Source organism: Perissodus microlepis, chromosome 3, assembly GCF_051167445.1.
Source record: "Perissodus microlepis isolate ML-2025 ecotype Zambia chromosome 3, ASM5116744v1, whole genome shotgun sequence".
NCBI classification, from domain to species: Eukaryota; Metazoa; Chordata; class Actinopteri; order Cichliformes; family Cichlidae; genus Perissodus; species Perissodus microlepis.
Window position 1 is genome coordinate 2,992,881 of NC_140463.1, and position 141,953 is coordinate 3,134,833.

At 42.5% G+C, this 141,953-nt stretch overlaps 13 protein-coding genes across 19 annotated transcripts in view; 5 read left to right on the forward strand and 8 right to left on the reverse strand.

Moving 5' to 3' along the window:
- Positions 1-772, reverse strand: part of LOC146389438 (CST complex subunit CTC1-like) — a 13,197-nt gene extending 12,425 nt beyond the window's left edge. For 2 of the 3 annotated variants that reach the window (XM_084909983.1, XM_084909974.1), the window contains exons 1-2: positions 460-771; positions 142-226 (exon numbers count right to left, since the gene is read on the reverse strand). In XM_084909983.1, the coding sequence (XP_084766109.1) occupies positions 142-226; positions 460-645 (271 nt within the window). In that variant the 5' untranslated portion in view covers positions 646-771. Of the gene's footprint in view, positions 1-141; positions 227-459 lie in introns of all 3 variants that reach the window. The other variant, XM_084909993.1, reaches the window with a different exon arrangement.
- Positions 773-3,343: 2,571 nt separating this feature from the next.
- Positions 3,344-9,531, reverse strand: LOC146389439 (uncharacterized). 2 transcript variants are annotated; one of them, XM_084911072.1, is made up of 9 exons: positions 9,401-9,531; positions 5,406-5,702; positions 5,142-5,316; positions 4,992-5,048; positions 4,751-4,896; positions 4,542-4,625; positions 4,257-4,441; positions 3,882-4,127; positions 3,344-3,791 (listed from the first exon to the last, which is right to left on the reverse strand). In XM_084911072.1, the coding sequence occupies exons 2-9, from the start codon at positions 5,690-5,692 to the stop codon at positions 3,454-3,456; spliced, it is 1,518 nt and encodes a 505-aa protein (XP_084767198.1). In that variant the 5' UTR covers positions 5,693-5,702; positions 9,401-9,531; the 3' UTR covers positions 3,344-3,453. The 2 variants fall into 2 exon arrangements, with proteins under 2 accessions (XP_084767198.1, XP_084767188.1); XM_084911062.1 differs by lacking the exon at positions 9,401-9,531 and adding an exon at positions 5,818-6,179.
- Positions 9,532-14,808: 5,277 nt separating this feature from the next.
- LOC146389440 (H-2 class II histocompatibility antigen, A-U alpha chain-like) lies at positions 14,809-27,938 on the forward strand. Of its 4 annotated transcripts, none has more exons than XM_084910550.1 (4): positions 14,809-14,928; positions 14,993-15,238; positions 15,616-15,900; positions 27,407-27,938. In XM_084910550.1, exons 1-4 carry the CDS (start codon positions 14,871-14,873, stop codon positions 27,535-27,537), a joined length of 720 nt encoding a protein of 239 aa, XP_084766676.1. In that variant the 5' UTR covers positions 14,809-14,870; the 3' UTR covers positions 27,538-27,938. The 4 variants fall into 4 exon arrangements, with proteins under 4 accessions (XP_084766676.1, XP_084766685.1, XP_084766695.1 ...); XM_084910559.1 differs by lacking the exon at positions 27,407-27,938 and adding an exon at positions 16,904-25,058; XM_084910569.1 differs by lacking the exon at positions 27,407-27,938 and adding an exon at positions 23,555-25,058.
- A 507-nt stretch (positions 27,939-28,445) lies between these two features.
- On the forward strand, positions 28,446-36,532 carry LOC146389441 (H-2 class II histocompatibility antigen, E-S beta chain-like). The gene is made up of 6 exons (XM_084911633.1): positions 28,446-30,583; positions 30,670-30,942; positions 34,411-34,624; positions 34,705-34,772; positions 34,857-34,982; positions 35,441-36,532. The coding sequence occupies exons 1-6, from the start codon at positions 30,535-30,537 to the stop codon at positions 35,464-35,466; spliced, it is 756 nt and encodes a 251-aa protein (XP_084767759.1). The 5' UTR covers positions 28,446-30,534; the 3' UTR covers positions 35,467-36,532.
- A 106-nt stretch (positions 36,533-36,638) lies between these two features.
- On the forward strand, positions 36,639-55,134 carry LOC146389442 (putative C-type lectin domain family 20 member A). Its single transcript, XM_084914493.1, has 4 exons — positions 36,639-37,895; positions 38,084-38,458; positions 39,690-40,019; positions 51,756-55,134. The coding sequence occupies exons 1-4, from the start codon at positions 37,826-37,828 to the stop codon at positions 52,100-52,102; spliced, it is 1,122 nt and encodes a 373-aa protein (XP_084770619.1). The 5' UTR covers positions 36,639-37,825; the 3' UTR covers positions 52,103-55,134.
- Positions 55,135-69,265: 14,131 nt separating this feature from the next.
- On the reverse strand, positions 69,266-72,110 carry LOC146389443 (E3 ubiquitin-protein ligase TRIM21-like). The gene has a single exon (XM_084910937.1). The coding sequence runs from the start codon at positions 71,727-71,729 to the stop codon at positions 70,035-70,037; it is 1,695 nt and encodes a 564-aa protein (XP_084767063.1). The 5' UTR covers positions 71,730-72,110; the 3' UTR covers positions 69,266-70,034.
- A 6,395-nt stretch (positions 72,111-78,505) lies between these two features.
- On the reverse strand, positions 78,506-79,574 carry LOC146389444 (uncharacterized). Its single transcript, XM_084911768.1, has one exon. The coding sequence runs from the start codon at positions 79,572-79,574 to the stop codon at positions 78,966-78,968; it is 609 nt and encodes a 202-aa protein (XP_084767894.1). The 3' UTR covers positions 78,506-78,965.
- An 18,778-nt stretch (positions 79,575-98,352) lies between these two features.
- Positions 98,353-99,109, reverse strand: LOC146389445 (uncharacterized; the record flags this gene model as incomplete). The annotated part of the gene is made up of 1 exon (XM_084914506.1): positions 98,353-99,109. A coding segment is annotated over one exon (744 nt), but the record flags the coding sequence as incomplete, so codon positions are not given.
- Positions 99,110-108,827: 9,718 nt separating this feature from the next.
- LOC146389446 (uncharacterized) lies at positions 108,828-117,671 on the reverse strand. The gene is made up of 2 exons (XM_084911970.1): positions 117,358-117,671; positions 108,828-109,263 (listed from the first exon to the last, which is right to left on the reverse strand). The coding sequence occupies exons 1-2, from the start codon at positions 117,669-117,671 to the stop codon at positions 109,197-109,199; spliced, it is 381 nt and encodes a 126-aa protein (XP_084768096.1). The 3' UTR covers positions 108,828-109,196.
- On the reverse strand, positions 109,903-123,347 carry LOC146389447 (E3 ubiquitin-protein ligase TRIM21-like). The gene is made up of 2 exons (XM_084910944.1): positions 123,127-123,347; positions 109,903-120,149 (listed from the first exon to the last, which is right to left on the reverse strand). The coding sequence occupies exon 2, from the start codon at positions 120,138-120,140 to the stop codon at positions 118,482-118,484; it is 1,659 nt and encodes a 552-aa protein (XP_084767070.1). The 5' UTR covers positions 120,141-120,149; positions 123,127-123,347; the 3' UTR covers positions 109,903-118,481.
- Positions 123,348-123,603: 256 nt separating this feature from the next.
- Positions 123,604-126,418, forward strand: LOC146389448 (E3 SUMO-protein ligase ZBED1-like). The gene is made up of 2 exons (XM_084910847.1): positions 123,604-124,929; positions 125,486-126,418. The coding sequence occupies exons 1-2, from the start codon at positions 123,896-123,898 to the stop codon at positions 126,159-126,161; spliced, it is 1,710 nt and encodes a 569-aa protein (XP_084766973.1). The 5' UTR covers positions 123,604-123,895; the 3' UTR covers positions 126,162-126,418.
- Positions 126,419-132,362: 5,944 nt separating this feature from the next.
- On the forward strand, positions 132,363-137,193 carry LOC146389449 (uncharacterized). The gene is made up of 7 exons (XM_084911507.1): positions 132,363-132,449; positions 132,556-132,653; positions 133,280-133,321; positions 133,398-133,649; positions 134,756-134,995; positions 135,303-135,539; positions 136,436-137,193. Exons 2-7 carry the CDS (start codon positions 132,623-132,625, stop codon positions 136,549-136,551), a joined length of 918 nt encoding a protein of 305 aa, XP_084767633.1. The 5' UTR covers positions 132,363-132,449; positions 132,556-132,622; the 3' UTR covers positions 136,552-137,193.
- A 4,512-nt stretch (positions 137,194-141,705) lies between these two features.
- The window catches only part of LOC146389450 (uncharacterized), a 6,973-nt gene continuing 6,725 nt past the window's right edge, over positions 141,706-141,953 (reverse strand). Inside the window, exon 6 of the mRNA XM_084911200.1 lies at positions 141,706-141,953. This exon is cut by the window's right edge and continues 336 nt beyond it. The gene's annotated coding sequence lies outside the window, so the exon portion shown is untranslated.

Genomic DNA, 141,953 nt, shown 5'->3' on the forward strand with positions numbered 1-141,953 from the left:
GAGGGCAGGTGAGCCCTGCTTTCACTGTTTAAATAATGGTTTAAATAGTATTTGGTTTCATAAAACACCTGAACATCGTCATTAAGGATTTAAAGTACAGCTGATTTATCAGCCAGCTGTTTCAAACAAACAGGAACTCACCTGTCTGCGAGGGGGCGGAGCTACACACCACAGGACTCAGGTGTTCAGAGATGAAGGTGAAGATGTTCTTTAACCACAGGGACTCCTAAAGAAACAAAGCAGCAGGTCGGAGGTCACAATAATAAATGTAAAACAGGCCCACATCCTTATATTCACTCTTTTCTGTGTGGATTTCTGCTATAGAATTGGCTCGAAACAGTGATTGGCTGCTGCTCTGCCTTACGTCATGACGCAGGCAGTACGTACGCAGGGCTCTGCATGTACGTAGACTGTTATTTATCGCTCGGTTCGGGCAAACAGGGTCAGTCTGGGACTCACCGCCTCGGTGCTGGGCTTGACCCGGTCCAGGAGCTCCTGCAGGGGGTCCATGTCTTCGCTCCGGGTGCCGGTTTCTCCTCCTGCTGACAAACTCCCGCTCACGGCTTTCAAACAGCTTCCGGTCCTCCTCCTGTTGATGTCCTCCCTCTGACCGTCGCCCCCGTGTTCCCGCCTCTTACCGTTCATAAAGCCGCCATGATGCCCTACCGTCCAACTTTGTTTACTTTTGTTCTGTATTTTCAACAAATCATCAAACTTATTAAACTGACTAGTCCAGGCTCACGCAGGATCTCTACCGCGCATGTGCGGAACAGCTTTTTCTCTACCCTGCATTTCACAATAAAAGCCCTTCACATCCACGTACACTCAGTGGTCTCCTACCTCCTTTCCTAACCACTTTTCCTTGATAGAAACGTTCTGATGTGGACGAAATGTGTTTAGGAGATGTGATAAAAACTCAGGAAAGGAAACAGCTGTTTGAACTACAAAACGATCACGTGACTCCAGCCCAGCGTGTTCTCAGCCTGATTAGTGCAGGTGTCTGTGAGGAACATGCTTTTAATATGAAGGGGTCAGACTTCCTGCTGAGGCTCAGGGTCATGTGACTGACAGCACCTTTTGCAGCTCACCTGACGCCACAAGGTGTTTCCTTTTCAGGAGGATGACACTGTGCGAACCTCGGGAATCTCAAACAAAAACACATTTCTGTCAAGTGGAAACTTTAACAGAAAAGTTAATATATATATATATTAACTTTTCTGTTTTGAGTTTTTCTTTTTGCTTAGCGCACCTGTGCAGACCAGTGATACAGTTTAAGATTAGAGAATTGTAACCCCCTCTTTCAAATGGCAGGTACAACAAGCCAAGTCTTCATCCAGGACTTTTGTTAGTCCAAATTAATCAAATAAAGATATCGTTTAACTTCTGAAAGGATTCTTTTGGAGGAGGCAGAGGAAGTGACTCAATATAAAAACTTTGCATAACCTTTCATCCTTGTTCAGGAATAGTACAGAGGATTTTGAATCATTTATAGCCAGAAAATCGTCTAAATAGTTCCATTTGTTGCATTAATTTTGCAACTTTGCTAACAGACAGCCTAGTCTAGGTCCTAAGGCCAATCTCTGCTCTCGATCTCCTAACTGGAAACCAAATAGTACAGCTCTCATTCTAAGTGTCATCACCAGAGGTTCCATAGTCAGAATAAATAACATTGGAGATAACGGGCACCCCTGATGAGTGGAACGCTCCAGTGTGACAGGTTTAAAAACTATTGTTTGTTACAAAAGTTGAACCCATCTGAGAAAATGATTTCCAAATCCATATCTTGGGAGAACATTAAATAAATCTGACCAGTCTATCCTGTCCAAGGCCTGACGAGCGTCCAGTGATAATAAAGCTGCATCTTTAGCATCAAATCTCTCATGAATTATATTAGAACCCTTCTTATATTGTGAAACCCTTGATGCTTTGGTACAAAGCGAATCAAATGTGCGATCCAAGGGTCTGATCTTCATGCTAAACATTTAAAGTATTTTAGTGTCAACCCCCGTCAGACTTGGAACGTTAACTCTGATTTAGTGTTAAATACCAAATCTGTCTGGAGTTGATCATTTAACACTTATTCATGCTAACTATAGGTGTTAAGAGTTTATATACTAACCCCACAGAGTATTTTAGTTTAACTACATAAGAGTTATCTTCTAATTCATTCTGTGAATTTTACTGTTCTGAATTTCTAGAAATTCCTTTGGAAATAAACATTATTGCAAAGAGGACTGCATGAGCTGAAGCAACATGGTGTCCTGTGAGCTCAATCTGTTTTTAATCAGAAAAGGTCAGACAAAACAAAACCCAAGCAAAGCATCAAACAAAGGAAAAATAAAGACAACTCAAGTCAAATGTCCAGCCAAAGGATTTATGGGAGACTCCATCAGGGATGGACCGAGTCAACGGGCATTTCACCTCTGAGAAAGATATATGGAGCCACAGCTGGACTGTCCATCGGCCGTCGATGGTGTTTTTTAGTTTTTATGGCCCATGTTTATTATTATCATTATTATTGTTATTAGTTTGTAACGGTATAAACGGTGAAAGGTGGTGGATTGGCCAACTGGTCATGACTGACTCTGGGCTGGACCAATTACAGCCGAGGAGGTCGAACTTTAAAGTTTCGTATCAGGATGAAATTTGTCCCGTACTTCAGGTACAATGAAACAAAGACACAAAGCTGGAGTTATCCTGTCTTTACGCTGTTTCTTCTTCTCTCATTCTCCCCCTCCCTCTCCTGTTGCTACCTCAATCATCAAACTGATCAATAATCAGGTAGGGCATTAACAGGGAGAGGGGGGCACGAAGAAATACTTTGCTTTCTTATTCTTATTTAAAATGTCAACTTTTATTAAATAATGATCTGAATCTTACAACCAAAGTTTTTAACCTGATGTCAAATGTATAGAAATCCATTATTGTATATAGTAACTATTAGGTCTCAGTAAGCTGTAGTACTTTTTCCTTTGGGAAGGTACCACCAGTGCAGTCTGCACTTCTGTTGAATCTATTTAATTATTGTAGAAAAATAATTGATTTCTGTGCATTTGCATCAAATTAAAGTTGATTACGTCGATTAAGCATCACGAGGTGGAGGGTGGGTCCTATTATTCTTTTTTTGCTGGGACTTGCCAACCCTGTTAGCTAGCAGTAATATTAAACAACCTAAGTACTCTTTAAAACACCAGAATATGGAGGATGGTGCAGCTTTAAGTTTATTATATTGGTCAGTATTGATGAACTATGAAATGTTTTGGCTGCAGTGTATTTCCTGCATACAGGTCTAACAGAATAGCTTTAGTGTTTTGAGTTTGAACTTATACAAAACACAGCAATATATTAAAAAAAACACAGTTTTATTGACTATAAAATACACTCTATTGGAGTCATGTCGGTGTGGGCAGAAATCCAAATGTAGGATATGGGACATAAAACACGGTGCCATCTCTAGACTCCATAGTCCCACAGGAGCTCCTCTCCAACCGCGATGTCCCTCAGGGCGATGAACAGCACACTCTCCCGAGGACCAGCAGGGAAGTTCATTGTGAACCTTTGTGGCTTCACGTTTGGATTCCTTTGGCAATGGTTCATGTGCCTTCCATAGGAGTCCTTGTGCAGGTGGCAGGCACAGGGGGACGCAGTGGGATCAGCCCTGTGGCACTCGTCCCTGTAGAAGAAGAGAGACCCTGACTGCAGCCTCCGATTCCCTGCAACTTTGGTGATGCACGTCCCGTGGTAGTCGCAGACGACGTCTCCTTTGTTGAAGGGCATCAGGGCGATGACACCTGCGAGCAAACAGGAAGTCATCATAAGCTCTTTAGAAATGTTGACTTGCTGTCAAAAGAGGGTGTGGTCCAAACGATAGGTGCATTTACCTTTGCCCTTTTCCTCCCCAAAGTCCTTCAAAGCCAGGCCCTTCCATTTCTGCTCTGAAATCGAGGAGATGAGGGACGGGCTGTCCTGGATCCTGGGCTGTGGAGCAACCCAGGCCTGTAGGACGGCATCAACAGTGGGCTTGTTGGTGCTCCAGGTCTCCTTATCTAATGCCGTCCGTACTCTTGCACGCTGAGGGGCGTTGCCTCTTCTGGCACACCCTGACCCAGAGCGAGGCGTGAGGAATACTGCAAATCAACCATCTGAGTCAATCATATATATTTGATCCTCTGTGATGTGAAGTATTACTGAGCTATTTGTATATATTAGAGCTGTAAATAATGGAGGCAGGGCGTCCATTAGCATGACGGGCTTACCGAGGATGTGCTGAACTCTCTGCTTAAGCTGAAGCTCCCTCCACTTGCGGTAGTGGGCTCGGTGGTGTGGAAAACCAGCCTGTACACACCGGCGTTTTGAAGGTGGCTCTCCATTTAGGGTTACTGGGAAGGTCCGCTGGAAGGCATCCCATTCTCTGAGTGGTGGGCGCTTTGTGGAAATGGGCCTACACAGAGTGAGAGAGAAATCCACCAATAGTTTGTATGTGGAAACTTGTAACGCAGGTTTTCTTGTGCTAGTGGGTAACATAAAAACGAAAAGCATACCTGGCCTGTCCCGAGGTTTCTACTCCTCCTGCTGAGTGTGATGCTGACCCAGCAGCAGGATCCTCAGTGTCGCTGCGCAGGTATCTAACCAAATTAGAGAGGTGAAGCAGTTCTACATCCACCAACAAACGCAGCAACACGTGTGTTTGAGTGTTATGACCACACTGGCAAAGGTTTGCCAGTATGGATCCAGTGTGTGCAGCACTCACCTGGCCCTCAGGCGCCGTACATCTCCTCCTGGGTTGGTCAGAGGGACCCCACCTTCTCCCAGGAAGAACCTGCCCCCGTCGTCACTGCCAGCTCTTTGGTTTTGTAAGCACACTGGGCGGATGTTCTTAAAGTAGCACTCCAACAGCTGCAGAGACAAGAGCCATCAATGACAACTATAAATCACCTCCCAGGGTCCACACAGAGCAGGAAGAGAGTCGCTGCTGAGAACAAAGGACTTACTTCTTCTTCCTGGATGGTCATCCTCAAGCTTGCCCTTCGCTCCATCCAGTCCTGCACCTGTGTGTGTGGGACAAAGTGTTGGAGCTCAGGGTGATGCACACTTCCATCAACTATCACTTATAATTTACTGTTTTTGTTGGCGGCGCTTACAGAAAGTTCCTGAACAGCACTTGCTGTCAGTCCGTGCTGTAACATCAGGATGGCCTCGCAGTACTGCCTGAACGTTGTCATGGCAACGTTGGGGATGCAATCACCGCCTGCAAGCTTTTGGTGGAAATACTCGATGTCCTTTTTGGCCACGGCGAGGACTTCCTTCTTATCAGAGCTGTTGCAAAGGTGACAGTAAGACAGTGTTGAAAGTGCGTATGTGTCCTGCAGTATGTGTGAGCCAGAGTGGCAACAAGCTCATCAGACCTCTGTGTTGGGCAGGTTTGGGGAGTGTCTGTGACGATAAAGCCACGACTCTGAAGGCGACTGCAGAGTTTGGTGCAAGATGTTGCGTCCTTGCAAAACTCCTGCAGCTCCGAGAGGCTCCAGAGTCGACCTTCCCTGGAAAACAGCTTCTGGGAGGCAGTAGCTCTGGAAGCTTCTTGCTCCCTCTCCTGTGCTGTGCCGTCTTTCAGGCACACTCTGCTCAGGTGAGTCCAAATGGACAGCTGGGGCTTGTTGCACAGCAGGCAGTACACAATGTTTTTCTCCATGTTGTTTGGACTGCAAATACAAAGAGAGAGACAAACTCTGCACATCACTTTATAGCAGCAGTAGCATGTCTCTGTATGATGCAAAGCTAGCTATGTCGCTACACTGGACACCGAGCAGTAGCTACTTTAAAACTGAACCTTTGTTGATCCTCTGCTGTTTCTCCAAAGCACACAATGTTCTGCACAAAGACATTTAACTTTAGCACATGTATAAAACATGCACGCACACGAGCAGTTCGTTCAGCTAAAAGAAACGCTTCATAGAAACCATTTCTACAACCAGCAAACGCAAAGAAAACAAGCCATGACTAAAACAGCAGTTACGTAAATGAACAAAAGTTGCTAAACAAACAAAACTGAACCAGAAAGTCTCCAGACATCATGTAACCACTGTTTGACAAACGGTCCTACCGTAGGATGATGTTACGGTGACGTCTGACAAACCATCCCACTTAACCGAAGCTGCAAATTCGATAGTTTTGTGCCAAAAGCAGATGGCGTTTTCACTTTATGAAATGAACAAACATTCACAATGGCTTAAAACAATATAGTATCCAAGTCAATAACATGCTAATACTTCCAAGTATGAAAACGGAGTAGCGTTAAATCACCCGGTGTTCCAGATTAACTGGTGACGGTGGAACAGATGGTGGATTTTTTAATATTTTGTTGTTAACAGCAACAAGACTGGCGGAGTGTGTCTGAGGGAACCTCACAAATGTCACAGATGAAATATTTAGTGTTTATTTGCTGGTTTGTTGGTAGCAGCTCCTGAAAAGCAAGTCTGCAACACTTCTGTTCGACTGTCACCAACTGATCTGAGACACCAGTTAATCTGAGACACCGTCTCCGAAAGTGTCGGAGCACCTTTGCGAACAGTACACACACCAATACACACAAGCACGCATATTGGGACTAAGTCCAGCAACACACTACAGGGGAACCCCGACTTACGAAATTAATCTGTTCCCGACGGTTTTTCGTAAATCGAAGCACCCATCGCGCCTTTTGAGTGAGAAGATGCTGGCTGGAGACGAAGTTCTTGGTGGTGGAGGCTGAAGAAAGCATATGCATGCATACATACAGCACCACCATGGGGGAAACTGGCATAACATTAGGGTGTAAAGTTCTTGATTTTTTAATTCAAAGATTAATCAGGCTTTAAACATCAGGAGGTAGTGCAACAGACACTGAAGTGCACATTAAAGATCAGAGAAAACATTATTTTTATTAACAAAAAGTTTTAATCCACCAACAGCCCTGACATCTAAAACACTACAAGTAAAAAAAGAAAGGCAACAAAAAACAATTCAGACATTTTCACACAATTAGTAACACTTCAGCTTTCTTTGTAATGTCTGCTTGTATTTTAAGAAGTATCGCATTTGGGTAAAAATATTACCAATAACTCAAAATTAGAGGAGTAAGTGTATATATGTGTCAGCTGTATGCATGCATACATATGCTGCATGTACATGACACTCTAAACATTAAAAGTAAAACTTACATTTTTTTAAACTTGTATAATTTTTTTATTTTATATTTTTTGTGCATTTTTATGTTTTTGAACTAATCACTACTGCTACTTTCATCGCTTTTCGCCTTCTAAGGCACACTTTCACCTGAAGGTTGACTTGTTGCTGGCCTCTTTGTGAAAAATCTATCCAACGACGTCTGTCTCTGTCTACTTTTCAAAATGGATCTGAAGTGGGAGAGGCAGACGTCACCAAAATGCTCTATAGCACGAGCGGTAAAGTTCTTTTCAGGGTGATTTTGTTCGACAAAAGCGGCCACCCTCTGAAAAGCGCAGAGAATGTCCTTGATATCGGCCGATGGTATGACGGCCTCCTCCTCCTCTTCCTTGGTGAATTGTTGCTGTACTGATGAGTGCAGCATCGCCTCCAACTCTTGCAGCTCTGCCGTTGACAGCTCCTCTCGATGTTCATGCACAAGGTCGTTTATATCCTCCTCGTCAACCTCCAGTCCCAGGGCGGTGCCGAGATTTACGATCTCCTCAACCTTGACTTCAGGTTGAGGTTCCCCCTCAAAGCCTTCAAAATCTCGAGGGGCAACAGCATCAGGCCACAGCTTCCTCCAAGCAGAATTTAGCGTTCGACGACTCACCTCCCGCCATGCCAAAGAAATCAACTTGAGGCATGCAACGATGTCGAAATGATTTTTCCAAAACTCCCTGAGGCTGAGCTGCGTACTCTCTGTTATGTCCGAACACCGTTTGAACATGTGTTTCGTGTACAGTCTCTTTAAATTAGAGGTCACTTGCTGGTCCATGGGCTGGAGGAGAGGGGTCGTGTCGGGAGGGAGGAAGAGAACCTTGATGAACGAGAACTCCTCCAGGATGTCGTCCTCGAGGCCAGAGGGGTGGGCGGGGGCGTTATCGATGATCAGCAGGCACTTCATGGGGAGATCGTTCTCCTCGAGGAACTTCTTGACAGCAGGGCCAAAGACCAAGTTGACCCATTCGACAAAGAACTGTCGGGTCACCCAGGCCTTGGGGTTGGACCTCCACATAACCTCGAGCCTCTCCTTTAAAATTTTGTGTTTCTTGAAGGCACGCGGATTTTCTGAGTGGTACACTAGGAGTGGCTTGACCTTACAGTCCCCACTGGCATTAGCACACAGGGCGAGGGTAAGACGGTCCTTCATGGGCTTGTGGCCTGGCATCTTTGTTTCCTCCGCGGTGATGTACGTACGCCGCGGCATCTTTTTCCAGAAGAGGCCAGTCTCGTCACAGTTGAATACCTGCTGGGGGATGTAGCCTTCTTGATTTATAAGTTTCTCAAATTTTTTAACAAAGTCTTCGGCAGCCTTGTGATCGGAACTTGCTGCCTCGCCGTGACGCACAACGGAGTGGTTGCCAGTCCTCTTCTTGAACCGATAAAACCACCCATGCGATGCCCTGAACTCTGGGGAGGTTAGGGGTGCCTCCTGCGAGGACGTCGATGCCGTTGGCTGCTCATCGGAAGCTGCCTTACTTACTAAATCATTATAAATTGAGGACGCCTTCTCGCAAATGATAGTCCCTGTGAGGGTATTGCCAGTCTTTCCCTTGTCTTTAATCCAAACAAGGAGAAGCCTTTCCATCTCGTCGTGTATGGGGGTCCTCCTTTTGGACATGATGGTGGTGCCCATTGAAGGTTTACCTGCTTTGATGACTTCTTTTTGTTTGAGAATTGTTCCTATGGTCGAAGGATTTCGGCCATACTCGCGTGCAATAGCACTAAGTTTCACACCTCGCTCATACTTATCAATAATTTCTCTCTTTGTTTTCATCGACAGCACTTTACGCTTCATTTTGCTAGCTGCTGGTTCAAGTGGAACAGCGAAGCGCAAGTACGGAAGCCAAGGGGTTGTCACATGATTCGGAAGGCATTGTGGGCATTGTAGGCTCAGCCAATCAGAGCCAGCGGATTTCGTTACGCGGGCATTTTGCCGTAACACGGGCAGAAGTATTGCCGTTCAGTGCCTTCCTAACTTGAATGTTTCGTGAAATGGGGTTTTCGTAAGTCGGGGTTCCACTGTATTCTGCATTAGCCAAGTCAGCTAGCATTAGCATCAATCAACCTGCAGCCTAAACCCACAATGTACACACAATGACCCGCATCCTTTACCGAGATGTGCGAATGACCGAACAACATCCTGTACTGTGAGGTGCGCCGTGCACATTCATTGTAATGCGTGTTTACTAACCTGAGGCAGTGAAGCTGCTGTCAGCCTGGGTAACAAGTAGACGAAAACACAATAATCTTCTTTAGACCGTGAACACAAAAGACACACATGCTGTGCTGGCGTTAGCTTCACAACAGGAAGTTCTTTCTGTGAAATTCTTCTTCTGCGCCCCAAAACACTGCTCGGTACCACCATCGCGCTCTGCGCCCGCTAGTGCCCGGATGTAGAATTGCATTTTAATGCCTGAAACTCACAATCCAACAGGTTTTTGCAACGTGTTTTTAAATCACTGTAACTTTTGAACCGTTCGCTCAATTGAAACTAATCCAATTGTTTCTGAAAGCAGAGACTCTGCATTTAACTTTGAATATGCATGCACAGTTTGTTCACCTGATAGAAAAGTCACGAAATTACCTGATGCTTGTAAAAACGCCAAAGTTAGCCGGTTTACTCTGTAGTTTCTCCGTAGGGTTACATTCACCTGGAAGTATGTCTGTGAAGGTTCTCAGTCATCCAGCTCAGCGTAGTGTAAGGAGCTACTGATGGAGAGTCCCACATTTAAGCCATATGGGAGAGTCCCCAAGAGGGTTATGGACCCCTAATCATCCTCTACCTAATCATAGGTGTGAAGATAACAAAGCCAGCAGACAGGGTGGCACCTTTGTCTCTCATGCATGAAGAGAGACGCCTCTGAAAAGGCCTTCAGGCCTCTTTAAGTGCAGTCACACCTAACAAAAAGGGATCTTAAACCTGGATTATAGATGTTCAACGATGGTCGTTCACACAGCACAAAAGCATTGCACATCTGCCTTTCACGAGCTGCCGTCTTCCAAGGAAAAGCATTTACAATTCCTTATCAGCTGTCAAAGGGTTTCCCACAGCTCGCCTCCTGCCTCTTCACAGCCAGGGAGCTTCTAACGACCTCTGACCTCCTGTAGTTTGGAGTTATCAAAGTAACCCAACCCATGACATTAATGTTTATGCTGAGAGATGGGCTTAATATGATGGAGTTGGTTCATGAGGAGATTTACTTGTTTGAGAGGAATCAGTAAATATGGTGAAACTAGCACCCCCCCAAATAAAAATCAGGTCTGACTTTATAGAAATGCTGTTGAATGCATTAGCTTTAAAATAAGTGAGGAATGTGCTTTTCTATCTCCAGTGCACCCAGGAGGCATTTCTGCTGCACACAAAGGTAACTGAATATCATTTCTTCTTTTCAGGTTGGAAATGTGTCCAGACTCTAACATGGACCCACGGGCCCCACCCTTGGGATTTATGAGGAACAGGGAAAATGATCAGGAGAGAAGCAACAGACTGACTGAAAGAACTGGAACGAGCTCATATAGAATCAGCTAAACAATATTCTGGATGAACAAATAGAAGCTTAAATACCTCAGACAAAACTATTATGAAACGGCCCCAAAGCTAAAAAATAACAGCATGGAAACTGTGCAGACAGTTAGAAACATTAAAAATCCACCTGCTTATTGCTGCAAACCCAAAGATACAGAAGGATCCTTTTGGTCCTCCTTTGTCACTTCCCTGCTCCTCCTCTGCCTCACCCCGTGCTGTCATCCTGGGTTTGCATTGAAAGTATTCCCCACCTGATCCCTTATCTATGTAATGCTGAGCTTGCTAAACATTTTTTATACTTTTTGTTTTATTTGTGTTTATTAGTGACTCCAGAACTCGTGCAGCTGTTAGTGATCACAGCAAGTTTCACAACCCCAGTTTTAGTTTTCCACTCACCCTTTATTTACAGACAGTCATCAGTAACATTGTCAGCTCTGTCTTGCCTGTTGATGATCTTGTTTTCACATTTTGGGGTTGATCCTTTTAAATAAACTATAAAAACAATCCACGTGTCAGAGCCTCGTTTGTGGTGATTATTATAGAGTCAAGATTCTTTATTTGTCACATGCACAGTTATACAAGTACAACACGCAGTGAAATCTATCCTGACACGCTCCTGCACTGTGGAAAGGGGACAGAAGAACATGATATTATATACATTAAGTATACAAAATATACTTTGATGTATATATTATATACACTGTAGGTGTTGGAGCTGTTATCGATGAAACACTGTCCTTCTCCCTGCCGTCTCTCTTCATGAGATCCTCCACCGATGGGCCAAAGCAGGCTGTCATTCCCAGAATAGTCCAGGTCTCTATCTTACAATAAAACACAGACCGATCTCTGCTTCCTCCTCTTCCTCCTTCATCCCCTCTGAAGATCCAGAAAAGGGTTCAAAGAGTCTCTACTCCCTGTCAAAATTAGGGCTTAAAAAGTTTTCTCCCCCAATAAAGATTAAACCATAAGCTGGGAGGGCTGGGTTTGTTTGCTCTCGCTGGTCTGATCGAGCATCCCTGATGTTTCACACTGGTTACCAGTTCTTCAGAGGGAAAACACAGGTGGGAACAGGAGAGAAACAAGGCACAAGTCCACACTCCCCACTCTGAATGGCACAACTTGCCTGCAGTTGGCCACACCGTTCCTCTACGTGGATTAGATGCATCTATGCAGTGAGTAACACACCAGTTTCTCTGAGGGCAATTTGACCTTCCCCTCCAATTTTGCTCTCATTAAAATGTCACACAAACTGGGATTTTTCCCCCGAGAGCTTTAAAATGTAAAATCTGTCTTAATTATGCTGCAGGACGTGTGAGGCAGATGGTAACTTGTTCTGTGCAAGAAAAATACCCTCTGGTCAGCTTTCTGTTATGGCCTCTATCACTTCAAAAATACTGTGGTATCTAAGACATGAAGTTTTAAGTGGCTACTCTCATACTGAAGTTTAATTGACCAATGATGTGTATTTAAAATCTGTGTGAACTCTTTAAAAGTGTCTTCCACATGCACCCACTCACCATAGTTCCTGGTGGAGAACAGCTGCTCTAGTGCGTTTTGCTCCCTGTAGTCGTATGAATGGAAAACTGCACTCACTGGCAGCAGCATGGGCACACTTAAGCTTTCTTCTGACAAAACTAAGTGTCATCACCAGAGGTTCCATAGTCAGAGTAAATAACATTGGAGATAACGGGCACCCCTGATGAGTGGAACGCTCCAATGTGACAGGTTTAAAAACTATTGTTTGTTACAAAAGTTGAACCCATCTGAGAAAATGATTTCCAAATCCATATCTTGATGAGTGATCAATAGTTAGACGTCTGTCTAATTCCTGCTTTGTGTCTTCTGTTCGTGTCTGGAACTGAAGTTCAGATGGATCGACTGATACATTCTTCTCACTCTGCATTTCCTTCATTCTCCATACCAAGAGTTTTCTCGCTTTCCCTCCTTGGTCATACTAAGACTGCCACATTAGACTTTTTGCTGATGCATCAGAAGAGAATTTATTATATTCAGTTCTCAAACGTAACAATTCACTTTGATGAGTCATTGCTAACGTTTAAGTCTAATTCCAAAGATCTGTTTCTCTGTTTATCCAGGGTTTCCATTTGTTGCTGAGGATTTCCCCTCTAATATATGCTTTGAATGAAGTTTGGTATCTCAAAGTCATTTTCTATTTTCTCCTCTATAAATGTAGCAGATTCACATTTCTCCAGACATTTTCTGTCAAACTGTCAGTTTGGGTTGTTATGGACAAATGTTCCTATATTATCAGACTGACTCGAATGACAGCAGAATTCTATTTAATCAGGATTTTGTTCCCTCCACACTTCCACCACGTTGATATAAATTGAGTGATTAATCGTCTAGTTTGGGCTTTATGTATCTGAGCCTGTTGATCTATACTCTGGTTTAGAGTACAGTTAAAGTCTCCTCCAATTATATGAAGTCCTTGCAAAGCAGATACAGTAAGAAACAGATCTTCAAGAAATGTAGGTTGATTTTAATTTGGTCAGTACAAACTCACCAAATGTAAAGTCCTTGGAGAGATGGTTCAGGAATCAGATAAGGACACCTGTGTTGGTTTGGCTTTAGAGGTGTTAGGGTGCAACTGCTGATCCTCGGCGCCGTCCCAGAGACCAAACAGACGCAGGTTCTTCCTTCGGACGTGGTTCTCCAGGTCGTCAGTCTGATTTTCAGCTTCCTCATCACACCAGGACAGAAACACATGAACATTAGACCGGAGCATTCGGGGAGTGAAAGCAGTATTTCAACCTTTAAGCTGAACTAACGTTTTACCCTCCTCTTCATCGTCTCGTCTCCCTGGTGTCAGAGACAGGACACCTACATGAACCTCTAAAAGATGATGTCATCAGTGACCAATCAAGAACGAGAATAGATGACTGTGCTACAATAAGTCTTAGTTTCCCTGTCACTGTATTTTAGGAGTGTGGAGCTATAAAGTTATTTTAAAAACTAAGCCGAGCCTGAGAGTCGTGGTGAAGCACAGAGAGCTCTGACGGCCCGGACTCGCCCCCCAGGTGGAGCTCTGCACAGCCACACTGAGCCAGCTCACACACTCAGCTACACCTCTTAGTTTACATCAGCGTGTTGATGTTTGAATCCATCCACCAACACGAACCTGATGTAGTTTACTTTCATTTTGAGTCGATCAGCTGACTCTCAGATCACAGCACGGGAGATGTACGTCATTAGCCTGCATGATTGACACAGATGACAAGAGATGAATCCTGACCAATCCTGGCACCTGTCAAGAACAGGAAGGTGGACACAGAACGCTGCGTATTCCAGGAAAAGCTGGCAAATGATTGTTTGGTGTTGGAGTGTTGGAGACAGTATCTGTGTGCAGTTTGATGCTGAGGAGCATCAGGACATTCACAGTGCTGACAGTGAAGTAGCTGCTCGCCCTGAAGTAGACGATGAGCAGCAAAGTTTGCAGCCAGCTGAGGAACAATCACAAACAATACATAAATAATCTGCAGCCTGTGATCTGAACACAGCACATAATGATCGTGTGTCACAAAGTTTTGCTGAATAAAAGTGTCGTCACCTTTGTTTTCTTGCAGATTATCATTGTACAGGTGAGCTCTGCTGATCTCTCCACCTTCTTCTACGTCTTGACACCTTTAAGTGACATCATCCAGGTGTGTTTGTGCTGATGCCTACAGGTGTGTGTGTGTGTGCAGGTAATACCCTGGAAGAGGTGAACATGATGAATGTTTCAGGCTGCTGTGATGTTGGTGTGTAACATGTTCTAATCAGGCCCAGACACAGAAACCATTTTAAAAGACAAATTTATATTTTACAGTCTTCTTCTAAATCTTTGTAAACAAACTGAATCATTCTTTAAAATAAAGTTTGTTTTATTTTGAAAATCATCAGAGTGGAAACTGATGACGATAAACATTATTGTGAAGAGTCTATAAATACTGATCATTGATTGGAGCTGTCTCCAGCTGTTTGTAGATTGTTTTGCCCTTCAGCTGCCTGGATACTGATGACATCATGGGGTGTGACCTCTGTGATTGGCTACTCTGAGTTAGTGCTCAGCTGCTGCTACACTTTCAGTCGGTTCACTCACACACACTCACACAGTTTAACAGTCAGAGAGCTGCTGATGAAGATGAAGGAGCTGCTCCTCTTCCTCTCCTGTGTCCTCTGTGTCTCTGCCAATGGTGAGTTTGTCTCGGTAAACTCTGGCAGGCCGGCAGCAGCTTATTGATCGGTGTTTCATTTCAGGTCTGCACGGTGACGTTCATATAAACGGCTGTTCAGACTTTGATGCAGAGGACATGTATGGACTGGATGGGGAGGAGGTTGCCTACGCAGACTTTACCAACCACACGGAAGTCTACATGCTGCCTCCTTTTGCCGATCCTATGGCTTACCCCGGAGCTTATAAACAAGCTGTGACTGAGCTGAAGGTCTGCAGACACAACCTGAAGGCTCTTGGCGCGGTGATGAAGGACTACCCTTCCAATAACCGTAAATACAAACATTTAACGTGTGTCTCACCTCACCTGTGTTTACCTGAAATGATCAGCGAAGAAGTAATCAGTCCAATCAAACACAGCCAGTGAAACAAACTGATTAAAGATATGAAATCATTCCACCTTAAACACATTCAGAAACTGACATGTTTCTATTAAAGACCACATTTATTTTTCTTCATTAGTTTCTCTGAAGCTGAGCAGAGTTCTGTCTGTGTTCGTCTTTCTCTAGTTTAACTTCACGATTCTGACGTCAGGCTGGTTTCTCTCACACAGGCAGTGATGGCATCATCTCAGTGAAGGACTGAACAAGTTATTGATGTTTATCACGATCACCTGCTCTGATCCTCTGCCTGATGTGTTTGTGCACAGATGCTCCTTCAGCTGTGATGATCTACACCAGAGATGAGGTGGAGTTTGGAGAGGAGAACACTCTGATCTGTCATGTGACTGGTTTCTATCCTGCTCCTGTCAACGTCTCCTGGACCAAGAACGGACAGAAGGTCACAGAAGGATCCAGCACCAACGTTCCCTATCCCAACAAAGATGGACCCTTCACCCAGATCTCCAGACTGCAGTTCACCGCACAGCTGGGAGACATCTACAGCTGCACAGTGCAACATCTGGCCCTGACTGAACCACTGACCAAGATCTATAGTAAGAAAACTTTATTTAAACAAAAATCACTGACAGACGAACACATGTGAAGACTGAACCCAGTGTTCATCAGAGCAGCTGGATCTGATCTGATAGTTTGACACGATGATTTTTGTCACACATTTTGGAGCCAATATGATCATCGTATCCCACCAATGATGGGAACAGAGTTTAATACACTGAATCATATGAACAGTAAGTAAGAGCATACAGAGAACAGCAAGACGACACAGAGCAAAGCAAGCAAAGCAAACTGTGGGCTGTAGAGCCTTAAGTACAGACAGCAGAGCAACACAGAGACAGACAGACAGAGCAGACGTCTCTGTGGCTTCTCTTTATAGGGGCCAGTAACTCCACCTCCTGCTGCTGCTGCAGGGTAACTTTCCACTTGTCCTCCAGCCAAAAACAGCTGGTGCTGGGTAAGGTACTGGTCAGGTACTGGTCAGGGCTGTGGATCAGGGTTATCTACAGCTGGGTGCCCTTTGATGAACTCTTTGCTTTGCCTTATCACAATAGGTCAGGACACAGTCAAACGCCACATATTAATCCTGGTTGTTAAATCTCACAACAAGCAGAATGCATCAACAGGTACTCTGACAGCAAGTGGCATAATCTTATGATAAACATGTTAATAATAGCTGACCTAATTATATAGGTTATATAGTATTGTAATGATCGTTAAGGTGACTTTACTGTGATGTGTTCAGTATCTGTTACAATGTAACCACCTTAATAACCCACGGTGAGGGCAAAAAGTCTTGTGCTTAAGAAGCTACTTGAAAGTTACAGTATATATGTTCACTGCACATAGATATTGTCCTGATTCGCATTTGAGGTGAGACAAACGACCGAAGGTCCATAGTGGGTCAACACAGTGATTTTATTAAAACACATATATGTGGTGAAGATGAGCTCTGCAAAACATCAGCCTCAATCTCCCCAGAACAATAGGTGGGGTGTGATATTTATAACATATGATAACCAGTAGCCTGCGTCACTGCAGATGCATGTTCCAGTAACTCCAGCCTGGACATATTCTAAAAAAGAACAGCTCCTTCCTGTACCACCCGCCAGATGCATCCTGTTATCCCACTCTTCTGGACTTATCTGAATTAAACTGTCACGTATGCAGGTAAACAACCTTTGCAGTCAGTTTCTTAATACTGTATACTCAGGCAGACTATGTGTCTGTGTTTTTAACCTTAGTGCATGACCCCCCCCCTCTGTGTCATCTGTTACCAGGCAAACTTCAATGCAGGCTGCTGAATGCACACAGGCAATATGTGAAAGATTATTACATAACTATGCTCCCACCTGAAATACAGACTTTAATATAACATCAACAGTTTCAATAAATGTGTCAATGAAATAATAATGATAAATCATAAGTGATGCAACAGTAATAATAATGATTATTAATAGTACAGTAAAATAATATTTCATCCCGACAATATATAGTGCATATAGTTATATAGGTATACTTTCCCAACATTCCCCTGGTCAATCAATTTAAGACAAATGAATTCCTGTTCGTTTGCAAAGCAGACGACACAGCATCCCTGAAAGAATTCTCAAGAAACTTAAAACGAGCCTAATTATAGGAAAATGAAAATAAGGCATGAAACATACCAGTAGACACAAATTACATACGTGGATTACATGACACCATGTGTGAAATTGGTATAATTAAACAATTAATTCCCAGTTTTGGATTTCTTCTTGGTGCAGCTTCTTTTTCTGAACAAAGGTCTCAGTGTGAGCTGTGAAATGTCCTTTGATAGCTTCAGGGTTAATTCTGGAGTTCCACAGGGCTCAGTGCTAGGACCAGTTCTGTTTACATTACCTTTAGGTAACACCACAATAGGCACAACATACCTCCGTCATGCAGATGACACCCTCCTCCATGTATCCAACACACACCAGTCAACCTGCAGGAATGCCTCCAGAAAACAAAGACCTGGATGACCTCGAACATTTTGCTCCTACATTTAGATAAGACTGAGTTTATTGTACTCTGTCCTACAAAACCTGACTGAAGACTCCCTGAAAAGCCTTCAAGCATGAATACTGACAGGGATTAGATGACAGAGTATATCTCTGTCATCAGCTCTTTAATAAATCTCTCTCCATTACAACACTTCACTCTCAAACCTCAGACTAACTACAATATATAGTACAATATTTAGTTCTGAGCTCAAATAAAATAATTATTGTGGGTGATTTTAACATCCATGTAGATGCTAAAAATGACAGCCTCAACATGGCATTTAGTCTGTTATTAGACTCAATTGGCTTCTCTCAAAATGTAAAAGAACCCACCCACCACTTTAATCACACTCTAGATCTTGTTTTAACATATGGCATAGAAACTGAACATTTAACAGTGTTTCCTGAAAACCCTCTCCTGTCTGATCATTTCCTGATAACATTTACATTTACAATAATTGATTACACAGCGGTGGAGAGTAGACTTTATCACAGTAGATGTCTTTCTGAAAGCGCTGTAACTAAGTTTAAGAATATAATCCACCCACTGTTATCATCTTCAATGCCCTGTACCAACACAGAGCAGAGCAGCTATCTGAACGCTACCCCAACAGAGGTCGATTATCTTGTTAATAATTTCACCTCCTCACTACGTACGACTCTGGATACTGTAGCTCCAGTGAAAACTAAGGTCTCTAATCAGAAGTACCTGACTCCGTGGTATAATTCTCAAACACGTACCCTAAAGCAGATGACTCGTAATCTGGAGAGGAAATGGCGTGTCACAAATTTAGAGAATCATCATTTAGCCTGGAGAAATAGTTTGCTGCTTTATAAGAAAGCCCTCCGCAAAGCCAGAACATCTTACTATTCATCACTGATTGAAGAAAATAAGAACAACCCCAGGTTTCTCTTCAGCACTGTAGCCAGGCTGACAAACAGTCAGAGCTCTGTTGAGCCAACCATCCCTTTAATGTTAACTAGTAATGACTTCATGAACTTCTTCACAAATAAAATTTTTATCATTAGAGAAAAAATTACCAGTAATCATCCCACAGATGTAATATTATCTACAGCTACTCTTAGTACCATTGATGTTAAGTTAGACTCTTTTTCTCCAATTGATCTTTCTGAGTTAACTTCAATAATTACTTCCTCCAAACCATCAACGTGTCTTTTAGACCCCATTCCTACAAAACTGCTCAAAGAAGTCCTGCCATTAATTAATGCTTCGATCTTAAATATGATCAACCTATCTCTAATAATCGGCTATGTACCACAGGCCTTCAAGCTGGCTGTAGTTAAACCTTTACTCAAAAAGCCATCTCTAGACCCAGCAGTCTTAGCTAATTATAGGCCAATCTCCAACCTTCCTTTCATATCAAAAATCCTTGAAAGAGTAGTTGTCAAACAGCTAACAGATCATCTGCAGAGGAATGGTTTATTTGAAGAGTTTCAGTCAGGTTTCAGAGCTCATCACAGCACAGAAACAGCTTTAGTGAAGGTTACAAATGATCTTCTTATGGCCTCTGACAGTGGACTCATCTCTGTGCTTGTCCTGCTAGACCTCAGTGCAGCGTTCGATACTGTTGACCATAATATCCTATTAGAGCGATTAGAACATGCTGTAGGTATTACAGGTACTGCACTGCAGTGGTTTGTATCATATCTATCTAATAGACTCCAGTTTGTACATGTAAATGGAGAGTCCTCTTCACACACTGAGGTTAATTATGGAGTTCCACAGGGTTCAGTGCTAGGACCAATTCTGTTTACATTATACATGCTTCCCTTAGGCAGCATCATTAGAAGACATAGCATACATTTTCACTGCTATGCAGATGACACCCAGCTCTATCTGTCCATGAAGCCAGATAACACACACCAATTAGTTAAACTGCAGGAATGTCTTAAAGACATAAAGACCTGGATGGCCGCTAACTTTCTGCTTCTTAATTCAGATAAAACTGAGGTTATTGTACTCGGCCCCTAAAATCTTAGAAATATGGTATCTAACCAGATTCATACTCTGGATGGCATTACCTTGGCCTCCAGTAACGCTGTGAGGAACCTTGGAGTCATTTTTGACCAGGACATGTCCTTCAACGCACATATTAAACAAATATGTAAGACTGCTTTCTTCCATTTGCGCAACATCTCTAAAATTAGAAATATCCTGTCTCAGAGTGACGCTGAAAAACTAGTTCATGCATTTATTACTTCCAGGCTGGACGACTGTAATTCATTATTATCAGGATGTCCAAAAAACTCACTGAAAAGCCTTCAGCTAATCCAAAATGCTGCAGCAAGAGTCCTGACAGGGACTAGAAGGAGAGAGCATATTTCTCCTGTTTTGGCTTCCCTTCATTGGCTTCCTGTTAAGTCCAGAATTGAATTCAAAATCCTGCTCCTCACATACAAGGTCTTAAATAATCAGGCCCCATCTTATCTTAATGACCTTGTAGTACCATATCACCCTATTAGAGCACTTTGCTCTCGCTCTGCAGGCCTACTTGTTGTTCCTAGAGTATTTAAAAGTAGAATGGGAGGCAGAGCCTTCAGTTTTCAGGCCCCTCTTCTGTGGAACCAGCTTCCAGTTTGGATTCGGGAGACAGAAACTATCTCTACTTTTAAGATTAGGCTTAAAACTTTCCTTTTTGCTAAAGCATATAGTTAGGGCTGGACCAGGTGACCCTGAATCCTCCCTTAGTTATGCTGCAATAGACGTAGGCTGCCGGGGGATTCCCAAGATGCATTGAGTTTTTCCTTTCCAGTCACCTTTCTCACTCACTATGTGTTAACAGACCTCTCTGCATTGAATCATATCTGTTATTAACCTCTGTCTCTCTTCCACAGCATGTCTTTTATCCTGTCTTCCTTCTCTCACCCCAACCAATCACAGCAGATGGCCCCGCCCCTCCCTGAGCCTGGTTCTGCCGGAGGTTTCTTCCTGTTAAAAGGGAGTTTTTCCTTCCCACTGTCGCCAAAGTGCTTGCTCATAGGGGGTCATATGATTGTTGGGTTTTTCTCTGTATCTATGAAGCGCCTTGAGGCGACTTTTGTTGTGATTTGGCGCTATATAAATAAAATTGAATTGAATTGAATTGAATATTTAAAATTAGAATGGGAAGCCTGGCCTCCAGTTTCCAGGAGTAATTATTAGTTATGAGTTATGGTCAATCTCTCTCTTCCACAGCATGGTGGGGGGCAGGGATAGCTCAGTAGGTAGTGTGGACGCCCCCACTGAACAGCTGCCCTGAGGTACTCCTGAGGGTCCCTGCACACTGCTCCCCGGGCGCCTGATTTTTCGGCTGCCCACTGTAACACTGAGAAGCACAATGACAACATTCAACAATTAGACTTAACAGCCCCATTTTCCTTAATTTGAAATAATACATGTAACTGAAATCCTTCTGGTTTGCACCGTAATATAGCAGCACAGACAGGAGCTCTGAGTCAGCTCAGCAAAACTTTAAATGAGACAGTGACAGTGAGGAGGTCCGACAGATATTTGAGGATGCAGCTGATGGCAACATCAATGAACTCTGTCATTGGATATATTGGAAAATGCATGGACGATATCATCACTAAAACCACCGTCTGCAAATATCCAAATCAGAAACCCTGGTAGATAAGGACATTCCTGCTAAGCTCAAAGTGCGGACCTCTGCCTTTAACTCAGGGCATTCTGATGCATATAAAGCAGCCAGGTATGACCTCTGAAAGGGGCCACAAAGGACTACAGGGACAAAGTGGAGTCCAGCTACCACAGCTTTGACGCCAGGCGCCTGTTAAATGGACTGCGCTGCATCACTGACTACAAGAAGGAAAACACGGCAGTGTTCAGCCCACAGCGTCTCTCGCAGACGAGCTCAACAACTTCTACGCTCGTTTTGTTGCAGACAACGAGGAGCCGCTCCTCTATCCTCAGGAGGACAGTGAGGCTGTAACTTATACTCTTAAAACAGAAGCTGTGAGATGGTCTTTCAAAAAGGTCAATCTTCACAAAGCTCCGGGACCGGACGACATCTCAGGCCGGGTTCTCAGAGCATGCGCCGACCAGCTGGCAGGGTGTTCACCAACATCTTCAACCTCTCCCTGAGGCAGTCAGTGGTCCCCACATCCCTCAAAACAACCACCATCATCCCCGTTCCTAAGAAATCAGAGGTCTCCTGTCTGAAATACTACCGCCCTGTTGCACTGACATCCGTCATCATGAAGTGCCTTGAGTGGCTGGTCAAAGGTCACATCTGCTCCTCCCTCCATGTTACATATCTGCAAAGTTTGGCATGAACGCCAACATCCCTTCAAATTTCTACAATCTAAGACCGAGAGCTTGCTGACAAGCTGCATCACAGTTTGGAACAGAAGCTGCTCTGCAGCAGCAGGAAACCACAGAGCATCACTGGCATGAGGCTTCCTGCCACTCAGGATGTTTATCTCCAGCAGTGTCTCTGCAAAGCACACAGCATCATCAAGGACCACAGCCACTCAGCACATCAGCTGTTCTCCTTGTTACCATCTGGCAGACGTTACAGGAGTCTGTCTGCTCGGACTACAAGACTCAAACTCTTTTTACCATCAAGCCGGCACCACAACACATAATCCCTAAATGACGTAACGTTTATGTGAATCCCTCAGTGCAGGTCTCATCCCTTCAATAATGTGATGCTCATTGGGGCCATTGTCTTAGCTTCTTTAAATAAAGTTAGTATAGCCATATAAACCAATCTGTCCCATGTGTAACTGGGGTTCTGACCCAGTGTGTGTATTTTGTTAGTGTCAATAAGAGTCGTCTCTGCACCCTTTATCTATTAAACTTTTACTAAACCTTCAATAATATTCTAATGTAAGAGTGTTAATAATGAATATGTCTTTATGATCTCCTGTTAACGCTCACATCTGGCCTAATTCCTGTTATTTGTTCTTATAGGATTATGAGTTAACTTTATTGTCATTGTTGTCATAAACATATAAATACAGAGTAATGAAATACAGTAACACAAGGGCTGGAGCTCCGGGCTTTAATCTTAGGAGTTTGTTGGGAGGATCACTGCTGCAGCGGCTTCATGTGGTCCACTGCAGATATGATGGATAGTTAGGTGATAGTTGTTTCCCTCCTACGCCTGCCGACCCTTAGACGTCGTCCTCCGCCTGACTCCTCCACTCCACCTTTGTGCCCCATCGGTGACCCAGGCCTGCGTACTGCCGGTGTTGCTCCTCCACAGGCTCTTGGCCTGGTGATCTGTGTTGTACCCTTCAGTTGGTGAGCTGCTTCATCTGTGAGCAGTTATCTGTTTTCCTTCATGTCAGGAGAGTCGTTATTGTGAGTGTGTGCAAACATCAGTTAGTAAGTAACTGTTTTCTCGTCCTGTGAGCTCTTCTTACTCTCCCTTTTCTTTAACTTCCTTTTCCTCTCACTTACATGTTTCCTCTTTCACAAACTGTCTAATCACACTCTCCAGTGTGTGTGACTTCCTACATCTCTTACTTTCTCATTCTCAGTTTATTCCTTAAACATATGAAGTGCAATTTGCTTCTTTTGTTGGGCAGTAAAATCCCTCTGATGTTGTGGGACTCTCAAAAACTTAATTCCTGGTTCAAGCCAGACACTCTGTCAGTGTTTCATGCTCCTCTGATGCTCTTTGAAATGTTGTTTCTATTTTAGCCATAGAAGAAGGATTGCACACAGTCTGACCAGCATCAAGGCAAGTGTTTCAGATACCACTGATCTCTTTATAATTCTCTCCCACACAACACCTAACTGTGCTCTTTCTGTCCCTCCTAAGACCCCCTCTCTCTCTCTTTCATGGCATTTTTAATCTCTCTTTGCTATCTGGGCTGATTGGGACCTGATGAGTGTAGAAACAAAGAATTACCTGATTTTTTTAAGCCTGATTTTTGTTTCTGAGAAAAATGAGATCCACATATGAGGACATTTGTTTTAAATGCTGATCGAACAGTGACAGTATAATGTCTATAATGGTCCAGACAACCTAAGATGTGATGTCCACATATGTGGATGTTAATCATCTATTCTAGTGATTCAAAGCTATAACTTGATCAGTTCTGCATCACACAACTGTTATTTCTGTTTTTCTTTTCCCAGACAGATATTTTTGTTCTTTGAATTTAAATGTTTCTTTTCCTCTAAAATGCTCAAGTGTAGCTACTTTGCCTTCATTCCTACTTGTTTGGGAAGAGCTGTGATCCAGCTGTTTGAGTGTATTTTAATTTCTTATATTATATTTGGAGATGTGTTGTTTCCACTTGCCCTGATCACCTCCTGTGTGTATTTAGTGTGTGTTTCATTCACTCTTTGTCAGGTCGTCTGTGTATTTTCCCTCCATGTCATGTCACAGTGCTCATAATCACCATAGTTTTTCATAGTTACCTCATTCTTGGGACTCTTCGGGGTGTTTTGTTGCTTTAACTAATTTATTATCAACAACCATATAAAATTATGCATAAAATGAATGACTACTGTAAAAAATTGTGTTTTCTTTATATATGTTTATTATGTAAATGTGCTTTTATTTATTCACTCCACATAAAATGTAAAAAATAGTTGTTTTTTGTCTATTTACAATTCAAATTTTAACTATTTAATTCTTTGCTTTTTCCTTTTAAACAACTTTAAAGTGAAACAACACAAAACACTGCAAATCACAACACAATAAAATATAGATTAAAATATGCAAAAGAAAAAGAAGATGCACGTTTTCTGTCATGTAGGTCTGGGATGATTTTTTGGGAGAGTGTTTTCCTTGCTGGGGTCACAGACCTTTGCAAAAACTGTCTCATAGAGCTCTGGGTTGGTTCAGGTGCATGTGGTGGTGTACTGCATACTGCTGTAGATGCAGCAGCAGCAACAGTTGCAGACACACTGGCACCTTCATTAGTATCACACTCAACTGACTGTGTTCCATCTTCCCATTGCACTGATGGGTGGACAGCTGTCAGGAGCCTGTGCAGGGTGTTTGTGGAGCCGGCTCCATATGATATCCTCTACACTCTGCCTTTGTGTTGTCAACAACATTAAAATGCTTCCAGATTTGGCTTTTCTTGGTGTCACTTAATAACCCAGGTAATTAAAAACATGTTCAAGAGTCTACGTGAAAGTTACAGTGCACATGTTCAGTGCAGATAGATGTAGAGTTTATATAGTTACATAGACATACATGTCATCCTGTGTGTCCTGTTTGCCTCCAGATGTGGAGCTTCATGTTTCTCTCTGTGTGTCTGTCTCCAGAGGTGGAGCTTCATGTTTCTCTCTGTGTGTTTGTGCCTCCAGAGGTGGAGCTTCATGTTTCTCTCTGTGTGTCTGTGTCTCCAGATGTGGAGCTTCATGTTTCTCTCTGTGTGTTTGTGTCTCCAGATGTGGAGCTTCATGTTTCTCTCTGTGTGTTTGTGTCTCCAGAGGTGGAGCTTCATGTTTCTCTCTGTGTGTTTGTGTCTCCAGATGTGGAGGTTCATGTTTCTCTCTGTGTGTTTGTGCCTCCAGATGTGGAGCTTCATGTTTCTCTCTGTGTGTTTGTGTCTCCAGAGGTGGAGCTTCATGTTTCTCTCTGTGTGTTTGTGTCTCCAGATGTGGAGGTTCATGTTTCTCTCTGTGTGTTTGTGCCTCCAGAGGTGGAGCTTCATGTTTCTCTCTGTGTGTTTGTGCCTCCAGAGGTGGAGCTTCATGTTTCTCTCTGTGTGTTTGTGTCTCCAGAGGTGGAGCTTCATGTTTCTCTCTGTGTGTTTGTGTCTCCAGAGGTGGAGCTTCATGTTTCTCTCTGTGTGTTTGTGCCTCCAGATGTGAAGCTTCATGTTTCTCTCTGTGTGTCTGTGCCTCCAGATGTGGAGCTTCATGTTTCTCTCTGTGTGTTTGTGCCTCCAGATGTGGAGCTTCATGTTTCTCTCTGTGTGTTTGTGCCTCCAGATGTGGAGGTTCATGTTTCTCTCTGTGTGTTTGTGCCTCCAGATGTGGAGCTTCATGTTTCTCTCTGTGTGTTTGTGTCTCCAGAGGTGGAGCTTCATGTTTCTCTCTGTGTGTCTGTGTCTCCAGATGTGGAGCTTCATGTTTCTCTCTGTGTGTCTGTGTCTCCAGATGTGGAGCTTCATGTTTCTCTCTGTGTGTCTGTGTCTCCAGATGTGGAGCTTCATGTTTCTCTCTGTGTGTTTGTGTCTCCAGATGTGGAGCTTCATGTTTCTCTCTGTGTGTTTGTGTCTCCAGATGTGGAGCTTCATGTTTCTCTCTGTGTGTTTGTGTCTCCAGATGTGGAGCTTCATGTTTCTCTCTGTGTGTCTGTGTCTCCAGATGTGGAGCTTCATGTTTCTCTCTGTGTGTTTGTGTCTCCAGATGTGGAGCTTCATGTTTCTCTCTGTGTGTTTGTGTCTCCAGATGTGGAGCTTCATGTTTCTCTCTGTGTGTTTGTGCCTCCAGATGTGGAGGTTCATGTTTCTCTCTGTGTGTTTGTGCCTCCAGATGTGGAGCTTCATGTTTCTCTCTGTGTGTTTGTGTCTCCAGAGGTGGAGCTTCATGTTTCTCTCTGTGTGTCTGTGTCTCCAGATGTGGAGCTTCATGTTTCTCTCTGTGTGTCTGTGTCTCCAGATGTGGAGCTTCATGTTTCTCTCTGTGTGTTTGTGTCTCCAGATGTGGAGCTTCATGTTTCTCTCTGTGTGTTTGTGTCTCCAGATGTGGAGCTTCATGTTTCTCTCTGTGTGTCTGTGTCTCCAGATGTGGAGCTTCATGTTTCTCTCTGTGTGTTTGTGTCTCCAGATGTGGAGCTTCATGTTTCTCTCTGTGTGTTTGTGCCTCCAGAGGTGGAGCTTCATGTTTCTCTCTGTGTGTTTGTGTCTCCAGAGGTGGAGCTTCATGTTTCTCTCTGTGTGTTTGTGTCTCCAGATGTGGAGGTTCATGTTTCTCTCTGTGTGTTTGTGCCTCCAGATGTGGAGCTTCATGTTTCTCTCTGTGTGTTTGTGTCTCCAGATGTGGAGGTTCATGTTTCTCTCTGTGTGTTTGTGCCTCCAGATGTGGAGCTTCATGTTTCTCTCTGTGTGTTTGTGTCTCCAGAGGTGGAGCTTCATGTTTCTCTCTGTGTGTTTGTGCCTCCAGAGGTGGAGCTTCATGTTTCTCTCTGTGTGTTTGTGCCTCCAGAGGTGGAGCTTCATGTTTCTCTCTGTGTGTTTGTGCCTCCAGAGGTGGAGCTTCATGTTTCTCTCTGTGTGTTTGTGCCTCCAGATGTGAAGCTTCATGTTTCTCTCTGTGTGTTTGTGCCTCCAGATGTGGAGGTTCATGTTTCTCTCTGTGTGTTTGTGTCTCCAGATGTGGAGGTTCATGTTTCTCTCTGTGTGTTTGTGCCTCCAGATGTGGAGGTTCATGTTTCTCTCTGTGTGTTTGTGTCTCCAGATGTGGAGGTTCATGTTTCTCTCTGTGTGTTTGTGTCTCCAGATGTGGAGGTTCATGTTTCTCTCTGTGTGTTTGTGTCTCCAGATGTGGAGGTTCATGTTTCTCTCTGTGTGTTTGTGCCTCCAGATGTGGAGGCGTCTGCTCAGCCTGATCCAGGTGTTGGACCCTCTGTGTTCTGTGGAGTGGGTCTGACTCTCGGTCTGTTCGGTGTGGCTGTTGGAACCTTCTTCCTCATCAAAGGAAACGAGTGCAGCTGATTGGCTCACGGTGACGATATCATTCTATGACGAGCTCCTAATCAGTGTGACTGCTGTAGGTGAGTGTTCAGAGTTCGCCTGTAATGAGCATCAGATCCTTTGTTCTGTCTGGTTCCTTTTTACCTGCCTCACCTGACGTGCTTAATAATGGAACATCTGTATGAGCTGTGCCGTCAGCCGCTGGTGTCAATAAAGTTTAACTCTGGAATTCAAAGCAAAGCTATTTTCAGCTGCTCTCACACCACCAGCAGATTTTACCTGGACTCTGTTCCTGCCACAATAGTAAAGGAGATGAGACTCAGTTTGATGTGACCTCAGTGTGTTCATAAACTGCTATAATGTGTCTTTGTTTATCAAACCGTGTTTCAGATTTTCATATATCAATAAAGTTTAATGACGGATTCTGTGTGTGTGTGTTGAGTCAGACTTTGAGCTCTAACAGAACATTAATGATGTCTGAATTTGTCTTTGCAAACACAAAGATGTCAAACTAAATCCTGATGAAGACTCTGCTGATGAAAGCAGGTGACAGAAAAATCAATGAGTGTTTATAGAAATGAATCTAACATGTTTATATTCCTGTTGTAACATGTTTTAATATCTGGTATTTAAATTTACTCTGAATATGGATAAAATCTCATTATGATTTAATTCAGCTTAATTTCTACAGCACAAAATCACAACAACAGTCAGCTGAAGCAGCTTCATATTGTAATGTAAATACTCTACAATAATACAACCAGAGGTGGAAAGAGTACTAAAATATTTTACTCAAGTAAAAGTACTATTACTTTGCTGAAATTTTACTCAAGTACAAGTAAAATTACCTGTCTAAAAATGTACTCAAGTAAAAGTAAAAAGTAGCTCATTTAAAATGTACTCAGAGTAAAAGTTACATAGTTACTTTTCTGTCAGCAGGAGGACAGCCGCTTCTGAGTAGTGCAAAAAAAGACAGTGGGATATAAATCTCAAGTAGTTCTTTTTTAGTGAAAAGAAAAACTTTACAAATTAAAGTGCAGTGGCAGTTAAACTGCAAGTCTATACATGAAAATGGATAATGGTCACCAAACCAATCAACCAAACTGTCAGGTATCACAGTGTTTTCAATACAAAACCATATCATTCTTTCACATGAGAATGTGTTCTAAACTGTCAAATAAGAGAACAAGTACTGAACTGAACGGCAGCTGCTTTAAAAATGTTTTTTAATTTTTTAAACTTGGCCCTGCCCTACTGTACCTCTAGATTAAAGTTCCTTTGTGTCCATCCTAGAGTGTTACTCTCTGAACTTCCTGTTAATTTTGAGGAGCAGTTGATTTTCAAAGTTAGTAGAGTTCATCCTTGCTCACTTTGCAGTGAACAGTAGTCCAGCACAGCTAAAGAGACGCTCGAAGGCAGCTGAGGCAGGCAGGCCAGTGTTAAGTTTGAGAGAAAGTTTTTTGACGTCCCTAATAAGACATCAATGCATTACATAGCTACCGCTGGTAAATTATACCAATATACCTCGTGTTTTTTTGTTATTGGACAGTAACAGGCTAGTTAACGGGAGGTTGCAAGTGCTAATTAACAAGTAACAGAAGTCAGCTGTCTTTGACTAATCTAAGGTAAGTGAGCGCTCTGTTATTCTTTTGCCTGCAGTGTGAACATATGTGGGTTAAGTAAGAAAGTAGCCGCTTCTGTGTTTAATTTAACTATTTTTTAAAATAAATTATTATTATTAACAAACAGGAAAAACGTAGGTAAACACATTTTCTTTTGGCAATTTACCAACCCAGTAAAAAGAATGTAAGTTGCGTGGACAACAACGTGCCCGATTACAGCAAGTTGCTAGTACCAACCAACGTTATCTGTGTTCTTCACAGATGTCTTAACGTAATGTGATTAATTTGAACACAGCCTCTTTGCTACCATAACAGTACGAGTTGTATTTAACTTACCTCTACATGCTTGCGCAGGTTTGATGTGGAATTTTTAAAAGCTGCTAACTCGGTCTCTCTGGGCAAACACAGCTTACACTGCATAATAAAGCTGTTGCCTTTCTTGCACTTGAAGCCGAAATGGTCCCTTAAATACGGCCAGGGGTTCACATCTGTTTCTTCGAGTTCAGGGTCAGCAGAATTCGACGGGGCTTCTTTTTTCACTGGATCCGTAACACCGACGTCAGACTCCATCTTTAACGTGACCTTAGCGCCAATTTGTTCTACTACCCATCATTCCCTGCAGTATTTCCGAAGCGCAATGTTTTTTTTTATTTTTAATTTACTCAGTAACGGGTGTGATTGAAAACGTAGCGAACTACAATACTTTTTAAAAAATATACTTAAGTAAAAGTAAAATTACAGACTTGAAAAATTACTTTAAAAAGTACAAATACACAAAAAACTACTCAATTACAGTAACGCAAGTAAATGTAATTCGTTACTTTCCACCTGTGAATACAACATAGTAATAATTTAATATGAGCTGAAGTTCATCTGCTGCAGTCTGACTGTTAATGGTTTATAAATGTGAATCTGAATTTCTGAATATTTAAATGCAGATTGAGTGTAATGTTAATGTAACAGTGAAATGTGATCCAGCTGCTCTGAAGATCTCTCCATGATGACATCACACTGTGGCGTCCACGCAGGAACATCAGCCAGACACGAGTCCCACACACCCACAGAGCTGATTGTAAATCTGATCACTGTCACTGTTACAGGTTCTTATCATTGTTACAGCAGGTCTGACATCAGTGTTTGGTGCAGATAATTATTATACACAAATATGTTTCCATGACTGCAGACTGTGACTGAAATGTAAATGAAAGCAGGTTTTCAGTTTGCTCTGCTTTCAGAGCTTTAATGGACTTTAACAGAAACACACGTGGTGATGAAGGGTGTGAACTATGAGCTGATCCCACAGTAACAGATGATGCTGTGGTCATGTGACCTGACTTCCTGTTTTTCGAGCAGCTCTCCGTCAGACTGAGTCAGTTTGTCTGGAGAACTTAGAAACATGGCTTCATCCTTCCTCTGCCTCCTCTTCATCAGCCTCAGCACAGCAGGTATCATCAATACGCTCACCAGTGATCACTAATACACTGATCAATGACATGATTCGCCCTCAGTCTGATGTTCTGTTTGTTCTCAGATGGATTCATGACTTACAGACTGTCTCGCTGTGACTTTAACTCCACTGAGCTGAAGGACATCCAGTTCACCGACTCTTACTATTACAACATGATAGAGATCATCAGGTTTGACAGCAATGTGGGGACGTTTGTTGGATTCACTGACTTTGGAGTGAAGACCGCAGAGGCCTGGAACAATATTCCTGCAAGGCTGGCTACTATGACGGCTCTGAAGGGGACGTACTGCAAACCAAACATTGATGTTAGATACCACAACCTTATGTCTAAATCAGGTGAGCGTGCGGTGGTCTGTGTGACATCATCAGGTGTTCCTGTTGACCTCACTCTGAATCATTTATGATGGACTCACAGCTGCAGCTAATTTTGATGATTAATAACTTTAATAAATCATCGATCACGGAACATAAAACGCCAGAGAACGAATCTAACCTGCGGCGCCCCCTGCTGGTGACACAGGCAAACTGCAGCTGTTACTCATAACAAACTGATTATGATATTATTTTTTTTTATACTCTTTGAGCTGAAAAATCATCCACAATTGTTTTTTAATATTTCCATATACATATTTTAACAGCATGAAGGAGCCTGACAGGTTAATTATTTCCTTCTTTTCTTCTAGTTCATTTATTTTAAATATGATAAATATGAAGCACAGATGTCTGCAGTTTATTTATTGATTGTGACCTTCACAGCTTGTTTAGCAGCTTCACACCTGCAAACATTTACAGCTCAGATCTATGACTCAGTGTAACAGTGGAGTTATTCAATATGAGGCAACACTTATAAAGTTATCATCATAACACACACATATAAATGTGACTGCTGTTATTTAATCTGTGTGTGTTTCACTCTCTACAGCAGCGGTCTCCAACCTTTTTTGCGCCACGAACCGGTTTATGCCCGACAATATTTTCACGGACCGGCCTTTAAGGTGTCGCGGATAAATACAACAAAATAAAACTAGTACCGGTACTGAAAAAAGAAGATTTATTCATAACACACGTGAAAAGACCCAGGAAAACCGGGTTAACGATAAAAACGATAACAAAATAACGCTGAAAACCGATAAAAACCCTGAAAACCATACATTTCACACCTGAGCCTCAACTCTCGCGGCCCGGTACTAAATGACTCACGGACTGGTACCCGTCCGAGGCCCGGGGGTTGGGGACCGCTGCTCTACAGCATCTTTGCAGTAAAGTGAGCTAAAATGCTGAAACAGCTGCTGTGCTGACAGGCTGACCTGACTGATCAGTGAAATGTAAACACACACAACCTGTGATTGTGTAACATCAGAAACAAAGAGTGCAGGGGAAGCTGTCTGATAGTGCGAAGTCATCCTGTGTGTTCTGCTTTTGGGTTATAGATGGTTAGATCTACGAGTGCACCTAAACACAGCATGAATGTTGAACCACACGAGCAGGCTGTTTACAACAGTAACTTCCTCTCTGGAGTGAGACGGTGCAACCTCAGAGAAAGAAACGTGTGAGAAGTTTCCTCCATCAGGCTGCAGCTCTTATCTGACCCATCTGTGTGTGACTGGTTACAAATATGATTAATTAAACAGGCAAAGCGCCCCCTGCAGGCCCTGGATGGTACAGTCTGATCAAAGTGACCTTCCATCAGGGCCTCGCTCACTGCCTCGATCACAAGCTCCTCCACCGTTGTTTGTAGCCCACAGATTTACACGATCAGCTCTTCCAGTTCAGGTCCTGTCGCCTAGCAACCACCACCTAGAATGATAATGTAAAACTTTCATTAATCAGAAGCGCAGAGTTTTGACTTTAATTTTGTTAAAATTTTTAAATCTAAACATATTGTAAATCAAATAAACGTATCTATCAAATATATATAACTTTGACTACAACAACCAGCAGCAGCTTTCATTCTGTGCTGTCACCACAGCAGATTTTGGATTTCCGAGAGATATAATCTCTCCAGTGTGTCGTGGGCAGTGTTGGGTGTAATGCGTTACTAAGTAATGTGTTACTGTAATTAAATTACTTTTCCACTGAAAAAGTAGAGTAACTAATTACTATTCATTTTTAGGTATTTTAATTACAGTTACTTACAATGTACTTGCGTTACATTGTAAAATAATTAAACTCGCTGAATATCATTATTTAATTTCAATAATTTGTCTTCTAAACGTAGAAGTAAACTCTGCCGCTTTAACATCGCTGTAGTGCAGGTGCGCGTCATTTCACGCCAGTTTGCTGCACAGTCGTATTCTAAAGCAGAAAATGTCGCACTCGGCTGAAGCGTGTGGCTGTTTTATGAAATGGACATATTCCCGTCTCTTCACTTTTCTGAAACAAGCAGACAAGAACATTACAGTAATATGTAAAAACTATCGGCTGCTGTTAATAGCACGAGTAATCTACTAAAGCGCCTGACACAGAGCATAGACGAACACTTCTGAGTGATCCTTGTTCATCACCCATGGATAACACCGCAGCAACTCCTGCTAAGCAGCAAAACTTGATTTTACTTCAGCAGCACAGAAAGCGTCTGAAGGTGAGCTTAAAAAAATGACTGCAGGCTACACTGTGGAAGAGATGCTACCGCTGCTGTAGAGTCTCCGTCTTTAAAAAAATGTATTATTAAAGAGTTTAATTTCTATTGTTTGCCCACTCAAGGTTTATAGGGATTTTAAGAAGTATTTAGTTAAATTACTTATTTAGTAATTAAGTTACTTTTCTGACACAGTAATTAGATAAGTATTTTAAATACAATATTGACTAAGTAATTAGTAATTAGTAATTAATTACTTTTTTAAAGTAACTTACCCAACACTGGTCGTGGGTCTGCCTTTGGGCCTCCTCCTGGTGGGATCTTATTCAGATCTCGCTCTTTCGGTCACTACCCACAGCTGGTGAACACGGGTGAGGGTGGGGAAGTAGATCGACGTAGATCGAGAGCCCTGCTTTTACACTCAGCTGTCCAATCTGTTTGTCAATCTCCTGTCACTCGTGAACAAGACCCCAAGATACTTCAACTCCTCCACTTGTGGCAAGGACTCGTCCCCAACCTGGAGTGGGCACTCCATTCTTTTTCTGAGGAGAATGGACCGATCTGAGGAGAATGGCTGCAGATTTGGAGGCGCTGATTCTCATTCCCACCGCTTCACACTCGGCTGTGAACCATTCCAGTGCGAGCTGGAGGCCACCTCCTCCTGACCTCCTGCCTGGTTGGGCAAACTCCCTCAATGCACCCTTGAGTATCCTTAAGAGGATGAAGAGCTGGTCCAGTGTTCCATGTATAACGGACGGACTGTCCTTTCCAGCACCCTGGCATAGACCTTCCCAGGGAGGCTGAGTAGTGTGATCCCCCTATAGTTGTAAGACATCCTCCGGTCCCCCTTCTTAAAGATGGGAACCAATCCAGAGGTACCACCCCCAAACACAACCAAAACATCCCTAAAACATTCAGAGTCTTCAGGAACTCAGGCTGAACACAGGGGCTCTGTCACCAAGGAGTTGTTTAACTGCCTTAGTGACTTGACTCACTGGACATTGGTGGGTCTTCCCCCTCGTCGCCAGGCTCTGCTTCCTCCACGGAAGACATGTCAGTGGGATTATGGAGGTCCTCGAAGTATTCCTTCCACTGCTTGACAATGTCCTCAGTCGAAGTCAGCAGCACTCCACCTGCACTATTAATATGCACTGTGCCTTTTAAATAAATGCATTCAAATTATACATAGAACATTAATGATAATACAAACTAATAATGTCTTGCAGCTCCGCCCACTGTCAAACTTCACTCCACGACGCCTCTCTCCAGTCACCATCCTGCCATGTTGGTCTGCAGTGTCTATGACTTCTTTCCCAGTAAGATCAAAGTGAGCTGGCACAGAGACGGACAGGAAGTCACCTCTGATGTCACTTCCACTGAGGAGATGGAGGATGGGGATTGGTACTACCAGACCCACTGCTACCTGGAGTACGCACCCAGGTGAGCATCATGATAATAATAGTGCTAAAGTTTAAACATTTAAAGTCCAGATCTGAGAGTCACTAATGTTTGTGTCGAAGGTCTGGAGAGAAAATCTCCTGTGTGGTGGAGCACGCCAGCCTGGAGAAACCTCTGATCACTAACTGGGGTAAATACCTGTCTTCTTGTATCTACACACCTGTACATACCTGTCTGTCTGTCCACCTGTCTGACTCTCACCTGTGTGACTCAGATCCCTCCTCATCCTCATTCATGCCTAAGACAGAGAGGGACAAGCTTGCCGTCGGCGCCTCAGGACTGCTCCTCTGTCTGATCTTGTCTCTGGCTGGGTTCATCTACTACAGACAGAGAGCTCGAGGTCAGAGAACCACTCTCACTCACAGACCAGTTCATACCAGAAACCAGTTCAGACCAGAAACCAGTTCAGACCAGAAACCAGTTCAGACCAGACTGAAACCGTTCAGAGATACAAAATCTCAAACCACATACGATGGGTCTAAAACTGGTTTGGATCAGGTTTACATCAGTATTTACATCAGTAATATATTGATGTTTTAAAATTGACACTTTTGGGCAGGTTAGGGCCAGTTTCACAAATTTCTAGAACAATACTGTACATTTTCAGACAAGTGTTAGTTTTTGGCTGCATTCAAAGGCAGGTTTTCTACTGGTTTCAGAGAACTCTTGGTCCTTGTCCAATCCCTAAAACATGAAACTTTTCTGAATCATCAGTATTGCTCAGTTTAAAATCAGCTTGCATGAAGTGCTTTCAGAGTTTGTTGGTGACTGTGTCCTCATCTCTTCTTCTTTCTCCAGGTCGTATCCTGGTTCCCACAAACTGAAGCTGTTCCTGGTCCTGGTTTTCTCTGATGTTTTAAAGTCAGCTGCTTCCTGTGTTTAGCAGACTGATGACGGTGTAGCCAATATGTCAGCTCACCAGTGAATAACTGAAACAATATCTGTGCCAAAAGAAGAAAATGTATTCAGGGTCTGACTGCAGTTTACCATCTGTGCTTAATATCTTGTAGAGCAGCGGTCCCCCAACCCCGAGTCGTTTGGTGCCGGGCTGTGAGAGTTGAGGTTCGGGTGTAAAATGTATGGTTTTCAGGGTTTTTATCGGTTTTTAGTGTTATTTTTGTTTTTGTCGTTAACTCGGTTTTCGTGGGTCTTTAAACGCGTGTTATGAATAAATCTTCTTTTTTCGTTAGTGGTACTAATTTTCTTTTGTGGTGTTTATTTGCGACACCTTAAAGGCTGGTCCGTGAAAACATTGTCAGGCATAAACCGGTCCGTGGCGCAAAAAAGGTTGGGGACCGCTGTCATAGAGATTTCTGGATTGGAGCATATCATCCTTCAGGACTCATATCTGCTTTGAAAAGATGAGAAGCTGTTCTTTACGGGATATTTGGTGTATTACGGTAGCACAAAGTGTTCACAGGCTACTGCTGTCTGAACTCTGCTTAGGTTTTACCGTCAGTGTTTTGCAATGCCGTAGCTCCTCCACCAACTGGGCTAGAGAGACATTTCAAAGACAAGCTTTACTAAACTTTACTGTGCATCATTAGAAAGCACGAGCAACAACAGTCCAATCACAGATAAGAATTGATGATTGATTGATGATGATGCACGGAGCAGAGAGGCAAGAATGGAGAAGTGGCAACGCACAAAAAAAGACCAGGAGATTTAAAAACTCCAGTGTGGCCCAGGCTGAAAAACCTTTTTATACATATTTTTTATATTTCATATTTAAAGTTGATGTTGTGTTACATTTTATTCATGTTCAATATCAGTTTCCACTTAAGTTTAAAGCTGAAAAAACTGTCTGTTTTGTTTCTTTCTAAATGTCTGTATATAGTCTGGTCAGCAAAATAATAAAAATGAAAAGAGCTACAGTGGCTTGCAAAAGTATTCGGCCCCTTGAACTTTCCCACATTTTGTCACATTACAGCCACAAACATGAATCAATGTTATTGGAATTCCACCTGAAAAACCAACACAAAGTGGTGAACACGTGAGAAGTGGAACGAAAATCATACATGATTCCAAACATTTTTTACAAATAAATAACTGAAAAGTGGGGTGTGCGTAATTATTCAGCTTGAACATGTGACTGCTGCATCAGTGCACACAAAAGTCTTTGACAGGTTTTTAAGATCATGTCAGCGTCAGAGCGATCCAGCGATATTCATCAGTACAGGCAGCGTTATGTTTATATTCTCAAAAATCAACAGACTCATATTCATGTCTCTGTCACAGAGTGGAGACTTGTTCAGGTGCACCTCTGCTGTTATATTTGGATATTAGAAACTTCCTCTTTCTGCTTGTTGGACAGTCCAGTGTTTCTTCTTTCCAGAGCTTAATGTAAACAAGTCCTTTCATAACTCATATCTACACTGTGTCTTTGAGTCAGGGGGGAAAACTCTGTATTTTAATATTGAAATGCTGAGTACAAAGAGCGTGTGTGTTAGTACAGATGGTTATTTACTGCAGAGCTGTCTGCATGAACACCAGAGAAGAACCAGATTCAAACCTGCAGGCTCATTTCATGTTGTGGGTACAGAGGTGCTGTGTGGACCACATTTGAACTATTGCTTTTGTCTTCATGGACAACGTTTGTGTCCATCAAACAGGTATATATCCTATAAAGGTATATATGTCCATGCGTACCTCTGCTGTCACAGCCCTCCCCTGCACCTGCACCACCAAACAAACAAGGAAGTCATATTTAGATATTAGAAGGTAACTTCCTCTTTCTGCTTCTTGGACAGTCCAGTGTTTGATGTTTCTGTCATTTTTCCAGAGCTTAATGTAAATGAGTCCCTTTAGAACTCATATCTACACTGGATCGTTATGTCAGGAGGACAGTCTGTATGTTCATATTCAAATACTGAGTACACAGAGCGTGTGTGTTAGTACAGATAATTATTTACTGCAGAGCTGTCTGCATGAACACCAGAGAAGAACCAGATGTAAGTTTCAAACCTGCAGGCTCATTTCATGTTTGTGTACAGAGGTGCTGTGTGGACCACATTTGAACTATTGCTTCTTTCTTCATGGACAATTTTAAACAGATGATCATTTATTAAGAACAATCATATATTTCTTACAGCAGTGTGTGATAAACTAGATATCTGTGTTTAATATAAAGTGCTGCGTGTCCATCAAACACTGAAGAGCTGCTGGATTCATTGTTTCCTCCAAATGAAAGAAAAGTCATTTTCATGTGACAGAGCGACGATGCAGTGGAGTCTGTTTCTGCTTCTTCTGATGGGTGAGTGATCATTTTACCAGGGCTCCTGATTGTTTCCACCTAAAATCCTTTAGTTTGATCAGGACTCATTAAACAAATGAACTCTTACTGAGAAAATCAAGGATCCACCTGTAAACTGGACAGTTTGATGGGAACATGAGTTTCCTGCTTGTATCAGCAGATATTCAACAGTATTTCTTCTGTTTTAGGTCAGTGTGTCTTCATCACATGTCACCTGTATGAGTACCACTTTATTAAAGAAGAGATGAGCTGGGATGAAGCACGGGCATACTGCAGAGAGAGCTACACAGACCTGGCCAAAGTGTTTGACCTGACAGACATGAGAAGACTTCAAGACTCTGCACAGAGTCAAACAGAAGCCTGGATTGGACTGTACAGCGAGCCAGGAAGAGACAACAGGAGGTGGCACTGGTCTCTGCCGGGGGAGGAATACACTGAAAATAAGAGCTGTTGGAGAGCTGGAGAGCCAAATGATGTAAAATACCCTGAGAACTGTGTAATGACAAGCATGGCGTGGATAGATTTCCCATGTACTTACACATTGCAGTTCATCTGCTATAACGGTGAGAATATGTGAACAGTAATATGATAATACAATATTTAATAATGTTATAATGTAGTTTATAATCTGTGTTATATTGTATGTTCCTGAATAGGGATGGGTACCGGTATCCGGTGCCATGATGGCACCGGTTCTGACATAAACGGTAGTAACCAGACCGAAAAGCAGCGCACATTTCGGTGCTTTATTTCGGTGCTTTTTTTTCCTGAGCTGTGATACACTTTAGATTCTAGCCAATCATTTTACGTTTCCGAGGATAGTAGGCGGGTCCAGGTACGTACGTTCTTTTAGAGCAGAGCTACAGATTAAAAATGCCCAAGGCGAAGCGGTCAAAAGTCTGGCTGTACTTCACAGCAAAAGATGCAAACTCAGCAGCAACAAGTGCTTTAAGCTGATACTGTGATACTGTCAAAGGAGGTAACACCTCAAATCCGATGAAACACCTGGCGACGCATAGCGTTTTTTTTAAAAGCCGAGAAATGCGCCGTATTTGATAGCTTGCTGCGAGACCTCACACCGTGCACATCTACTGCGGGTGGGTTGCCAGTTATCGGACCCGGAGCAACATCCCCCAAAAACCCGAAGAATAGAGTCCTGGCCCCTAGCCCTGCCAGTGTAGCAGAAATGATGACGGATGATGATGCAGCAGCAGCCGCCTTCTTCTCTGCGTGAGTAGCTTAATGTTGTTCGTGTGTAATTTACGTTGAGTAGGGCTAACCACGTTATTACATTAATGCATGTAAGGTGAACTAGCAAACATCATCATAGCTACATGCGGCTGTCTTCTTGTTTGATGGCAGATGCTCCCTTCACCCTGGCCAAAAAGGCTAAAATGACCAAAGAAAAAGTGGAAAACAGTTAAACATGAGAGGTTTTTGGACAAAGTTTGTGTTTTTTCCATTGTTTAAGCACTGCTTCCAGCCAAGAGTGATACCATATATGCCCCATAGCTGCAGAAAAGGCTAACATTGTTATCTTTTTACAAAAAAACAGCTGAACATGAGAGGTTTTTGGACCAATTTTGTGTTCTCCATTCTTTAAGCACCGGTTTGAGCACCGGTTTGAGCACCGTTTAAGCACCGGCACCGTTTCAAAAGTACCGGTTTGGCACCGGTATCGGATAAAACCTAAACGATACCCATCTCTATTCCTGAAAGAGACAGTTTGAAGAATGAGAGAAATTAGTTGATAAAGATGTTTTTGTGTTTTTCTGTTGACTCGACAGAAACAATGAAAAACAACATTGTTGATTGAGACGTCTGTGACCTGGACTCAGGCTCAGAGCTACTACAGACAGCATCACACTGACCTGGCCAGTGGACTCGATCAGATATACAGTGAAGAGTTTAAGAAGCTGCAGAAGTCTACAGCCTCGTGGATCGGCCTGTTCAGAGACAGCTGGAGGTGGTCAGATGGGAGTAACTTCTCTTTCAGATACTGGGACATGGACTCATTTAATGATGGCGTAAACAACAGGACATGTGCCACGACTCTGTTAGAGAGATCAGGAAGATGGAGCTCTGCTGGATGTGACCAAAGAAAGCCTTTCTTCTGCTATGATGGTGAGTTTACACAGATTTATCTCAGCTGTTTGTCCAATAGATGAACTGCTGGACTCACTGAGAGGATTTAGGTCAGTATGTTTCTTCAGCCACTTCTTCTTTTTTTTTTTTTTTTGCCTGTCCCGTTTGGTTTTGCCATCAGAATTATTGTCTAAAGGCGAAAAAAGATGCCCAACGGATTTACTTTACCAAATTGACCATCCCAGCCTTGCCGTAATGGTCTATTTGATTCACCTTTTATTGTTTATTTTATTTATTTTTTTATTTTCACTTGCTAGATACGGGACAGACTTGAATGAGGAAAAGAAAAGGGAGAAAGGAAGAGGGGGAAAAAACAGTGGAGAAGAGGGACGGGGATAAAGGGCAAAAAAACAAAAACCAACTAAATAAGCAGACAAAAAAAAAATACATATATCAATCACCTGGATCACCTGTTGAGAAAGAAAAAAGAAAACAAGCTGAAGAAAACGAGAGCAATACAATAAACACATCACGATGATATATGGGAATATAACAGTAAATACTAAATATTAAACATTATTGTGCAGCACGTAAGATCGACAGCGCACAGTGTGCTTTGAGGTAGGAGCCAAAAAGGGTGTAGTTTGTGTGTGTGAGCACCCGTGTGTACACCTGTGAGCATGGACGCGCTTGTTTTTTTAAAAGGTTCCTTCATGTAATGATCTGCTAGAGAGTGTGGGGAGCCACAGCCCCGTCCTCCAGGGCATGAAGCAGGTATGGAGGAGATCAAGACTCCAGACATCCAGAGGCCCTCAGAACACAAGAGACCAAGGAAGACCAACAGAGGGGCAGCTGCACCACTGTCCCAGAAAGAGCTGAAGAGAGTCCCAGATGAGGGGTCACTCAGCAGCCGCGGAGCAGAAGCCACTGCAACCCCCCCTGGTTGCAGTGACGCGCCCGTGAGCTCCGCCGGCAGCCAGCTGCGCCAGAGTGACCGAGAGGCCGAGGGCACCCCACCCCCGAAGTGGCCCGAGCGAGCCCCAGGCTCCAGGCCCCGATAAGCAGCCACCAAGAAGTGAGCCGGTGTGTACCTGGGTGCCCATCCCCGGACACAAAGAACCACCAACGCACCGATGTCTGAGGGGAAGTGGTGGGGGAGATAGGCCTCCATACCTTAGAGGGCCTGGGATGTCCCCAGAGAGGTGGCGTCTGATACCCAACCTGACATATAGACACAGACATACAGGCACACACAGATACAAACATCCATTCCCACCCTCATGCTCTCATATATAATTACTCCACACTCACCCAACGTGGAGACAAACATAAAGAGACGCTGTACACACAATCACACTCCCCAAGCGTATTCTAAGAACCGGGTCTAGGTACCCATGCCCCTGGTGGTGGAAACTGCACCCAGACCCAGGTGGTGTTACCCTTTTCCCTGCGGTGGGGAGAAGCAGACCGCCCTGACTCCGCAGCAGCAGGGAGGCCCCACATTCCAGACCCCAGTCGGACAGCCAACTCCTCCTCCCGGCCCCCCGCTCCAGCAGGCCGCAGAGAACGGGGGTGTGAGAAGACTCCAAAACCTCCCTCCGCCCGCTCATATGTAGTGTTGATGCATGTGTGTTCTAAGGTGCATTTAAAACCCAGGAGGGCATGGAGCTACCTGCCAGAGAGCAGCAGGTAAGCGCATAGCCCCTCCTGATAGCCCTCAATGTCTACGTGTATTTAAAATTGAGAGGTGGGCAACGACGCCAGGGGTGAGGTGTACACCCTGATGGTAATTTGGATTCCGTGTAGCGTGCCCACCCCCAAGATCCTATATGTATGTGTTATGAGAGTGTGAGTAATGTGAATGTCTAAGTTGTGAGATAAAATTGAGGCACAGGCAGCCAGAAGGGGACAGAGGGGGGGGGATGCCTCCCCTGCACCCTGGTGACACACCTTTACCCCAAGGCCCTGCATGTGTGGGTGATTGTGGTGGAGCGGGAAGAGGGAGGCAGCTGGAGATGGGGAGGGAAGGAAGGGAGGGGCAAGTGACCCCTCCCTGGGGCCAGCTCCCCCGCTGACCCCAGTAAGCACCTCCATACTCCGCGACCCACCAGGGAAAGGGGGCCCAGGCCCATCCGGACAGGGGCCCAGAACACCAGCGCCGCCCGGTCCCACGGAGCCCGGGACAGTCCACCTGACCCCACCACAGAGAAAACTGCACCCACCCCATCATCCACTCATCTTCCAGACTACACAAGACAATAGATGCCCAGGCTGAGATCTTCCTCCACCTCTCCTGTATCTCCCCGTCCTGCAGAGAGAGTTCCTGAAGAGAGGAGAGCTCCTGCAAGGTGTGACAACCTCCCCCACCAGTTGAAGAGGCCCCCAGGTGGCTCGATGCACTGGCGGCACCCTGCCAGGCCCCATACACCCACCCGCCCACAACCCCAGCAACATACCAACCAGGACCCAAGCCCCCGAGGCCCAGCCAGGGCCCCAGCCCAGAGATGGAGCGCCCCCAGGACCTCACGCCCGTCCTGGACCCACCCAGGGGCAGCCAGGCTACCAGGTCAGTAACCCACGTCCGTCAGCACAGACCCTCCCCTGGCCCCGCTGCACGCAGCCACGAGGAAACCGTCACCTAAGAGTCAACAGAGTCCCTAATTGGCCATGACCGCTACCCCGGGTTGAGCCCCCCAAGGAAGATGCTCCTGGGGAACCCCCCGACGCCCTAAGCCTGTCCCTACCCCCACACCAATCACAACAGCGAAGGTGGGACCAAACTATGACCCCCCACCCCCACTAGGTGATGGAGCTGATCAAAGGAGCCCAGAGCAATTGATCTGATGTGGTGGCAGAGGCTGTATCAAGACTAATGTAATCTAATAGATAATTTCTATATTGGTTAGAATTAAGATTATTTTTATTTTTCCACTTCATGAGGGCAGTTTTCTTGGCTATGCATAGGGCAGTGAAAACCATATGGGCTATATTCTTTTCTGTAGTGACATTATCTAAGCTGCCCAACAAACACACTAAGGGGGAAGTTGGAATGTTACATTTCAGACACTTTGATAAGTCTTCACATATCTCGCGCCAAAACTTCTGAACTGGTGGACAGAACCAAAGAGCGTGGATATAATTGTCCGGTGAATTGGTTTGACAGTGTGAGCAGTTGTTGGTAGACGTAAAGCCCATCTTGAACATCCGATGACCTGTATACTGCACTCTATGTAGTATTTTGTATTGAATTAATTGAAGACTGGGATTTCTGATTAGATGAAAGGTTTTTAAGCAAATCTGAGACCAGAAGTTTTGGTCTAAGTTAACTGATAAATCCGCTTCCCATTTTGCAATAGGAAGTGATATTGATTCATCTGTTTTAGAAAGCATTCTGTATATTTTGGATAGTAATTTGGGGGTTTTAAGAGTAAGAAATTGAACCACACTTGGTGGTGTTTGTAGTTCAACTTGACCCGGTTTAAATTTCTTTTTTACTATGGATTTAATTTGTTGATATTCTAAAAATCTTTTCTTGTTGATCCCATATTGTGTAACTAGTCTGTCAAATGAAATAAATTCTGTTCCTTCTAGTATATGTTCTAAATATTTGATTCCTTTACCACTCCAATCTGAAAAGTTTATCATATTATTGTTTTGTAATATGTCAGGGTTGTTCCAGATAGGTGTACGTTTGCATGGGATTAATGAAGACTCCGTCAATTTTAGAAACTCCCACCATGCTGTCAGAGAAGAGCTGATGTTGATGCTTTTAAAGCATTCATGTCGTTGGATGTTTGAGCTGATAAATGGTAGATCTGAAATCTCTAGATTATTGCAAAGTGCTTGTTCTACATCTAGCCAAGGTTCATCTAAGAGGGTATGTTTTAGCCATCCTGAGATAAACTGAAGCCTGTTGGCTAAGAAGTAGTGCTGAAAGCTAGGTAGTTCTAATCCTCCATTATCCTTGGTCTTTTGTAGTGTTTTTAAGCTGATATGTGGGGGTTTATCTTTCCAAAGGAATTTGGACATACATGAATCTAGAGATCTGAACCAATCTTGCGGCGGTTTAGTTGGGATCACTGAGAATAAATAATTTATTTTTGGCAACATCATTTTTATAGCGGCAACCCTTCCCATGAGTGATATGGGTAGACATTTCCACCTAGCCAGATCGCCTTCTACTTTCTTTAAAAGTGGGATATGGTTTAATTTAGTTAGATCTGCAAGCTTGGGAGAAACAATACCTAAATATTTTATATTTCCCGATTGCAGTGGTGTAGAAGAGGAATTATGGAAGGAGCAATTAATCGGAAGGACTGTAGATTTTGACCAGTTAATTGAGTAATCTGATATTCTTGCAAAAGAATTTATCAATTCAATTACCCCAGAGATATTGGTTTGTGAATTTTGGAGAAAGAGTAACACATCATCCGCATAAAGGCTGATTTTATGTTCTACATTCTTACATTTTATGCCGTTAATTGTTGTAGCCTGTCTAATTGCTGCTGCTAGTGGTTCAATAAAAATTGCAAACAGTGAAGGGGAGAGTGGGCATCCCTGCCTGGTGCCCCTCAGGAGACAGTAGCTGGAGGATGTCTGGTCATTTGTTCTGACACAAGCTGTTGGAGAATTATATAATATTTTTAACCAGTTAATGAAAGAGGATCCAAAAAGTAAAGTTGCAAATAGAATTTTCCAGTTAACTCTGTCAAACGCTTTTTCTGCATCTAAAGAAAATATTGTAGTTTCAAGGTTTTTTCTGTATGAGTAGTCTATCAAATTAAGTAATCTATGTGTATTTGTTGATGAGTGCCTACCTTTTATGAAACCAGTTTGGTCAGGATGAATTAAGAGGGGGGTTATTTTCTCCAGTCTCTTTGAGAGAGCTTTGCAGATTATTTTAAGGTCTACATTTATAAGGGATATTGGACGATAGCTTGAGGGATATACAGGGTCTTTGCCTGGTTTTAGCAGGAGATTAATGTTTGCAGAATTCATATTTGATGGAAGTCTGCCCTTTTCTTTTATTTCCAACAACGTTCTGTAAAAACTGGTGCTAGAATCGTCCAGAATTCTTTGTAGAATTCTGCAGGAAAGCCGTCTGGACCTGGAGCCTTATTATTGGGGCGATCGTGGCTCAAGAGTTGGGAGTTCGCCTTGCCTCAGAAGGTTGCCAGTTCGAGCCCCGGCTTGGACAGTCTCGGTAGTTGTGTCCTTGGGCAAGACACTTCACCCGTTGCCTACTGGTGGTGGTCAGAGGGCCCGGTGGCGCCAGTGTCCGGCAGCCTCGCCTCTGTCAGTGCGCCCCAGGGTGGCTGTGGGTACAATGTAGCTGCCATCACCTGTGTGTGAATGGGTGGATGACTGGATATGTAAAGCACTTTGGGGTCCTTAGGGACTAGTAAAGCGCTATATAAATACAGGCCATTTACCATTTATTGGGCATACTTATCAGGGCTTCCTGGAGTTCACCTGGTGTCAGTGGTGAATCCAGTGCCATTGCTTGAGTGTCTAATAATTTTGGAAGAGTTATGTTGTCCAAAAACTGATCAATTTCCTTTTTAGACGGGTTTATTTGTGGTGAATACAACGTTTTATAGAAGTCTTCATCTTTTTTTTTTTTTTTTTTTCATGTTTAAGTAGTGATGTATTAAATCTCCAGTTTTTACTTGGCGTAGTATTATTCTTGTGCATTAGTGTTAAAGATACAGGAGCATGATCGCTGACAGCTATAGGGTGAATCTCAGTGTCTGAAATGTCACTCAGCAGTGAGCTGCTGACCAAAAAATAATCCAGACGAGAGTAGGAGTGATGGACATGTGAGAAGAAAGTATATTCCTTACTGGTGGGGTGAAGGGAGCGCCATGCATCGCAAAGACCAAAGTCGCTCATATACTGTTTGATTATATTTGTGGACTGCAAATTACGCTGAGTTCCTGCTGTATTGAGCCTATCCATTTCTTCATTTAGCCCAAGGTTGAGGTCACCTCCAAAACAAGTGTGCCATCTAAGTGTTCAGAGAGTGCACTGAAAAAAAGTGAGAGAATGAGGGATCATCAACATTTGGACCATATATACTTTTTATCACGTATAGATAGTTTAATGATTAAGAATCTGCCCTCTGGATCTATAACTGTATCGAGTACTGTGAAATTAATATTTTTATGTATTAAAATTGCTACTCCCCTTTGTCTAGAATTATAACAAGCTGAGAACACATTAGGAAACTCAGGTGTTTTACGTTCATTTGAACCTCTAAGAGGTCTGTGGGTCTCTTGTAAAAGGACAACATCTGCCTGTAGTTTTTTGAGTTGGTTAAATATTTTTAACCTCTTTTCTCTGGAGCCAGCTCCATTTATATTCCATGTAATGAATCTTAGTGCACCCATAGATGTTTGTGTATAACTAGGGGTGTACGCTGTGTGTGTCGCTTAGACAGGTGGAGAGAATACATCACTTGTTCATAAACAAAGAGAAGGAGAGAGAGAAAGAATGTGTGGCGAGATGCTCCCTGAGTCTGACTATGTGTGTGCATATTTACTAATATGAGTACGCTTGACTTAAGTGTGTGTATCCTGTAGGTCTGTGTGTGCTGTCTGACTGATGTAAATGTGCTGCCGTTGAGCGCATGACTGTGCGTGATCGTGCGGTGCGTATGTGTCGAAATAAAGGATGTTGTTTGTGGATGAGTGTGGAAGCAGGTGATCAAAGCAGTGAAAGAAATAAAGAAAGAAACCAAGGACAAGGGTGAGCAGCATAAAAACAAGAGGGGGAAAAGAGAGAAAAAAACGAGAAGAAAAAAACAAAAAACAAAAACGGAAACATTCCAATCAAACCATTGACGGAGAGTGACGGTGTTAATTCTGCTATCATATCACACTTAAGATGCGATTTGATGCTGGTAAGTTAAACAGATGTTAATGTTAAGTTAATGCAAGTTAGTGTGAGTGGATAGGGAAAGGGTGTAGCGGATTCTTATCTGGTGTGAAGTTAATACAGCCACGGAGTGATGCCGGGGTCGCGGTGGAGCTGTCCGTCCACGTACAGCCGGTCCACAGCGATGACAGCGCGGGAGCCCTTCTGGATGAAGCCGCGTCGGATTGGGAAGAGGACCCTGCGTCTTTCCAGGATTTCTTTGGGGAACTGGTCGTTCACGCTGAAGTCCGTTCCTTTTAATTCCCTGCCGCGGCTTTTCACATGTTGCTTTTGTTTGAAGTGGCCGAATTTGGCCACAATAGGACGTGGTCTCCCGGTCGCAGCCCGCATGGGGCCGAGGCGATGTACCCTATCGAAGACGATGTTCTTCACCGTGTCCTCCGGCAGCTTTCATTTCATTTCATTTTCATTTATTTATTTATTTCACAATTGGTACAACAATTCAAACAAACCAACCACACTTTCTATCAAAAAGCATTACAACCATGTGTGAAAAGGAGCAGGAAGAAGAAAATATTCTTATTAAACCCTGCCCCCTATCTACAATCCAATTTATATTACAAGTGGGCACCAAAAATCAGGGAACAAACTAACATTAACATTTATCTCCGGTCCTAACCCAAACTAAACAACAAATTTACAATCAGAATATACAAATTTACAATCAGAATATAGCACTCCACATAGTAACAAGGAGAAAAATAAAATTTAAATAAATAAAACAAAAAACTATAATGGATCCTTTTTCAATGAACTCCAATTTCATTCACATTCTTCATATTGCGTTATTGTTTTAAGCATGTAACACTTTTTAAAACAATGTAAATTTATACAGTTCTTTAAATTATAATGAAGTGAGTTCCACAGTCGTATACCCCTAACCGTTGGACTCATTAATCTTTGTGTTGTCCTAGCTAGCTGATGCTTAAAATAAAATTTCCTTCTGCTATCTTCTCCCCCTGAACACAATAAAAATACTCTTTGTAACTTAAAGGGCAAAATATTATTTTTAGCCTTAAACATAATTAATAGTGTCTGTAATTTCACTAAATCTCCTAATTTTAATAATTTCGATTTTATAAATAATTTATTTGTATGTTCTCTATATTTAACATTATGAATCATTCGTATCACTTTCTTCTGTAATAAGTTTAGAGGTTTTATAGTATTCTCATTTGTATTACCCCAGACTTCAATACAGTAACTAAAATATGAGAAAAACAATGAAAAATATAAAATGCGCATTGTTTTATAGTCTAATAAATCTCTTACATTTCCCAAAATATAAATGTTTTTAACCATCTTCTTTCTAATATACTCAATATGTGATTTCCACATCAAATTTTCATCTACTATTACACCCAAACAACGAAATTCAGTAAATCTATCAATCAATTCTTCATCAATGGACATAATGACTTCTTCCTCCTTTACACGATTGCCAAATATCATGAATTTCGTTTTTATCAGATTCAAAGATAATTTATTTACATCAAACCATATTTTTAATCTTAACATCTCAGAAGTCATAATTTCAACCAAATCTTTCAAATTCTCTCCAGAGCAATACAAATTTGTGTCATCTGTAAATAAAATAGAATTTAACCTTTTTGATACGTCACAGATATCATTAATATATAAATTAAAAAGTTTAGGTCCCAAAATAGAACCTTGAGGAACGCCACATACAATCTTCAATCTTTCAGAGGTATTGCTGAGATAATGTACATATTGCAACCTATTTTCTAAATAACTCCTTAACCAATTCAATGCCACTCCTCTCACACCATAATTATACAATTTAGAAATCAAAATAGAATGTTGTAACGTATCAAAAGCTTTTTTTAAATCAACAAATACCCCAACTGTGTATTTATTATTATTGGTTGCAGATGAAATATCGTCAATGAAAGTCAACAATGCTAATGCCGTTGATCTATTTTTAGGAAATCCAAATTGATTTTCATTTATTAGTTGATATTTTTCAATAAAACTATCAAGTCTTTGCGCAAAGAGTTTTTCAAGCACTTTTGAAAACTGTGACAAAAGAGACACTGGCCTATAATTGTTAAAACTATGCTTATCTCCTGATTTATATAAGGGTATCACTTTTGCCACTTTCATTCGATCAGGAAATACTCCTGATTGTAACGAAAGATTAAAAATATAGCAAAGAGGAATACTTATACAATCTAAAGTCTTTTTAATTACAACCATGTCTATACCATCACAGTCAGTAGATTTTTTATTTTTAAAGTTTTCTACAATTGCTACTATTTCTTTTATGGTAGTATCAGCCAAGAATATAGAATTAACCACTCGCCTTTCTCCTTTCCAGGCTTCGTCATTTTTTCTAATTAAATTTGCTAAAGTGGGTCCAACATTTGCAAAAAAGGAATTGAATTCAATTGCTACTTCAGTCTTGTCATCAACAACTTGATTATTCTTAATGAAATAATTAGGGCGATCTAAGGGTGTGTTCTTGTTACCCAATACCTCCTTAAAAATATTCCAAATGCCCTTAATATTATTCTTGTTTTCCTGAAAAAGTTTATTATAGTAGTCTTTCTTGGCTTTCCTCAATATTAATACCATCTTATTTTTATAAACTTTATATTTCATTTCCGCATTCTTAGTTCTCTGTGTTATATAGTCTCTATATAAATCATTTTTCTTTTTACACGCATTTGCAAGACCCTTAGTTATCCAAGGTTTCATATTCTTATTCTTTTTCTTATACTTAAATGATACCAATGGACAATGTTTATCATACAAGGCCAAGTAAGTATTTAAAAATGCTCCATATGCAACGTTGACCTCATTAACATAAACCTCCTTCCAGTCCACTTCCATGAGATCTTGTCTAAACTTGTTAATTGCCTCGTTATTTCTTAACCTTCTATGACTCACGAAACCAACTTCTTCCTTTCTTTTCATATTTAAATCAAAAGTAAAAAAGACTGGTAGATGATCGCTTATATCATTTATGATGAGGCCACTCATAATATTACTCTCCAACCTATTAATGAAAATATGATCAATTAGTGTTTCTGATTTATCTGTTAATCTACTCGGCTTTATAATTAAAGGATAAAATCCTTTACCAAGTAATAATTCAACAAAATCTGACGCAGCCTTATCATTTGCCTCTTTACAAAGATCAATATTGTAATCACCACACAAACATACAGTCTTATTTCCCTTAGCTTTACTCAATAAGTCTTCTACTGCCTCTGTAAATAACTCAATCTGTGACCCCGGTTTCCTATATATACACGTTACAATTACTTCTTCTTTCTATGTCCAACTCCACTGTCACAGACTCCATTAAATCGTCTATAGCCACAGACATATATTTAACTTTTTTACATTTCAAATCACAATTAACAAAAAGTGCCACCCCTCCTGCCTTCTTCTTAGTTCTGTTTACAAAGTATAAATCGTACCCTTCGATACAGAAACCCCCTCTTCTCATCTAACCATGTTTCAGACAGAGCAATTATTTGAAACCTGCCTCTCAAACTATACAGAAAATCTTTAATCGAAGCAAAACTTCTATAAAGACTTCTGCAATTAATATGAATTAATGAAAATGTATTAACTATTTCAACCGTATCCCTGAATTGCTCCTCTGTATAATATTCACATGTGACATTAATTGTATTAAGCACATTCCTTTCAGGGTCAATACCTACTTCAATATCATATGATTTATTATCTGAGTCGTCGAGCATTATGCATAATTATTCTAAAACTATTAACCTCAAAAAAAGAAAGGGATCCTTAGCAATCGCACATTCATTTATCGACATATTTTAAAGTCCGTTGATCTTGTTTTCTTCCATGTCCAATTTACAATTTCCTTTTGTCCTTTTCCACCTGAAGTAGCATCTGTTCTTGTAAAGGATGAACTAATTGTTTTTATGCTCATAGCCATGATTGGTCGTAACCGTTTGCCTATCTTCAGGTGGGTTTTGATGAAGCTTTTCACCGTAGTCTCCGCGTCCTCTCCAGCAGCTTCTGGAATACCAGAAAATACCAGATTATCACGCATGCTCCGAGCTTGTAGATCAATAACTGTTTCTTTTATTTTTTTATTTTCTCTATTTAGCTGAGTAACATTGTCTGTGAGACATTTCACCGACTCCCTTAGCGTGGCATTTTCAGCAGCGAGCGTTTCCACCTGCTGCTGGCTGAACTCCAGGGATTCTCGCAAGGATTTAAATTCCCGGTGAAGAATCTCCACCAAGGACAGCCTTGCATCGAAACTGGACAATCGTTGGTCGATTGACTCCAGTATTTTGACAATATCTTTGCCGGCTGGCGATGTTGTCTGGGCCTTCTTCATTACGAGATCCTGGAAACACTGATCAATGTAATCTTGGAGAGCCTCTAAACTCTCCCCGTTGTTCTCCAGGGTGTTGGAGATGATTTAGACAAATGTTGTTAGTTATAAGACAATTGATAAGTGTATTTGGTAATACTGAAGCTTAAAGGAATTTGTTCAAATCTAAACTACCATTCGCTTTAATTTTCCGCCAAAATCTCCGGCGTCTGACGTCAGTTACAACATGAGTCGCTTACCTTGTCCGTCACTTACCTCCTTACGATGAAGGAGAAGGAACCGCAGCCACTTATTTCTGCATGTATGTTGAACTTCTGTCAGAGGTGAAGATGTTTAGCTGATGGTTGGAACAGAGATTTCTCTGTAGAGCGACTGATTCGTCTGAAGAATCACTGAAATGTTTTCTTTTGTTCTTCCAGTGAAACTGGACCAAACATCCAGAGACTTGAAGTCCAGATTTAACTGATTTCATGTTTTCTCTGATTTTATGTCAGATAAACTGATTCTGATCAGGGAAAACAAAACCTGGGAGGAAGCCTTGAATTACTGCAGACAGAAACACCATGACCTGGTTTCAATCAGCAACCCTGAGGAGCAGCGATGGGTCCAGGAAAGAGCCAAAAACGCCTCGACTCCTTTCGTGTGGCTGGGACTGCAGTACTCCTGCACTGCACGTTTGTGGCTTTGGGTCACTGATTATGTAGTGTGCTTTGAGAGGTGGGCTTCAGGGGGAAGGACTGAAGACTGTGACATGTCTGCAGCCATGACCACAGGAGGGCAGCACGAGTGGGTCAGTCAGAGGAAAAATGAGAGATTTAATTTTATTTGTATAAAACACTAAAGTTTAAACCTAAAGTCACTTCTTAGCTGCACATGTAGATTTTCTGGGGTGAACTCTGTGTTTCTGCTCAGTGTTTACAGTCTCTGGGTTTGAAATGGGAGAAGAATGACCAACAGATTGTTACCTGCAGGTTAGATATTTGCAGAGAGCAGTCTGTGTTTCATTTCCTCTCCTTTACCAGAGTCAGGAACATCTTGGTTTCTTCCTTCATTGTTGCTGGATTGGTTCATTATTAAACTGTAGCAGGATATTTGTTTTGATTTAGTTCAGATAAGGTGATGGTTTTAATGTTTCTGCTTCATGTGCTGTAAATCTTTGTATCACACCATTGTATCCTCAGCTTGAATTACAAAGCCTATCACTAAAAGCAGGTAAAACCATGTTTGTGTCATGACTCCATATGAGCTCTATAATCTGATCATGTTTGTTCATGAAGACAAATAAACCTTCATTTAACCAAGTCTGTCGCTGTTACAGCTTTCACAGGAACAAATACAAACAGCGCCACCTAAAGGTAAAACCAGGAAACTAACATGTAGCTCCATGACATTTCCACAAATGAAGATATGCAATGAAATGAGGACTGTGTGAACCAATCAGTAACAGTGATCAGAGCTGCCGCCAGTTATGTTAACAGTTTTTTACCATTTTGGTAAAATGTTTTTGTCAAAGTCTTGATTAAATATAATGATGTTGTCAGGCTACTCTGCAGCTCTTCACTCCTTTGTTAAGTAACTTATTCTGGACAAAGCAGCAGGACAGACCTCTGTAAACCTGGTCCTGTTTATCTCGCTGATTTTTTCCACTCTCATTCACGTCGACCTTCATCTGTTCAGGTTCAGTGAGTCTCCAATCCACTGTGACGTCCTGACAAATATCAGATTTGGTTATAAGTGGCAGCATGTCAGACTCCTCACTCTCTGTCTCCTCCATCATCTGAACCTCAGGAACCGAGAGGAGAACATGAGACAGACAGATGTCAGTGATGGTGATCCTCCATCATCTACAGTTACTGTTGTTGGGTCATTTCCTGTTTTATTTTGATAGTTCTCTTCTGAGTTCCCTGATCTTCACTCCTGTTTTCAGTTACTGTGTACAAACAGCTGTTACACTCACCTCTGACACTGAGAGTCACTGATTTCTGTAGCAGCATGTGTCCATCCTTGTTGTAGACGGTGCAGGTGTAGACTCCACTGTCAGTGAGGTGGAGGTCTTTCAGGGTCAGACTGAGGTCTTTAGTGTTCAGTGGATCTTTGTTCATCTCAGTCCGACCTTGAATGTGAGACTGACTCTGGCCTCTCTGATACGTGTGGACCGTTCCTTTTTCACATCTCCACAGCAGAGTGACATCCACAGGCAGGTTGTCTTTGATTCTGAAGGGCAGAAGGACAGACTTTTCCCCCTGGGTCACCTCCACCATCTCCACCTGCAGAACTGACAGCAGAACATGAAACAGACAGACATCAGTGAGGTTGATCCTCCATCATGTCCTCTGCTTTGTAACCAGCAGCTCTTCATCCTGTTTTCAGTGTTTCTCTGACTTGGAGCTGAACTGTTGTGTGTTGACGTGTGAGGCTGCACAAACAGCTGTGCAGCTTTTATTCTCACTCAGCTGGAAACAGCTGGACCCACACACAGGTTTACACATCTGGGAATCAGAATATTTTTCTCACCTGTGATATTTAGTAACACTACTTTCTGTAGCAGGATGTATCCACCCTTGTAGACGGTGCAGGTGTAGCCACCATGGTCACTAAGTTGGGGGTCTTTCAGTTTCAGACTGAAGTCTTTATTTCTCAGAGGATCTTCATTCATCTCTGTGGTCTCTGTGATCCTGGTCCTGTAAGAGATGCTGGTGTTCATTGTTCTGATACACATGGACCGTCGTATTTCGGTGTTTCCAGTCCACTTTGATGTCCTGAGGAACATCATCTTTGTTTTTTCCTTTGTTTGTTTTCTGTTTTCAGGGTCAGACTGAGGTCTCTGCTTCTCGTGGGTCTTTTCTGTATTTCTGATCCTTTAACACAGCTGTTCTAACACCTCAGATACACCTGGACCAAATCTCCTCAGGTGAGTAAAGGATGCCTTTAAACGCCGTGAGCTGAAGAAACATTCTGAGCTCTTGTCTTGATGCTCAATCATCCAGGTGAGTAAATCCCAAAAAGTGGATTCTGGTCATCTGGAGCATTTTCAGTGGGAGGAACATTTCTTCACGCTGATGAAATGACAAAATGTTTCTTCCACTGAAAATGTTACATCCAGATGAACAAAATCCACCTTTTGGAATTCTGAGATCTTCATTAACCAAAGGATCCTCCTATCAGAGCGCTGCTCTATCTATATTTCAGGAAGTACAGGATTTCCTTCCCATCTTTCAAAATGGGGAATGTGCTTTCTTAGGCACAGGCCATGTTTTGAGGTAACTTAGCCTTGCCAAACCTCCAGGGATTTTATAGGAAAGGACACTAAGGAAGAATTGTCTACAACGAAATCGAGCCAACACTGTAGCCAATTCCCTGCATTGCTATTGGGCATGCAATGTAGAGAACTGGCTGGAAAGAAAGCTATAGCTGGAAAGGATTTACTGCAGGTTAGTGTGGTGAAAGATAGAGATGTACAATGAGGCAAAAAAGTATTTAGTCAGCTACCAATTGTGCAAGTTCTCCCATTTAAAAGATGAGAGAGGCCTGTAATTTTCATCATAGGCTGGGAAGACTGAATCTGCAATAGGTAAGCAGCTTGGTGTGAAGAAATCAACTGTGGGAGCAATTATTAAAAATGGAAGACATACAACATCAAACATTGTCTCCTGTAGCTGGTATAGTTGAGATGATTACAATCTTTAACTTGGATTATATGCATTTATGTTGTCTTGGAGTTACAAGAAAACTCGTGAACATGTGGATGAAGGCCAAAGTACCTGCAGCTAGGCTGTCCAGGCAGACTGTCGGGGAACTTTCAGTAAAGTTGAAAGAACTGGGAACTTACACACCAGTCGAGTTTAACCACAGGCCAAGGGAGTAATCAGAGTAATCAGAGTAATCAGAAACTGATAGATGGAAAGAAACAGAGCTTCAGTACTTTATGTTGTGTGCAGGGCCTGTGGTTAGGAATAGCATACCAGTAGAGTTCTATGATAACTTTGTTTTCTGTTGCAGTGCATCTGCTGTTTAAATCTAAATCCTCCACCTGTCACCGTGACCCTCTGTTATGACCCTCTGAGGCTGAAGCATCATTGACGTGCATGATCCACAAGCTTCAACTAGGATGTATAAATGTGTGCAGTGATGTGTGTGAAGCCTTTGAGGACTCACGGTGATATTAGCTGTTAATGAAACACAGCTTCAGACGTTCAGTTATACGAAGCTGTGAAGGGCTGTCAGCAGGTGATGGCTCAGGTCACAGCCCACCTGTGTGATGTCACTGAACACCTGTGTACAAGCGCTGCTTCAGCCTCTGCAGTCGTGATGTGTTTATAGGACATCAGACAATCCTGCGTCCATGGACAGAAGTCAAACAGTGTTTAGTCTGGGTCACAGGTCCTCTGATGTTCACACAGAGTCACACGCTCAGTCTGAGGAAACTTTGTGTTAACATGTTTCTGTTCTACGGTGGCCCCTAGAGACAAAGCACGTACAAACTCCAAAACACTTGGTCGAAGGAGCTTGCAAAGAAAAGCGTCTGGACTTCTTTAAAGTCCAGATGCTTTAAAGAAGTCCAGACGCTTTTCTTTGCAAGCTCCTTTGACTACGATGACCTGGATGACTGAGAACCTTCACAGACATACTCCAAAACACTTGCAAACTCCAAAACACATGCAAACTCCAAAACACTTGCAAACTCCAAAACACTTGCAAACTCCAAAGCACTTGCAAACTCCAAAACACTTGCAAAATCCAAAACACTTGCAAACTCCAAAACACATGCAAACTCCAAAACACTTGCAAAATCCAAAACACTTGCAAACTCCAAAACACTTGCAAACTCTAAAGCACTTGCAAACTCGAAAACACTTGCAAAATCCAAAACACATGCAAACTCCAAAACACTTGCAAAATCCAAAACACTTGCAAACTCCAAAACACTTGCAAACTCCAAAACACTTGCAAACTCCAAAACACTTGCAAAATCCAAAACACTTGCAAACTCCAAAACACATGCAAACTCCAAAACACTTGCAAAATCCAAAACACTTGCAAACTCCAAAACACTTGCAAACTCCAAAACACTTGCAAACTCCAAAACACTTGCAAACTCCAAAGCACTTGCAAACTCCAAAACACTTGCAAAATCCAAAACACTTGCAAACTCCAAAACACATGCAAAATCCAAAACACTTGCAAAATCCAAAACACTTGCAAACTCCAAAACACTTGCAAACTCTAAAGCACTTGCAAACTCGAAAACACTTGCAAAATCCAAAACACATGCAAACTCCAAAACACTTGCAAAATCCAAAACACTTGCAAACTCCAAAACACTTGCAAACTCCAAAACACTTGCAAACTCCAAAGCACTTGCAAACTCCAAAACACTTGCAAAATCCAAAACACTTGCAAACTCCAAAACACATGCAAACTCCAAAACACTTGCAAAATCCAAAACACTTGCAAACTCCAAAACACTTGCAAACTCTAAAGCACTTGCAAACTCGAAAACACTTGCAAAATCCAAAACACATGCAAACTCCAAAACACTTGCAAAATCCAAAACACTTGCAAACTCCAAAACACTTGCAAACTCCAAAACACTTGCAAACTTCAAAGCACAACGGAAGTGCTCCAGGACGCTAGGGGCAGTGTTGAGCTCGATTTGCAAAATAAACGGCAAGTTTGTCTGTATGGGACGGTCTATTCTCCGTCGCGCTTCCCAGGTTGCCTTGCAACCATGATACTAACCGCTGGAAACGTGTCATACAACTTTGTTTGACAGAAATGAAGGAGAACATTGATAGGTTTGTAGCTTGAACCTATTCGCTGGAACGTTGAAGACAATATAATTACACACAAGCAAAGTTCTTCATGTTTCTCGTGCACGGGAGAGAACCGGACAAACGCCGTTCCTTCGCTTGACCCCAGTTGCTCTCGTCCGCTCCCCCGTAACACTGCTCTTTTATTGAGGTTACATGAATATGCATAGGTTCATTAACATACGATGTCTACATACAAACAAAGAGTACCTTGCCTGTGTGTGTGTGTGTGTGTGTGTGGGGTCAGAGTGTGACCCCATAAATGACTTCCCTAAACCTGGTGGTCTGGAAGTCCAACAGTTCATCTAAACAAAAGGCACTTAGCCTAAAACAGATATAGCCACGTTTATCCTACCATAAAACAATAAGAGAAGGTACGACCTCTCCCATGCTCCCAGAGTGCTCTCTAATGCACACAAAGTTTGCAGACTATCAAGGATCAAACCTCTACCAATCTACAACTAATTATAAAACTCTAAGCATATATAAGTAGATATTTCTAAGCATAAATGACAATCAACAATACAAAACCTAACAAACATATTTTGTTCATTTGTTTGTTTGTTTCTACAAGAGCTTTGTGTGATTTGATAAGTATCTGAGGCTGAGACCACAGGACTGTAAAACATGATTGTTGGGCTTCATTTCTGTACTGAACAGATTAGTTAGTAAATAACAATTAGCTAATGTTGTTCATGAGACTAAAGTCATATCACTTTGGTAATGTAAATATAATATGGCCAATATTATAGTTATTATATTAATCATTATTAGCTATTACAGCAGTGAACATGAACTCTGTGTCAAATACTGAGCCTCAGTACAGATGCAAGTTGCAGTTATCTATATGTCTTATCACCTTAAATCTTCACTCAAAGACAAGTATCTTTGACAGTGCATATATAGGTGTATCATATATAAGAGACAAATGTTGTTCCTTCAGTATGTTGGCATTACTAAATTTGGCTCATTGCTTACATGTATTTATGAAAAGAAAATGTACGCTGTGATAACTGTGTCTGATAAAATGAAGAGTAGACTGATATATGAAATATTCCTTTATTGGGTGAGAAAATCAGACCATGTCATAACTGCTTTAAGTCATACAGAATAGATATCAGAGCCTTAAACAGGCTGACTTCTGCTAAATGGGTCAAACTGGGCAGAAAGTCTACAAACACATAACATCCTTATAGAATATGATGTAACACTTACCTCAGAATATATAAAGCATATAAACAATTACAGCAATATGGTGCAACAAACACAGCAGTGCTACTAATCCAAAATACTCAAAGCTTCATAGAACTGAAACAAACATTTATTTTTAGCTCCATTCTGCTGCTGATACATACTTTAGGTTTCTGAACATTAAACTTGTTGCTGCCTTTCATAGTGTGTAACTTGAAGGCCCTGAGTACTTTCTCCCACACTGAAAACACTGGGATGATAACATTATTTGAACATTACCTAATAAGACTGATTCAGGACAGACAATTAGTTATGTTAAACTTTCCTAGCAGTCCTTCACAAACAGGGAACAGTCTGTCTATTCTCTCCATCTGTCAGCTGCTGCTGGCTCTTCCTCCTCTTCCTCACACACTGCTGAGTTTGTCCTGGTGGATCATCAGGGGTGCAAAGCCTCACAGATGATGTGCAGCAGTGGGTCCCTCAGTCTGTCCTCACTCTGGACACTTGCAGTTGTCACACATGGAAATCAAATGTGTGATAAGCTGCAGGATTCAAACACAAGTGTAACTTATAAACACATGTTCATACTTTTATTCCACAATCAGAGAGAAAGAAAAGAGAGAGAGTGCAGGACAGACAGACAGGTGACAGTCTCAGGTGTATACACTGCTACAAAACAGCACAAAAGAAGGAGGATTGTGTTATTACGAAACAAGAAGAGTTCCCAGATGGTGCAGTGGACACATGTGTGACTGCTGTGATTAAAGCATCTTTCTTTCAGCTTAACGAGTGAACCGTCAGCTCGTTCAAACACACGTTAAAGTCCGTTTGGCTCGACACCACCGAACAGAGGCAGCAATATAACATAGCTAACATTAACAGTGCAGTGAATCCTGCTTGTGCCGTGATATTCAGGACTGCAAACCGAGCAGCATCACTGACTTTCAGCTTGTTGTGTTTGTGGATATATGACTGACTTTAATTATCCATAAAATCATCACATTCTCTGTAAGATTAAAGTCAACTATTGAACGGCGTATATTTTGAAGTAAAGGCTTTAAAACCAAGTTAGTACAAACATCGCTAATGTCACATAACTTTCCCGACATGTAGCCAACAGTAATGTTTTAATGTTCTTCATTATAAAAACATTTGCGCATAAATAAGTGTCATAATATTCAGTTCTGAAAGTTTACTCTTCGGCGGCTCCGCTTCCGCCGTTTTTTTTTTTTAAATCTGGGATATGTTGGGCCATGAAGGCTACACCGACCCATCCTTAAAATTCAGGGAAATTAAGGACGCATTTGAGGGCCGCATTTCGAGCAGCCTTTGAATTGGGACAGCCTTCGTCGTGTCGCTGTGACGTAATCGGCCTTAAAATGCGGCCTTTAAGGCTACAGACCCTGAATTGGGATACAGCCCAAATCCGGTCATTGGTACTTCCTGGCTTGTGTAGTTACTAGGTAACAAAAGCTCAACACTGCCCCTAGCGTCCTGGAGCACTTCCGTTGTGTTTTGGGGTTTGCAAGTGTTTTGGAGTTTGTGTCACACAGTGGAAATTTGTATTTATCTTGTATATTGTTTTTATTCTGATTTTTAGTGTTTATTTATGAGTGTCGTTTTATTTGCATGGTTTTATTCTGTTTCTATTGCATGGTTTTTAGTGTTTTATGTGACATGGTTTTTATCCACTGTGGACTGGCTGCACATGGGACAAATTAGCTGATAGGGACCACCTGCTGAGGCAGGGGTGTGTCCAGAGGTGGCCTATCAGCTGTGTAAAGACCTTTTAAAAACAGGCTAGCTGAGCACTGAAGGAGAGAGGCCCCAGACTGGAAGGTTAATGCGAGATGGCCAGCGTGACGCGGCGACCCAGTTCTGACCTCATGGAACGGCAACAGACACCGATGCAAGGGGAGCTGTGGCGGTGGTCGCATGATGGATTCGGGTGCAGAACGCAAGCCGGGCTGGGAAGTGATGGGCCAGCGGAAGGACAAGAAGATGGGAGGCTCTTTCTTGTCTGCCGAAGACGAGGCTGGCGTGGACTCTGCTCTAAAGAAGGAATTCCTGGCCTGCTGATGGACCCATAATGAACATGTGGCATAATTATAGCAGGGGGGGTTTTAGTGAATGTAGAAAATGGTAGTTTTACGGGTTTTAGAATTGTTTTATTTAGTTTTAGTAGATTGACAACATTTTATTACGTACATTTTAAGGGTGTTTTTATTTGTGCTCCCTGGCCTAGTAATAAACTGTTTCTGATCAGACCTGCTTCCTCTCTGTGCCCGTGGTATCTGACTCGCTTGCTCCCCCTTGTATTTTAAAGAATCGTTCTTTTTAGTGTGACATTCTGGCGCGACCGCTTTAGTGTCGCCGCGTGTTACATTTGCATGTGTTTTGGAGTTTGCAAGTGTTTTGGAGTTTGCAAGTGTTTTGGAGTTTGCATGTGTTTTGGAGTTTGCATGTGTTTTGGAGTTTGCAAGTGTTTTGGAGTTTGTATGTGCTTTGTCTCTAGGGGCCACCGTACTGTTCTTATAAAAACAGCTGATGATTTTACAGAAACATGATGCAAACATGAGAATGAACAAATGATTTTTATTAACAGACACTGTTTATTTTTCACTTTGCACGATGTCATCAACACTGTGACACCAGGGGGCGCTCATCACCAGCTGAAGAAGTGTGCAGTGATAATGGGGGGAGTATTGTGTGTACTAGAGCTGTACTGTGGGTACTGCAGTAATGACACCTGGTCACGTCAATCAGAGGTCACTAAAATCAATATTGAATCAGTAACTTTGCTTTTCTCTGGTCCCTCCCCAGTCGGACCAGGACTGACATGTTTAGCTGCATGTTCTCCTCTCAGGGTACCAGGTGGGGATGGTGGAGGTTACAGAGGGGGAGGAGTCTGTCCTGTTGCCCTTTTAAACCACACCTGGCCTTCCTCAGGACGTCACAGTGGAGTGGACACTCACTGAACCCAAACACATGAAGGTCCATGAGAGTGGAGACAATCAGCCAGATAAACAGGACCAGGATTACAGAGGTCGCACAGAGACCACTTCAGTCTGACCCTGAAAGACCTCCACCTCACTGACAGTGGAGTCTACACCGTCTGCAGTAAGGATGGATACGTCCTGCTGCAGAAAGGGGTGACTCTCAATGTTAAAGGTCAGTAAACACATCACAGGTCTCAGTGAATGCTGCATCAACAGCAGCTCCACCCTCCTCCTCCTCTACAGGAGAAACTTTCTGTTTTTCCATATAATCTATGATTATTGTTCCCACAGCGACACACACAGCATCATGAACTGAACAACATGATCCCTGATCTGATGTTATAATCCTGTATTTTACACATGTGTCAGTTTTGTCCGGCGGTCATGTGTCCCTTCCAATAATACGACATGAGGCTGGAATAAAATCTATGGACTGGAAAACTTTATTAAAGAAGACACATGTTAACACAGCACAACACCAACTAAAAGCAAAACAGCTTCACTTATACTATAAAAACTAAACTAATAAAAATACAGACGAGGAAATGGACCCCTCCTCTGCAGCAACCTTGGTGGGAGCCATGGCAGACATGCTTCCATGTCTCAGGAGGAGGAGGGCACCAAACTCTGAGGTCAAAGGGGAGCTGAGGTATGTTTACAGGGTCACAAGTTTCTTTTATTTCTACATCAGGGATGTTTTGTTTGTTCTGTTGGCCTTGGCTCTCCCTGACGTTATACCTCAGTCTGAACCCAAATCCCATCACCAGTATTAAATAAACCTTCTAAAATTACCATCTTGGCTCCTCCTTCTCTATCCACCTTTATGTTCGTCCCTTCAATCCCCTAGACTAACCAGGGGACGTAACATAAATTGGGGGCTCATCCGGGAGATTACCCTGCTTAAGCCATTTTTAGCTGGTGAAGGTTTTGAGTTGTTTGTTTCTGCTGGTGTATTTGGCAGAGGTAGTTAGTATGGCAACTGGTGTTTTCAATTTGAGTGCATTTTTGAATAATCCTTCTTGGGAGGAGCTAAATGTGTGTAGAAAACATGATTTGTTTACTATAGCAGCACACTTTGAGTTAAATGTATCAAGGCAAATGGTGAAAGAGGACTTGAAAACTGCTGTTTCAAACAAACTTGTGGAGGAAGGCCTGCTTCCTGTTTCTAAATCACCTCGCTTGCCAGTTCCTCTTGACAGGACCCCTAATGAAGGAGTGAAGCCTGCTGTGTTAAAGGAAGAAGGGCAAAACCCTGCTGCTGTGGAGCAACAAACGGTGGAAAATTTAAGCACTAATGGCTCACCTTCTTTTGCTACTCCATCTTCTCCTCATTCAAGACAAGAAGTATTACTCAAGGTACATTTGGCTAGATTACAATTGGAGGCTCAGGATAAAGCCCAAGCTCGTCAGGCAGAGATGGAACTTCGCAGGTTGGAGTTGGAAGCAGAGACAGAAAAGGTGTTAAAGCTGAAAAGGTTGGAGCTGGAGTTGCAGATTGAAAGGGAGGTCAGACTGCGTCAGTTGGAGTTACAGGCACAGACTTCAAGAAGCACTACTACTCAACCTAGTTCTGCAAATTCATCTGTTGGTGAAACAACCTCCTCCTATGTAAACCCAGGTGGTTTTAATGTGAGTAAAAACATTGTGTTGGTACCTCCATTTCGTGAATCAGAAGTTGATACATATTTCCATGTGTTTGAACGTGTTGCTGCATCATTGCACTGGCCGAGAGAAGTTTGGCCATTGCTTCTTCAGTGCAAATTGGTAGGCAAAGCACAAGAAGTCTGTTCTGCTTTGTCTTTGGAAGAAAGTTTGAAATATGATGTAGTGAAGTCTGCTATCCTTGCTGCTTATGAACTTGTTCCCGAAGCGTATAGGCAACGCTTTCGCAATCACAAAAGAACAGCAAATCAGACTTTTGTAGAGTTTGCTCGTGAAAAAGCTACTCTTTTTGATAGATGGATAACAGCAAGTAAAGTTCCTGACTACAACTCCTTACGTGAACTGATACTGCTGGAAGAGTTCAAAAATGGCCTGCCAGAACGCATTGTTGTACACCTTAATGAACAGAAGGTTTCCACTTTGAAAGAAGCAGCTGTGATAGCTGATGAATTTGTGCTGACTCATAAAACTGTTTTTGTGCAGAAACGTGAAGTTACCACCAGAGAACCTCCCCCACGAAAGGATCCTTCAAGCCCACGACAGACTTTTGCTTCAAGGACTGAAAGGGAATGTTTCTATTGTCATAAACTTGGCCATGTTGTTGTTGAATGTCCTGCTTTGAAGCGCAAGAACCAGTCACCAAAAGGAGTAGGTTTAATTAAAACCATTCATGCTGAGAGAGGGGTCCAAAGTGAAGGAGTTGATCCCTGCTTCAAACCCTTCCTCTTAGATGGCACTGTGTCATTGACTGGGAAGCCTGAGGATGAAAAACCCATTCGAATACTGATTACTGATTCGAAACCCATTCGAATCATGACCCTCCCGATACGGGAGGGTCATGATTTTATCTGGTGTATTACCCTTGAGTGACCATTCCTCTTGCCATGGTAGCATTCTGATTCAAGGAGTTGAAATGGGCTATGTTGAAGCTCCTTTGCATTATGTACACATCAAGTCAAAGTTGGTTAATGGCATCTTCTCTGTGGCAGTACGCCCCTCACTTCCCATAAAAGGGGTGCAGTTCATTTTGGGAAATGATATTGCTGGTGGAAAAGTGTAACCTGTTCCCGAAGTAACAAATGATCCAGAATCAAATTTGAAGAGCAACGACCTAGCAACATGTTTCCCATCTGTTTTTCCTGCTTGTGTTCTCACCAGGGCTCAAACAAGACGTAAAGCTGCAGAAATTGATTTGTCAGACTCTTCATTGGTTCAGGCTCTTGCTACAGATGATTTGCAAACCCTGATTGATCTTAAAAGTGGCTCAAAGGATACTACTGAGAAGTGGAAGGATCTCCATCTCTCACAGTTAGACTTGCCAGTCACACGTGAAAGCCTTATTGCTGCTCAGAAGTCTGATCCCTCATTGACTAAATGCTTTACTTCTCTTTCTGAAACAGGAAATAAAAAGGCTTCTTATTTCTTGGAAGATGGGGTCTTGATGCACAACTGGACTGCACACCCAATTTTAACAGCAGACGTAGAGGGAAGCTGTTGACTGTGACTGGAGCACTACTTATCAGATTGTTGTGCCTCTTGAGTATTGTCACTACGTAGTCTCCCTTGCACATGAGCACCCCCTGTCTGGTCATTTGGGAGTTACAAAAACGTACAATAAGATACTCAACCATTTCTTTTGGCCAGGATTGAAGGCTGATGTAGTTGAGTTTTGCCGCACTTGTAAAACATGTCAGATTGCAGGAAAGCCAAACCAGACAGTTCCTATAGCTCCTCTTCATCCTATACCAGTACTTGGTGAACCTTTTGAACATGTCATTGTGGACTGTGTTGGTCCATTGCCCAAGACAAAGAATGGTAATCAGTTTTTACTGACTGCAATGTGTACTTCGACTTGTTTTCCAGAAGCTGTCCCACTCAGAAGAATAATTGCACCTTTGGTGATTAAAGTTTTGACAAAGTTCTTCACTACTTTTGGTCTACCAAAAGTAGTCCAGACAGACCAAGGAACTAACTTTCTGTCTAAACTTTTCAAGCAGGTCATGCAGACTCTGGGGATTAAGCATGTTGTGTCAAGTGCATACCATCCTGAGTCTCAAGGAGCATTAGAGCGCTGGCATCAGACACTCAAGGCAACGTTGCAGAAATACTGCTTGGATACTGGAAAAGAGTGGGATGAGGGAGTACCCCTGATGGTGTTTGCCATGCGCGAAGCTAAGCAAGAATCCCTTGGGTTTAGCCCAAATGAACTAGTGTTTGGTCATTCTGTTTGGGGACCTTTGAAGTTGTTGAAAGAACAGTTCTTGTCAACAGACCATGTTGTGAAAACTAATGTTCTGGATTATGTTTCACAGTTCAGAGCGCCTCCATAAGGCCAGGTTGGCAGCTGCAGAAGCCCTCTCCTCTGCTCAGGGGAAGATGAAGAGTTGGTATGATAAGAAAGCCGTTCCTCGATCTTTCAATCCAGGTGACAAGGTTTTGGTTCTTCTACCAACTGCTAGCTCTGCATTGTCTGCCCGCTTCTGTAGACCATACCAGGTGGCTAAGAAAGTAAATGACACTGACTATGTGATTAAAACACCAGACAGGAAGCGTAAAACACGCTTGTGCCATCTCAATATGCTCAAATCTTTTCATTCTAGAGCTGACTCTCTCTGTGGTCCTGCAGATAAGTCTGTGGCATCTCCGTCAGAGCAAATCTCATCTCCAGAAACTCTCTTGTTGAACTCTTCCTCAGGATTGAGGTCGAGTTTAGATGAAGACGGGCTCAAACTTTGTGATGCCAGCTACCAGAATGCTTAATTCTGAGGTACTGTCCCAGTTGTCTATATATCTGTCTCACTTGACCCGTGAGCAACAGTTAGACATTGAAAGGCTCGTCAACCTTCATTTAAAACTCTTTGGGGACATGCCTTCCCGTACTACTGTAATAGAGCACGACATTGATGTTGGGAATGCAGTGCCTATTAAGCAGCATGCTTACCGTGTGAATATGGCAAAAAGGGAAATGACGAACAAAGAAGTAGACTACCTTCTGAAGCATGGATTGGCTATCCCAAGCTATAGTCCATGGAGCTCTCCGTGCCTGGTTACGCCAAAATCAGATGGAACACCTCGCTTTTGCACAGATTTCCGCAAGGTAAATGCAGTAACAGTGCCTGATTCCTTCCCACTGCCCCGTATTGAGGACTGTATTGACAGCGTCGGATCTGCTGCTTATGTGAGTAAGCTTGACCTTCTTAAAGGTTATTGGCAAGTACCTTTGACAGAAAGAGCATCAGAAATCTCAGCTTTCGTAACACCTGATCACTTTTTACAATATACAGTCATGGCATTTGGAATGAGAAATGCTCCTGCTACCTTTCAGAGGTTAATGTCAACTGTATTATCTGGTGTGGCAAACTGTAATGTTTATCTTGATGATGTGGTCATCTATTCTTCCAACTGGTCAGAGCATGTCGACACTTTAACCACTGTGTTAAAGCGTTTAGCTGATGCTTCCTTGACTCTCAACTTGGCTAAATGCGAGTTTGGTAAGGCTACAGTGACCTACCTTGGAAAGGAAGTTGGGCAGGGCAAGGTTCGCCCTATCAGTGCAAAGGTTAATGCCATTCTCAACTTTCCTGTGCCAACAACACGCTGTGAGCTGCACAGATTTCTGGGGATGGTTGGTTACTACAGGTGTTTCTGTAGGAATTTTTCTGAAGTCGTAACACCACTGACAAACCTGTGCAGCCCGAAGGTACCATTCATTTGGAGTCCTGAGTGTCAACATGCTTTTGAATGTGCAAAAGGTCTTCTGTCGAGTTCACCTGTTCTTGTTGCTCCAGACTTTTCTAAACCTTTCAAGCTTGAAGTGGATGCCAGTGAGGTGGGGGCTGGAGCTGTTCTTCTTCAGGATGATGGACAAGGAGTGAGTCATCCTGTCTGCTTCTTTGGCAAGAAGTTCGATACTCATCAAAGACGGTACTCGACAATTGAAAAGGAGACTCTGGCCATGCTTCTGGCTCTTCAACACCTTGATGTGTATGTGGGATCTACTTCCCAACCTGTAGAGGTCTTCACTGATCACAATCCTCTCGTGTTTCTCTCTCGTATGTATAACAACAATCAACGATTGATGAGGTGGGCTTTAATTTCACAAAACTACAACATTGAAATAAAGCATAAGAGAGGATGTGAAAATATTGTGGCAGATGCCCTCTCAAGAATGTGATGGTGTAAGGTTAACAAACTTATACGTTTGTTTTTCTGGGTGGGGGTGTTACATCCCCCAGGAGGATGTCTCTTCTCCCTACTAACCCTTTGTTTTGTCCAGGCTCCACCTCCTCTGTCCTGATTGGATGCTGCGCAGAGTCCGGCTAATTGGTAATCAGCAGAGCGCTATTTAAGGCCTGTGGAGCTGTGCTTCTGTGCCCTCTGGCCATTTTGGTTGCCATACCTGTGCAGGCTTGCATGCCTTTGTATCTTGTATGAGCATTGTTGTTTCATGTTCGGACTGCTTGTAGGGGAGAGCTGCCTTTTGTTTTGACACCCTGTTTTCTCCTGTTTATGTGTTGTTAGGTAGGTTATGGTTATAGGTTGTATATTTTGTTTCTTTGGAGTTAGGTAAGTTTCTTTTATTTCTACATCAGGGATGTTTTGTTTGTTCTGTTGGCCTTGGCTCTCCCTGACGTTATACCTCAGTCTGAACCCAAATCCCATCACCAGTATTAAATAAACCTTCTAAAATTACCATCTTGGCTCCTCCTTCTCTATCCACCTTTATGTTCGTCCCTTCAATCCCCTAGACTAACCAGGGGACTTAACACAGTGGATACACAGTTAGTACTGCACAGTCAGAAACATCAAGTTATTCTTAGTACTTGCAATGAATAAGTTGTCCTAACAGAGTCTAAGTTTAAGTTGTGGGAACTAATGAGGTTTTACAGTGTATGAGGTCAAAGGGACTGAATGGGGAGGATTGGCAGCAGACTGCCACGTTCATGTTGGGAGAAGAGAGCCAGAATAATCTTGTTGTCACAGTATATAAGCTGTATGGCTGTTTCAGGCTGATCCTTGGTGTGAGGCAGACTGTTGTCACCCTGGGATCCTGTAAACTTGTCATTTCAACTGCTGAAGGAAATCTTTTTAAATCGTTTTCTCCTGACTTCCTTCTGAAAACATTTGAACACAACAAATCGGTGACCCGGCGTGATTTTTCAGTTGGAAAGGAGAAAAGGAGGATTGGAGAGGCTCCTGACGGAGCTGCTGTCAGACGCCAGAAGTGGAGGAAACTGATTCACCCTCACAGAAGGCCTTCAAAATAAAGGTAAACAGAGCCTGTTATATCAAAAGCTGCAAAATTGGCCATGAACCAGATTAAAATGTGAGCGGTGATGGTTACAGTTCTCAGTCACACTGATCGAGTGTTTATATGATAAGATACATGTTTAATACATAAAGTTGGAATTACAAGTTAGTAAGAAGATTTTTAACAAAGGTTGAATTTAAGCCTGAAGTTTAAAGGTGAAAGAAATTTCACGGTTTATCAAGGCTAACAAGGAAATAGGTCAAAGGTTAAGATTAAGGATTAAGATGAATCAGAAAATGATGTAATGAAATGAAAATGTGAGGTAAAGGAATAAATAGGTCAAAGGTCAGGTTAAGGTAAATTTTAAGCCTTTGTTAGTTAAACTAAATAAAATAATCAGAATAAACGATTGGGGGAAAAAAGCAAAGATGTTGTGATCAAATAGTTTGTACGGCATAAAGAAAAACATGTTTCAGTAGATTGTATGTTGAAAACCACTGTAGACACTGGTAGAGACCTCAAATCATTGTTACTGAGGAATTCTGCCTTAAACAGTAAAGTGTTCTTTAAAAGTGTGTGTGTGTGTGTGTGTGTGTGTGTGTGTGTGTGTGTGTGTGCGCAGCTGTTCTTTGTGTTGTTGCTGCATCGTTGCCTCAGGGGGAAAGTTGTGTGTGTGTTGAACATGCAGACTAACAGAGACTGCAGCTGTCAGCAGCCACACACACTTTCTATTCTTCAAATCAAATCACAGTGAAACATGTTCACTGACAGCTCAGCTTCAGCATCGTCTTCATGCTGTGACTGCAGCCGTTCAACTCTGTTTGTCTTTAACCCAAATCATCACAACATGGAAATATAATCATCAAAATGATGTGACTGGAAGGATGCAGCAGTCTGTGCTCCACCTTTCTCCTCCACACCTGCAGGTGGAGAACATGGATGCATGAATCTCTACAGAGTTCTTTGAATATTATCCGTCTCATCAGTTTTCAGTGAACAAAACTCCTCACAGAGCCAAAATAAGCAGTTTGTATCCAACATAACTCAGCTGGACTCTGATGCTCCGTATAACAGCCACACATGAGTCTGGATTCACTCAAAGCATTGAACAAACTTTATTGTAAATGAAGCTTTTGGACATTTATTCTCTGATATTTGCTCTTCAGCTCGAGTCTCCATCAGTGGGAACATTTCCTGATTCAACTTTTCTTCTGTTCAAATCAAACTCCATGAGAATCAAAGTGTGAATCAGAGTCCTGATGATCAGATTCTATAGAAACATGGAGACTGTAGAGGATTTACACTGTGAAGAGAAAATTATTAGAAGGCAAAGAAACTCAAACTCAGATATCTATTTACATGTACATATACATGGGCGATCCCCCATCACGGTCCGATCTGCTCTGCACCAACTGTGTGCAGAACAGATGTGACCCAGAGGAAAACCGCCCAGGGCTCTTAGCACACTCTTTATTTATACTTCAAGCAAGTTTCCACAGCAGTAGGAGTGGCATGTTCAGAATACAAAAACATTTCCATAAAAGGAGAGACCTTTAGCTTGTCTGTTGAAACAGGAGATAGCTTGGTATGTATAGAAATTTAAACATTCCCATAAAAGGAGAGAGAGAGAGAGAGAGAGACCGTTAACTTTGTCTGTTAACACAGGGGGTAGTATCGTATGTCACCGCATTCCTCTACACATCTGGTTCCACTTTCCTTTCCTGTGGTGGATCTAATTCACAAGCTCTCCTTATTTTAAATGAAGCTACAACTAAACAATAATCACAAAATTAAAAATCTTTCATCATACACTCAATATGTTCATTTGTTCCCTTCAAGAAAAATCAATCATTCATCAAATTAAATCAGTCGTTGATCAGTTTGATTGACAGGACAGATGATCAGAGGTGCAGAGTTTTTACCTCCATAATTAGGACAGGGACTGAAGTATGGGTGGAGTTTGTGAGTGAAGAAGCAGCCAGTAAAGGAGTAGATCAGAGCTGCAGCACCTACATCATAAAAGGAGACCAGACCCTCCTCATAATCCACAAACACCCCCACCTTCTCAGGACCAGGATGAAGACAGAGACGGACTGGAGGGGAAGCACGAGCTATGTACTCATTTCCATTTCTCAGCCCTACAATCCAGAAACCATCCTGAGGTCTCAGTGGGATTATTCCCTTCCTGTTGATCGACTCTGTGGCCACTCCTAAAGTCCAGTCAGTCTTTCCTTTAACCTGAACCTCAAAGTAAAATCTGCCTGAAGAGAAACTCTGCTCTCCTAAAACACAAACATACTTAGAAAATCTCTCTGGGTTGTCTGGAAGATTCTTCCTCACATCACTATGATAAACTTGTTTTCCATCATCAGACAGGATGAGTTTAGGATGAGCTGTATCAGGATCCAGAGTCACATCCACCTCATGCTGCTGGACCCTCTGCAGCTCTGCAGCCTCAAACAGCTTCTTCTTCATGGGTTTCCTGATTGTCTCCTCCAGCTGAGCCACAGCTCTCCCCACAGTCCCCTCATATGATGGTGGATGAACTCTGACCTCTGTCCAGTCCTTGGTGGGTGGAGCAGCTTTCAGGGAGGAGAAGCTTTGGAGGAGGTGGAGGTGGTCTTCAGAACGTGAGAGCTGCTCCACCTCAGAGCTTCTCTCCATCAGCTCAGAGATTTCCTGTTCCAGATCTTTGATGAGACCTTCAGCCTGTTTCTCTGTAGCTTCCTGTTTGTCTTCGATCTCCTTCATGAGCTCCTTCAGGCGTCTCTCAACAGACTCCATCAGAGCCGTGAGGACCTGAACACCTTCTGCTTTCTGTCTGTCTGCAGCATCTTTACTCATCTTCACCGACTCTGTGATCTCCTGAATCTTCAGTCGTCTCTTCTGGATCATCTGCTGAATCTCAGCCTCTGTCTTCTCCAGCTCTGCCTTCTTTCCTTCATATTCTTCTCTCAGAGGAACAAACTCGTGGTTCTTGTGGTCTAAAACAGAGCAGAGCATGCAGACACATGTCTGGTCGGTCTTACAGAACAGCTGCAGAAAGTTATCGTGCTTCGTGCACATCCTGCCTTCCAGGTTCTCCACAGCATCAACCAGCTGATGTCTTTTCAGACGTTTCAGTGTCAGATGAGGCTCCAGGTGAGTCTGACAGTAGGAGGTCTGACACACCAGGCAGGACTTCAGGGCCTTCAGTCTGGTTCCAGTGCAGACGTCACAGGGAACTTCTCCTGGTTTGGCAGCTTGTTGCTCTGAGCTGCTGCTGCTGGCTTTCTGCTGAGCTTCACGTCTGAACTGAGCAACCATCTCAGAGATGAAGGTGTTGACCCTCAGCTGAGGTCTGGTGTAGAAAGTCTCTTTACACATGGGACACTGACAGCTCTGATTCATGTCCCAGTGCTGACTGATGCAGGTTTTGCAGAAGTTGTGTCCACATGGTGTAGAGACTGGATCAGTGAACACATCCAGACAGATGGAGCACAGAAACTGATCTTCAGATCGCAGATTGCTGGCAGCAGACATGTCTGCACTCTGAGGGAGAAAGAAAAGAAACATTTGATTCAAAATTCACTTTAAATTTCATTTTTAAACAGAGAGAAACAAGCGTCAGTAGTCTGAGGAGCTTGGAGAGAAAAGCGTCTGGACTTTTTTGAGTTTCTACTCATCACACTCTTCACCTCATCCTCAACACGGACAAGACCAAGGAATTAATACTGCACTTTTGGAAGAACTCCCTCCCCTGCAACCTCTGGAGAGGGTGGAGGTGGAGAGGGCAAACAGCCACAGATTCCTGGGACTGCAGGTTACATCAGACCTGAGCTGGACTCTCAACACTACAGCAACTGTGAAAAAAGCCCAGCAAAGGCTTTATTTCATTAGGCTGCTCAGGAAAGCCGACCTGAACCACCACCCTCTCACCCAGGCCTGCAGAGGACTGATAGAGAGCATCCTCACCGCAGGCATCACTGTCTGGTATGGAAACACTACACAGACAGAGAGGAAGGCTCTGCAAAGAGTCATAAAGTCTGCAGAGAGGATTATAGGAACAACACTTGCATCCATGGACCTGCACATACAAAGCTGTACATACAATCTCAGACACAACAGAGCGGACAGCAGCATCACACACAGAACAAGATTCTTCAACAGCTTCTTTGACTGTTAGACACTGAGAGGTTGATGGCTCCGTGTCAGAGCACCGGCCTCAACGAAAAAGTTATCAATCGTTCTTTTCCTCTTTTCTCATTACCCACAGCTACATCCACTCCTATCAGGCCGCTCACCTCCTGCACTTTCAAACGTACACATGTAGTCCTGCAGCAATATCTGGACCACGGCCAATCAGAGAGGCCCTGCCCTCTCTCTGATTGGTTTAGCCAACGATATGGGCATAATGTGTTGTTGACCACACGGAGACTTTCAGAGTTGCAGAGATTTTCTTTTGTTTTTGCTTGAATGGCTGGTCGTACCGGTGTGACCTATTTGTTTAGGCTACGTCCACACTAATGCGTTTTCGTTTGAAAAAGCACTGTTTTCTGTCCGCTTTGGCCTCCCGTCCACACTGAGACGGCGTTTTCTCTCCGCTTTGGCCTCCCGTCCACACTGAGACGGCGTTTTCTCTCCGCTTTGGCCTCCCGTCCACACTGAGACGGCGTTTTCTCTCCGCTTTGGCCTCCACACTGAGACGGCATTTTCTCTACGCTTTGGCCTCCCGTCCACACTGAGATGGCGTTTTCTCTCCGCTTTGGCCTCCCGTCCACACTGAGACGGCGTTTTCTCTCCGCTTTGGCCTCCCGTCCACACTGAGACGGCGTTTTCTCCAAGGAAAACATTTTGAAAACGAAACATTTGGAGACGGTGCGTTTGTGTCACAGTGTGAACAGTGAAAACAGAGACTTTCTAAAATGATGATGCAAGTTAGTCATGTGATGCAGTCATGTGACCAATTAAACAAAGGTATTATACAGCAGCAGTTTTGACAGCCCTATTAAAGACTAATATCAGTCTGTACCTGCTCTACAGAGCTTTTCTTCAAATTCTTTAATTCTCTCTCGCTTTTGCAACTTTGTACTTTTGTGTTACTCGCAGCAACAACTCCACCTCATCGTTAGTCCATTTTAAAACTCGGTGCTTTTCCTCCACCTTTTGCCGCGACGTTTCAAACAGCCGGAAAGTAAATAAACGGCAGACAGAAATGAGACAGGTCGAATCGTCTTGCGTTTCACGCACACGCAGGACTGGAACGTAAGCGTTTTCAGCCGTTTCAATGTGGACGCACAACTCTGTGAAAACGACTGAAAACACTAGTGTGGACGTGGAGCGCTGTTTTCAAATCTATCCGGGCGAGTGTGGACGTAGCCTAAGTGGCACCATGGAGAAATGAGGTGGCGCTCTAGAGCCCTGATGGAGTGAACAGAGTGAAGATTTGTGTAGAAGCAGGAAGTGTGATCAGCTGCACTCACCACTGTTGCTGAGAGGAACCTGATGGACTCCAGTGAATCTTCTTTCAGAGACAAACAGGGCTCGACTGCAGCTCTGCTGCTGCTCTCTCACACTTTCACTTCTGCAAAATGACGTTGAGCTTCTTGTTTTTCAGGTGTTGCTCCGCCTCATACTGCCTCTCCCTTTACAGGAATCAGCCGGTCTGTACTCAGTGACTGTGTGCAGCGGGTGGGAGGAGTGAGGAGTGGTGTGTGGGTTCACACAGTAATGACGGCCTCAGGTGATCAGGAGAAACTCACCTGGATTTCCTTTTTCCACAGCAGACTGAGAGCTTCAGGTGGGCCCTGAAGGAGGTCTCAGACACAGGTGGTAAAAGTACACAGTGTGTACTGAAGTAGAAGTACTGCTGTTAAAAATACTCCAAGTACTAATTCAACTTCTTTACTCAAGTAAAAGTAAAACAGTAAAAAAGTCCTGGCTGTGAAATGAGAGTAAAAAGAGCTGATTGAAGAACATTTCTAACACGTGTTTATACAAAGCTGACTGAACCATGTGCTGCATCAACGTGATAATAAAATAATATTATTCACTTTATTTCTAATAAATATTCCCAGCTTGAATCAGACAAGTTGAACATGAGCAGAGAAAAAGAAGGAAATCCAAATATTCCTGTGTTCAGTTTTCTCCATTGTACAGGCCGACTGTGCCTCTAAACAGGAACATGAGCAGGAAGAGGCTGAAGTGGATTCAGCAGGTGGAGGATGCCTAACATCAGCTGGAAAGATTTACTGTGACGTTTGTTTGCTGTTTTCGCCTCGTGCACGAGAACATCACCAAATAAACTCGAGACAGTTTTTAATATTTCATTGTTCAAGAGCAAAAAGACTGACGGACTGTGTTTAAGGCAACCTCACAAATGTCACACATGAAATATTCAGTGTTTATTTGCTGGTTTGTCGGCAGCAGCTCCTTAAAGTCTGTCACACATCTGTTTGACCGTCTCCAGTTAATCTGAGACACCAGTTAATCTGCAACACCAGCATCAGGCGGCTCAGCTGATCTCTGGTGTGTAGCTGCTGTGCTGCGGTCCCATTCCTCAGTGAAAGTAACAGCAGAACAAAAACTCTTGATCCACATGTTTGAAAAGAAAGCTTTTAAACAGATGAACACACTCAGTAAAGGACAAAGAAATAAGTAAGAAAACATTAGAGTAAAGAGTAAAAGCAGGAGCAACTGAAACAGGCTGCATGCTAGCTGACGCATGAGCACTAGAACTGTTAAACTTCATTGTTATGATTTTAGCACCGAGTTACATGAAATCCTGCATCAAAAAGAACAACACAGCGATCACAGACATGTTTCTGCCAACAAACAAACATTAACCCAGAAAAGCCTTTAAAACAACCTGCTGTGGTTTGGAGTAGAGATTCCTGAATTTACCAGGTGCACCTAAAGGCAGCACATACTAGCGTTTCTTTGTTGCTGATTTTTGTTCCACAAACCAAAAGAAAAAAGAATCAACCTTTAATATATTTTCATGTGTGTTTCAAGCACTATGATATATCACACACACCTGGATGCTGAGTGTGTCACTGGTAAATCTGTGACACAGCAGCTCACTCAGTCCAGTCCAGGTAACAGACTCACCTGTTAGCAGCAGCTCTGCCCTCAGAGAGCTTAGCTGCTTTATTTTAGTCAACAGGAAAATGATCCGTTAATATTATGGACTACAGCAGTCTGAAACCACTTGGGAAAACAGGAGAAAAACAAGCATATAAAAAAAGAAAGAAAAAAATGAGACCACATAATAATCACTCAGTGTAACCTTCTTTTTAATATAATGTGCATAATACTAATTAGATAATAAGAGCCGACCAGGAAAACAGCCTTGGCAGGTGTACAGATCAGGGAAACACACTTAGTGTAACCAGTGGACAGGTTAAGCATGGCAGGTCAGAAACACAAACACACTCAGGAGAGGAACTGCAAAGACAGAACCTGGGTGTACTGTATAATAATAGGCATGGACAGCACTGTGCACACAGCGGATGCATATGCAGTTCTGTACATGCTACAGTGAGTGTTTGTATATGAGCTTCTTACATCTGCACTAGGAATAACAATGATGGCATCTTGACAGCAGGAAGAGCTGGTGCTTTGTATTTTGCATTCAAGTGAAACTTCACAACTCGGTGAAAGTCATCCGGGTGTCGTAATGTTCCAGGTGCAAAAAGCAAAAAGTCTCAGTGCTCAACCTTTTTTTAAGACACAGGTGAAAACAAACTCAACTGATTGTCACCTGCCTTGAAACATAGATATTTAGCAGTAATAGTATTATTAGTAATATAATTAACAGGATGTCGTCAGGACTACAAAAATAAATAACATAATTGAAGCCCTTACATAAAAACTTTACTATAAAAACATATCAACCTAAATCTATTAAATCTATTAAAAACAATAAAGCCATATATTTAAAAGATAACACCAACTCAAGCACACCATGCAAATTTGCTTGGGATTTACATCGATCAAAAGGGATTAGTGAGCCACAAATTTCTATCAGTCTGTCAGGGCCGTTCAAGGACACAAAGTCATCCACAAGTTTAAACTGTTGAACACACACTCATGAATATCCACAACGTTCGATGCACATTTATCTTTAACAGGAGCAAACAGCCTGATCAGATAATATAATAACTCATAAAAGCTTATTTATAGAAATCTTTGCTTGAACCAGTGAAACAGTCTCACACTGATTAAACACAAGAGTCCTGAGAGGGACTAGAAAGAGAGAGCATATTTCTCCTGTTTTGGCTTCCCTTCATTAGCTTCCTGTTAAATCCAGAATTAAAATCCTGCTCCTCACATACAAGGTCTTAAATGATCAAGCCCCATCTTATCTTAATGACCTTGTAGTACCATATCACCCTATTCCCTATTAGAACACTTCGCTCTCACACTGCAGGCCTACTTGTTGTTCCTAGAGTATTTAAAAGTAGAATGGGAGGCAGAGCCTTCAGTTTTCAGGCCCCTCTTCTGTGGAACCAGCTTCCAGTTTGGATTCGGGAGACAGAAACTATCTCTACTTTTAAGATTAGGCTTAAAACTTTCCTTTTTGCTAAAGCATATAGTTAGGGCTGGACCAGGTGACCCTGAATCCTCCCTTAGTTATGCTGCAATAGACGTAGGCTGCCGGGGGATTCCCATGATGCACTGAGTTCTTCCTTTCCAGTCACCTTTATAACTCAGTATGTGTTAACAGACCTCTCTGCATTGAATCATATCTGTTATTAATCTCTGTCTCTCTTCCACAGCATGTCTTTATCCTGTCTTCTTTCTCTCACCCCAACCAATCACAGCAGATGGCCCCGCCCCTCCCTGAGCCTGGTTCTGCTTGAGGTTTCTTCCTGTTAAAAGGGAGTTTTTCCTTCCCACTGTCGCCAAAGTGCTTGTTCATAGGGGGTCATATGATTGTTGGGTTTTTCTCTGTATCTATTATTATAGGATAAACTGTACAATATGAAGCGCCTTGAGGCGACTGCTGTTGTGATTTCGTGCTATATAAATAAAATTGAATTGAAATGAACAGAAGAGTGCAGTCCTAGGAACAGCAAAGATACTTCACAGGACCCTCAAGCTCTGAGGCCTCTGGTGGATAATCTCAGGTTTTTGTTTCACTCTCGGTTTATTAATGATTGTGTGTTTATTGAAGATGATTCTGGGTTGTGTAGGTGCCTGAGATGTTTCAGAGTTTCTCTGGTAATGGAGCAGGAGAAGGATGGACGCTCATCATATCTCTTTATACATGACATGATTTATTAGTCTGATTGCATTATTTATCAAATAGTCACTGATTCCTGTGACTTGTTCACTCACCTCTGACACTGAGAGTCACTACTCTGTGTAGCAGCATGTGTCCATCCTTGTTGTAGACGGTGCAGGTGTAGACTCCACTGTCAGTGAGGTGGAGGTCTTTCAGGTTCAGACTGAGGTCTCCAGTTGTCAGTGGATATCCATTCATCCTTGCACGATCTCTGCGAGGCTGGTGCTCTGTGCCAAAATGTATAGCTGTGCACTTGTAGGCTTTCACACTTTTGTGTCTCCACTCCACTGTGGTGCCCTGAGGAAGGTCACATGGTATTTTGAAGGGCAGCATTACAAACTTTAGCCCTTGTGTAACCACCATCTGCATCCCAACATCTAAAAGCAGAATATCAGTGTACAGACAGAACGATATCAGTGAGGTTGATCCTCCATCATGTCCTCTGCTGTGTAACCAGCAGCTCTTCATCATGTTTTCAGCGTTTCTCTGACTTGGAGCTGAACTGTTGTGTGTTGATGTGTGAGGCTGCACAAACAGCTGTGCAGCTTTTATTCTCACACAGCTACAAACAGCTGGAAACACTCACAGGTTTCTTCTTCTTTGTTCTTTTTTTTCACATTAGAGAGACCACAGCAACAACCTATAGAAGTATAAGTAACAGTAAGTAATAAATCTTGAATGTTACTGAGCAGCACACAAGACCAACAATGCAGGATATGCTTTGAGGCAGCAGCCAAGAAAGATAGTGTGTGTCTGTGTGTACACCTGTATGCACACCTGTGTGTACACCTGTATGAATGAATGACAGCTTTATTTGTTGCAAGCAGGTTGCCCTGCAGCGAGATGGTAACCCCCCCCCGACCTTACACACATAACACAGACATCACATGGGATTACAAGTCGGAGATCGGTAGCGTTACAAGAAAAACACTGAAATGTACACAACAACGGGAAGGTACAAGAGGAAAAAAAGAGACCGCCACTCATGCTGTGCTTCCATGGTAGGACAGCACGAGAACAGGAAACAAAAAAACTCCTCTGCACAAAAAAGCACGTAAATGTCCACAGCACAACATTATGGAAGACATGACAAGCCACAGGGAGGGGTAGGGGATGAGGAGTAACCCCAGGCAACACAGCAGCCATCCTGCGACGGCGCCGTCATCTCTTCGACAGCACGGGCCCGGACCCGCCTCGTGTTCCCAGGGGGCAACAAGCATCGAAGGCGTAGGAAAGGGAGGGGGGATGAGTGAGTGCTTATCAGTGTAAGTGTATGTGTGTGCGTGTCCATAGTTCAGCTGAGACAGTGTCCTTCGGCCTATCAGGCTAAGTAAACAGTCCTCCAGCCAATCCAGGTGACCTTGCATGGGACGGGAAGAATAGCCGTAACACAGTCGTTATCAGGGAGTGATTGTTCGGCTCCAGCCTTGGGCCTGCAGCTGGCGCCGTGATGGGGGTCCGCAATGTTGATGTTGATTTTGTAAATTTCCATGCGAGCAGCCCAGGAGAATTTTCAGGCTGCCCTAACACTCTGACACTGGTCTCTCGATCTCCCGTTGGAGAGTCGCGAGCCTCCCCATGATGGTATCAAACTTCTGTTCCATGGTGTTGTCATTCTTTTGATTCTGAGACCTCACAACTGCAGTGATCCGTTCTGCGATGTCTTCCAACTGTCGCTCAAGGGTCTCATTTTGAGCAGGCCTCTCTCTGATGTATCCCCCCATACGCTCAATGTTGTTGCTTTGAGCCTTCACAGCCGATGCAAGCGTCTCCAAGGTGTTGACCATATTACGTTCGTTGTGAGAGGTCGCGCCTCGTCCCATCGCTTCGAATCCAGCGGGCAGCCTTGGGGGGGTTTGAACAGCCGGTTCCGCTCTCTTATTTCTCCGATAAACCAGGGCTAAGCCAACTCCGATCAGCAAGAACCCTGTTATCACGGTTCCGAATAGATAGATATCTTCAGCGTCCTCGATCGACAGTCCCGCCAGGCACATGACCCTCCAGTTCTGCCACCCGTCCATCGTGTATCCGGCAGGGAAAGTCCCTCCAGAGCACTCAGGCTCTCCCGAGCCCAGACTTCTCGTTGAGAAAAGGGTGTCAATAGCATTCAGAGACCAGTTGATCAAATCCATAATTCTCATTTAGGTTTTAGAGAACGACAGTGAGAGGCTATTCCAGGGAAAGTAATGCACACGAGACAAGACAAGGACACAGAGGCTAAGCAGGAAAGATAAGGGTGAGGAGGAGAGGAGAAAAGTGCGACCGCCTTCGCTGAGAGCCAAGAAGAATCCACACCTGTGTGCGTGAACACATTTGTATTCAAAGGTTTCTCCATGTAACTATCTGATAGTGGGTATCAGGAGCCATGACAGGGGGTCACCCAGCAGCCATGGAAGCCACAGAAAGCACAGTGGACTGTAGTGATGAGCCCGCGGGCCAGAGTGGACCGAGTCCAGGACCCCACAGAAGCATGGTATCAACCGCTCAAAGACATTTAGCAGAATCATTCATATATAGAATATTTTCATAATCCAGGTAAAACTGTGTCAGCGACAAGCCGCTTCTTTGTATTCAAAGAAAAACACCACTTATTTTGAAAATAAAATCTTAGTGTTAACTTTAGTTTTTTCATGCGATCCTCTACATGTGGTTTGAAGGTGAGCGAGCCATCAGATAAACAGATATTTATACGTGTGAACCAACTCTATCTTATTACCTTCAAGAGTGATTACTGGCTCAATTGTTTGGTCCCCTTTCCTTGATTTGGAAAACAACAGCTTTGTTTTGTCTGCGTTGAGATCAAGTTTAAGCTGAAGTAATGAGTGTTGTACAGTAAAAAATACTTTCTGGAAAGAATCAATGGCTTGGACAAATTTAGACAGAGATTGTTAAATGATAAATAGAAGGGGACCTAATACAAAGCCCTGTGCACTGTAACAAATTCAGAACATAAACCATTAGAGTTAATGCAATGAGACCTGTTACTGAGGTAATTAGAGAACCATGCTCTCTCAGTAAGTCCTGACTGGAGGAGTCTAAGTTTTAAAATACAATGATTAACAGTGTGCAATGCTTTTGACTTGTTATAACCGTGTATCCTATGTTCAGTAAACTGAAAATGCTGATCATGAACTCACGTTGAAACTCAAAAAGGACAATATGGATTCAGATCATGCTAACCCAAACTGTGAAACTTCTCAACTAGATTCTGTTTACCTCAGAATATCAAGCAGAGTGTTTTTGAAATGTTTAGCTCCAGCACTGTCACCTCCAGTCAGGAGATTGAGGCTGAGCTCAGGGGATCCGATTCTACTGTCAGTGAATAAATGTTATCCCCTCTCAGAGTTACGTTGACATATTTCTCCTCTGAGTCTGTGAACTCATTACCAGATAAGGTTTTGAGTTGGGATGATAATGTTACCACCAACACACAGCCTGAAATGTCACCTGTGTCAGCTAGGGATTCTAGCACTGTGTTATCTGTACCTGTCTCTCCACACAACCCAGTTAACACTCCTAGCCATGAAGGTCTAAGTTGTGTTTTTGTGGGCAATGCTGTAGATCTTGTTTGTTGCTTGGCTGAACAGCCTGAACCAAATTCAAATTCAAATGTTATTTGTCACATACACAGTCATACACAGTACGATATGCAGTGAAATGCTTAGATAACTGCTCGTGACCTAAAATAAAAGACTATGAATAGGATAGGAAATAAATATGAAAATTAAAATGAAGGGTAAATTTAACTAGGAAAGAATAAAATAAAAGTTAATATAAAATAACTGTACAACAAAATACACAATATAGAAAATTTATAAGAATATATATAGATATATAGAACAATAAGAGCAGCTGTACGAGTAACAAATGGTAATGAAAGAAATGTAATGTCCAGGGTTGTGCAATCCACATATTTAAGTGTCTTGTGCAGTGCAAATATGCTTAAAAGTGATTTATTTAAGTGACTTGTGATCAGTGTTGGGAAGGTTACTTTTAAAATGTATTCCATTACAGATTACAGATTACATGCCCCAAAATGTATTCTGTAATGTATTCCGTTACGTTACTCAATGAGAGTAATGTATTCTGAATACTTTGGATTACTTAATATATTATCATGCTTTTTACAACTACGTGAATGTACTATTGCTGTGATTTATTACTGTTACTGAAGGTCCGCGGCTCCGAACGGGACCTCTGACTAATACGGCGGGTTCCGTGTCGGGCTCGTAGCCGAAAAATAGCTTTACTTTGTTGTCTGGGTCAACTTTGCTTGCGAGAGACAGAGAGAGGCGTTGAAAGGCTGCTCCAACGGAACTTATTGTTTCAGAGGAAAACACGAACACAGCGTACAGTCGAGGCTTAATAGCTTACTTACAGCTGGGCTCGTCAGGCACTCTTCTTGGCTGCAGTGGTTATTATTATATTTACATGCTTCCAGCTCCCGTTTTTGCTCGATGACAACTTGTACTTTTCCACTCGCCTTTTTCTCCCTTCTCGCGCTCACAGACACATAATGGGTATGGCAGTCCATTCTCCCTGCAGCACGGACTACACTGCCCATGAGGCTACATTCTTTAGAGCCTGTAGCATTCTGCCTATTAGCTTAGCACAACAACAAAAAGGCGCTCTCTCACCCAGGAAACACGCAGAGAGAGAGCGTCACCCTGTAACCATGGCAACCGTAACGCTGCCACCTGGAACAACAGAACTTAGCTGTCAAACAAAACCCAAACAGTCCTGACCCGCGACAAATAAGAAACCGGAAAGTACCGCCGTGTAATCCATTTATTTCAACAAATTAACTATATTCTAAATACCACCTTTTTAAACGGTAACTGTAATGAATACAGTTACTCATATTTTGTATTTTAAATACGTAACGGCGGTACATGTATTCCGTTACTCCCCAACACTGCTTGTGATAGAGTGATTTGATTAGATGACCACGCAGTGTAGTTGTGCAGTGGCCACCAGCCTCTCTGGACTTTAAAGAACTATCAATGAATGGGAATGTCGAGCCTATTCTTCTGGGTTTGAGGAGACTGAACTCACTGCTTTAGAGCCAATTAAGACTGTCTGGCTCCCCTGTCACCCATTTCCAGGTGCCCAGAGACTGTTTGTTTTCGGACTTTTTGCTGTGGGGCTACCGGTCGGGTGGTGTGGCAGTTACTTGTGTCAGCCGGGGGCTCAGGCGAGCTCGCATAGCATCCTGCTCATCTGTCCCCGCTGGGGGTTCTGGAGAGCCCAGCCAGCATCACGTCTCGTCTGCTGGAGGGTCAGAGGAGCCTGTTCAGCGACCTGTCTGGTCCTGCCTCGTCTCCTGTGGCTGCCATGCCACCGCCACCACCATGTCCAGAGCAGCCATGTCCACGTCCAGCGTGCCCTGCTCACCTGCGTCTGCCATCCCACTTTCCAGGCCGTCAGCTAGACATCTGGACATCATTGCAACACCATGTCAGCCCCCTGAACTGTTTTGCCGCCACTCCCTTCCCCACGGTCGCGCTCCTGAGCTGCTTCGCAGTCACTGCAGCTGGTTCCATGGTTGACCACCTGATTATGACCTGGTGGATTTGTTTTTGGGCCCTCCGTCCTGGACCCGTCCTGGATTTAGTATTTCCAGATTCCAGTGGTGTAGAAGAAGGATTATAGAAGGAACAATTAATCAGAAGAACTGTAGATTTTGACCAGTTTATTGAATAATCTGAAACTCTTGAATAGTTTATTAATGTAATTAACTCAGAGTGATTAGAAAAAGCAACACATCATCTGCATACAGACTGAGTTGATGTTCTACATTCTTAATTACTATGGCCTGTCTAAATGCTGGTTCGATAAAAACTGCAAACAGTGAAGGAGAGAGTGAGCATCCCTGCCTGGTGCCACTCAGGAGACAGAAGTTGGAGAATGTTTGGTCATTTGGCCTGACACAAGCTGTTGCTCTCTCTCTTGCTGTGAGTTTTTTAGTTGCACTGGAGCAGAGAGTGGACAGTGAGAGTCAGTCTCCGGCTGAAGCTGCACGCGTGGATTAGCTAGCTAGCTAAGGAGCAGACTGTTGATTTTTGCCTGAGCAAAGATAGAAAGAAAGACAAACACAACCATTGTCTGGTGGGTCCTTGTTACAATAATCTACGTTTATTTATAAGTCATATCTTGGATTTGGTCTGCTTTTCTGGTGTTACCCCCACTCATTGTTTCCCCAATCTGATCATATGTTTATTTCTTTTAATGTAAATGCAACAGCTTCCAAAACCTGTGACATCACATTTAGAAAAATTAGTAATATTAACCCTCCTGATCTTTCATCTGCCATTTATGACCTTTCATTTATTCACAGCTACTCATCCCCTGATGAACTTGTTTCTTATTATAATGTCAACGTCCATAACCTTCTTAACATATTTGCTCCACTTAAACACCGAACTGTCTCATTTTCCCGTTCAGCGACATGGTTTACACTTACCATGCTCCAAATCAAAGCTAAAAGATGCCAACTGGAACATCTGTTCAAGAAAACCGGACTCACCATACACAAAGAAATGTATAACGATCATATATAAGGACTGCATTGCTTCAGCCAAATCCACATACTATTCTGGTTTAATCAGTTCTAGTGAAGGTAACTCCAGGTCTCTCTTTTCTTTGTTTAGTAAAATCACAAAACCTCTGGACTCATTCCCCTCTCATATGGACTCTGCTGACTTTTGCAACTCTCTTAGATCTTTTTTCACTCTTAAAATCTCTGACATCCATCAACAACTTACCTCTGTAGGCGCTTCTAAACTTGAAGTAGACTTTCTGTTTCCCTCACTGTCTTCCTATCATTCATTTTCAAGTTTACTCTTATAACTAATATTATCCACTCTTCCATTCACACTGGAATTGTTCCTTCATCTTTGAAAACTCCTTTTGTCATTCCAATTCTCTCAAAGCCTGGTGCAGACCCCAATAAATTTGATAATCTTCGCCCTATATCAAATCTCCTCTTTATTTCAAAAATCCTTGAGAAAGTTGTCGCCTCCCAGCTTCACTCATACCTCAACGACCAGAATCTCTACAAACAATTTCAGTCTGGTTTCCGCCCCAATCATAGCACAGAAACTGCTCTGTTAAGGATTACCAATGACCTTCTGATGGCAGCTGATTCTGGTCTCCTATCCATCCTCATCCTTCTTGATCTTTTTTTTGGCAGCTGGAGATGGGGAGGGAAGGAAGGGAGGGGCAAGTGACCCCTCCCTGGGGCCAGCTCCCCCGCTGACCCCAGTAGGCACCCCCATACTCCGCGACCCGCCAGGGAAAGGGGGCCCAGGCCCATCCGGACCGGGGCCCAGTGCAGCAGCGCCACCCAGCCCCACAGAGCCCGGGACAGTCCACCCAACCCCACCACAGAGAAGACTGCACCCACCCCATCATCCACTCATCTTCCAGACTACATAAGACAATAGACGCCCAGGCTGAGATCTTCCTCCACCTCTCCTGTATCTCCCCCTCCTGCAGAGAGAGTTCCTGAAGAGAGGAAAGCTCCTGCAAGATGTGACAACCTCCCCCACCAGTTGAAGAGCCCCCCAGGTGGCTCGACGCACCGGCGGCACCCTGCGCCAGGGCTGGGCCCCCATACACCCACCCGCCCACAACCCCGGCAACACACAAACCAGGACCCAAGCCCCCGAGGCCCGGCCAGGGCCCCAGCCCAGAGCCGGAGTCCCCCCAGAACCTCACGCCCATCCCGGACCCACCCAGGGGCAGCCAGACTACCAGGTCAGTAACCCACGTCCGTCAGCACAGACCCTCCCCTGGCCCCGCTGCACGCAGCCACGAGGAAACCGTCACCTAAGAGCCAACAGAGCCCCTAATTGGCCATGACCGCTACCCCGGGTTGAGCCCCCCAAGGAAGATGCTTCTGGGGAACCCCCCGACGCCCTAAGCCTGTCCCTACCCCCACACCAATCACAACAGTGAAGGCGGGACCAAACTATGACCCCCCCACTAGGTGATGGAGCTGATCAAAGGAGCCCAGAGCAATTGATCTGATGTGGTGGCAGAGGCTGTATCGAGACTAATGTAATCTAATAGATAATTTCTATATTGGTTAGAATTAAGATTATTTTTATTTTTCCAGTTCATGAGGACTCTTTTCTTGGCTATGCATAGGGCAGTGAAAACCATATGGGCTATATTCTTTTCTGAAGTGACATTATCTAAGCTGCTCAACAAACACACTAAGGGGGAAGTTGGAATGTTACATTTCAGACACTTTGATAAGTCCTCACATATCTCGCGCCAAAACTTCTGAACTGGTGGACAGAACCAAAGAGCGTGGATATAATTGTCCGATGTATTGGTTTGGCAGTGTGAGCAGTTGTTGGTAGACGTAAAGCCCATCTTGAACATCCGATGACCTGTATACTGCACTCTATGTAGTATTTTGTATTGAATTAATTGAAGACTGGGATTTCTAATTAGATGAAAGGTTTTTAAGTAAATCTGAGACCAGAAGTTCTGGTCTAAGTTAACTGATAAATCCGCTTCCCATTTTGCAATAGGAAGTGATATTGATTCATCTGTTTTAGAAAGCATTCTGTATATTTTGGATAGTAATTTGGGGGTTTTAAGAGTAAGAAATTGAACCAGACTTGGTGGTGTTTGTAGTTCAACTTGACCCGGTTTAAATTTCTTTTTCACTATGGATTTAATTTGTTGATATTCTAAAAATCTTTTCTTGTTGATCCCATATTGTGTAACTAGTCTGTCAAATGAAATAAATTCTGTTCCTTCTAGTATATGTTCTAAATATTTGATTCCTTTACCACTCCAATCTGAAAAGTTTATCATATTATTGTTTTGTAATATGTCAGGGTTGTTCCAGATAGGTGTACGTTTGCATGGGATTAATGAAGACTCCGTCAATTTTAGAAACTCCCACCATGCTGTCAGAGAAGAGCTGATGTTGATGCTTTTGAAGCATTCATGTCGTTGGATGTTTGAGCTGATAAATGGTAGATCTGAAATCTCTAGATTATTGCAAAGTGCTTGTTCTACATCTAGCCAAGGTTCATCTAAGAGGGTATGTTTTAGCCATCCTGAGATAAACTGAAGCCTGTTGGCTAAGAAGTAGTGCTGAAAGTTAGGTAGTTCTAATCCTCCATTATCCTTGGTCTTTTGTAGTGTTTTTAAGCTTATACGTGGGGGTTTATCTTTCCAAAGGAATTTGGACATACATGAATCTAGAGATCTGAACCAATCTTGTGGCGGTTTAGTTGGGATCATTGAGAATAAATAATTTATTTTTGGTAAGACCATCATTTTTATAGCGGCAACCCTTCCCATGAGTGATATGGGTAGACATTTCCATCTAGCCAGATCACCTTCTACTTTCTTTAAAAGTGGGATATGGTTTAATTTAGTTAGATCTGCATTCTTTTGCTCGGCCTCACTTTTCCTCTGGGCTTAATGGGCGTCTCATCAGAGCTCTGTTAGCTGAAGCTGTCTGGAAATCTCCCCCGTGTAGTGAAACGGGCCTTGGATTTAATGCTCTCCGTCTCCGCTGCATGAGATCGTTTTCCTGCAGCACTGTTGACATTTTCAGGTTGTTGTTGTGGGTCCAGCTGCTGTAGCGTTTGGTCAGGGTCACATCAAAGATGGTAGAGGAGAGAGCAAAGATGGTAGAGGGGAGAGCAGGAGTCCAGGTCAGCCTCGGCAAAGCAGCCTGTAATCAAGCATAAAGTGAAAAAAACAAAAACAAAACGAAAACAAAACAAAAACAGACGAACAGGAAAATGATGTTGTGTTGGCTGTGTTATTCAGAGAGGGGAGAAACACCGGGCCAGGCCCTGTGTCAGCCTTCTCTCCCCCTTTTTTTGTTTTTTTTCTCACTATATAATCAACTCATAACCCACCAAGCTGACAGGACAACACAGGTACATGTTAAAATTCTTAAAATCATGTTTAAAAGCCCAAAAAGGAATTTTCCTTCATTCAGTAATCACTTGTATTAATCAATCAGCAGAAAACATGTCACAATTTGAATCTTTTTACCACTAAATTTGTCGTGTCATCACTGGTTGGTCAGACCAGTGTCTCTTTTTTTTTTTTTTTTGAAGTTAAGTTGTTGTCCTGCAACCCAGAGAGTTTATTTGTTAGTAGTGGATAAACTTTATCATTCAGCAACAGGTGTATGTTAAGTTTCGCTGCTTTAACCTTGCTGAAAAATCTTCACGTGTTCATGAATGTAAGCTGTTTCTTCATTGCGTGTGTGTGCGTTTGTAGGTGGGTTATTTTAACTTTTTTCTCAAACAAGGCATTTCTCTAACACGTGCCTTTCTCATACATTTCTCTGGTTGTGTGTGTGTTTTTATTTTGTTTCCCAAATTTTGATTTCCTACCTTAAATAACAGCATTTCATGTCTACAGCCAGGAGTTAGAGCTTGCTTGTGAGATTCAGGGACACATGGTGCCAATAACAATTCAGTCAAAAACTTGCCTGAAAATTTCCAGTGATGGTAACCGATAACTGGAGGAGAAGATGTCCTTTAAGCTTTTCCGGGTGGGGACAGAGTGAGGTCAAGCTGTAAACTTTTGAGCCAAAGCTTGGCCTGTCTGTCGTCCCAATTCTGTTTATGCTTTTGCCGCTGTACTCAGGTTTCCAGGTTGGGAGAAATCCACCTGTATTAACACACTAAAACATTTACTTAGTATTTCTTTTCTGAAAACATTCACTTAGTATTTCTTTTCTGAAAACCTTCACTTACCATTTCTTTTCTGAAAACCTTCACTTACCATTTCTTTTCTGAAAACCTTCACTTACCATTTCTTTTCTGAAAACCTTCACTTACTATTTCTTTTCTAAAAACATCCTGATTCACTTCATCTGACTAGATTTTACTCTCTCTCTCTCTCTCTCTCGGTGCATACTTCTCACAGTCTGGCCGTTGCCTTTTATGGGCATGCAGAGTTCCTGTCACACACACAGCTGAAATTCGTGCTTGATCACACCCTATATTATGATAAAACCAACAGTAAATCAAATGTAACCGCTTATATTATTGGGCTGAACCAAGGGACACTTTAAAAATCTTATAAATCCTGCTTCACACCATAAAACTGAAACAAATCACAGCTGTATTTATCACTCAGTCTTACTCTGCCGACTGAAGTGTCGGTCTAAATCATGCACGATTTGTCTTTTCTATATCAAAACCCAGCCAAACATCAAACATTCACCCTAGTCATTCAAAACCTTATTTGTAATATTATAATCAGCAAAATCAGCGTCTTATTTACAGGTCTTTAACAGTATTTGCAAATTATAATTATAAAACTCAAAAAACACGTTAAACCGGAAGCAAAAGTCCTCTGTGCGCTTCACAGCAGCCACCTCATTTGGATGTTCACACACCGTCTAAAAATAGCTCGCAGCGCTGCAGCGCGCTCTCGTCACACACAGTCTCACACACAGCTCTATTATTTTATATTACAAAGACGTCTTATATTTACAACCACTGTCAGGCCTGACAGATTTAGCGCCTACACAATTTTGACAAATTTAAGTTAACGGGTCCAACCGAAGAAAGTCCAACTTTTTTGTGATCAATTAACCAGTATCAGCCTCTAACTGTATCTGGCCTCATCTCTAAAGTCCCTAACTCAATTTAACAGTGTCCAAAAAAGCGCAGATACCGTTTAACGCGGTAAGGAGCCTCTAACTCCTAGCTTATTCCAGGATGCCCCGTACCCCACAGTTAAGCCAAACTGAACTAACCCTGTTCGCCAACAGGTCAAGGTCGCGCGTCCACGGCCAGGAGGGAGCGTAACCTCCGAGCTATGCGCTTCTTAGCAGCCTCTAACTGCCGTCCTATAATAATTTATAACACTTTGAAACAACAGTCAGCACCCCAAAACAAGAGTCTGACTGAGGCAGGTGCAACCTAGTGGTCAATGGAGCCTCTAACTCACAACATGACCAACTCAGGTCCACCATATAACCAACGGAGCCTCTAACTCACTAAATGACCAATTCCCTATCAAACTACTTGAGCCTCTAACTCAATTTCTTAGCAGCCTCTAACTGCATTAATTTCTTAGCAGCCTCTAACTGCATTTAATTCTTAGCAGCCTCTAACTGCATTTAATTTCTTAGCAGCCTCTAACTGCTTCAACTCATGAGATTTTTTCATCAAAATCAAAACAGACATTTACCAGTAATTTCAGTGAGTAGACTTCAATTTTGTCATGTCCAATTTGGCACACTTTGGAAATAATTCAACAGGTAGTGCCTTACCTTTGTTTAAGCCGTCTTATGCCCACTCACGTCAGACCACTGGCTTGTGCCTGTCCGTTCGACAACCTCGGACCGTCCAAACCTCCAAAATTCCACCCCAATACCACAGGACGAGCCCCCAAACTGTTACGGATTCAAATATTGGGGATGGATACAAGAGGAAAAACCACAATAACAACACTGGTCCGGCCGGGTTGAGTCAAACGATGATTTTAATGATCACACGCGTGGGAGATGGACACCGTACGCAGACAGCATCAGATCTCAAAATGGTGGAGCATTGATCAAACTCTTATAGCCTCTAGTGGCCCCCACCTAATCATAAAAGCCTAAACATTCACATCCTTTCTCTCACACAGTGCCTAAGCTGCGACCTTGGCTCCCTGTTTATCTGCTCCTGCTGAGATGGGGCAGAAAACTCCAGTATGTTCTGTTCTCTTCTAATCAGACAAATAAGGCGATGACTTTCTGCAAACAGTATTTCTCATAACTCAGCAGTATAATGCATCATAAAACAATATCATTCATTCACAATCACCCAGCAGTCTAATGTAATGCAACTCAGCTTAACAAATGCAATAGTTATCACCTTCTTCTAATTCAGGAGAATAATGCAAACTAAAACTACATAATAATTCACCATCTTTAATTAAGGGTCTAACATGGCATAAAATAATATTATAATCTGACATTTGCTAGAAATTGACCGGATTTATTACTATGTTCATCCTTCTTGATCTTAGTGCGGCGTTTGATACCATTTCTCACAATATTCTCCTGAACCGGTTAGCATCCATTGGTATTAGTCACACCCCCCTTGCCTGGTTCACCTCGTATCTCTCAGACCGTACTTCGTTTATCCAATTTAAATCCCACTCTTCAAGTCTCCATCCTGTTTCTGCTGGTGTGCCCCAGGGTTCAGTATTAGGGCCCCTTTTATTCATTATTTACATGCTCCCTCTTGGTCATATATTCCGAAAATATAATATCAATTTTCACTGTTATGCCGATGACACCCAGCTCTACCTTTCTTCTAAACCCAATTCATCCCTCCCACCTACCTCCCTCTCAAACTGTCTTATTGAGATTAGATCCTGGTTCTCCTCCAATTTTCTTAAACTAAACAGTAATAAAACTGAAGTTTTACTTGTTGGTACAGCCTCTATCTTATCCAAATCCCACAGCTTTTCCATTAACATTGAAAATTCTCCTGCCCTTCCCTCCCCTCAGGTTAACAGTTTGGGTGTCATACTTGATAATACTCTTTCATTCCAGTCTCACATTACTTAAATAACCCAGTCTGCATACTTCCACTTACCTAATATTAACTGACTCCACCCCTTCCTTACTCCCCATGCTGCTGCCATCCTTGTCCATAGTCTTATTACGCCACGTATTGATTACTGCAATTCCCTCTTATTTGATCTCCCTAAATGGTCCATTCAAAAACTCCAACTTCTTCAAAACTGAAGATTTCACCTACATGGAGAGACAGTGCAGAAATAAACTGTGGCCAACTGTCAAACAAGCCCGTGACGAGGGAAAGAAGACCAAATGGATTGGTCCTGTGGCCATCATTGATGGTGTAAGACACACTGCATAAATAAGAGGTTATTAAAAGATCAGCAAGATGACTGAAATACTTTAAGTTCACTCTGTAAGTTACCTAACATTAACAGGTATTTCAACTACCTCAGGCTCCCAATGTTACTGTTCAATATGTAATAATTTTGAGGCACTTGTATATTGTTTTGTTTTTTTGTTTTTGCTTGAAATACCTCAGGTTCATTAGGTAATATGTTTACAACCAATAATATCCTCTTTAAATTTTCTATAAAACTTTCATACCTCCAAGTTAGTCGTACCAATATTTGGCAGACATTATTATGGTTATGTTTGGACTTGCTTATGTTTTACAGTGTGAGTAGTTACTACTTTTATTGGTGTATAAATGTTAATTTGCTTAAGCATTTGGGTCACTTCATCGGGGAAAAGAAAAACAAACAGAGTCTGAAGACTTTTACTTAGGTACTCAACACTTAGTGTTCCCTTTTGAGAGTATCTTTCTTTAGGTGTTTATACCTTAGCACCTTATAAGTTTCTAGTTAATTTAACAGACATCCAGTTCACATTATTCATTCCCTTCTTCTCTCATGACAGACTTACATTTCAGTTCCTTAAAAATACTATCCCTTAATGTTCGAGGTATACGTGACAGTACCAAAAGAAAGTCAATTTTCATTTTCTGTAGACGGAAAAATGCTGATTTGATTTTTCTACAAGAAACTCATTCGAGTGATAATGATGTAAAATTCTGGAAAGCACAGTGGGGTGATCAGTGTTATTTTTGCCACGCCTCTCAACATTCGGCAGGCGTAGCCATTCTCCTTAACAACTTTAAAGGTAATATTATTGAATCATTGTCTTCAGATGAAGGCAGATGGATTATTCTGGTTTTCAAATTGGACAATACCTTCTTTATAGTCTGTAATTTATACAGTCATAACAACACAACACAGGCCAAATCTGTGTGCATACAATTGTCTGAGAAACTTGATTTTTTAAAATCAAAATATAAGGGAGCCCACATGATTCTTGGAGGAGATTATAATGATGCTCCAGACGATCTTATAAATTACCAATAAGAACATCTCAACACTCAAAATTTAAAAGCACTGCATTTTTCTGTGAACAACTTGCAGTTATAGATGTATGGAGATTCTTCAACTCTGATACAAAAGAGTTTACCTGGAGCAATGCAAATAGATCTCTACAATCCAGAATTGATTTGTGGTTAATATCTTCTTCATGTTTACATTTTGTTTCAGAATCTTCTCATGATTTTGCTCCATTAACTGATCACAAATTGATCACAATTCACTTAGTTGGCAATAAACAAAGTCAAAGAAAACGACGTGGTTTTTGGAAGCTAAATAATAATTTATTGAATGATGATACATGTTGTAGTATAGTGGAAAAAATGGCAGAATAGATATTCGGGGATACCAATATGAATCACACACTAAAATGGGAATTTTTCAAATTCAAGGTAAGGGAAGCGGCAATAAGGCAAAGCAAAGAAATTTTAAAAAGAAATGACACTAAAGAAATCAGTATTAGAATGAATTAAACATATTAATGAAGAAAGATGCTCTATCAGATGATGAAGAAATTAAATTGAAAAGACTAAAGGAAGAAATAGATAATGCATATATCAACATGGCTGAAGGGGCTTTTATAAGGTCCAAAGCAAAATGCTAGAACTAGGTGAAAGAAATTCTAGTTACTTTTTTTGCTCATGAGAAACGAAACCAAAGAAGAAACAATATATCTGCTCTTAAGATTGATAATAACATAACCACTAATTATTTAGATATCTCAAAACATGTTCGTTCATTCTACAAAGATATATACAAATCAAATTGTAATATCAATGATTGCGATAGATTTATCGAGTCAGTTAAAAATTTTGCACCAACTATCCAGAAAACTTTAAAACTAATTGTGAACGTCCCATAACAAAATCAGAAATTTCAGAGGCAATTCGATCAATGAAAAAGGGCAAATCTCCAGGTAATGATGGTTTATCAGTGGAATTTTATTTACAGTTCTGGGATATCATTGTTGATCTTTTATTAGAATTCTTTTCTATCACGGAATGCCTTGATGGAAAAGAAATGTCCACAAGCATGAAACAGGGTATTATAACTTTAATTCCTAAACCTGATAAAGATCTTCTTGTTATAGAAAATTGGAGACCTATCACGCTTTTGAACATAGATTATGAGATTATCTCATTGGTCTATGCCAAAAGATTAAAAAAAAATCTTGACGAGATCATAGCTGAAACACAAACCGGATTTATGACCAACCGCCATATCAGTTCAAACATAAGGCTTATTTTTGACCTATTAAACTACTCTGACAATATAGATGATAATTCCCTTATTGTGTTTCTTGATTTTTATAAAGCTTTCGATACGGTAGAACATTATTTCTTATTTAAAGCACTCAAAACCTTTGGTTTTGGTCCAAACTTTGTGTCAACTATCGAAATGCTTGACAGTTGTGTTATACTATATCCAAATACTACTAAAAGATTTCCAGTCATGAGATCTGTTCGCCGGGGTTGCCCAATTTCACCCTTTTTATTTTTGATTGTGGCTGAACTACTTTCATTACACATTTTAAATAGCCCAGTCATTAAAGGTTTATCTATTTTTGGTAAAGAAATCAGAGTGACTCAACTAGCAGACAACACCGCTTTATTCTTAAAAAACAAAGATCAGATTGAAAATGCTATTTCATTAATTAATGATTTTTTTTTTTTGCTTGTTTTCTATTCTTTCTCTCTCAACAGGTGATCCAGGAGATTTTTTTTTCCTCCTTTCTCACTGTCCCTCTCCCCTTCTGTTTTTCTTTTCCTTCCTCTTTCTTTCTTCCTTTCCTATCCCTCACTCATGTCTGTCCCGTCTGTAACAACTGAAAATAAAATAAAATAAATAATAAAAACAAAGGTCGATCAAATGGACCAATACGGCAATGCCATGATGATCCATTTGGCAAAATAAATCCATTGGGTATCCTTGTTGGTCTTCAGACAAACATTTTTGTATAATGCGAAGAAAATAAAAGTAATAAAAGTCCCTTTACCCTTTTTAACCTTTTGCATAAACATGCGAGTAGAATTAGTATAATATATTTTTCTGTTACTTGAAGACTTCACGGAGTGAAGTTTGTTGTCTGCTGGCAATAGGTAGCTAAAGAACCAAATGGGACAGGCAATATATATATATATTTCTCAATTGCCTCTGGATTAAAACTAAATAAATCTAAATGTGAAATTTTATGTTTGTACCAATCAAATGTCAAATCCTTTTACAATATTCCTGTCAAAAACTGTGTTAGATACCTTGGTATTCATGTCTGTAAGAATGACAGAGCGTCAACAACTCAACTTCTCTCCCAGGATGGAAAAAACTAAAACTATACTGAACTTGTGGCTCCAAAGAGACCTATCAATTTTTGGAAGAATCCTTTTGACTAAAGCTGAAGGTGTTTCCAGATTTGTGTATCCAGCCCTTTCCCTTAATGTGTATGATTCCACATGTAAAAATGTTAATAACTTATTTGTTAACTTTGTATGGAAGATTAAGCACCATCATCTAAAAAATCATTGCTTTGTGGACCTAAAGATGAAGGCGGTTTTGGCCTTCTGGACTTCATGGACTGAACTATACATTTAAGGTGAAATGGCTAAAAGAATGCTTAAAATCTCCTGGATCATTATGGCATTTCATTCCACATAACATTTTTAGAAATGTTGGAGGTTTACAGTTCCTATTGTCTTGTAATTACAATATATCAAAATTACCAGTTAAAATGTCTGCATTTTATCAACAGGCATTGTTGGCTTGGAAATTATGTTATTCACATAACTTTTCTCCACATAGATCTATTATCTGGAATAACGAATGTATTACTAAGAGGAACAAATCACTATATTTGCAGAATTGGATTGATAAAAATATAATCTATTTCAAAGACTTATTTGACTCTGAGGGCCAGCTACTCAGTTACAATGACTTTATTACAGAAAAAAACATTCCCTATCAAATTTAAAGATTTTAGCTCTGTAATAAAGTCCGTTCCCAGCGGACTGACTGAGTTGATGAAAAGCTACAAAAAACAGAACACACCACATGCATCCGTTAACACTCTTTATATAAATGGTATTGATTTCTTAAGCAAGAAATGCACCAATAAACATATTAGAGAATGTTTGTATAATGCGAAGAAAATAACTCCAAGAGGGAAGTTTTTTTGGAATGCTATTTTTGATAATATCAACTGGAATAAAGCTTGGCTTGTTCCTTTTAGATTTTGTATTACAAACAAAGTTAGAGAATTACATTTGAAAATATTACATAACATATATCCATCCAACACGTACATTTCAAGATTCTGTGACATTGATAGAAAATGTACCTTTTGTAAAACTGAACTTGAAAGTGTTACTCATTTGTTTTATGGCTGTGCTACATTTTGGAGAGAGCTTGAAAATTATATACTGTGCAAAACAACATACAAAATCAAAATTGAAGGGAAGAACATTATCACTTATTTTGAAACTAAAGAAAAGAAAAATGTGCCATTGTCAATCTTTATATCTTATTAGGGAAATTCCATATACATAAATGTAAATGTAAATTTCAAAACTCAACCCCATCATTTAATTTGTTTTTGATTGAAATTGAATATTACTTAAACTCTCTTAAATGGACTACTTGCACAATCACTTCCGCGTTCTATGTAGTCCTGTCCCAGTGCTTCCGGTGTGGTTAAACCATGGCGACGTTCTACACTCGCTGCCTACAAGAGCTCCCAAAATTGAACATCACTGATGTTCATCGGATTTGCAGAGTGACGACTACCCCCGCCAGCAAATTAGATAAAGGATTTAAGTTATATGCTGCATCATATATACACAACTACGAAGGTAAGAAAACGTAAATGAACCGACAAAGAAACGCTAGCTAACGTCAAATGCAAACACTACGTTACTCCGCTATGTCCTTCATTTGATGTCAATTCTCTATATTACATGTTTTCTTAAACGGTATTTTATGTCGTCCGAAACTATAGTTGAGGTTTTCTTAACTAATGTCACTTTTGTTGTTAGACACTGTTATAATAGCGTTAGGTAGTTGGCTAACTAAGGAGGTAGTTAACTACCTAATGCTACTCTTGCTAAGTGTAAAATATATATGTTTAAGACGTGCTGACATGAGTAATACAGAAATAATGCTAATGGTACTTGTATCTTTATTCAGTGTCCAATAAAGACAGGTTGTCAGGGGAGGTCGGTGTGAGAGCCTTGTGCTACAGGTCAATGAGGAAGAGTGAGGCACCACACAGACCAAGTGTAGGCAGGAAGCTGTGTAAAGTTGTTAATCCCCGTTCAGTGGGGTTCAGTTCATTTAAGCATTAGTTAAGTTCATTCCTAAAGGCCCATCAACTTGAATGTTTTCCTTGTCTCCCTGCTTTATCACTCCTAATTTGACTAGTCAGATAGTTAAATCAACGTGTGTTTGGGTGATCAGAAACATTTGACACCAAATTAATACTGCAAATATACACAATCTAAGTTATTACAGTTATCAAGGATGGTTAAGTTGTTTTAATAGGGAGAGAAATAAACACTAAGCATTCAGGAGGGTAAGCCTGTAGGGGTCAGTAACCATAACACTGAACTATGTTCCTGTTCGGCTCTTCCATGAAGATGTTACATTTTTAAATTTTTGTTCTTTCTTCTTAGATTAAGCTTCTGGATTCATCGCTGGTGATACTGACACATAGTCAGTGCTCCTGTGTGGCAGGCGCTGTTATGTGCAATCACACAGTGGCACTGCTCTTCCAAACAGCACACTACTCACAACTCAGAGTGCCGGTTGTCCCCCCTGTGCATAGCTGCACGGAATCTGAACAGCAATGGCACAAGCCACAGACAGTGGTAATTTAAATGAGGTTAAAGTTTTTGAATTAGTCCATGTTTACATATGAACAGCAACACCATCCATAGTAAATGTGTCTTAGGGTGTGAAGCCAGGACCCATCAACTCCATGATCTTCACTAAGCCGGTACCAAATAGGATGGCCCAGACTGGAGTACGGTAATTAGATTTGTAAAATTTGGTTTCATGTGTTACAAATGTATGTTGCTATTTGTTCATACATACATGTGTCAGATTTACATACATTACACTTTCTGAAGACGGCTAACTCAGTCATGTACATATACATCCCAGTCTCTAACTTATGCACCACTGTTTTACACCTTTTAGTTTTTAGTTTGGTTGTTGTTCAACTGCTCATCAGTGGGATGCAGTGGCGTGACTTTGTTGTGTGGGCACAAGAGGACTACCTAGTGCAAAGAATATACATGGATACAGATATGCACACTGCAATCAGAGAAAAGGCAGACCATTTCTTTTTTTTACATATATATGCCAAGATACCTGTGTTTGGAAAAATGAACAGTGAAAACATAGCAAAAAGAAAAACAGATCCTTCAGGCTGGCTGGAACAAAATAACTGATGTTTTATTTGCAATGTATTTCATGAATTATTTTGTTGTTACATGTTACTTTTATGTGAAATCAATAAACTGTTATTTAAGCAATGGCATCAATTTCATTTTTTAAAAACACACATTAAAACATTGAATTTGTGTAGAACTTATTTACATAGTATTTAAAACTCCATGCCTAGCATACTGATATGCATTTAGACAATAACACAACTGAATGTAGAAAATGACAAATGGTATTTTTGATGTTACAAAAGCTCAATGTCACTTATGATTTTAAAACGATTTAGTGATTTACTTTATAATTTTGATAAACAATTTTGTTGAATCTGAATAGTAATATAGTAGTATAATTAAACAGTATTATTAACATTCAACATTTGCAATGAATTTGAATTATCAATAACTGAAACTCAACTATCAGCACTCAAGTACCAGTTCTGTAATCAAGTATTGTCAGCTGAGAAGGAAGAAATGCAACTGTAGTGGCCTCAGCTGCAGGTCATTTTCCATAAGTTACTTGTACTGGCACTGGTGTCTTGGGAAAAATCCTTGTCTCACTTAACCCATTTTTTAACTAATGCTGTGTTCTGGTAATTTGACAGCATACATGCTACTGCAAACAGTTGGTTGATATTGTAAACATGTGACATGGTAATGATGCTATCAAAAAGTTTGTTCTGTTTTATCCTCCTAATGACTCGCTCCACATGCACCCTGAGTCTGGCTATGGCCTGCGTCTCCTTAACCTGGTATGCTGGCATCTGCTTCTGCTTAGATAGAAAAGGTGGGCAGTACACTTTGCATTTACAACAATCGGTGATTAGGAAGCCCTTATCTACCATCACTGCCATGTCTTCAGTCAACTTCTCAGCAATGCCTGATTGTTTGAATAGTTCCTTGTCACTAACCGAACCAGCATACAGATTAGAGATGAATGTCACTGGACCATGTGGAGCTATGCCAACCAGGGCTTTCATCGTACAGTGGGATTTGTACGAAGAGTACATTTCACTTTGGAGAAGTGGTGAGGATGGTGTCTGACACCGCAGCTCTGTACAGTCAAGGATCATCTGGGTGTCTGAGAAATCTTTGAATTCCTCAGGGAGGTAAGCTTGCACTTCTTCACGTGTAAGCAGAATGCATTGAGACCCCAGTGCAGTGGCAAGAAAATTTGTCCATGTTGCAATAATGCGGCTCACTGTGGACTGGTGTATGTTAAATCGGTGTGCCAGGTCCCTCACCTTCAAACCAACTGACAGGAAAACCAGGAAAAGAAAAAACTCGTCAACTGGCTGTAGCAGCTGCCTCTGGAAGGTGAAAACAAAAGGGAAAATGTTACTCCTTAAGCTATGAACTAGTAAAATTATGCTTTTCTTGGCTAAATGTTTTGTAATGGTTATGCATACCATACTGTACCATGGGGTAAACAATGAGGTGCTGTAGTACACAGTATGTAAAGGATACTGAGTCTAGCATACATACACCTGTGTATGTATGCTATTGTACATTATGTAATGTTATTGTACATAAATACAATAACATTACACCTCTAGTTCTAACTACCAACAAACCCATAACCTACCGTTGATGTTCGTGCAGGTGTCAACACTTCTTCGTTCTGATTGGCAGCTGACTTGGCTCTTGAAACCCGGATCATTTTATAGATGCAAGGCTCAATCAAAAACCAAAATGCCATCAAATGATCATAGCTTGGAAATCTATTCACGAGAGAGACATACATCGTGTCAATCATTACTTAACATCCAACACTGGCATAAAAATAATGTAAACTGTGACAAATATGCTAATGGTATGCTGTATAAAATAGTCTGATTAAGAGTCTATTTGGTGTTGTATTTTACCTGTAGCATTAGGATATCGTTTAAATACTAAAGCATCTACATGAAACATACAATCAGCAGAGAAAAAGTAAATATCTATTTTGTTTTCATTAAGACTGGAAACACTTGAAATTTAACCTTGGTATATTTTAAACAGTTAGCTTGAATAGAACTTAGGTGTACCTGGTATAGAATCGGATGTCAGTGTCGGAGCCAGCAAAACGCTGTAACCCAAATTCTCGCTGGACACGTAACTCCTGTATTTCCTTTCTCAGAGTCTCCACGTCTATGGACAGGTCTTCTGCAGCTGATGCAGATATGTCCAATGCAGACGGCTCAGGGACTAGCAGTAGTCATGATCTCTTGTAAGACTGTGCTCTTCTTGATCGTCAGGAGGAACTAGTTCAGGGCGTCGCTCCGTTCTCTCCCAAACACTACGCCGCGGTGGTTCAACTTTATAGCCATTCCACTCAAGAAGTGTTGGTACAGCACCTTTAATAAGCCGCCTTCGACCATCGAGGGTTGTTGGCTCTATGAGTTGATCACTGGCAAAGTGTCTGCAGCAGACCCTGGTGTGAGAGGTAATCGTGAAATGATCCCGGCGTATGTTTACCAGCCATTGTCTTCTCAAGTCGGAATGGGTCGGAAAGCCATGAAAACTTAGTATGCCGTTAAATTTGGCTGAAGCTGAACAAAGTGGGACACAGCAATGCTCGGAGTATTTCTTCTCCTGTTTTTGAAAATGTTCTGTTTTAAATACTTTCCTTTTTATACTCATTCTGAAGCGACATTAGCATAGCTACCGACAGATAAACAAACATACCGGAAACGCCCAAGCGGTAGTATTTGGAAACGGAAATACGTCACATGCCCTAGTGCAAGTAGTCCATTAACTTCCAATAAAAAAGGTTTATCATTGATTGAAATTCATTCAGAAATGTTTAACGAATGAGCTGTCACAACTTTCAAGTACAAAGTTGTTACGAAGTCTGTCACATCCCCCCCCCCCCTTTTTTTTCTCCTTTATTTATTTATCCTTCTTATTTCATTGTACTGTATGTTGTTACTCTTATTTGCCCTGTATGTCTACTGTGCAAACTGAACTGGAATGACTGACTGTTCGCTTTATAATTTCAATAAAGTTTGGAAAAAAAATGTACGTAGACTGTTATTTATCGCTCAGTTCGGGCAAACAGGGTCAGTCTGGGACTCACCGCCTCGGTGCTGGGCTTGACCCGGTCCAGGAGCTCCTGCAGGGGGTCCATGTCTTCGCTCCGGGTGCCGGTTTCTCCCCCTGCTGACAAACTCCCGCTCACGGCTTTCAAACAGCTTCCGGTCCTCCTCCTGTTGATGTCCTCCCTCTGACCGTCGCCCCCGTGTTCCCGCCTCTTACCGTTCATAAAGCCGCCATGATGCCCTACCGTCCAACTTTGGTCGTGTCCAAATTCATGGGCTGCATCCTCCTGAGGCCGCATTTGTAGACCGATTACGTCACAGCGACGCGCCAAAGGCTGTCCAAATTCGTAGACTCCTCCGAATGCAGCCGACAAATGCGTCCTCCTTTTCCCCGAATTTGAAGGATGGGTCGGGTGTGTCCTTCGTGGCCTACCATATCCCAGAATTCATAGCGCGGCCCAGCCAAACTCCAGTTTCCAACAATGGCGGCCGCTACTAAGTTTTAAAATTACTCATACTAATCTTTCTGGGTCACAAAATAGACTTTTAACATATTTTCAGGCGAGAAAGTAGTTGTGTAAACATCAAATATCTGCTCGGTTTATCAAGATATCGCATATTTGCAAAAGTGCTTCGACGTTTTCGGAGGCGTCTGCTACCCACCAGCTCGATAGCTAGCCGGGAGCTCGAGGGTTACTGATGCGGCCGAGAACGGCACAACTCCCGGCACATCATTTTCAGATCACCGCGGACTTTCGCTGCTCGGGTTAAACGTAATATATAAGTCACTTAGACAACCTAAAAATGTTATTGTTGGGTTTTTTTCAGTGTTTTGTTTGTTCGTGAGTAAATCGGTTTGGCTGAGATTAAAGTTATTAGATTAGATTAGATAAAATAAAACGTTATTAATCCCCCGGGTGGGTTCCTCCTTGGTTTTTACACAGCTGACTAAACGTCAAACAGAAAACTGATTAAACAGAAGTGTGAGACAGTCGAGAATTTACGCCAGTGTCCTGTTATATTTTAGATAGCAAGGAGCAGACGGCTGAGTTTATTAAACTCCACCGAGACAGCGGTGACGCTAATCAGAAGGCTAGACCGTCCAATTTCACGGCCGTTTACTTCCGGCCTACCCGACCTTCTGAGGACCCGGCCCACGTAGACCGCGAAGGCTGGGTCCTCAGGAGGACGCAGCCCATGAATTTGGACACGACGTTTGTTTACTTTTGTTCTGTATTTTAAACAAATCATTAAACTTATTAAACTGACTAGTCTCTGCTCGCGCAGGATCTCTGCCGCGCATGTGCGGAACAGCTTTTCCCTACCCTGCATTTCACAATAAAAGCCCTTCACGTCCACTTACACTCAGTGGTCTCCTACGTCTTTTCCTAACCACTTTTCCTTTATAGAAACGTTGTGATGTGGAGGAAATGTGTTTAGGAGATGTGATAAGAACTCAGGAAAGGAAACAGCTGTGTTTGAACTACAAAACGGTCACGTGACTCCAGCCCAGCGTGTTCTCAGCCTGATTAGTGCAGGTGTCTGTGAGGAACATGCTTTTATTATGAAGGGGTCAGACTTCCTGCTGAGGCTCAGGGTCATGTGACTGACAGCAACTTTCGCAGCTCACCTGACGCCACAAGGTGTTTCCTTTTCAGGAGGATGACACTGTGCGAACCTCGGGATCAAACAAAAACACATTTCTTTTTTTTTTTTTTCATATTTTTATTGAGAGACAAGTGTACATTAGTTTACAATGACAATACAATCTGTTCCCCTCACATATTTTTTAGTTTTTCTTACATGAACAGATACGATAATACACACACACACACACACACACACACACACACACACACGCTTAAATAAAATTGAAAAAACAAACAAACAAAACAAAACCTAATAAGAAACCCAAAACAAACAACAAACCCCAAAACACACACAAAAAAAGAAAAAAAGGGGGGGGGGAATATGATATTAATCAGCTGGTAGAGCATTTAATGACTTGCAATAGTTTACGAAGGGCCCCAGATACGATAAAATTCTCTGTATTTGCCTTTCGCCACAAGGCCTATCTTTTGCAATTTAAGAAATGACATCACATCTCTAAACCAAAAAGAAACTGAAGGTGGCTTTGAAGATTTCCAAAGGAGTAAGATGCAACGTCTAGCCAAAAGTGATGTAAAGGCTAATATTTTGAAGTGTGTAGGGTCGGTTAGACCAGTGTTGACTGGAAGCCCAAAAACAGCTAGAAAAGGGTCCATGCAGATTTGGGTCCCAAGACCCTTGGAAAGAATAACTGAATACTGACTCCAGAAGCCATGGAGTCTTGGGCATAGAAAGAACATATGGCCTAGGTCACATGGGGTGGCATGACATCTCTCACACTGATCCATCACTTGTGGGTAAATCTCAGACAGACGAGACTTTGAATAGTAAACCCTATACAACACCTTGAACTGGATAAGTTGTAACCTGGCACAGGACGTACTATAACGGACATTGGATACTGCTTTCTCCCATTGCTGATCCGAAAAAATTACTCCTAACTCCCGCTCCCAAGCCCCCCTAATTTTAGTAACTGAATGGACATTTAAATCCATAAGTTGTTTATATATTAAAGATATAATTGACTTCTTATTGGGTTTAAGGGATAAGAATTCCTCCCACGGTTGGACATTTGGAAGAAGAGGGTAGGGGGGGAAGAGAGCAGAAGTGCAATGCCGTGCCTGAAAATAACGGAATAGATTGGTAGCCGGAAGATTTGTTTCTGAACACAGGTCTAAAAAAGTTAAGAAAGTGCCATCTTTATAGAGATCCTTAAACGTATTAATACCATGACGCTTCCACTGTACATAGGTACCATCAATGAGGCCAGGAGTAAACAGATGGTTCTGTGTGATGGGCATGTGTACTGATGCAGAGACGGACTTAAAATGACTCCTGAATTGTGACCAGATCCTTAGACTAGACTGTACCACGGGATTTTGGGTGAAATGAGAAGGCTTAAGTGGTAGTGGAGAGAACAATAAAGCTTCTAAGGATGAGGAAGTGCACGACAGGCGCTCCAGTTTTAATGTATATATATATATATATATAGCTTCAACTAGGATGTATAAATGTGTGCAGTGATGTGTGTGAAGCCTTTGAGGACTCACGGTGTTATTAGCTGTTAATGAAACACAGCTTCAGACGTTCAGTTATACGAAGCTGTGAAGGGCTGTCAGCAGGTGATGGCTCAGGTCACAGCCCACCTGTGTGATGTCACCGAACACCTGTGTACAAGCGCTGCTTCAGCCTCTGCAGTCGTGATGTGTTTATAGGATATCAGACAATCCTGCGTCCATGGACAGAAGTCAAACAGTGTTTAGTCTTGGTCACAGGTCCTCTGATGTTCACACAGAGTCACAGTCTGAGGAAACTTTGTGTTAACATGTTTCTGTTCTTATAAAAACAGCTGATGATTTTACAGAAACATGATGCAAACGTGAGAATGAACAAATGATTTTTATTAACAGACACTGTTTATTTTTCACTTTGCATGACGTCATCAACACTGTGACACCAGGGGGCGCTCATCACCAGCTGAAGAAGTGTGCAGTGATAATGGGGGGAGTATTGTGTGTACTAGAGCTGTACTGTGGGTACTGCAGTAATGACACCTGGTCACGTCAATCAGAGGTCACTGAAATCAATATTGAATCAGTAACTTTGCTTTTCTCTGGTCCCTCCCCAGTCGGACCAGGACTGACATGTTTAGCTGCATGTTCTCCTCTCAGGGTACTAGGTGGGGATGGTGGAGGTTAGAGAGGGGGAGGAGTCTGTCCTGTTGCCCTTTTAAACCACACCTGGCCTTCCAGAGACGACTTCAGTCTGACCCTGAAAGACCTCCACCTCACTGACAGTGGAGACTACACCTGCACCATCAGCAGTAAGGATGGATACGTCCTGCCGCAGAAAGGGGTGACTCTCAATGTTAAAGGTCAGTAAACACATCACAGGTCTCAGTGAATGCTGCATCAACAGCAGCTCCACCCTCCTCCTCCTCTACAGGAGAAACTTTCTGTTTTTCCATATAATCTATGATTATTGTTCCCACGGCGACACACACAGCATCATGGACTGAACAACATGATCCCTGATCTGATGTTATAATCCTGTATTTTACACGTGTGTCAGTTTTGGCCGGTGGTCATATGTCCCTTCCAATAATACGACGCGAGACTGGAATAAAATCCATGGACTGGAAAACTTTATGAAAGAAGACACATGTTAACACAGCACAACACCAACTAAAAGCAAAACGGCTTCACTTTTACTCTAAAAACTAAACTAATAAAAATACAAACGAGGAAATGGACCCCTCCTCTGCAGCAACCTTGGTGGGAGCCATGGCAGACATGCTTCCACGTCTCAGCAGGAGGAGGGCACCAAACTCTGAGGTCGAGGGGGAGCTGAGGTATGAATAAGTTATTGGCCATGTTTGCAGAGCCCTTTTAAAAATATGCTTTCATGACATTATTGTGTGTGGGGTGGTGGTCAGGGCTATCCAGACTGACCAGGGGGACGCTGAATGTAAGAAAAAACATGTTTTAATAAAGAAAATAAGTTGTTGTTCTAAAGAATCTGATTGTTTGCTTGCAGGACACCAGCAGAGATGAGTCCTCCGCCACAGAAGTATTTATATATGTTCTATTTCTATTGTATATAGAGAAATGCCTTTTCTCTTGTGACACATGACAACAAACACTTTGAATCTTGAAGATGGTCACCTGCAGGTCAAAGGTCATTGCATGTCCAACCCACATCCACTTCCACTAAGTTAAAGACTTTCTTCTGCACCTACATTTGGACCACCTCGATCCATGACAGTCATTCAGGCAGTGATGCCTGGACAGGAAACAAGCATCCTTACTAAGCATACTGTTTTGCATTTCAAAATAAAAGTTGGGCTTATTTTGATGCCATTACAGGAACTGCTGTGAATTCTTCTTTTTGAATCATCATCAGGTTTCCACTATTTGCTTTCTAATTTAATAGAACGTGAAATGTTTGTCAGTGGGTACACAGTTAGTCCTGCACAGTCAGAAACATCAACTTCTTCTTAGTACTGTGTGCTTGCACTGAACAAGTTGTCCTAACAGAGTCACCTTCAGTCAGCTTTACTTAGTTTTTTAAGTTGTGGGAACTAATGAGGTTGTACGTTCATGTTGGGAGAAGAGAGCCAGAATAATCTTATTGTCACAGTATATAAGCTGTATGGCTGTTTCAGGCTGATCCTTGGTGTGAGGCAGACTGTTGTCACACTGGGATCCTGTAAACTTGTCACTTCACCTGCTGAAGGAAATCTTTTCAAATCTTTTTCTCCTGAATTCCTTCTGAAAACATTTGAACACAACAAATCAGTGACCCGACGTGATTTTTGGGTTGGAAAGGAGAAACAGAGGATTGGAGAGGCTCCTGACGGAGCTGCTGTCAGACGCAAGAACTGGAGGAAACTGATTCACCCTCACAGAAGGCCTTCAAAATAAAGGTAAACAGAGCCTGTTATATCAAAAGCTGCAAAATTGGCCATGAACCAGATTAAAATGTGAGCGGTGATGGTTACAGTTCTCAGTCACACTGATCGAGTGTTTATATGATAAGATACATGTTTAATACATAAAGTTGGAATTACAAGTTAGTAAGAAGGTTTTTAACAAAGGTTTGATTTAAGCCTGAAGTTTAAAGGTGAAAGAAATGTCAAGGTTTGATCAACGAAGATCAAGGTTTATCAAGGCTAACAAGGAAATAGGTCAAAGGTTAAGATTAAGGATTAAGATGAATCAGAAAATGATGTAATGAAATGAAAATGTGAGATAAAGGAATAAATAGGTCAAAGGTCAGATTAAGTGAAATTTTAAGCCTTTGTTAGTTAAACTAAATAAAATAATCAGAATAAACGATTGGGGGAAAAAAAGCAAAGATGTTGTGATCAAATAGTTTGTACGGCATAAAGAAAAACATGTTTCAGTATGTTGAGCTAAAACCACTGTAGACACTGGTAGAGACCGCAAATCATTGTTACTGAGGAATTCTGCCTTAAACAGTAAAGTGTTCTTTAACAGTGTGTTGTGTGTGTCTGCAGCTGTTGTGTTGTTGCTGGATCGTTGCCTCAGGGGGAAAGTTGTGTGTGTGTTGAACACCGAACGCGATGGACGTGAATAGAGTGTCAGGTTTACATGTAAAGTCAATGGAAAGGCGCGATGACCCGCGAAAATTGCGCGAAGCAGATTTGCGTCGCCAAAACGCCAAAACGCCTGAAACGCGCGTCAGTCTAGCGCGTTTGGAGCGTTTGACTCACGAAAAAAACCACGCGCGTGAGTTTTTGTGTTGCATTTTGTGCATACGCGCGTTACGCGTCTACCGCTCGAGTTGGAAAAATCTGAACTCCAGCATCAAATCGCGCCGCGACAACCAATCAGGAGCCTGGTGACGTGGCTGTGACCTAGGTCAAAGGGGCAGATCCAGCCAAAGCCCTTCATTCTTCAATGGAGGGAAGGCTAATCAATGTAGCAAACAACCCGGAGCTGTACGACACCAGCTGCTTTCTGTACCGAGACAGGAATATAAAGGACGAGCTTGGAGGAAGATATGTGACGAGATCGGGCAACCTGGTAAGTTCATTCATTTCTCTTAAGTTTTCTCTAAAGTTTTCGCTGACCCGGGGAAGCCGCACAAAAGCTAGCAAGCCACCGCTATTTTCCCACTGAGTACAAATACCGTTCTGCTGTTATGCATGTTGTCATATAGGAATATATTTTGTTTATTAATAAACAGCACACAGTGGTCCCGCTGTTCATCCGCCACTGCCTCGCTTTTTCTTTTGCACCGTACAGCATTGCATTCTGCAGCCTGATTGACAAATCTCCTCCGTGTCGTGTCTCCTGCGCTTGCCAAATTTATCACGTTTGGTTTTGATAACCATCACGTCCAATAGAAAAAACAGCACAAAAACACCCATAACTATGAGCCTCATTCGGAAATAGACACCTGCACCGCGAGGGGAAAAAGGCGCACGAAAGTGGCAGGCAGGTGAAGACAAACCGCGGCATAATAATACTTTTACGTTTATCTACAAAGGTTTGCACTTTGAGAATCGATTGTGAGAACTGTGACCAATGTTCATGTGTGTGGGGAAAACAGTGTATAAAGTACGTGACCAGGGGCTAGTTATTCTGAGAACCCCTGCTGCAATAAATGAGGGACCACTGTATATACTTTCTCTGATTATATTCAACATGTTAACATTTAATACTGTATTGATAGAGCCAACTGATTCTGCAGCAGAGCGTCCCCTGTTGCTTCTCCTGGCTCCCCAGTCCCTGAGCTCCTGCTGCTGCACCCACAGGTATGTACAGCAGCACTGATACCTTTTTACTCGGTGGGATTGCCTTGTGATCACCTTTACTAAATATCTACAACCAATCTGATTATATCCTGTTTTTGTTTTTTTCAATGTTGAAATTAAAATCTAGTAGCAGCCTTCTCATTTCTTTGTGTTTTGTGCTGTTTTACAGGCCCACAGAGGAGGACGGCTCCGAGGCAGATGAGGGACGGGTCCCAGGACGGTCCATCGGTGGTGGAGCTGGCCATCCTGGAGTCCCTGAAGAGGCCACACCAATCTCCAATGGAGCATTTCCTCCTCAGCCTTGTTCCTGCTCTGGAGAGCAGCTGGTCCTTTTTATTCCTGTCTCTCTGTAAATACTTATATTTGATATATTTATGTTTAATGTTTTTCTGTTTGAGAATTTTAATATTATTTCAAATAAATTTTTATAATGACTAATGTCTCAGTTCTACTACACAGCAAATGTTGGCACACGACTTGACACATGTAGAATTTATTTCATGTTATACTAATGACAAAATATACTAATACAGTGGGATGCAAAAGTTTGGGCAACCTTGTTAATAGACATTATTTTCCTGTATAAATCGTTGGTTGTTACAATAAAAAATGTCAGTTAAATATATCACACAGGAGACTCACACAGTGATACTTGAGAAGTGAAAAGAAGTTTACTGGATTTACAGAAAGTGTGCAATAATTGTTTAAACAAAATCAAGCAGGTGCATAAATTTGGGCACCACAAAAAAAGAAATGGAATAAATATTTAGTGTATATCAATGTGTGTGTCTCCTATATGATATATGGGTGCCTTTGTCTGGACGTGCTTCCCATCCAGAGCTCCACAGCACAGAGGGAAGTTCCAGCGCTCCTGGAATCCCTCTGTGATGGAGCGCCAGTCTCCAGGTGAAGGCACAGCCATGAAGTCGTCCACTAGACAGTCCCAGATGGCCGTCGCTACCTGGGGGGTGATCTGGCTCACCGTGGACACACCGACTCTGAAACTGAACGCTTGGTCCTGAAGGAGTCCCCGGTGACAAGGAACCTGGACAAAATTGTTCAAAATCAGTATTATGTGTACTGCAGTTACAAAATACATTATTCAAATTCCAAAATACTTTTGTGATGTCAGATTTAAATCACAAAACTTAAATCTTACATAAAACATTTTGTAATTACAAGGATAATTACAAAATGTATATTAGATAATATCTAAAACAGTTGTGTTTTGTTTTAACTTTAACATATCATAATTTGATTGGTAGCAACTTTTACAACTACAGTGAGCCAATCACTCATAATTCCTAAACATGTCAATCAGGTAGGAGTGAAGTAAGACATTAATAGAAATAAAGAGTTGTATGTTGACATGTAGCCCTTTCCTTGCTTAAATCATTGTTAATATTTTTGACAAATTAATCTGTGATAAGACAGCTTATCAAGATAGAACCATGTAACTAAAGATGAACCAAACTGTTCAGTTTTATCTAACTCTGTTTTAATAAAGGCTGGTGACCCCTGTTATAGAGTCTGACAGCTGCAGGGATTATATACAAATATTCAACTATACCAGAATTAAACCAGGTCTAAATAAAAAGGAGTGAGTATCACTTGTTACGAAATCAGTTTCACCCCGGTTCTTTTATTCGTCGAAACTTCCAGAGACGGCACCGGAACTCAGTAGTCATTTCACAAAACCTTTATTCATCTTTATTCATCTTCATTTAAGCATGCACTTCTAGAAGGGAAGACGAGGCCGGTGTGTCCCTCTGCAAATCTTCACCCCTTTGTTAGTTACAGCCAGCTTTATAGAGGCGTCCCCATCATAAAACCCCCCCACAGTGTGCTGCAAACTCTGTGTCTGTGTCTATGTGAGTGCACATGAGTGAGTGTGCGTGTGGATGTGTGTGCGTGACAGTTAAAACACTGTGGGTGTAGGTGACTCCCTAGAGGTCATAAAAAACCCATCTCCCTTCCAGACCACAGTTATCCAGGTCAAATGTTGAGACCCCCACCCAAACATTCTCTGGGGAATTTCCACTCAGCATTAACTCCTCTCTGTTTTACTTTCACAGTTCAACTGGGGAGGGTCTCCTACAATCTACTCCTAAGTTCAGGACACAATCAGGCCTTTATTACATTGAGGGCAGTGTCAGTGTCTCTACAATAATTCTAGATTCTATGTTAACACATTTCTAAACTCTAAATCAGCTAAAGATTCCTACAAATCCCCCTTTTTATCTGCCCTATGGCAGATAAAACTAAACTAAATCTTTCACCATAATGTTTTCATACTGTGACTCCCCATTTCCCAAGAGTGGCATCATGGTGTCGGCCTTTGTATCAGATTCTCCCACAGCACGATTGATGAGTCTTACGAACAAGGCTCTGATACAAGGCACACAACAACACCCACATGTCGCTAATACTGCAGTAAAAACAGACAAAGAAACCATAATTGACATAATGAAACCTTTCCATTGCCCAAAGACAGAGGTCATCCACGCTTCCAGCGGGTTATCCACTCCCGAATGCTCCTACATTGTGGTGGACAACGTTCTCAGACCTTCCAGAACTCGGGTCACAGAGCTGTCGGGAACTGTGTTATTTGGAATGAAAGTACAATACATATCCCCAAACATCGCGCAAACGCCCCCTTTTTCTCCCAACAACATATCTAACGCCATCCGATTTTGTACTGCCATCAAAGATGTTGGACCCAACTGTTCAGCAAGCCCTTACATTTAATGACAGCACAAAGATCAAATGTATACGAGATTGTGGACCCTTTAACGTAGTCCAACTCTACACCGCCATAATAATCAAAACACTCATCTGATTTACCTGTTTCACTACGTTTGGTTCGCTTCACCGTGGCCTGTGATGGTGGAGTCGCTGGAATGGATTCAGGTCTGTCTCTGGGCAATTCACTTATAAGAAAAATCACAGTTACAATAACAACAGTCACACCTATCACTACCGTTTCTCTCCAATTCCCCCTCAACCAGCCTAGAGAAGTTGACATGATTTAAATGTAGATAAAAGGCTCGTCTGTTTACATCTCTCCCTCACAGAAGGCTTCTCTGCAGAGCATCAAATCTGCATGGCAAAGTGACACACTTTAGGTGATCTTCATCCTTGGGAAAAGTGGTGTCAACTATTTCCCAGTCTCCTAGTATTTGTGCCTCACACAGAATCACAATTCCATCGCTGGACTTCCTCTGCGCTGTCACTTTTGGAGCTTGGCACGCTCTCTCCATCCCTCGAGTTCTCACGTCCAACGCTGCTGAAGATTTAAGGCAGAGCATGTCGTACACCTTAGTTGTCTTCCTCAGCGTCAACATTGACTCTCTCATTTTATTTAAGATTTTGCTGTGGGAAGTCTCCTCTTGATCTCCTGGAAGCTCAGTAGCACAGCTCTCTGTGTGATGTCCGCTGTGCTGAAGATGATCTCTGATCCTCCTGAAGCCTCCATCCTGGCCTCAGCTCCCATCTTGTGGACGATCCTCTCAGCCACTCCTTCTCGTCATGGCACCTCACAACATCTACAGATTAAAAAATAACACTCCTCTTGCCACATGGCTTTCACCATGTGTCAACTCCCCAATGAGACATGCACAAGAATGTTGCACATTCTCTCTAAAACAATCTCCAGGGTTTCCCACTTGGAGCAGCCATACTCCAACCTGTAACCCTGTGTAAAAACATTAATCAGCAGTTACATGTTAAGCTTGTTTAACTCCCAGCTCCACCTGGAGCCTGTATCCTGGAAGACAAATCTGTTAAATCAAACTTCACATTTGCACCCAACTGTAGATCATGAGAGTGATAAAGTACTCAGCATAACAGACAAGTATCATGTGCAGGTTTTCTCCAATCATTAAATCACTATTATTACCATAATTTGTCCCAAATCATGAATCATCCCAATTTATTCCACAATTTAATCTGTGACTTCCCTTAAGCAGTGTCACTCCACCCATTTTATCACTATGAGCTCAATAGTGGCAGGCCAATGAGCCCATATTCAACTATTCCATAAACACTGCATCCCTTATTTGTTTTCTCATGTCACTTGTCCACTTCTGCTGAATCCTCCACATGCACTCTTAAAGAAAACAAACATTAGCAGCACACATGGATCGTGTGGTGGGCAGGCGCCGGCCATCCACATTCCAGAGGTGCCGTAAAAGGCCATAAAATTAAGCCTGCTGTAAAAAGAACGACACTGGTTTCAACACAGGAAATTTCTCACGTTCTTCACATCGTCAAAGTAACCTTCAACATTTTCCCAACAACACAGTGTAACAGCATCACCAACTCATAACCTGTAGTAGAGAAACAAACATCCACCAATTGTTCTGTTAGAAATCACATCATCAAATCACATGAAGAACTGTAATACTGTAGAAAAGAGAATGCAAATGTTAGCGCTGCGCAGGTGTATACACACTTTCTCACAGTAACTTCTGTGAGCAACACAAGGTAGTGAATAACACCCCTGGTAGATGCACAGACACAGAAAGTGGCATTTAAAAGGTTAAATGATCACACAACCTCAAATGTTGCTGTCATCTTTCTGCTCCTGTAAAAATAAACACACATAGATTCATCCACCCTTTTGTCCTGTCTAGGTGGAGGTTAACCTTGAGTCGTGGTCAAGTCTTGTCAGCTTTTACCAGTCAGTCAGTTTGTTTTTATTTCCATCCATTCATTCATTCATTCATCCATTCTTTCTTTCTTTGCTGATAGTGGAACCTATCGTCGCATTTAGTTTCCACTCTCAGCAAAATGACGTCATTTCAAAAAGAAAAAGAAGAACTTTAGATCGGATTACCTCGCTGAATCCTTTTTAGGCAGGGACTCTCATTTTCTAATTGTCCCATATAAGTGGCTTTCTCCAGAGCCCATTTTAATGTGGAGAAACTCACTTGCAACAATTTTCTCGACGACGTGTAGCACTCTTAATTCCCGACGTGCAGATCTGCTTAAAGAAAAGAAATTCACAAACAGAAATCAGTGCACTGTTCAAAAAATAAAAATAAAATGAAAAATGACAAATAAAACTGAAAAACAAAAGAAAAAGAAAAAATACAGAAGCCCGGTCTTAAGACTTGTCACAGAATATTCTTTCTCTTATAGGTGAGAAAACACCCATACTTCAGAAACAAAAACAAAACAAACAAAACAAAACAAAAACAAAAAATCTGCTAGTTTCACTCATTTAAACTCTGGCTGCAGGATTCTGTTCACCCTGCTATCATGTTCCCCAAAATAATACTAATTCAGTCGTCTATGTATCAGTTCTCAACCCACTCAATAAACCAAACAGAATGATGGTAACAGTATTACCTACTTAAAACTGTGTTTGATCTTCATTACGTGTGTGTGTGTCTGTGTGTTAGTCGGGTTAATACATTTTCTGTTTTTATGTATCCTTTTATGTACCTTCCCCCTTTTTTCTGAAACAAAACTCCGTTCACTCCAAATTTTGTTTCCGAAACGTCTAAATAAAAAACTCTGTCATAGGCAGGCACAGCTAAACCCCAAATGCTTGCAGGTTACCATAGGCAACCACGCTGTGTGTTGTCAACCCCTTCTACAAATACCCTCTTTTAATGTGTAACACTTTGTGTATGATTTTGTGTTATCTCTGGTGCATATTATGTGCATGTGTGGTGTCACCTTTCCATTTTCTCTAACAGTACTCTTGCATACCTCAGTGCTTGTCTTCCTCCCCCTTTTGTGGTGGACCGGGGACTGTGTCAATCCTCCACTTCCAGGCAGTCGTTTGTCTCCCTGGATTCCTTAACCCAATTTGATACCCCACACTAAAACAGCAGCCTCTGTCCTCACCTGCTCCTTTCTTCTCTCCCACTTTGCAGTCTAATGGCAGTCAGTTGTCTTCAGCTTTGTCCCGTGTATCTCTTTGTCTCTTTCATTGCCATCTCGCTCCAAACATGGCAAATGTCCAACTCAGACAGTCTTCTCAAAAGTCCTTCACACACAGTGAGGTTGCAGCTTGCTGGAAACGCATCTCCATCCATCCAATCTAGATGGTGGATCTTCTCTTTCTGATGCCGTTTGCCCACAGGGCTGCTGGACCTCTCTGCTCAGAACTCTGGTATTGTCTCTTGGACTCCTGTCCACTGTTGATGTTCATCCTCGTGCTTCTGAAACTGCACTCTGTGTCTTCAGGGAGAGATCAGCTTCCTTGGAGCCTGCTTGTTCAGGATGAGGACGGGGAGCTGCAAAACAATTCAGCCAAAAAATTCTGGCCGGGTGTTTCTATTTTTTTTTTTTTCTAATGATTTTAACCTATAATTTTCTTCCGACTGCTGCCCATGGAGAATTGATCCAGGTCCATTCTCCACCTGTAAACGACAGACTGAGAGACTTTCATTAGTCACTGTAACTGCATATATTTTCATCACTCCTAAAGCCACACATCTCCACTCATTTTGTTTTAAACTCTGACTTTAAACCCCAAAATGAATTTTTTATTTGTTCTTAACCGCAAACACAAAAATCTTCTTGATGTTGTTGTTAATTATTTTCATCCACAACACTCCAAATTATGTTTTCTTTTGTGTCCAGCAGGGGAAGAAGGTGACCTGTAGTGTCACTGCTTCCCCCAGTTGGAGACAATTTCCCACTCACACTTCCACACTTTTTATTTTCTTTGTTTTCATCATTTTCTTTCTCTTTTTTTAAAATTTTTTTTTTACCCCATTGTTTTACACCCACACATTAACCTGTTAACTCACTCCTCCAACCTCATTTTCCTTTCACCCCAACAGCTCTCATGCAGTCCACAATCAAATTTCATTCCATTCATCCTTGAATACTTGATCACCTTTAAATGTCACTATTAGTTTTATCAGTTTATTTATCATTACTTTAACGCTAATCCACTTTTTAATTTTCTTTATTTACTTTAGTTCATTTTCTCCTATTTGATCACTACGATTTCTTGACTATTAGTATTTCACAGAAAATCAACTAATGTACTTTTTCTCCCTATTTGTCATCAAGGAATTCACACACACTCACAGGCTGGTCACTCGCCCCCACTTTTTCTTTCTCTCTCACACACACGCACATTTTACTCTTCGTTCGTTCCACCTGTGAACCCGCCCCTCGAGGCTGGCTCACACACACCTCATGGTTCTCGCAGTCCCATTCAAACTTTCTGTGAGACACTTCTGCTGATTCAGGACAACGCCCTAATCAGCACACAGAGCGGGTGCCGTCCGCTCTTGTACACTTCACAAATCATTCAAACTGCGCCACGGACTCGATACCGCGGCTACTCTTCCCCAAAAAATATAAAACCAAATTAAACCCCCCAATTGACTTCACAGTTTGCAACAATTCGCGACACGGCCTCCTGCCGCAATTTCTGCACACCACAAACACACACTTTTAGACACGAATTCTTTTTGTTACTTTAATTGACTCCCGTACTTCAGACGAGACACAGACTCTAACGGTGCTTTCACACAAACTGCACAGTCTACACACACTGCAGTCAGTGGGACGAGCCAAGCAGTCGTTCTCTCACTAACAAAGCAACTTGCCCCCACTCTCATGCAGGTTATCAACCGTGACTAGGATCCAACACCTAGCTTTAGTTATTTAGGGCGCCCCCGGTGCCCAGGTCACCAACCCGGCAAATCCCAAGGACGCGTCCGACCAAGGGTGGAGTTGCCAAACTCGGAGCGCACACGACCCTCAGCCGGCGATGAGGCCTTTCAGCCCCGCTTTCTAACTAATAGTAACACACGTTTCCTGCTTTAACGCACGGGGACGGATCACACACCGCCACTTTTTTCCTAATAACTAAGACGGATGAAACACCGATTCTATTAATCCGTAACAAAAGTCTCCTGCTTTAACGCACTGAGATGTTCTTACGGGGCGCTAAACATCAACTTGGAGTTCTTACAAAAGTCTCTTGCTTTAACGCACTGAGACGGACGCTAGCCGCCTTTTTTCTACTGAGTGAATTTACACTGCGATACGTTCAACTTAGAGAACAGATAATTTAGGCTTTAAACAATATGCACGGTTCGAAAATAAACAGGTCGTGCTTACCTTTTAATCATGTGAGCTAGCTCTCTGTTCGCCTCGTTTCACGATCTCAGCTCTGCCAATTCATCCTCTCTGGGCCTCGAGCGAATCCCGGGTTTCACGGCACCAAAACTGTTACGAAATCAGTTTCACCCCGGTTCTTTTATTCGTCGAAACTTCCAGAGACGGCACCGGAACTCAGTAGTCATTTCACAAAACCTTTATTCATCTTCATTTAAGCATGCACCTCTAGAAGGGAAGACGAGGCCGGTGTGTCCCTCTGCAAATCTTCACCCCTTTGTTAGTTACAGCCAGCTTTATAGAGGCGTCCCCATCATAAAACCCCCCCACAGTGTGCTGCAAACTCTGTGTCTGTGTCTATGTGAGTGCTCGTGTGTGACTGTGCGTGTGCATGTGTGTGCGTGACAGTTAAAACACTGTGGGTGTAGGTGACTCCCTAGAGGTCATAAAAAACCCATCTCCCTTCCAGACCACAGTTATCCAGGTCAAATGTTGAGACCCCCACCCAAACATTCTCTGGGGAATTTCCACTCAGCATTAACTCCTCTCTGTTTTACTTTCACAGTTCAACTGGGGAGGGTCTCCTATACTCTACTCCTAAGTTCAGGACACAATCAGGCCTTTATTACATTGAGGGCAGTGTCAGTGTCTCTACAATAATTCTAGATTCTATGTTAACACATTTCTAAACTCTAAATCAGCTAAACATTCCTACACACTACAAAGGATAACTCAGTGGTCCTAATGCTACAGTTTGATATCAGCAAACACCGAGCGCATACACTGATGTGACACCACAGCCATGCTATCATTCAAACACTGATAACAGCATAAATCGAATTAAATCGGGACTTGATGAGAGCTTCTGAGTATCACTAGAAATATTATAAACAGTCGTCTCCGTACCACAGTTTGCTTTCAGTAAACACCGAGAGCATTCACTGTTAGCATAGCACATCCATGTTAGCAGTGTATAAATGGATGGTTTAGCATATATTAGCACAGGTATCAATAAAGGACTACCGTATTAAATACTTTTACTAACCTCAGGCAGACGGACAGGCGCTCTGCAGGTGGGATTGAGCGCCTGTAGTTGGTGTCTAGGCGGGCGATTCTTGGACCAACGCGGGACAGCAGGTCTTCAAACTGGGCGAGGGAAAGACGGCGATATCGCTGGAATCGGCCGTCATCCAGGTGCAGCTCCTGGAGCAAATGGTGAAACTCACCAAACTGCTCAGGCCTCTGGAGGACCTGATGGACCCAGGTACGGCGAGGACGTCTTTTACGCCGCTGCTCTGCTCTCCACAGTACATAGAGAAGGGAGACTCTCTCTTCAAGCGCTAGCTCGACAGCTGCCATCTTGCAAAGATACCGTCTGGCACAACTTCCTCCCACATTCCTCCCACATTTCCAGTTCACGCGCGCTATGGATTTTTCTTAGACACGCGTTGAGGCGCGAATGTGCACGCGTCAAATTAGGGGCGTTTGAGGCGTTTTGTTCGCGTCCATCGCGTTCGGTGTGAACACACCGTAACAGAGACTGCAGCTGTCAGCAGCCACACACACTTTCTATTCTTCAAATCAAATCACAGTGAAACATGTTCACTGACAGCTCAGCTTCAGCATCGTCTTCATGCTGTGACTGCAGCCGTTCAACTCTGTTTATCTTTAACCCAAATCATCACAACATGGAAATATAATCATCAAAATGATGTGACTGGAAGGATGCAGCAGTCTGTGCTCCACCTTTCTCCTCCACACCTGCAGGTGGAGAACATGGATGCATGAATCTCTACAGAGTTCTTTGAATATTATCCGTCTCATCACAGAGCCAAAATAAGCAGTTTGTATCCAACATAACTCAGCTGGACTCTGATGCTCCGTATAACAGCCACACATGAGTCTGGATTCACTCAAAGCATTGAACAAACTTTATTGTAAATGAAGCTTTTGGACATTTATTCTCTGATATTTGCTCTTCAGCTCGAGTCTCCATCAGTGGGAACATTTCCTGATTCAACTTTTCTTCTGTTCAAATCAAACTCCATGAGAATCAAAGTGTGAATCAGAGTCCTGATGATCAGATTCTATAGAAACATGGAGACTGTAGAGGATTTACACTCAATATGTTCATTTGTTCCCTTCAAGAAAAATCAATCATTCATCAAATTAAATCAGTCGTTGATCAGTTAGATTGACAGGACAGATGATCAGAGGTGCAGAGTTTTTACCTCCATCATTATTACAGGGATTAAAGAATGGGTGGAGTTTGTGAGTGAAGGAGCAGCCAGTAAAGGAGTAGATCAGAGCTGCAGCACCTACATCATAAAAGGAGACCAGACCCTCCTCATAATCCACAAACACCCCCACCTTCTCAGGACCAGGATGAAGACAGAGACGGACTGGAGGACCAGCACGAGCTTTGTACTCATTTCCATTTCTCAGCCTCACAGTCCAGAAACCATTTCGAGGTCTCACTGTGATTTTTCCCTTCCTGTTGATCGACTCTGTGGCCACTCCTAAAGTCCAGGCAGTCTTTCCTTTAACCTGAACCTCAAAGTAAAATCTGCCTGAAGAGAAACTCTGCTCTCCTAAAACACAAACACACTGAGAAAATCTCTCTGGGTTGTCTGGAAGATTCTTCCTCACATCACCACAGTACACTTGTTTTCCATCATCAGACAGGATGAGTTTAGGATGAGCTGTATCAGGATCCAGAGTCACATCCACCTCATGCTGCTGGACCCTCTGCAGCTCAGCCTCAAACAGCTTCTTCTTCATGGGTTTCCAGACTGTCTCCTCCAGCTGAGCCACAGCTCTCCCCACAGTCCCCTCATATGATGGTGGATGAACTCTGACCTCTGTCCAGTCCTTGCTGGGTGGAGCAGCTTTCAGGGAGGAGAAGCTTTGGAGGAGGTGGAGGTGGTCTTCAGAGCGTGAGAGCTGCTCCACCTCAGAGCTTCTCTCCATCAGCTCAGAGATTTCCTGTTCCAGATCTTTGATGAGACCTTCAGCCTGTTTCTCTGTAGCTTCCTGTTTGTCTTCGATCTCCTTCATGAGCTCCTTCAGGCGTCTCTCAACAGACTCCATCAGAGCCGTGAAGACCTGAACACCTTCTGCTTTCTGTCTGTCTGCAGCATCTTTACTCATCTTCACCGACTCTGTGATCTCCTGAATCTTCAGTCGTCTCTTCTGGATCATCTGCTGAATCTCAGCCTCTGTCTTCTCCAGCTCTGCCTTCTTTCCTTCATATTCTTCTCTCAGAGGAACAAACTCGTGGTTCTTGTGGTCTAAAACAGGGCAGAGCATGCAGACACATGTCTGGTCGGTCTTACAGAACAGCTGCAGAAAGTTATCGTGCTTCGTGCACATCCTGCCTTCCAGGTTCTCCACAGCATCAATCAGCTGGTGTCTTTTCAGGCCTTTCAGTGTCAGATGAGGCTCCAGGTGAGTCTGACAGTAGGAGGTCTGACACACCAGGCAGGACTTCAGGGCCTTCAGTCTGGTTCCAGTGCAGACGTCACAGGGAACTTCTCCTGGTTTGGCAGCTTGTTGCTCTGAGCTGCTGCTGCTGGCTTTCTGCTGAGCTTCACGTCTGAACTGAGCAACCATCTCAGAGAACAAAGTGTTGACCCTCAGCTGAGGTCGAGTGTAGAAAGTCTCTTTACACATGGGACACTGACAGCTCTGATTCAGGTCCCAGTGCTGACTGATGCAGGTTTTGCAGAAGTTGTGTCCACATGGTGTAGTGACTGGATCAGTGAACACATCCAGACAGATGGAGCACAGAAACTGATCTTCAGATGGCAGATTGCTGGCAGCAGACATGTCTGCACTCTGAGGGAGAAAGAAAAGAAACATTTGATTCAAAATTCACTTTAAATTTCATTTTTAAACAGAGAGAAACAAGCGTCAGTAGTCTGAGGAGCTTGGAGAGAAAAGCATCTGGACTTCTTTGAGTTTCTTGAAGACGTTTCATCAGAGAAGCTTCTTCAGTTCTCAGAGTAACTGGTGGAGACCCAGCAACACACTCAGACACAAACTGGTTCATCCCAACACAAACCTAACAACGTAGTGTCTGCTTTACAGTGCAGCATCCAGATGGACAGGATCAACTTTTGGGGATGAAGATAAATACAGTCGTTAAAAAGATGTGAAATTGGGGTCTGGGATGCGGGGCCTCCCTGCTACTGCAGATAAGGAGGTGGTCCGCTTGCCTCCACCCCAGAGAGAAGGGTTACATCTCCTGGGTCTGGGTGCAGCTTGCCCCTCTGAGGGCGGGGGGTACCTGGACCCGAGATATAGAGTATGTTTGGGGAGTGCGACTGTCTGTGCAGTGTCTATTTGTGTCTGTCTACACGTTGGGTGAGTGCCGAGTATTTGGTTGTGCATATGGGGGTGGGAATGCACGTCTGTGTCCGCGTGCGCCTGTTCGTCTGTGTCTATATGTCAGGTTGGGTCTTAGACTCAACCTCTCTGGGTACATCTCAGGCTCTCTGAAGTACGGAGGCCTATCTCCCCTCACCACACTCCCTGCCGGTGGCTGATGCCCTCAGACGTTGGTGTGTTGGTGGTTCTTGTCGACTGGGGCTGGGCGCTCATGTATGTACTGGCTCACTCCTGGTGGCCGATTGGCAGGGCGTGGCTGGGCCCCTTCTGGGGGGTGGGATGCCCTCAGGCCTCTGGGCCTGAAGCTTGGTCCTCTCTGGCACAGCTGGCTGCCGGCAGAGCCCGCGGGCACGCCACTGCAACCCCCTCTGGCCTCTGCTCCGTAGCTGCTGGGTGACCTCTCGTTTGGGGCTCTACTCAGCTCTTCCCAGGAGGGTGGCACGGTTCCCCCCCTTTTGGTGGTCTTCCTCGGGTCCTTGTACTCTGGGGCCTCTGGATATCTGGGGTCTGGATCTCCTCCATACCTGCTTCATACCCTGGTGGACGGGGCTATGGCTCCCCACACTCCCTAGCAGATCGTTACATGGAGAAACCTTTGGAATACAAGCATGCTGATCCACACAGGTATGCACACAGGTGTACACACGGGTGTTCACAGACGCGGACTACACCTTTCTTGGCTGCTGCCTCAAAGCACATTGTGCGCTGTCTATCTTGCGTGCTGCACAATAGCGTTTAATATTTAGTATCTACTGTTATCTACTGCTAGCTAGTTTATTGTGATGGTGCTGTTTTTATTATGTTGCTCTTTTTTTTGTTTGCTTTCTCTTCTGTTTTTTTTCTCCATACAGGTGATCCAGGTGTTTTGTTTGTTTGTTTGTTTTTTCTTTCTTCCCCCCCTTCTCACCGTCTCTTCTCCCCTCTGGTTTTCTTTCTCTCCCTCTCTTTCTTTCATTCTTTCTCCCTGTCCTATCCCCCAGTCACGTCTGTCCTGCTTGTAGCAACCGAAAATAAAATAAATACATAATTATAATAAAGGTCAATCAAGGCCATGATGATCCACTTGGTAAAATAAATCCGCTTGGCATCTTTCTTGGCCTTAAGACAACAATTCTGATGGCTAAAGATCCAAACGGGACACAAAAAGAAAAAAAGAAAAAAGATGTGAAATTGTTTCTCTGTTTTACAGAAGGTCCAAGATTCATCCAGATCATTTGTATACTTGAATTAATCAGTTTGTTGGATATATTCCATCAATTACTGTGAAGTAAACTTCGACCTTGTTGGTGACTAAATACTTCTTGTTGTAAGTCCAGATCAACGAGCCATTAATATTAAACAGTGACTGTTCCAGTAGAGCTGACAGTGAGGAGGACGATGAATCACAAACCTCAGAAATGTGTTATTAACTGTTGATCCAGTATTTTAATGGCATTTATGAGAACATGTTTATTCAGAGGTGTCTGTATATTTGGTCCATTTGTGCGTCATTAAAAACTGTCCTGTTTTCTCTCACAGATACTGGAACATCACAGCTCCTCACAAACTCAGGATGTGGAAGAAGATGAACTTTTCCAGTCACTCGCTGGGATACATCATTCATGTTATTCTGGATCCTCAGAAAACATTGATTTATTTTTGTGTTTCATATGTTTGTTTGTCCAAATCAAAGATTGATGTTAGTAGAGAAGAAGCCACCATGATAAAGCCTGTGTGTGAAAATGAGATCAGTGGATTTGATCAAAATCCCATTTAAGGAGGAATTCTGTCCTCCAGTTTGTTTAAACAAGCTTTGGGATTAAACACCATCATCTATGTTTGTGTCTGATGACATGTTTGATCCAGGTCAGCTTGAATATCACAGCTGATGTGTGGAACTCTGACATGTTTAAAGCCTGATTATCAGGATGATTCAAACACATCTGTTTAAATAATGAGATTCATGTTTCCACACAAAGTTATAAAGTGCAGCATCGACTGTTTTCTGAATGATTGAGGAACATCTGTGACTCTTACAGGATACACTAAGTCAGATAATCTTTGTAAAATGTGTGAATGACTTTTTGAAGTACTGACCAAAATCTGCTGGTTTACAGTATCAAAGGCTTTATATCAATAAAGAATAAATAGGTGTTTTCACGTCTGTAATCCTTATGATCAATCAGATCCAGAATCAATCTAATAGGAACAGGAAGTGATGAATAACCAGGAAGTGTGGAGTCAGTCTGAAGTCCAGAGCACAGACTGAGTCCACAGTCCTGAGCAGAGCCACAGTGAGACTGAAGCAGCAGCTCGATGCTCCTACAGTGGATCTGTGGTTACATGAGCAGATTTCTATGGATCCAGTGTGACTGTGATGAGTCCTGATGAAGTGAACAGAGTGAAGATTTGTGTAGAAACAGGAAGTGTGATCAGCTGCACTCACCACTGTTGCTGAGAGAAACCTGATGGACTCCAGTGAATCTTCTTTTAGAGACAAACAGGACTCGACTGCAGCTCTGCTGCTGCTCTCTCACACTTTCACTTCTGCAAAATGACGTTGAACTTCTTGTTTTTCAGCTGTTCCTCCGCCTCTTCCTGCCTCTCCCTTTACAGGAATCAGCCGGTCTGTACTCAGTGACTGTGTGCAGCGGGTGGGAGGAGTGAGGAGTGGTGTGTGGGTTCACACAGTAATGACGGCCTCAGGTGATCAGGAAAAACTCACCTGGATTTCCTTTTTCCACAGCAGACTGAGAGCTTCAGGTGGACCCTGAAGGAGGTCTCAGACACAGGTGGTAAAAGTACACACAGTCTGTACTGAAGTAGAAGTACTACTGTTAAAAATACTCCAAGTACTGTTTCAACTTCTTTACTCAAGTAAAAGTAAAAAAGTAAAAAAGTCCTGGCTGTGAAATGAGAGTAAAAAGAACTGATTGAAGAACATTTCTAACACGTGTTTATACAAAGCTGACTGAACCATGTGCTGCATCAACGTGATAATAAAATAATATTATTCACTTTATTTCTAATAAATATTCCCAGCTTGAATCAGACAAGTTGAACATGAGCAGAGAAAAAGAAGGAAATCCAAATATTCCTGTGTTCAGCAGCTCTGCATTAGGGGGCAGCATTGTGCTATGCTGGCCTTTGGCCTGCCGGAAATGATTAGAAGAAGAAGAAGCGTTGCCATGCTACTATAGCTAACACGCGCGAGCATGGAGAAGGACGGACCTTTGGGCGGAAAGTTTTACTTTAAGAAGTTGCCTAACGGCGTGTTGGACAAAACGAGAGTAACCTGCACGATTTGCAAAGCTGAATTCAGGTACCACAGAAGCAATTCGTCTCTGGGGTATCACCTGAGAGCGAAGCACCCGGCTGAATCGCAGGACTATGGTGGTCGTGGGCTAAAAACAGAAGAAGTGAGTGAAAAGTTAACCAGCGCCTTGGTTGTTTGGATAGCTAAAAGCTGCCGACCAGTGAGCATGGTAGAAGATGACGGACTGAAAGAAGTCCTTCGCGCTGCATCGGGAGATATGTGCTACAATCCGCCCTCCACAGAAACCATTGTGTCGAGACTGCAGGCTGTGTATGAGGACCAGAGGGCTCAGCGGCACACCAAGCTTCTGGGAGCAATGAACGTCGCCCTCACCGGAGACCACTGGACGTCGGTGGACAACGATAACTACTGCGCCGTCACAGCGCACTTTATTGATAACGACTGGACTCTACAGTCGTTTGCACTAGCAGTGAGTAAAACTGAAGAGCGACACTATGCTGACCATTTTCTGAGTGTTGCAAACGAGTGGAAAATCGGGGACAAGCTAACCACGCTCGGCACCGACAGTGCATGGCTGTATGGTAACATGGTTGATGTGGCCAGCCTGCTTCCATTTGAACACATGCCCTGCACGGCCCACATTCTGCAGAGTGCGATCACAGTTGCTCTGAACGACAGCGGCTTTGAAAGAGTTCTGGCCAAATGTCGCGAGATTGTTGGACATTTTGAGGATAGTCCAGCGAACGCTCAGGAATTAAATGCACAGCAAGCTGCACATGGACATAACACGGAAGCACTTGTTCAGGATGCTCAGACAAGATGGAACTCCACCCTGGAGATGATCAAGCAGATCCAGAGAAACAAATCCGTGCTCACCTCCATCCTGGCTCAGCAAAACAGCACGGTGACCATGCTGACTGACCAGGAGCTCGACAGACTGCAGAAGCTGGAGGAACTACTTGAACCTTGCAGGTAAATCATTCTGTTTCTCGTTTGTGTGTCTTCAAGAACACTCCTGTGTGTTTTCACGTGTGGTATTTGTGTTTGTCTCTGTGCGATTGTGTTTTAGCATAGTTGCCTCTGTAGTGTTTGGGCTGAGATCAGGTGGTGCAGTGGTTAGAGCTGTTTCCTCACTGAATGAAGGTTCGGGATTCAAACTTCCTGGTTGGGATTCTGTGGAGTTTGTATTTTCTCCCACAATTCAAATGAATGCTTGTGATCTTAATGAAATGATGTTGATTGACACAATTAATGTGATATTAATAGGTGATTATAGATGGGGTTTTAAAGGGGACTGGTTTTCTGTCTCTGTGTTAGCCCTACAACACACAGGAAACCTTTGCAGGGTGAACCTCTCTCCCCTCCCACCCCAGCTCTTGCTTCTATTTTCCAACCCACAGCACACAGTACTAACAGTGAGTGAGATAACTGCAATACTTTTCAATTAGAGTATCACTTACTGACATATTGTGGTATTTGTGTTTGTCTCTGTGCGATTAGTAGAAAACACTTGTTCTTTCTATTGCAGATATGTGACCGAACTGCTCGGGGGAGAGCGCTATGTCTCCTGTTCCATGGTGCTGCCAGCCTTGCGTCATTTGTTCTGGGTCATGGAGCCCTTGGATGATGACCCAGTCTACGTTGTGAAGTTTAAGATGGTTTTTACCACAGACCTAGCTCAGCGGAGAGCCAGCAGCAATCTCACATGGCTGAAGATCGCTACTGCCCTTGATCCCAGGTTTAAAGACCTCAAGTGTCTTCCCAAAGATGAAAGAAGAGAGGTGTGGACTCTGGTACATGACCTTCTGATGGCAGAGACACAAGCACAACAACCATCTGTCCAGATAAAAGAGGAACCGTCACCAAAGAAGAGCAAGATGTCCATCTTCCTCCTGGGTTCTTCAGATTCAGATACAGAGGAGGAGGAAGACTCCATCGGCCGCTGTCTGGATCGGTACAAAGCAGAGCCCAAAGCGGGCGCAGGGGAGTGTCCACTACAGTGGTGGTTAAAGAGAGAAGGGGCGCATGCCAGGCTGGCATCTATTGCACGCAAGTACCTGTCAACCCCTGCAACCACAGTGCCCTGTGAGAGCTTATTCTCACTCTCAGGTGACGTCACTCAAAACAAGCGTGCGTCTTTGTCCTCAGAAGAGGTAAACAGGATAGTCTGCCTCAGTAACTGGCTGAGCGCACAGAAGGACTGAGCCGAGTCTTTGGAGGGAAAAACGTTCAACACTCGGAGGTTTTGTTTTAAATATTGACTTTTGTCCCTTTTTGAAATTCAGCTGGCATTAAGATGTTACACATTTTGTTTTTTACATTTCTATTATAGTTAGATTATTGTTAGGCCTGGTTTCAGTATTATTTCCTATCAGCAGATGCTAGAAAGATGTCTTTAATCTGAGTCGTGCTGATCCTGTGTTAAAGACACACAAATACTATTAAACTTCTCTGAATTTAAGCATTCTTTGTGTTTATTCTGTATTAACTTCATTAACTTGGCATTAAAGGGTTTAGCCTTTCATCCTTGTTCAGAAGCAGGATGGAGGATTTTTAATCATTTATATTATAGCCAGGAAATCATCCTAATAGCTCGATTTGTTGCATTAATTTTGGTGTGCTGACACAGCGGTCCTCAACCTTTTTTGCACCACGGACCGGTTTATGCCCGACAATATTTTCACGGACCGGCCTTTAAGGTGTCGCGGATAAATACAACAAAATAAAACTAGTACCGGTACCGAAAAAAAAGAAGATTTATTCATAACACACGTGAAAAGACCCAGGAAAACCGAGTTAACGATAAAAACGATAACAAAATAACGCTAAAAACCGATAAAAACCCTGAAAACTATACATTTCACACCTGAGCCTCAACTCTCGCGGCCCGGTACCAAACGACTCACGGACCGGTACCGGTCCGAGGCCCGGGGGTTGGGGACCGCTGTGCTAACAGACAGCCTAGTCAGAAAAGGTCAGGTCATTATCTTAGAGGGCAAGACATCAAATGGGTCAGTTATTATTGTTATCGTCAGAATAAATAGCATAGGAGATGCCTAATGTGACGGGTTTAAAAACTATTGTTTGTTACAAAGGTTGAACCCATCTGAGAAAATGATTTCCAAATCCTAACTTGGGAGAACGTTACATAAATCTGACCGGTCTATCCTGTCCAAGGCCTGACGAGCGTCCAGTGATAATAAATCTGCATCCTTAGCATCAAATCTCTCATGAATTATATTAGAACCCTTCTTATATTGTGAAACCCTTGATGCTTTCGAACAACGCTAACTAAATGTGCGATACAACGTCTAATAGAAGTATTTTAGTGTCCACCCCCATCAGAGTGATTGGTCTGAGTGATGAGCGCTCTGCAGGAGGTTTACCAGGTAAACAAGTACTCATTGCCTGTCTCAGTGGGTGGAGAGCCTCACTTTGATATGCTTCTTCATGCATGTTAAAAAGTGAAATTATTCATTTTTCTTGGACAGTTTTGTAAAATTCAATCAGAAGGCCCTCCGGCCCGGGTGCTCTTACCACTGTTAATGCTTGGATAGCCTGGGGTACCTTAGTGTCTATGACTGAATGTGATCTAAGGTTCCTGTTCTGAAGCTTGGGCATGTTCCGATTTATAAACATTTTCATAAAATTCTCTAAAACTGTCATAAATTTCAGATGGATCTACTGTTACATTCCCTGAAGAGGTCTTTATGCTATTAAAGACTGCATTTCCTTAACTCCATGCCGAGGGCCTTCCCACTTTCTCCCATTGATCATAATAAGATCGCCACATTAGACTTTTTGTTGCTGTATCAGAAGATAATTGATTATATTCACTTCTCAAACGTAACAGTTTGATTCATCGCTAATATTTAAGTCTAATTCCAAAGATTTAATCAGTTTATTCCATTTTTTTGCTGTTTGTACTTGTAAAGCTGAGGACTTCACCTCTAATATATGCTTTGAATCTTTCCATCTCACTGAGGCGCAGGTTTGATCTGCCTTTAACTCAAAGTCATTTTCTGTTTTCTGCTCTATGAATTTAACCAATTTTAGATTTTCTAGCCATCTTGTTTGAAACTGCCAGTTTGGGTTGTTATGGATAAACGTTGTTATCATACTGACTCAAATGACAACATCATTCTGTTTTATCGGGGTTTTGTTGATACATAATATAAACTGAGTGATTAATTGTCCGGTTTTGGCTTCATATCTGAGCCTGTTGATCTAGACTCAGGTTTAGAGCACAGTTAGAGTCCAAGTATATGAAGCCCTTGCAAAGTGAATAACTGATTTTTAAAAAATGTAGGTTTATTTGAATTTAGGCTGTACAAACTCATGAAGTTCACAAATACGTTTTGAGTAAAATAGAAAAATAAATGGAGAAAGGAAACCACATTACAAAGCAGCCGTAAATTCCCATAGTGGAGGATCGTGATCGTCTTCCATGGATTATATTGAAAACTGCAGCGAACACTTTTCTGATGATGTTGAACTCGGCTCGCTGCCGATGGACTTTCTTTCCATCGTGCTCGATGTTACGTTGTTTTGTGGAGCGGAAAACAAACTCCCGATCTTGGAAGTTCAGGGATCGGATGGTTTGGCTCAGTTTCCCTACCGCTGTATTTTATGAGTGTGATGAACTTGTGGAAGCTATAAAGTGATTTATTTTCAAATGTAACCTGAATTGTTTTGAATAAACAGACTGGGGGCCGTGGTTGAGCTCCGACGGCCCGACTTCACCCCTCCAGTGGACACAGCCACACAGAACCAGCTCTTATTAAATCCATCCACCAACACTAACCTGATCTAGTTTACTCACATCCAGCTGATTCTCAGATCACAGCTGGCGACTCACAACAGCTGCCCTGCTGTAGCCACAGTTTCACTCCTGGTCTCCTGCTCCCTCTAGTGATCACTCAGTGGTGCTGAATGACGCCAGACCACTGACGGTTTCCACAGCCAGGCATAAAACCACAATGACCTGGTGCATGCACATCACCATGATCCACTAGAGGGCTGCAGAAAGCCCTGTGATGATCATTATATAAATAAATACACATTAAAATACTTCGTTCATCACTTATGCATATCACAGTTGTTCCTCAGTGCTGCTGTGCTGTTTCCTTGTGTTCTGATGATCCATGGAGCGTCCTGAATGCTTCCATCAAACACAAATATCCTGGAAGCTTCGTGTGGGTCAAAGGTCAAAGCTGCCGACTGTCAGGAAACATCAGAGCTTTAGAGAAGATCGGCTTTTTAAACAAACAGCAGAGAAGAATATTTTGATCATGCATGTTTCTGCGTGTGTGCTGAACTGTAATGCTGCATTAGAACTCACCTTAATCTACCTGTTTATTATTTATTGATCAGGTACTGTAGAGATTTAAAATGATTACATAAACATGTGAACAGGAAGTGATGTGTAATCAGAGAGTGAAGGCGGGGCTTCAGATGAAGCTCCTCCTTGTTGGCGCTCCTCTTGTCCTACATCGTGGGTGCAGCTTCACCTATGGATGCAGACCTGCCTTCACCTGTCCCCTTGACAGATATTATTGATAGAGCTATTGTTTCTTTGACCTTGCTCTGGTTCACGCCCACATTCCTGCACAATCAACTCTCAATCATGAATCTATAACTTTTCTATTTTGATCATTCTGAGTGCTCTGGAGTGCGATTAACCACTACAGTGATCTACAATTAATTACAGTCTCCGTACGATTTGCCGGCACTGGATTTGTAAACCAAACTTTTGCAGTCTTCACAGTAAGCATCATGGTTTCTTTGGACCTTGACATGGTTTGGATCGGTGCTTACAGGAACTGTGAATAAGACTGAGACCTTAACCTGTTCTTGAGTCTGTGGGTACTGATGCACCTGTGGGCAGCAGGTTGAACAGGTCAAAACCAGGGTGCAGCTGTTCTTGATGATGTTTGTTGCTCTGCTGAGGCAGCGGGAGGAATAAATGTCCATCTGGGAGGGGAGAGGGCAGCCCATGGTCTTCTGTGCTGCCTTGACTTCTCTTTGAAGCCTCGCTCTATCAAGTATCTGATGGATCCGAGCACAGACACTGTTGGCTTGTGTTCTCCAGCTGAGATCCAGATGAACTCCCAGGTATTTGAAGGAGTTAATTTGCCAGATGTCTTGGCCATGTGTTATCTTCTTTTCTCCTCCCTGTTTAGGATTTGTGTGACTGCAGTAAAAGTGCCTCTATCCGTCACTGATCCAGCTGAATATGAAGCATCACCTCAGAGAAGAAAACGGCCCCATGATCAGACTGAGCAGTCGAGGCATCGAGGCTGCAGGATCGCATCAGAACAGGACCTGTGGGTGTGGTCTGGACATCAGACCGTCCTACCCAGGTAATCCCACAGTTTGACCCCAGAGCTGCAGGATGGAGGAGACCATCAAGGTGTTTCAAAATAAAACGATTCAATGTGACCGGCATGAAAACTGTAAACTGCTAGATGGACGCACCTCCCAGCAGCAGCAGCAGGACTTAAAGGGGATGAAGAATTTTGGAGTGATGATCTGCAGCTTTCAATCCTCCATGTGAGAAAACAGAACACGCACACTTCTAATAACCCATCGCTGTGAGGTCGAAGTCTTTATGTGCAACATGAAAACTGTCCAAAACTTTAAGTCAAACACTTCCTGTGTCCACTGAGTGTCTCTCAGAGCTTCTTCTTGGTCCTCTGGAGCTTCTCTGTGATTGTTAACAAACTGAAACTGCAAAAACACAAAACTAAAAGAGCTAAACTGACTGTGAGCGACTTATGACGCCACACTGAGTCAGGCCTCGTGCTGACATATCATCTGTAGTACCACCGAATGACCACTAGATGGGAGAAAGAGACAGAAATGAAGCCGTGGCATCTGTTCAGTCTGAGAATCAGCTGCTGCTGTAGATGATGCTGAGCGTTGGCATTTGATGGAAGACTGAGACATCGACAGTTATTTTTACAGGCCGATGGTGAAGTGAATGTGAGCTTCATCAGGTCTCGTACTCTGAGCTGTGTCCACTCCACTTAAAGTTGTAGGATCCCGTTAAAGTGGAAAAGACACTCTAAATGTATAAAAAAAACTGATGTAACTCTGTCTGTGAAGCTGGATTTCACAAATAAGAGCTTAAAGTTTTAAAAACGTGTAGCGCCATCTTGTGTGCATCATGACGTGATGTGGTTGGTTGAATAGCTTACATAGTTTATGTTAGCTAACTAGCGACAGGGTCAATAACTCAGAGGAAAATAAGCAGAGGTGGCAAAAGTACACACAACCTGTACTTAAGCAGAAGTACAGATACTACTGTTAAACTGAACCTCATGTTATATTAATATAATAATATCAGTAGATGGAATTACAAACTTCATTTCAGTCTAAATTATATTTCTAATAAAGATTCTCAGCTTTACTCAGTTAAGTTAAACATGAGCAGAGAAGGAAAATGTAAAAATATATCTGTCCTGTTTCTTACATTGAGGAGGCTGACTTTGCCTCGAAACAGGAAATGGGCAGAGAAGAGGTTGAAGTGGTGGAGGAACCTTTAAACCAATCACAGTGCAGCAAACTAACCTGGAGAAGATTTTCATGCAGACTTTGAACAACACAGTCAGTCTGCTTCAGTTTGTTTAGCAGCAGGTTTCACAGTGTGAACATAACATTTGATTTAAACACAAGGACTTACATCAAAGCTTTAAATGAGCATCCTCCCCTTTAAATCTAACCTCTTCTTCCTCTCCTAACCTTTCTTTCTTTCTTTCTTTCTTTCTAGCATTGATTTTCTGAGCGTGTAATAAAACATCTTCTCTGGCTTCATCTTTTATTTTATAATAAATAATAATGCCCCGGCTAACGTGTCCTCCTGAGCCCACAGTGAGTCAGTGTGGGTGAGCTGTGGGCAGGACAAACCCACAGTTATCACCCACAGGGCCCCTGCCGTTTCACACATAAAGGCCTATAGGTTTAGTAAAATGTAGGTGGGATCACGTGGACTAACTGTGGGTTTGTCCTGGCCACAGCTCAGCCACACTGACTCACTGTGAGCTTGTTTTACTTCTTATTTCCGACCACCTGCATTAGAACATCACTCCGGCACATTTCACATATCTCCTGTCCAACACGAGCCACTGAGAGTTAAAAACACTCGTGTCTGGACACGAGACCCACTTTAGAGGTCCAGTAGAAGAGCTGGAGGTCAGATTCAAACCAGTCACTGCTGGTCAGACGTGGTCTGCAGCTCTGTGTGTGCATCCAAAGAGAAGCCTCTGAACTCACAGGCAGGTGATGTGAGCAGGTGAGGAGCTTCTGTGCTGCAGGAACTCATTAGCTCAGAGGTGGCGACGCTGCAGTCATGTGACTGTGGTGGAGTTTGTTTATAGACTAACAATCTCAGCTGTTACTTTAGTCGTACTTGTGTTTTCTTCAGACTGACTGAAGAACCTTTGATAGACTCACACAGCTTGCGAAGGATTTCTAAACTGCAGCGTTTGCAGGTCAGTTTTAAGAAGGCCGTACTTGAACGTGATTGGCTCAGAGCTCAGACCTTTGCTCCTGTTTCCCCTCCTTATACTGAGGCTTCCGTCTTTAATGTGGTAACAGGCGGCTGTGAAAGAGCTGAAGTGAAAGTCTGCAGCTCACACTGACCCTCGATGCTGATCCAGACACCATGAAGATTGCACCTGTGGCTCTGCTCCCCGGTGAGTCACACACAGCAATCCTACACCCACTCACCCACTCAGTGATCCCAGCTACCACAGAGTGAGTCCAGCTCCAGGTAAAGGACGGACACTGGATGAATCCTGAGAGTTTATCGAGGGAGAAAACAGGAAGTCGGCTCAGTTCTGTTCTGTGTAAATCCAGAAAATAATCCAATCAGAAATGTTTAATGTTCAGCAGCGGTCAGGGTCTGTAGTTTAGAGTCACGGGTCTCTGTAAAAGATGTGCTTGTTTTTTAAATGTTCATTCTTAATATAGACACAAACAACAAAGGACGCAATAAATATTACAAATGAGGAAAGAAAACCAGGAACTGGGAATCAGGAAGGTTTTTGAAACCTTTAAAGTTTTTATATTTTGTCCCATTTAAACATATGAGGAAACTTACATAATGATCTAAAAGCTGAAAACAATTTGGCTGTGATGATTCAGCAGTACTTCAGGTGCTTTATAGTGAGGAATGTGGTGACCAAGAAAATCTTGGTCTTTTGTGATGGTCCAATCTTCTTCCTGATCTAGCCGTGTGGACGTCTGCCACAGTATGTTAGTGTACACCTCTGAGGACGTGAGAAAAAGCTCAAGTCTGTGGATTTTCCTCCTGTTGCAGGTGTGTGTGTGCTGCTGCTGTCTGCACTGACTGTTTCTGCAGGTGAGTTGATGGAAGTGAAAACGATCAGTGAGACTCCAACAAGAACACAAATACACTTACTCTGTGTGTCCTCCAGTGTCTCTGTCTGTCAGTCCAAACCTTCAGCAGGTCTTCAGAGGATCCTCTCCAGTGTCTCTGAGCTGTGATGATGGATGGACGGTGAGGAGGACCAGAGGAAACCAGACTGATGAGTGTGGAGCAGCGGCAGACTTCACTAGACTTGATGAGTCCTTGTGTGTTCAGGACTTTAAAACAACCTTCACAGCGATTTACTGGTGTGAAACCAGTTCTGGGCAGAAGAGTGATGAAGTCACCATCAGTGTTTCAGGTAAAGTAAGTTGTTTCTTTTCTTCTTTTTTTTCACAGTTGCTCTGAACATTTAAGGGCATTACAGTATCAGGACCACCTGTGACAGGTGAAGTACAACCATATATTTATTTTTATATACATGCAGGTGCAGGGCTTTCAGCATATAAAGCACCTTTAATGTGTGAATAACAGCTTGATCCATAGTTCAACAATGTGGCGCTTGTGTGGAGATGAGCCGTAAGAATCCAGTTTATACTTCAAATGACACGTTGTCTGAATTTTACTTTCATATTGTTTTAATATATGTTTCAATTAATTTTTTTTTGATATTGTTTTGGATTTTTTAGGCTAGGAAACATTGATATACTTAAAATACTTGTAATTAGGAGATACTTAAGTACTTAGAACTCACTGCTACACTAAACTAGATGGTGTTAAATCTGCTGCACTGTGGTACAGAACAGCCATCGACCTGCGGGGCTGAAAGTTCCTGCAGTTCCTGTAATGTCCAGCAGAGGCTCCAGCAGGGCGTTAGCCCTCACAGGCTCTCGTGTTAAAATATCGAATAAATAAATAAGTGAATCTAATTTTGCCCTTTATAACAATAAAACGGGAGAGAATGTTTTTGTTACTCACCTGTTTAAACCGTATTAAAGTTTCATCGGTGGGGGCGTGGCCTCTTTCAGTGACGGGCCTTTGACAGGCAGCTGTGGTTACTAGCAAAGTTACCTCTGAACCGTGTTTATGCTTTTGGACCAATAGGATGGCTGCTGGTTAGTTAATTGTAATAACAGACTGTCTCAGAAATTTTTGCTGCACTTCAGTGAAATGCCAGTTTTAATTTGGACGACATGTAGCACTGATTATCAAACATCAGTATGGTCTATGGAAGCAGCTTGACAGCTACGCTAGCTATCTGTTCTTCTCCATCATAGCAAGAAGAAAATACCTCTGAGTGATCATTATAAAAGCAGAGGGTCAGACTGCAGTGGCCAAACCATCATTTATAGTCTGTGATGATGAACGTTGATGAATTCAGTCCTATGACGTCATCATTTGACCTCCTGCATGCTGTCTCCAGAAGCTTCCTGTCTAAATGTCTGTACTTTTGTCTCTGTCATCCAGAAAAAGGAGTGATCCTGGAGATCCCGGCACTTCCTGTGACAAAAGGAAGTAATCTCACTCTGCGTTGCAGGCTCAACAGTGGTGACACGGTGGCAGCTTACTTCTTCTACAGTGGACGTCGTCTTGTATCTGGACATAAAGAGCACACCATCTCCAACGTGCAGCAGTCTAATGAGGGTTTCTACTGGTGTGCTACTGATCTGAGTGGATCATCTGCTCATAGCTACCTGAGGGTCAGAGGTCAGAACTCTGACATCATTTGCTGTCATCATAAATTGGGCCTCTTTTGTGTTTTTCTAATGTCCTTGACCTCGATGGAGAGGAGGTGGAGCAAAGAGAGAGAATTCATCACTCTGAGATTTGACTGTGGTTATAATCACGATCAATAATGATTTAATAACTAGCACGCTCCTCTTCAGCATCTATTACTAATAGATGGAGATGAAAGCCTGTGTTTGTGGTGTAGCCTCGCTGCACCGCTCACATTGAGCCTTTCTATCGAACCCTGAGTGAATGAACTGAAGACGCCTCCTTATCTCTCCTGCAGATCCCCCGACGACCTCCGTCAGATCATCTGTCCATTCTCGTGAAACCATGTCCCCCATCCCCTCTCTTCCCCCTCCTCCTACTCCCACCAACTGTTCCTCACCTCGTCCACCTGCTCCTTCTTCTTGTGTGCCTGTGTTGAGACTCCTCTCCCACCTGCTGGCCTTTTGTATTTACTCCATCACCACCGGCCTGCTGCTGTCCATCTGCTTGGACCGGCTGGCCACCAGGCGCTCAGGTAGATACCTGCACACAGGTGCATCATTGCTGCTGTCCTGCTGGCAGCTCTGACTGTAAAATCACAAACGTCTGCACTGCCTTTTTAATTATTACAGTAACCGGACTGCTAAAGCCAAACCATAGCTTTAATCTGATATTTCACCGCTCTTAACCAGGGTTAGGCTCACATACTAACCTTTATACACCCAAATAACAGCAGACAAGAACCAAAGGTAACAGCTTCTAGTGTTTGAAACTATTTTAAGAAGTTGGAACCTGATTGTGAGCGCTTCAACTGTGACCTGGTGCAGTAAAAGGTGTACACGCCTGAACTGTAGCTGCACAGACCTCCATCTGCACGGTTTAAAGCAGAGATCTACAACTCCAGTCTTTGAGGGCTACTGTCCTGTAGCTTTAATGCAGAGAAACAGCTGAATCAAATGGTTGAATTGCCTCTTCAGCATGTCATTAAGTTAGGCAAAGGCCTGGTAACAAGCCATTCATTTGATTCAGGTGTGTCGGAACAAGGATGCATCTAAAAGCTGCAGGACGGTAGCTCTGAGGACTGGAGTTGGAGACCCCAAAGCTGGAAGACATGATGGAGACGAGGCTAAAAGACTGCAGCTCTGAGGTCACCGTGGAGGATCAGCATCAGATTACAGAAGACATCCACGTGACTGTCACACAAACATGATGAAAACCTGCATCTTAACCTGAAAACATTGTCCTGTATCATCGGTAATGAGTCACAGCCCTACAGTTCACCCACAGCTGCCCACTGTGGGCCTGCTGTGGGCCAACTTGGACATACGATGATGCCCGCGGTGCAGCATGTCTCCAGTGAAAAGCAGCGATCACTGAGGACTGTATGTATATGTGTGGAGACTAACATTCACCCCGATGCTTTGCCCACAGGAAACAGACTTCCCGTCTCCGTGGAGATGACCCAGTGCATTGAACAAAACTACGAGGTGGTGGTTGACATCACGGCTGAGTGCGCGCTCTTCGAGGACTCTGAATACTCTGAATGAGTCTGCTGCTCTGACTCCGCTGATGTTTCATCACACGTGAGCAGAGGGAAGCGTCCATCGTGCGGGAAGCTCCAGCTTCTCATTTCTCAGACTGCTCATGTGATACTGGTTTCTTCCTGCTCCTCAAAGTCACTTCCTGAAAGATTTGTTACTGAAACATGTCACGGACTGTGGACATGCTTTTGTTCAGGGTCCAGGGTTTTCTCCCTGCTCTCTGCTCGCTCTCCTGCTGACTCTTTGAATCCCAGCTTTTGTGTATCGGCTCACAGATGAACGTCTGATGTTGGAGGTTAAACTGCTGTAACAGTGAAGCCCAGAATCCCACTTTTACTAATAACATAACGTTTCAATCTGTATATGTTTAACTTTACACCTTGTAACAGTTTAATGTTGGAACTATTTTCTCTGTACTGTCTACATCCGCCAGCCATATAACAGCTGGAGGATGTTACAGCTCAGCTGATGGGGGGAAGCTTCCTGTGGTGTTGTCATGTCATGTTCTCGGGAGTCATACAGCCACAGGGTGGAAACTAAAACTCAAGACTAAAACCAACTGTGAAGAAAATATTCTCATCACATGATATAAAATTAACTAAACTAAAACAACTGAAACAATATTGGAAAAAAATAAAATGTATATTAAAATAATCCTAGACTTTTGTTGAGTTTTTTTTTACAGAATTATTCAGAGGAGGCTTTAGTTTAGTTGAGCTTTGATGTAATTATGAGTCACGTTTTTGTCTTCATGCATTTTCTAAATTCCTAAATGCGCCCCAGACGAGTACCCTAATATTAGAGTTGACCTGTTTTTATTAGTGGACACATATCAGCTGAATAACACAATCTGTTATTTAACACTTTTTTTAACTTCGTCATGGTTTTTAACTCCTATTATGCGTGAAACTGCCCACAGACCGGAGGGTGAACTGTAACCTAACCGACTCAGAGACAAGCGCAAACAAGTATAACTCTTCAAAGCTCACGTTACGATACAGATATGATGTTGTTATTCTCTTTGAGCATCATTTTGATCTTCTTACATTCTCACATTTCATCATGTTTCCAGCCCGAGTCTCTTACACGACACACACTCCTGCAGTTCACTCTGTTCACTGTTACTACGGTGAAAACCCAGCAGAGCTTCAGTCTGACACTAATTTTAAACCATCACTGCCCACAATGACCCAGCAACTTTAGTTTTCTATGTAATTTTATAAAATGCTCCATTTAAAGGAAACAACAAAACATTCAGTTTAACACATTTGAACACATTTTCATTAATTATTTAAATAAATAATTTAAAAAATACACATTTTAGTTGCATTTTTTTCTAAATGTTTGCTTCATGCTTTTTAGACGCACCTGACTCGGAGAGCTCACAGATAAACCACGTGCAGCACTTTATAATAAAGTTACACTATTAAACATTAGTGAGTATTAGCTTCCTTACTGAGTCACTCATAAATACAGGCATGTTGTTACTGTTAGAGTTGCTGATATCAGCTGTTACTGCTGCTGACAATCATGATCACAGTCATAACAACACATCTGTGTTTATAAAGGCAAACTAAGGATCAGTAATGGTATATAGAAGATTGATAAGACATGCACTAAGCTGTATTTATACACATTTATAAAACACAGAGTACTACTTATAAACTTTGTAAACAAACGTCACGTCTGTGGTTTTTAACACTTGGTTTGTGTTTTTGTGTCTTGTCTGACCAGAATCCTGAACTGAGATCAGTAAATAAAGCTTGTTTCCTCTTATCCACTTCTCTGGGCAGTGTCTCAGTTTCACTATCGGTCATTGTCACTTCTTCTTTGCTTCAGCATTAATGGTCATGTCTGATAACCTGCGTGTGTTTTCAGTTTGAGTGGTGTGTGAGGTGTACTCATGGCTCTAAATAAATGTGCACTGAGACTGGATTACACTTTAGGTTTATTACTTTTTAATAAATGCTCAAAAAAAGTTAACCTATGTAAAACAGCTCCACATGAGTCATCCTTACATAATTAATTAGCTTAATGAGTCTCCTTTGTGGGTACACAGCAAATTCAGGTATAAGGACCAGTTTAAACTACAGCATGGATCTGCATGCATAATTACAACCACACACACATCACAGTTATAAAACTACAACAGCCTATCCCACCTTTCCATGACCTTGATGATCTCATCGAGGTCATGGAAAGCTGGTTTGGAAGATTAAGGAACAGCTTTCATTGATGATGAATGTTTAAACTACAGTGTTCAGAGATGGACGCCACCTCAACCTGCTCTGACCCGGATGTTTTTATGGAGGTCATATAAACAAGCTTTCTTCATTACACATGTTTGAAGTTTAAAGAAGAACAGTAAGGGTCAGATTCACTGCAGCACAAAGACTTCTTTACACATGGAGACCTTGGAGGTTTATTACAGAGGCTCAGAGTCAGCGACAGCCGTGAACAGGAGCAAACACATCTCAGGAGTTTGATAGACACTCCTGAGATTTATCGTTAACCTCACATGTGTTGATGTCAGTGAAAGAGTCACTTAAAAACATCCAGCTGTGAATGTTTCACTCCACCTTAAGGTTTCCTAGGGTGCTTCTTCTCTCTGAAGCTTTAGAGCTGCTCTGAGGAGTTTGCAGCTTTGAGCAGAGGAGACAAACCAGAGACATTCTCAGCTCGGAGACCACGACTCTACCTGCAATGAATCATACTTATTAATCTCTGTCTCTCTTCCACAGCATGTCTTTATCCTGTCTTCCTTCTCTCGCCCCAACCGGTTGTTGTGATTTGGCGCTATATAAATAAAATTGAATTGAACGGAAGTGACCACGCTGAACCACATGACCACAGCGGTTAATACAGAAAACACCAGCTTTTAAAAGAAATGTGTGGTATCAGTCTGACATCTGCCCAGTTTCACTTTCAGTGTCAGAGTAAATGTGTGCTGTTGGACGGGGAACGAAAGCTTAGATCAGCAATCTTTAACACCCAAAGAGCCATTTGGACCTGGTTTCCACGCAAAGACAAATACAAATACTTTTTGACATCTAAAATGAAGATAACACTTTATATATTGTTATTTACTTTTTTACTTTGCGTGAACAAGGGTGTGTTGCTTATGAAATCCATGAAGTGCTACAGAGAAAATTACATTTTATTTATGTAATTAACACATTTTGAACTCTTAAACAAATATAACAAAAGGAAAGCTGAACTAAAATGATCCAGCAAACAAAATCTGTTGTGAGCCGCCACCCTTATATCGCCTTTGTGCTTTTGGAGCCTTGACCTGACTTTTAAAAAATAATTGGGAAAAAAAAGCTCTATGCTGCTGAAAAAAAAAAAAAAAATAGATATTTGCAAAATTCTGCCTAAATATTAATTTTACCTGGTTAATGTGTGTGGCGGGGCGTGGTCTGCAGCGCCGCTGCAGGGGAGGCGGACGCACCTGAGCGGCACCCGCAATCAGGCCTCGCCGCCTTAACGTCTGTGCTCTCTATGCTGTTGTGTTGTCGTGTGTCGGGCTGTGAGCTGCAAAGCTACAGCCGGCTGTATGCGTACAGCAACCGTGTGTGAAAAGTGGTCAATAAAGAGATGCTGAAAAGCATGTTCATGCAAACATCGTCGGGTCTGTCGTGATATGTTTACAATGAGACTTCTGCTCCTGAACCTCTGAACAAAGCGTCTGTACGAAGGCACTTTCATCTTTACGCAGGACTGTAAGCTGTCGTCTGTGAGGCGTGAGCGGTGTTTGTTTTAACATAGTTCACGGTGGAGCTGCTGACATAATGTGGATCCGAAGATCCATAATTGGCCTACCTGGGTTTGAAAGTCTCGATAAATGCACGGCGTTTCGGCGGGTACACCGGCTTCCGCGAGTGTGACGCTTATTTTGAGCGATGAAAGAATAATAGAATATAATTTTATTTTTATATTTCAAAATCACAATAATATAATATAATCACAATAATCTTCCAATTTAGAACTGCAAGTTAAAAAGGAACTAACATAAACATATATACACATAAACACTTCAGCTAAATACTTCTAATTTATTTTCCCAAACCACGCGGAGCCGCACTATAAGGACTAAAGAGCCGCAGGTTGCCGACCCGGCCTCGATGTTGACTTCACAGATTCTCCCTCTGTGTTCTCTCTCATCTGTAAAACCAAACATATCAGACACTCGGCTCCTTTCCTGTGACTGTGGGCTCTGTATCTCACAGAACTTTAAAGCACGTTGTACTCTTATTTGCACAAGTAAATACACACACAGGGCCACTTTATTAGGTACACAAGCACAGAGCGGCTGCCATGCAGTGGAACAGGTGTGTCTAATAAAGTGGCCATGAGTGTGTGCAGTGACATGTCTCTGTGACAATAAATGATCAGACGCCTCCCCCTGCTGGAGACACTTGAGATGGAGACGTCGCGTAGAGGCATTCTCGATGGCCACTTTATTAGGTACACCGTGCCGGTACCCTGGTCCCTTTTTGTTAATGATACAGACTCATCACAGTCCTGGAAACATCAGAGGTTTGGGTCCATGCTAATGTGATGTCATCACACACAGGCTGCACATTTATGATGTCACTCTACCAAAGATGCTCTGCTGGACTGAGATCTGTGACTGTGGAGGCGTCTGAGTGCAGTGAACTCATTGTCACGTCTGATCTGAGCTTTGTTTTCCTGCTAGAAACATCACAGGATGGTACACTGAGGTCATTATGGGATGGACACGGTCAGCAGCACCATGCAGGAGTTCATGCAGCGTTAGCTGTTAGCCAGCAGTCTTGGAATGTTAGACGTTATCAGCCAGTGTGAGCTCAGAGCTACAATCCCAACATCCACACCCACAGCATATTCTGAATCCACAGATAACCTGACACACGTGTCTTCAGACTGTCTGAACATGAACTCCACACCTTGGTTGTAATGATTGGTTATCTGAGTCACTGCTTCCTCCACACTTTGAGGTGTTGTGAGGAGTGAACCAAAGTGATTAACTGTGTAAAGAATAACAAGGACAAAGTGACTTTACAGCTAAATGTGTCAGAAAGGGCCCAGACAGACTGTTGGAGGGAGGTGGTCCTCTGTGAGTACCGAGGATTAGTTTCTTCTATGCCCTCCACCCAAACCTGATTCATACATCAGACAGAGACAGATGATGGAGTTTATTTCTTTTCTCTTCAGCAGCATTTTACAAAAACATTTTGTTCTTTTTCTTCGTACACTTCATTAGCTACATGTATATTAAAGTGTTAGTTGTCTTATATTTTGTGCAGTTTTACAGACACAGCCAACACTAAAGCCTCACACATGTAGGAGCTCTGTAATCTACCTGCTGAGACCGTGCAGACATGAGGTCCAAACATCAACTAAACAGCACCCAGGTCACAGCTGAG

Coding starts and splice junctions, on each gene's coding strand:
- LOC146389441 (XM_084911633.1), top strand. CDS start 30,535: ATGGCTTCATCCTTCCTCTGCCTCCTCTTCATCAGCCTCAGCACAGCA. Junction 30,584..30,669: donor CATCAGCCTCAGCACAGCAG/GTATCATCAATA, acceptor GTTTGTTCTCAG/ATGGATTCATGACTTACAGA. Junction 34,625..34,704: donor TACCTGGAGTACGCACCCAG/GTGAGCATCATG, acceptor TTTGTGTCGAAG/GTCTGGAGAGAAAATCTCCT.
- LOC146389447 (XM_084910944.1), bottom strand. CDS start 120,140: ATGTCTGCTGCCAGCAATCTGCCATCTGAAGATCAGTTTCTGTGCTCC.
- LOC146389448 (XM_084910847.1), top strand. CDS start 123,896: ATGGAGAAGGACGGACCTTTGGGCGGAAAGTTTTACTTTAAGAAGTTG. Junction 124,930..125,485: donor GAACTACTTGAACCTTGCAG/GTAAATCATTCT, acceptor TTTCTATTGCAG/ATATGTGACCGAACTGCTCG.
- LOC146389446 (XM_084911970.1), bottom strand. CDS start 117,671: ATGGCAGCTGTCGAGCTAGCGCTTGAAGAGAGAGTCTCCCTTCTCTAT. Junction 109,264..117,357: donor CGCCTGTCCGTCTGCCTGAG/GTTAGTAAAAGT, acceptor AATTTTGTCCAG/GTTCCTTGTCACCGGGGACT.
- LOC146389449 (XM_084911507.1), top strand. CDS start 132,623: ATGAAGATTGCACCTGTGGCTCTGCTCCCCG. Junction 133,322..133,397: donor TGCACTGACTGTTTCTGCAG/GTGAGTTGATGG, acceptor TGTGTCCTCCAG/TGTCTCTGTCTGTCAGTCCA. Junction 133,650..134,755: donor AGTCACCATCAGTGTTTCAG/GTAAAGTAAGTT, acceptor TCTGTCATCCAG/AAAAAGGAGTGATCCTGGAG.
- LOC146389443 (XM_084910937.1), bottom strand. CDS start 71,729: ATGTTTCTTTTCTTTCTCCCTCAGAGTGCAGACATGTCTGCTGCCAGC.
- LOC146389444 (XM_084911768.1), bottom strand. CDS start 79,574: ATGGATTTGATCAACTGGTCTCTGAATGCTATTGACACCCTTTTCTCA.
- LOC146389442 (XM_084914493.1), top strand. CDS start 37,826: ATGAAAGAAAAGTCATTTTCATGTGACAGAGCGACGATGCAGTGGAGT. Junction 38,459..39,689: donor GCAGTTCATCTGCTATAACG/GTGAGAATATGT, acceptor GACAGAAACAAT/GAAAAACAACATTGTTGATT. Junction 40,020..51,755: donor GCCTTTCTTCTGCTATGATG/GTGAGTTTACAC, acceptor ATTTTATGTCAG/ATAAACTGATTCTGATCAGG.
- LOC146389439 (XM_084911062.1), bottom strand. CDS start 5,885: ATGTCTTTGTGCAGAACATTGTGTGCTTTGGAGAAACAGCAGAGGATC. Junction 4,626..4,750: donor GTACGGCGCCTGAGGGCCAG/GTGAGTGCTGCA, acceptor TAATTTGGTTAG/ATACCTGCGCAGCGACACTG. Junction 3,792..3,881: donor TGGGGAGGAAAAGGGCAAAG/GTAAATGCACCT, acceptor GTTTGCTCGCAG/GTGTCATCGCCCTGATGCCC.
- LOC146389440 (XM_084910543.1), top strand. CDS start 25,099: ATGTGGAGCTTCATGTTTCTCTCTGTGTGTCTGTCTCCAGAGGTGGAG.